This window comes from Oryzias latipes, chromosome 22 (genome assembly GCF_002234675.1).
Source record: "Oryzias latipes chromosome 22, ASM223467v1".
Lineage (NCBI taxonomy): Eukaryota > Metazoa > Chordata > Actinopteri > Beloniformes > Adrianichthyidae > Oryzias > Oryzias latipes.
Genome location: NC_019880.2, coordinates 7,999,076 through 8,138,003, shown reverse-complemented (window position 1 = coordinate 8,138,003; position 138,928 = coordinate 7,999,076). Strand labels below are relative to the sequence as shown.

Here is a 138,928-nt window from a genome sequence, read left to right as displayed (position 1 = left end):
AATTTCGATTAATCGGAAGACATTTTAACTGACCCTAAACCTACATTTCCCAAAGTCATGTTTTATTTTATTTTTTTGTCTTAAGTTTTGTGCTACACAAACAGAAATAAAAATATTGGATGATGGGCTTGTGCACAAATACTGATTACAGTTTTTCACACACAATCAAGAGCACAGTTATTAATGCCAAGAAATTGGCTTCCCCCTTTGCATTGTGAAGACTGAGCTGCTATGAGGTTTATGGCAGTCGGCTGAACTACATTATGTATGAAGAACGGGGTCCAGGTCTCGTCATGTTTAGTTTTTTTTTTCTCTACTGAATTGTACATTATTTGTGGTCTTTTACTACTGTATACAATAAATATAGTTTGGTACTCAGAATCTTGAGTTGTAAATATTCTTTGAAGATAATGAATTTGATATTGCTATGAGGAATTTTCTCTTACCTCCAGGGGGAGAAAGGAGAAATCTTGATTTAAAATCTTTTTGGTGGTTTTGGTTTGTTCACCTCCTGTCAAATATGGATGGAAACAAAAACCATTGGCAGTTTAACTAACTAAAAGCTAGGTGGCGCCATTGGTCTAAATGTGTTTAAGTTGTTTTGGTTAGAGAAACAAATTAAAAACTGCATACCGGTAGTTGATCAAACTTTTAACACCAAAGGATTATAAATAGTTGAACCTAAGTCTAAGAATTCAAAGAACCTGAGATTTAAATTAAAAAGGTGAATTCCTCTTATCAAGCTAAAGAGCTTCCACTTTTACAACTGGGGTAGTGATTGTTTGAATACTTTATTAAATATCCGTTCAGGAATAAGGTCAAGCTTACAAATGGAACTCTAGTCTTTCTTTAACTTTGCTGTATGTGAAAGGGGAACCCATTTCCTGTTTTTCTTGCATGAAAACCAATGGATGGAAGATCATCACAGAGATGACTACAGAGTCTCTATCTTGGATATTCATCTCTAGTGATGAGGAAAATCATTCATTTGCATTGTAAATATGCTGATTGGCGTTGGTTGAGACGCCTCAGTTTCTTGTGCCAACTTTGTGGCCATGGCAACCGGATCAACAAACTTAAACAACTGATGAATTTGTTTAGCGATTTGATGACCTTTACATGGCACCGGCTGGGGTAAAACAATTGAAATGCAGAAAGATAAATTCTCATTAGTTCATTTAAGTTTATACTTGAACACTAAATGAACAAATTATTGTCTTTTTCAAATGAATGAGGAGAGAATCCATATTTTAGACTCATTTTACTGCAGATTTCATGCACATACTTTGGCTTCTCAAGCAATAAACTCTGGGATAAAGATGAAAATGATAAACCCCAGCTCATATCCATCCATGCATTACCAGATCAAAGGTCACATGTGCTTTATTGTTTTTTGTTTTAATAAAGAAATGTAAAAAAGGCCCCACTGACAGACGTTTCCTACGCAGTCACTCTCAGATCCTGCGTCTGCCTGCCTATTAGTCAATTGGTGTGCTGTAAACATGAGCGTAGCACAGCCCTCAGGCAAATGTGCTGTCAGATTTATGGTGGAGGGAGGATGAATGACAGGCTGCTTAGTGATTTGCATGGCTCCGGTGTTTAAAAGGAGCTGCAGGTGCAGGAATCTCCTCATAGATGAGTGGATTTCTCTGAAGGACTCGCTCTACACATCTGCAGGGAAGAAGCAGAAGCCTGTCATCTGAGGTTTGGCCGGACATTTTTTATTTCTCCCCTGGATTTACATGCTGGACGATCTTTTATGTCATCACCTAAGAAAAAGGGATCAATGACAGCACCATGGAGACATTTTTATTAATTGTCAACTGAAACAACCAGTTTTGCCACAATGTCAACGCTGATATTTGGGTTGCTCCTTCTCCTGAGGGCCACTGATGCAGTCACCGGCACATGGAGACAGTGTAGAGGTATTGGACCCCTTTTTTTCCCCACCTTTACAGTGATGAACAGTTAATGATTATTCAGTGTATTGTTCATTCCATCCAAAACCTGGGAAACCCCTTCAGCTAAAATTCTTTTGGATAATTTCAACCGTCTGTGTCTGCATAGTGGGAGCGCTTGTCTAGGCCCTCCTGTTTGTCCCATTTTGACTTCAATTAACTTCCAAAAACAAGTGCAGACATTGGTTGCGGTTACACACATCTGAATGTTAGTGTACACAAGACGAATGTTTGTGTGATGCTGTCATCGATCTGTAAGTACTCAGAGTGCTCTCCCGTTGGTATTGTTTTCCAAAGGCTGTCTTATATTTTATGACAACCCCACCCAAATCACATTAAGCCACACTAGCTCCTGCAGTCATTCCTCCCAGGTTACAGGGAGGTAAAGGTTATTGGCATTTTGTGTCTACAGCCGAGGTTACAGTTTCCTTTTAAACAATAATGGAGTAACCTGATCTGATCTTCTCTCAAGTAAACACACCTAAAAATGTCATTGTTAAAAGTTGCTTGTAAATTCAAATTATAAGTGGTATTTTTGATAGGAATTTATTATTCATAAATCTGTTTCAGTTCAAATTCTCTGAGATTTTGCTCATTTCTCTGAGGTTCTAGTTTTTTGGAGGATCTGGTAGTTTCTTAGAGGTCCTCCTGGTTTTTCTAGGCTCACAGACATCTGTGTTGGATTTGAAAAATTCTTCAGAAGACATGAACTCTTCCTCAGGTCAGGGGGTGGTTTTTGTAGTCTTGCTTTTACAATTAACTAAAAAACTATGTGTCTATTTTCCACAGATGTCCTTCCTCTGGATCTTCTGTCTTTTGTTCTTGAGAGAGACACCTCCAGACTTGTCCCTGGGGTGCGCATTAAGGAGGCTGATGGGGCGAGGGGTGTGCATTTTGTGAGCCCCGACGTCTCCATGAGCTTTCCTCTCTCCCAGCTGCTGGTGAACTGTGACCTTTTCCCAAAGGAATTCTCTGTTGTTCTGACGCTGAAAGTCACTCGCACTGCAGCTAAGGTGAGTGCATCTCAGGAGTGCTGACTCCGTTCATTCCACGCTGTTCTATAAATCTCATGAAACTAATGATAGGTGTCAGTTTACCTTTACTACTTGTTTGGCTTGTCATTAAACCTATCATGCATGGATTTGGGGGCCGGAAAAATAGAAAATCCCTAAATGTATGTGGAGACTAAACATTCAACTCTGAAACTTTCATATTTTGTTTCAGTTATATTCTTGGTGGTTCAGTTCAGTTAATTTCAGTTTGTAGAAGATATGCACATAATAATAAAATAAAAACTTCAAATAAAATATTAATCACATCCATCCATGCATATAGTGGCACAGCAAAGGCCCTGGGTCCACACCTGGCTAGATCATTTCTGTGTGAAGTTTTTGCATATTCTCCCTGTGCATGCATGGATTTTTTTCTACTTCCTCCCACAGTCCAAAAACATGCTTAGGTTAATTGGTGATTCTACAATGCCCTAAGTGTGCATGTATGTGACTGTGTGGCTTTGCAATAGACGGGCAATCTGTCCCAGTAGCTGGGACAGGCTCCAGCAGACCCACGACCATCCATTTTTCTTTTGGGGTCTGTTGCTAGAGCCTTCTGCCCAACGTCTGAAGGGTGAAAGTTGGACACACACAGTTTGCCAATCCATTTCAGACCAACACAGAAACAGACAACCTCACACTCTTGCATTTACACTGAAGCAATAATTTAGAGCCACCAATTAACTTATGAAGCATGTTTTAGGACTGTGGGAGGAAGCTGGAGTGCCAGGAGTACACCCATGCATATAAAGGGAGAACATGCAAACTCCACACAGAGAGCACCCAGCTGGGATTCAAATCTTCCTTCTATGAGGCAAAAGTGCTAACCACTACACAACTGTACAGCTCGTAACCCTTGTGCTATCTTAGGCACTTTACCATTGGGAGTTGGGTCATCTAGACCCACTAGACAGTGCGCTGAATCTTTTTTCTTCAATGATTTGTGATCTTCACTGGTGTCCATGGGTTACATGAAATCGTTTCGTCAATGCAACGGTGGGGTCATCTAAGATAGCACAAGGGTTAATAATTCCATATGACCATAAACTACATTTATTAGTTTTATAAGAAAGGAATCCTTTCATTTTTCTTGAAATTTTGCCAGTCTTGCCCATTTTTCATGTGAAAAGGACAAGGACTTTTTTTAAAGAAGGGTTCCTACAAAATCTTTTTTGTGTGAAGTTTTTTTTTTTTTTTTAGTTAAATAAAAGTTTAAGTGGTAATTTCTTTACTTTTGGAATGACCAGATTTTGTTTTGTAAATTCTTTGCTTATTTTTTCTTCACATTTGGGAAAAAGTGGAAATCCAGATCCTGCACCAGCAACGTCTGATCAGCTAAGATTTCTGATGTTTACTTTGGTACAAGCTTAAAACAAGCCCTTTGAAAAAATAATTTTTTAAAAAATTTTCTCCTTTGTTATGGAGGTTGGACTTGAAGTGGTGCTGTCCCCTAAAAGTGACACACACCTCAACTCTGTCAATCTGTCTAATTGTCGCCGGCGGGGCCTATACATATACACATATTTTCCCACAAGGAGGAGTCATATGTTGCACAATTATACATTTTATTTTTTCATTGATGAGCCAAGTCAATCCTAACTTTTTAAAACTCTATCCAAGGAAAATTCTCATTGAATCATCTATGTTTTAACTAAATATTCTAATAGATAATGCATCCATTTGAATGGATCTTTGGGAAAATGACTGTAAACTTTGTTAAAGGTTTGATCATTTTGGTAAACTGAGTTTAAATCTTTGCCATGGTCCAAAGACACACACATTTATGCAGGGATAGCCTTGTTGGCTCTATAACTGCTCATCGATTCTCTTAACTTGAGTGCATTTGTCAGTCTAACCGTCAGCATCTGTGACACGCCTTTTCTCCATTGTCGCTACATGTTGCCGCACAGGTTTTCAATCAGGCCGAACAGAACTTTTCAAAAGTCTAATTGAATCGTTTCTTTTTCAACCCAATGTCTTCTCTCCCCCTTTACTTTGAACTAGAGAACAAAAGACAGTGGAGGAGGCTCAGTCAATAACCGAGCCAAGTTTCGACCATTTCAAGGGCTTCATCACCACAGGCCACATTTACTCATGGACATTGCACCTTTTTCATTTGTTTATTATTTTTCAATTTAGCTTAAATTTAGCTTTAAATGATATTCTGTACCTTTAAGACAGTGAATGTTGAATCTAAAGACTGACTCTCTGACAAGCATAGAAACGACCTAACAGTACCAATTTTATAGTTGTTCTACGTCACTACTTGACCTTACTGGTTGAGTTCATACAGTTTGAAATATCTTGACCAATGTTTTGTTTTTTTAAGGTTTTAACGCCAAAGTTTTTTCTTTCAATTGTTTCATAAAAATGTTCTAACTACCGGTACAGACATTTAAACTTGAGTTGTTCTGGCTTTAGATTTAATATAATGAGACGGCTGTGTTGCAGAGGTAGAGCAGTCAGTCTCTGATTGGAAGTTCACAGGTTTGGTTCCCACCTTGCTTGCCCATCTCTCGAAGTTTGAATGATGATCAAACTTTGAATGATCAAGAACATATACATGTCTGTAGAACGCTAGTAGAGCAATAATGGTTATTTTACAAACAATGACTGAGTAATGGCTGTTTATTTCTACAAAGAATTCTATAGGATTTTGGTTTCTTGGAGCCGGCAGATACTTCCTATTTGGAACGCAAGGGGGGAGGAGTCGCTCAGTCCGGTTCTCAGATACAGTCAATGGCAGACACTGAACCTGCAATCCTCAATTCAGAGATCACCCCCTCTATCTCTGCACCATGGCTAACTAAACCACTCAAATATCTGTGAACCTTAATGATCGTCTTCATTATCTTCTTTTCTCACAGAAAATTGAACATGTTTTTTCGTTGCTGGCACCGAAATACTTGAATAAAAGCAAACTTGAGGAGAAGGAAGAAGTTTCCGACACAAATGAAGGGTCAAGCTCAATTGAAAAGAAGCAGCTAATGGAGCTACAAGTCAAGAGGAATCCAGAACCCGGTGATGTCCTCCTGGGGCTGAAAATATCCCCAAAACGGCTGCACTTTCTCATGAAAGGTCCCTCTGATGCTGCAGAACAGTGGGTGTTTCGAGGTATTGGACTGGCTGACAACCAGTGGCACACTCTTGTGTTAGCTGTTGGGCAGCATCATGTGAGGCTCACGGTGGACTGCAGCTCTCCCATAGAAATGTAAGTTGTTTTTTTCACTCACATCTGTTTAAAACCACAATATCCTGCTGCTTCCCAACTGGATCCTTCAGTGTGATATAATGCTCTCAATCTGCTCTCTCCCTGAGGGTGTATGATAGTGATCTGACAGTAAGTGATCAACGGTTTTCAGTGGAAACTCCCTCTAGGACACTGAAGGGTGCAACATCTATAGCATTTATAGACATGAAATTGAAGTCTCATATTCTGGTACTTTATTAAAATTACACAACTCAAAATGCTTTGACTGCAGGGAATTTTGCGGCAGCTCATTTACGGAAGAAACATGCCGTACCTTAGCTATTTGAAATAATGCTCTTCTGTTTCAGTGTTCCCTCCAGGCCCTTTTCCTCAGACCTCAACATTCAGGGATCCAGATTCCACATTGGCAGCCGTGGAAGATGGAAGGGCTTGTTTTCTGTGAGATGCATTTTCAATTTAAAGCACAAATGTCGTTCCTGTTATCTGTGCTGTCCAGACTTTAATATTTTACCCGCCGACCCATTTGCAGGGTTTGCTGCGGCAGCTGGTTCTGGTGCCAGGTTCTGATGCCACCCATCAGATCTGCCCCTCTTCTGACCCTAGATTAGCTGCTCTGTCTGTGCCACCACTGCTCTTAGACCTGCCAGTCATGGGGAGGCAGAGGGATAGACATGCGGCTTCTGATGGTAATCTAATCAAGCTGATCAAAAGCGTATTTATTTTATGCGTATTTATGTGTTAATGATCCATCAACAGCTGACAAGCGAGTGTCGTTGGGTTCGGAGAGGACCTGCACGGAGATGCTGCAAGGCCAGCTGTGGTTCAATCAAGAAAAGAAAGGCCTGTACCTCTGCGATGGTTCAACATGGATTACTCTGTTGGAGGGTGAGAACCCTTCAACCTGAGCATATTTCTGTTCTGTTTACAGGATAATCTAACTGCTTTCTTGTGAATGTAGATCACAAACGGCTGGATTATTTGTTAGAAAATCAGGTCCTTGCCACAAGCTCAGAGACACATGATATAGAGGTATTTATCTGATTTTTTAATGCATTTTTTGAGTCTGGAATTGTTAACAGTTACATTTTTCTCTCATGTACACTTTCCTAGATATTTTTTTTATTAAAAAAAAAGAGAAAATTAAAAAAAGAACTATCTGATGGAATAAGTGATCTACCTTTCAAGAGAGTTCAGGGAAGTCTTTGATGACACATTAAAGAAAGCACAAGAACCCAAACAAAGTTTGTCAATCTCTCTTTAAGGGTGCAGAACTTGCCTATTCTTTTCCCTTTCTCTTAGCCCTGAAAACCAAAGATCAATCTTTTTACGGGCTTTTAAACTTAACTTGACAATTTTTGTTTGTATATTTTGGGTTGTGGCCAAAATTTAAAATAAAAATAAAAAGATCTCTATGATTAAATACCTTCCCTCTCTTTAGCATTTGTTTGCCAACAAACAGAAAATTAAAAATCGATATTTTTATTCCTATAAACAAGACAATGTGTGAGACAAAAAGGTAATCAAATCTAAAGCTCCTTTAGATGCATTTTGGTACATCAAAAAAGAGAAAGCCAGAAAGTTAGCATCCATCGCTACAGTTGTTTGGAAAGCTATGGAGGATTTTTTAGTTCTGACTATGTTTCAGGTTTTTACAATGGCAAACATCTCCAAACCAAGAAGCAGCCACCACCATGCTCAATAAAAGAAGTGTATAAATGATTCCTTAATGTCATGTAATTATGCCACATATAAGTCCTTTGACTCCTTCATGCTGCATGTTGCTAATTCACAATGTACCATTAAATCCAGCACTCCATTTAACTCAGCCTCACCTTGAACAGAAAAAAAACATTTAATATTACATTTTATATAACTGGAAATAAAGTCAGGCATGAAGAGGTTGATATTTGAATATTCCAGGACTTCCACTCCACTTTTGTAAACAATATTACTAATAGTACTATAAGTTGATTCACAGCAGAAGCACAAGAACCCGGTGGGCAATACAAAAAAAAGTTTTGGGTGTCAAAGTTTGGGGCACCCTGTTGATGCTACAGTTAAGCAATTAAACCCTGTTGAGAGAAACACAACAGCTGAAGTGCCAGTCAAAAACACACTTACAAAAAAAGGAAACTATTCAGCAGTTGGTTTGTATTTTAAACATTTCTTTTTAAAGGTCCCTAAAGTTTTGGTGCTGGCAGAAACACGAGTGTTACACAGCAAAACCATGAATCACAATGTCACTGACCATTCAAAAAAATATAAAAAATGAAAAAACTTTGAAAGAAAATGAGAAGCATCTGCTGAGTGTAATGAATCCTGCTTAAAATTTGTATTGCACCTATTAGAAATGAATAAATAAGAAATAGAAACAATAATAGAGGGAAAACTAATGAAGGTCCCTTTATTAATGCAAGTTAATGCATAATTAAGCATGAATTAACCTATACATATATATATATTTTTTTTTTACTATGCATTACTAAGTATATTATTTAATGCATTAGTTAGTAGTTAGCTAGTGTTTATTATTCAACTTTATTTATTGCATTACAAAGAATTGTTAAGTTTTCCTATGCAAATGCAAAGTGTTATGCATGCATCAACAACCTCTATTTTATTTTAGATGTTAACCCTTAACAATGTCTGAAGTAATCATTCACTATGCTCATTAAGTAAGGTTGAACAAACTGTAGATAAGAACTATTTAATGGGATAAATAATACTATTAGTAAGACAAAAATAATGAACAACAGTAACTGTTAACACCTTATTTAGTGGGTAGTTAAAGGTTAATTATGGTTTAACTAACATCAATATTTCGAATCAATAATTAAATGTTACCCTAATAGATAATAATAATTTTGAAATATTTGTAAACAAACAAACAAACAAACAAACAAACAAACAAACAAACAAACAAACGAGTACACTGCAGACATATTTGAGGACAATATGATTGTGCACTGCTCTAAATAAAAATTCACGCATTTTCCAGCCTCAAGCCCAAAACCTTCGATCTGACCCCATTTTTTTCTGATGAGAAAAGCATGTCAGGTTTAAAGCCACAGAAAGAAAAAAAACCGGAACGTCATATTATTTTAGGAAACTTTTAAAGGACCCTGACATCAGAAATATGGATTTTGGCCTTGGAAAGTGTTTTAGTTTGACATTTTACTGCATAGTTGAGAAAGCCTTTAGCTAGAATTGGAATTCAGTAAATCTGTGCTTTCTGGAAAATGCCTGTCAGTAATTTATAAATATATTTATTTTGTGCACTTTTATAACACATTTTTGTGGGTGTTAAGCTCAGTTTAGCCATTTTGAGTTGTACTATTGTTTGCAATGCTAGTCTGTGCTGTAGGGGATTTGTTTAGACTACAAAATTGACAGATTTTGGTTTTGAGTCATAATAAATTGAGTCTTTTTTACCACACGAAGCAGGGCCATTAAGTTCTTTTGCATCTCTGCACTGTTTTATTCCAATTTTTAGTTCACTGTCATACTTTCTCTGATATTCAGGTATTCCAGCTACCTGGGATGGGTCTGATGGCCGCCATGGCTCACCGGTCTCCATCCTACGGCTCAGCTGTATATCTGTGGACCTCCTCAGGCTTCCGGCTCTATCAGAATATCAGCACTCATGGAGCTCTGGCTTGGAGACATTTTAACCTGGGCAAGAAGGTCTAACCAATTATTGTAAGGGGGACTGCTTCTCAGTCAAAGCGTAACCTCAACCACTCTCTTGTTGTTTTGTTGTAGACATTCCTTGTGGTATCCAACTCTGAGACCGGATCAGAGAAACGATCAAGCAAAGATTCAGGGGCCGACTATTCCGTAGTTTACAAGTGGAGCAAAAAAAGAAAGCGGTTTGTGTCATTCCAGACTTTGCAGACCTACTGTGCAAGAGACTGGGAGGCATTTTACATCAATCATAACACATATCTTGCTGTGGCCAATCACAGATGGGGTAAAAATGGAATTTCTCACATGGTTTCTACTTTCATAGACCCAGACATCATAAATAACTGACTCAATCCTTCCATTTACGGATTTGTCTTTCAGGCGACAACAACCACACCATAGAAAGTGTGATTTACAAGTGGAACAAATCGACAAAGTCTTTTGAAATTTACCAGATGATCCCAACTTCAGGGGCCTACGACTGGGAGTTCTTCAGTGTTGGTCCGTACCACTTCCTTGTGGTGGCAAACGCTTTTGATGGAGTAACCACTTCTGTAGACTCTGTCATCTACATTTGGATTGATGGGAGGTTCCAGGTGTTCCAGAAAATTAAGGTTTGTGGTGAAAACACTGGCAAAGAAACGATTTAACTAGCTTAGGGAACTGCCTGGAAAGTCTAAGACAGTCCGTCATCCAAGACAACAGCGCAGTGGAAATCTGGAAGCTGTTTAAGGTTTTAGAATGCAGCCTTATGCTCCAGTGTTTTCATATCCATTCACATTCTCACCATCTAAGCTTTGATTTGCTGTGATGAGATCATAATCTCGCAAATGAGTAGGAAAAACAATCCTAAATGTGCTGATGTGATAAAAGGAAAGACATGTGAAGTGAGGAAGAAGTCTATAAATGAATTCAAGGCTGGTTTATAAATAGACCGTGTGGTTTGGCATGATTTTTTTGAGCGGTGACAGCGCTTTGTAATTGGTAGTGAATCATTTTACATTTGAATCTTGCTCCGTTGAGAAAGGACGATGACACATTGATTGCCGTGTTAGGAAACGGTCGGAGAACAGGGGAATTCCACTGATAGATATAAAGACTTAGAAAAGCACCTCAAGGCAACTGGAAATAAATTAGGCAAAATCATCAAAGGAGGGAAGAAAATCCAGATGTTTTACACCTTTTAGCCAAGTGAGCCATGACATGACACAAAACAATACCAGTCTGTCTAATGGATAACTATTATTACATTTCAGTTCAAACACTAATACATCTTAAACCTCATTCTATTATAAATACTTTACACGGTCTTGTTTTAATGTGTAAAATTTGTCTCCAGAAAAAAGTGTCAATGGCTCAAGAAAAGATTACCGGTAGTTCTAAAAAAATTCATCCTATCCTCAAAAAATGTGTTCTTTTTTTCTCCTAAATATTATACATTAGACAAAAACTGCTTTTGGAAGCAAACAGCATAATTTCATGTTCATGATTGCCATGAAAATATCTCTTAGTTTTAAAGATGCAGTTAGAGAATTAGTAGAAAATTCATTTAAAGACTTGCTCCAATCATCCTTTGATCTATTTCCAAAGCGTTCCCAGTGATGTTTATTTATGATTATGCCATTTGTAGTCAAAATAATAAAATAAAAAACCTGTCATTTTCTAGGACATAGTTTCTGCAGAACAGCAGGAGTTCATTTGAAATTAACCTCTGAGTTGTTGGTTGGACTTTGGCGTGGAGCAACCTCAACCCCCTTCCCATCACCTATAACTAAGAGTTATCTGTTTACACAGTGTCTCAATGGCTTACACCCCCAAACTTACTTTATTGGTGCAACAAAAATGGCAAGCAAAATTGGTGTCACAAGAACAGGCAGATAGCTGGATCCAAATGCAGCAGGTTTATTAGCTCAGCTAAAAGTCCACAAAGCTTAATCAGGGTCAGGCAGGCAGGAGCCGATAACAGCCATAAGTTCATGGAGAGACAGGGTGGTCAAAATCCAGGCGAGTGTCTGTGCAGGCGGCAGGCAAACAGGGACAGAAGACCAGTTCCAGGTATAACACTCAGCAAAGTGGCAAAAACAATACTTCACACTGAGCTGAGCTTAGTGCAGAGCTTAAGTATGCGGTGGTTAATTGAGTGAATGAGGGTCAGTTTTGCAGCATCCAGGAAGTGTGGTTAGAACTCTGGAGACAGTTCCTGCTGGCGACCAGAGGGGGAGACAGAGTTCTGACTTCTGACAAATGGAGTTCGAATGAGGAAGGCTTTTTTCATCTGCTCCTGATTCACAGCAATTTAAATAAATGAATACACAAAAATACAATTTTGAGCTTAGTTTTCTTTCATCTTAAGTTCATGTTCAAGATAACATTTGAAATGTCAAGTGTTCAGTGATGCAGTCTTAGTATGATGCACAGGAATGTTTGCTTTATCTGCAGGGTCTGTAACATTGTCTTTGCATGACAAGCTGAAGTGGACCACACAGAAAACTCCACCTGAAGTGCATTTTTCTGCTGGTTGATAGACTGACAATCTCTTGATTTAGTTTTTTTCTGTTATCTTAGACATTCTGTGCCACAGACTGGGAAATGTTTCAGATTGGTAGCAGAGTTTTCTTGGTTGTGGCCAACGGGTACAGACTCTCTGGTAGTGGACCAAGTCAGTACACCATTAACTCAACCATCTATGAGTTGGACATTGGTGGACAACTGTTTGTCCGCTTCCAGGACATTGTCACCTATAGGTAACCAGCTTAAGATGGAAAAGAAAAGAAGTATATGTACCTGTGGAAACAGATCATTTTTCTCTTTTTAAAAGATGTTCAGCACTTATCATCACATTTCTCTTTTCAGTGCTGTAGATTGGGAATTCTTCAGCCTCGGGGAGGAACATTTTTTGGTTGTTGCAAATTCTTTCAATGGAGAATCCTACTCTCTCAACAGCATTCTCTATAGGTATTTAACTTGTCAGCAACCCCTCTCCCTGTATGTATCCTCCCCAAAAACAGCCCTTGTTGCCAAGTGAAACCTGAAAAACAAAAACTCATATTTCTATACATTTTTATGATATGCAATCAAATAAGATCTACCTGATTAACAGCTATCAATACTATAGTGATGTGATTCCTCTTTGATTTTTTTGTCTGTTTTTAGGTGGCAGGGATATGAAGGATTTGTTCCAGTTCATTGGCTTCCCACGATTGGATGCAGTGACTGGGAATTCTTTACCTATCAAGGAGAGTCGTATCTAATCTACTCAAGTGCAAAAACCCCACTTTCTAAAGTTTTCAAGCTAAAAACCTACTGAAATAAAAATGCTTCTTTCTTCATGCTAAACATTTCACCATTTAACAAAACCATAGCATTAAGATATTTTGTTTCTAGTACATTAAAGTCTTTCCTCTTGTGTTTACCCTCTATTACAATCTATGTGTGAAATTTACTGTGCAATATTTCTTACGTTTGCTTTATCTAGTAGGTTTTTCTCTACTAATGTTTCTGTTTATCTTCCTGTAATTACATTAATGTAAATTAAAACTATCTTTAAATTATAAATATTCTATTAAACTTCAAGATTTATTTGAGTAGCTCCTCTGTTACCAACTTATTTTATTTGGTTACATTTCTTTCAGAATATTCTATAGAAAAGAAAATTATGCTTCCACTTCTTAACTAAAAGGATTTTTTGTCCTACAAGTAAAGCTTTATTTATTATAAAATGAAAAACATATTCCATAAAACAGATGGCTTCTTATTAAACTTTTTCAAATTATTTTTTTCTCTACTATAATAACTTATAACAACTGTTTTTACTCTTTCAAATTAGTTGGTCTGTGTACAGCCGCCTGCGCTGTTTAGCGAACTGCAAGCATTTTTTATGACTACATTTCCCATAATGCCACTACGCATGTAAAGAATCTCTGACTTGTAGTTTTCTTACCGTGTAAAAGAATGTAAAAGTAATAGTCTAAGCTTTTTTAGTTACATGTGTGTCGCGTAGGTACAACAAATTACTACATTATTAGCCTTCAAGTCCCTAAAATGGATCTTTGGGCTTCCTTAAAATGTTCCCATAATACTACAAGAACCACAATGCAACATTACATTTCCTCCCACGAAGAAACATGGCTACTTGCAGTTCAACGATGGCTATTTTATTTACGTTTCGTTTGGCTTTAGAACAAGACTTAGAAAAAACGGCATGTTACTGGGGTTATTCTATTTAAAACGTTTATTTTGAGGCTAATATTTCGTTAGGATAGCAATTCTTCGCCGTTGTTTTAGCGCCAATCGTTAATGGTTGTCTGGTTTCTTGTGTTTGCTATCTCTATCTACTCGCCAGTGAATCGCTGCGATTGCTTTTGCTGAGAGAGCAACACAGGACATAAACAGCAGGTTCCCGTCGCAATGTTTAGCCCTGTGAACTCCTCTTACTTCAGAGTCAGTCCGGCCATTGTCAACCGGGAACTCGGCAAGACCAAAATGAGATAGCAAGAGGGTAACGTCGGAGTGCTAGCTGGCGTTTACTGCATAACTCTACATAACTGAGCTGACATCCATCACGAAACATGTTTGGGAATCTTTTTGAAGAAGAGGAGAACGAAGGCTTGTCTTTAAATACCCCAAAGGGAAGAAATGCCAAGCTAGAAAAGGAGCCGCCACCCCCCCGTGGAAGGAGCAATCTGTGCGGGATTAAGAACCAGGGAGGAACCTGCTACCTCAACTCTCTGCTCCAGACTCTGCTGTTCACACCTGAGTTCAGAGGTACGGATCCTGCGAACAAGAGACAATTCGGCCTTCATTCGCTTCATAGCTTTTTCTTATTCATGTGCAGAAGAGCTGTTCCGTCTGGGACCGGAAGAATTAGGATGCCTTGAAGACAAAGACAAACCAGAGGCAAAAGTCAGTGCCTGGTGATGCTGCATGATCTGTGCATCATAAATGCAGGAAGTCTAATCAGGCGTGTCTTTTTCCCTCTCAGGTCAGGGTGATCCCCCTGGAGCTTCAGAGACTGTTTGCCCGTCTGCTGCTGGTGGACCAGCAGAGCGCCTCGACTGCTGATCTCACCGACAGCTTCGGCTGGAACAGCAGCGAGGTCTGTGGTCCACATCTGTGACCATGAGACGAAGAGCAAGAGGCTCACGTTACACTTCTCATTTCAGTGATGGATTTGCCCTCCAGCAGTGACAAGCTGAAGGGAATGGGTCTCATACTTAAGCACATGGTAGTCAGTTCTGTAATTCGAATGGAATTCAGTTTTGTCTCTGGAGGCTAAAATAATTCATCAAGTAGGGGGGTGGGGGGTGAAGACAGTTCCTGTTGAGCAAGCAAATCCGTTTTTATGTTTTTAAGCATCACAGTGATGAAGAAAAATGTTCACACTTCAAATGATATTCCTACACCATTAGGTTTATTTTAAAGACAAAAATTTAGGAAACCTATTTGATAAATAACGGTATTTCACAACATGACACGTTACATCCAAAATTACCACCCCCAGACACAGAAATAAAAGTATTAAAACTCCTAAAGACACTTCTTCAAGAGTTGTTGAGCAACTTACTTGTATCTTATTAAAGAAACATACGATTTACGTATTAAAACGATTTTTAATACACATATATTTTTATTTATAAATATACCTGGATCATAATTCTACGTATTAGGAATTAATATCCTTTAGGTTTTTTCCTTTTGAAGACCCAGAAGTCCATCAAATAGATCCTTTGTCTTTGTTTTTATTTGTTTAGGGGACGAATCAGCATGACGTGCAGGAGCTCAACAGAATCCTGTTCAGTGCTTTGGAGAACTCTCTTGTGGGCACAAGCGGCAGTTCATTCATCCACCGTCTCTACCATGGGACTATTGTCAACAGTATTGTCTGTAAAGAGTGTGGAAATGTCAGCCAAAGACAGGTGTGCCTTTAGAAAAAACACAGTAAAGCCTGTCTAATGTTGAGCCTGCAATTAACAATTTATGTTTGCAAACCAAAAGAATGGTAACATTTATTCAGAGTAAGCAAAAGATACAACCTGGATCTAAATGCACCTTCTTTTCTTCCCTAGGAAGACTTCCTGGACTTAACGGTGTGCGTCTGCGGTGTTTCTAGCTTGGAGGAGGCTTTATGGAACATGTTTGTGGAAGAAGAGTTGTTTGAGGGCAACAACCTGTACCGCTGTGCTCAGTGTGACAGACTAGTCACTGCTGCCAAGGTCAGTGGGAACTCTTTGACCTTTTCTCCAGTAATGGGTTGAAATAAATTGGGCTAGGTTTTTTTTTTTGTATAAAGGATTTTACTAATTCAACTCCTATGGAAGCATTTTTGTATGATTAAAAATAAAAGTCAATACTAGAAATGCCTTTTCATTTTCCAAATGAAGCTGCATTTTTTGACTCAAATGCTAACTGGAAACGAATTATGCAACACTTTTCTCACAGTGGATGTGAAAACGAAAATGCAATCCCCTCTTTGCTTTTTTGCTTTAATTATGGCAGAGAATGAGCCGTGTTTGAGTAGAGAATGAAAAATCATTTTGGAAGAATGATTTTTAATTTTATTTTTGAGTCATTTGATGCAGTTGCATTGTGAAAATGAAAAAAGCATTTCTGTTGATCCTTTTTTAACTGTCATGTTAGATATTTCTAATTGAATTTTGGTACACATTTACTAAAGAGCTTTTTGAAAATGAAATGTCAAATACCATTTTCTTTATCATTTTAATTACCGGTAAGTGACAGAATAAGCAGTGATGAGGAAGAGAAAAGAAAAAGCAGTTTGGTGGATTGCTTTTTCATTTTAATTTTGAGTCAACAAACGCAGCTTCATTTTGAAAATGAAAAAGCATTTTTGGTATTTACTTTTGTTTTTATTATGCTACAGAAATGCTTTCCATAAACTTCATCTCCAATTAGCAAAATACAATGTCAAAATACAATCTATTTACCAAATGATTGATTTCTTTTAAAATCAATTTATTTATTAAGACCATAAAAATTATTTTCTGTCTGGTTTTTGAACTGAGATTTCCCAATTTTCTGAATGACAGCTCCAGCTTTGTTCAATTTAGATCATTTGTTTTTCATAAACTAACAAAGTTGTGTTTTGATTTGAAATTTCTGTAAGGGATGATTCCTTTATGGTACGATTCTCAAAAATTAATGGACGACGTGGAGGGGCGAAGCATTTGGCGCGAAGTGGAAGACGGTTGCTTCTGCAGAGTTCATTCATTTCTGATGATGCACACTTTGAAGGCATTATCCCACTTATACCATGGTCACTTATGAAATAAATGCACATTAAATCAATCATTAGTACTTTAATCTTTTCATTTAATGTGTTTTTTAAAAGAAGTGGACTTTTTGATACATGGTGTGACGTTATCATGGTAACGGCTGCCAAGCCTGAACTGACCTTCCTCTGCTGCAGCTGGTGTACAAAAAGAATAACTAGCAGAGTAAAGTGGAATATTCGCTAAACCTCATGTTTAGCGATACAAAGCTGCAGTTCAGACAGAAAGTTGTTTTTGTTCAGATACGAAGCTAAAGTTTTGTTTCAAGGAAACAAAAGTCCACTAGTAGTTTCCAAGATCGCTTTTATAGCAATCCTCCATGAACTCTGATCATATCAATAAACAAACAATTTCTTTAATTAATTAATAATACAATTATTAATCAACACATATTTACTCTGTATCAAGAAATAAAACAGAAAGACAGACAATAAACCTTTTAAAATGAAATGTAACACCATCGCAGATGGAGGATTTTAATAGATACTGACATGCCAATCATTTAAAGGACAGAGATCTTTTCTGTTTTGCTATTGGCATAAACTGTGGAATAACATGTCAACCTATATTGTAAGTGTCTACTTCTTGTTACTAACTGGATTAAAGGCAATTTCAATAATATAGAACATTCTGGCTATGTGACTGGAACTTCATTCAAGGTGTCCATAACCAATCAGAATCGTGTATTCACCCAGACCATGGTATAATAATTAAATTAACATATAATAGAATAGCTTTGAATCAAAAACTGAATCGAATTGAGAATTTGTAGAATAACTTTGGTTCAATTTTACTAAGACGTTGTAATAATTAAAAGCTCCACAATAAGTTTCTTTAATTCTTGATGTTTAGTTGAAATTTATTTTTTGTCAGTGTTTTTATTTGTTCTAATTTAAATCATGTCTTCGAAACAATTTTTTTAGTCTGCCAAGCTCAAAAAGTTGCCTCCATTTATGACGATGTCTTTGCTGAGATTCAGCTTTGACTTCACCAAGTTTGAGCGCTATAAGGAGACAGGCCGCTACAGTTTCCCCTTCACCATCGACCTGCGACCCTTTTGTGAACAGGTACAACAGTACAGTCAGACTTGTATGTTTTTTTTCTCCTTCAAGAAATATTTATGCGATGCATATCTATTTACAGGCAGATGGAGAGGACTTGGATTTCATGTACGAGCTTTTTTCTGTGATCATCCATAAGGGAGGCTGCTATGGTGGTCACTACCATGTTTACATCAAGGACATCGATCAACTTGGCAAATGGGAACCACCTGTAAGACAAAAAAATGACCAGACTGGAGACATTTGAAGTGAAACAAATAGTTAATGTGGCTGCTTTGTTTTCTGCTTTTACTTCCAATACGTTGTACCTTTTATTGACAGGACGAAGATGTGAAACCCAAAGCACAGAAAAAAGAGAAAGTTAAGGAGAGATGTGAGGCAGAACTACAAGAAGACGACCCTTTGTCTGTCCTCACAGCTATAATAGCCCAGGTGTGCATCTGTTTGACTGGAACTAAAGTCAAGAATGATCTACCAGTGTGAACTGCTTTTCCTGTTCTGTCCACCAGGAGCCATCGCAGAGTGTCTTACTGGATCAGCTGGGCCAGCAGCTCATGAATAAAATTGGATCGTCCTGGAACAAAAAGTTTAGGAAACAATATGGTCCCATTGGCAAGGTTTCCTTATTTTCTGTTTTTGTGATCTTTTTTTTTTTATAATTCTGCTAACGTAAATTGTTTTTTATGTTTTTTTTTACCCCTTGTTTAGTTTTTGCAGTCCCATAAAGATATTTTCATGTTGGTGTCAAACGGCACTCGAGTCGCTCTGAAGAAAAACCCACCGAGTCCGAACACGGAGCCTCCAAGTCCGGCGGAACAGAATTACAAGCCCGATCCTTCAGCCGTGCCAAACTCAGCTGGTTCTGACCATCAGCCAGAAGCAAATCAGCAGTCCCAACCAAAAGCAGAGGTACAGTGATCCCTTGCTATAACACGGTTTACTTTTCACGGTTTCGCTACTTCACGGATTTGCATCGTGCATTGTGTTCTGCATTCTGATTGGCTAAAAAGTCACTCAGCTTCTTCTCTACCTGTGCGTCAATAACGTTGCAGTTTAATATGTACACGTACGTAAAACAGCTTGCCAAATTTACATTATGTACGTGCAAATTCTCTTGATGTTGGCATGTCGGTGTATAAGGATGTTTTTGATGTTTTTGGGAAGAAGAAAAAAGAGCGACACCAACTATGATCACTATGTTCTTCTTCCCCCGAACAAACACACCTGCAGCTGCACCGCGGGCTGCAAAAGAAAAAAACACTGCAGAGTAAAGTCAGGATGCAGCGGCTCAGTCTGGACTTAGAGCAGTTAAATACACCTATTTGTCCCACTGTACTTTTTTAAATCATTATTTTATAATGACAATTCTTCGGGTCGCGGTGGGTGGGGCTAATCTCCGCGATTTGAAGCCTTCTGTTCACATTGATGATTAAAATTATTATTTGACAGTACAGAACAGAAGTTATTTGTAGAAAAAAACGTTTCTAAGGTACTTTTATTGGTGAAACAAATGCTTGAGCCTGTAAAATGGTTTGTTCTGTCTTTTCAATGTATAATAGAGTATTTAAATGTATAATAATTGTTAAAAGATATAGAGGTTTCTACTTCACGGTTTTTGCCTATCACGGGTTCTTTCTGGAACGTAACCCCCGCGAAAAACAAGGGTTTACTGTATTGCAGAATATGCAAATGTAAGGTTTGAAGCTTTTGTGAAGATCGTTTTCCCACGGTGCGTCCTCCTGTCTGTCAGCAGGGTAGCCACTGGTTTGACCTGAATGACTCCGCTGTGACTTCTATCAGAGAGGCGGACATAGAGAAGCAGTTCCAGGGCAAAGAGAGCGCCTACATGCTGTTCTACAGGAAAACACAGCTGCTCAGGCCCAAAGAAGGTGATGAGGAGCACATCAGACCTCGTTTTTTTCAATGGAAAAACAGCTGCACAGTTTGGAGAGGTCAATGACGACAAGTTAGACATATTTTAGGTTTATTCAAAGCACTGGACTGGACTCATGTCAACATAAGCACTAGTTATTTTAACAAGTGTATTTTTTATTCACATGTTGGATAGTATTTAGGAGAGTATTTAAACTAAATGAAACTTAAATTTTTTTTTCCAGCTCTAAACAATCCCCACTATAACGTTCCTGCTTATCTCATTCAAATGGCTCAAGAAGAGAACCTCCAGCTGCAGGAACAACGGTACAGAAGCGCGCATTTACCACATTAGGCGGTTTTAGAATTTAACCCCTTGATGATTATTGATGCAAATATGCTTCAAACCACTTCAGCTCCAAAATGACCTTAATTTAGCATCTACTTGAAAGTAAAAACTAAGTAATTTTTTTTATAGCTTGGAAATAAATTCAGGCATCGATGGGTTAAAGCAATTTGAATGAACTTGTTTAGGAAATTAAAAAAGAAATGTAATAAGACAGTAATCTCAACGACCCACTCTGATGAAATTAGTATTTTTGGTCTTTTTAACATGTTTTGTTTTTTTTCTGATGACGGCGGACATATATAAAGAAAATTCAGCTGAAAATTGCATTTCTGTTTTTCTTTTCTTTTCTTTTCAAATCGTTGTGAATCAGTAGCAGACGAAAAACTGTAGTTTAAAAAGAGTGTAGGAGTGACATAGGTGGTCCCTGCTCCGCTCCATCCTGATGCATCTACTTGTAGACAACTAGATCCATGTACGTCTTAGATTTCCAATAAAGCTCGCCATTTTTGCTGCTGTGGTGATATTAGGTTTAGGGGAAGAGGGGCTGGAAGCTAGCAGGACAGTGTGTAAACAGATGGAGGATGAGAAGGGGGCAGACTTGCTTAGCGCTAACAGTCCCGCCCACAGCTTGGAGGCAAATGTCTGATGAGCTCCTGTCGCTCTACAGAAACTATGTCTTAGAAAACGACACAGGTTTTTTGTTTTGCTAAAATAATGGCATATTAATAATTAGAAGACCATTGGGAACGCTTTTAAATAGATCAAAAGATGACTAAAGTGGGACTTTAGGTAAATCCGATTGTCTTTTGTTAAAGTGAGGAGTTTGAAGCTACCAACAACACAGTGGAGCTGCATCTGCATCTTGCTCACTGTTATAAGATGAAAAATGGAGCCATGCAGCGAATCAACGAAGAGCTCGACAGGAACACAACCCTGAGTTTTGATCGTAGGAAGACTGTAGGGGACCTCCGCTCCACCATTTATCAGGTATTTCTAGTCTAAAAACTGCAATTGGAAATCCTGAAAACGTGAAATAAAGGTGACTGGATATCTTTGTGTTTCTCTAGATGCAAGAATTGTGGGAAGGAGATATGGCTCTGACTGTGGCCAAATGCCTTCCAGCAGGTTTACACCTGTACAATAATCTCACAGGTTTGAGAGAATGTTCACAAATTCTCTAAAGTATGTAGGCGTTTGTTGTTCTTTAGTATTCTGTGGTTTCCCCTTTCACAGATGACAGCGTGTCTCTGTACAGTGCAGGAATCCACTCCAACACTGACCTTTTTGTGTGGAACGGCAGAGAGGTCAGCAAAGATTTCAACCACTACATGTCATTTTTCTGTTTTTCTCGTGGAGTATAAGTGTGTTTGTTTTTGTTTCAGGTGTTTGGTGCAACCATCCACGCCGGAGCCGAGTGGGAGCCGGTTTTACTCACAGTGGTTCGGCCCTTTTTGGGCGACGATGTGGAGCACGAGGTGGAGCGTGGGGCTAAATGTGAAAAGAGCGATGGGTCTTTTGAAAATGGTGGCCCCGGACTTAAACGAGAAGCAATTGGGTTTGCGGGTGGAGCTACACTCGGGGAGGTAAGGGAGGCGCTGGGGGAGCCTAAGGAGAGTCTGCTGTGCCAGGAACACAAAGGAGGAAAGGGAACGGTGCAGGGGCCAGGAGAGGGAGGAGGAGGAAGTGGGTGGAGGGTGTTTCCTCCCGATGACATGCAGCGGACTCTGAAGGAGCTGTCGCTCAAAGATGGAGATTCACTGTTGGTGCTGGAGCCACAGTCCTTTGACAGCAGGCAGGTGTTCTGTGATGGTGGTTCTGTCGGGATCTGGGTTTCTTTGTGACAAACAGATTTCTTTTCTTTTTTTCCACTGGTAAAGTGTTTTTACTCGAAATGGAGACGTCGTCACTGTGACCACACCCTCCGACTGCCGCTGGCTTCTGGTGGAGTTTCAGCCCCCATCAAAAGGAGGGGATATGGACACACAAGAAGAGGGCAGAAAAGCTAAGGTTTCCGCCACAGGGAACATGGTCAGGATCCTTACCTTTACTCTATCTGGCTCCATATTTCTTTTTCTCCTCTCTGATTAACTGTCCTCTTCTTTGTAAAAATGTTGCAGCTGCTGTCAGAAGTCAAGCAAAGAGCCTTGGAGGGGCTGCAACTCCAGGAGCAACTTTCAGGCAAGTCGTTTTTTTGTTAAAGGTGATCAGCTCGTAGACCGGATCAGTCTTTTTGTGTGTAATTGGAAGAATTTCTGATCAATCAGCATCAATCTTTCTGTCAATCAATCAGTCAATCTGTCCATGTCTGTGATTGGCTGGCTTTTGTGGCACATTTGTAACCAGGTGCGCTGCTCTGTTTTCAGCACAGAAGAGCGAGAATGTCTCTCTGAAAATTGTCATGATTGCATGTATTTTGTAATTTCAAGAGTAAAATTGTTTTGCACATATTTTTGAGTTTCAAGTGCATTTTTCTGTTTCAAGCGCAAATTTCTTCAAGTTTAACACTCAAAACAGTAAGTGTTGTAATTGGAATAATGGCACAAAAGTCACTCCATATTCTCTGTTTTTTTTTCTCCAAATATTGGTTTAATATAGATAATGCATTCATGTTTGTATCCTGGGGGAAAATGTCCAACTTTGAAATCAGTCGGAAAACAAAAGAACTAACAGAAGCTTGCAAAAGATGTTATAATTACAGATCTCTGTAAATACAACACAGAGTGCACTTAAAGGCCCACTTCGATTAAAAAAATTGTGCTTTTGAAATGTTTACCGTGTTCATGTGTCATATGTTTAAAAAAAAAACTTTAAAAGTTGCTTTTCTGAGTATAACTGTATTCAAATCATTGAATCAGGAAAAGACAAAAACGTTTAGTTTAAAATCATTTTTTTGTGATGTAGAAAATACGCTAAGCTTCCTGATCTGAGCTTTTAGCAAAGTGGAGTGGAAGAAGGGGCGGGGTTAACTCATACAATCAGGCACGTTTCTTATGATCTACTGCCGCTCTGCAGAAACTAGATCCTAGAAAACAGTTTTTGGGTTTTGGATGAAGATGTCATAGTTTGGGAATGATTTTACAATAGATAAGAAATGCCGGTCTTTAAAACTAGCTTCATTTATAGCATCTATATGTCTTAGTTTGTACTCTCAAACGGCCTGTTTTCTCCTGACCAGGTGCACCGTGCTGTCTGAGGCAGGTGGACTGCACAGGGAAACTCCTTCCTCCAGGTACTCTCATTCATTCCCCGAGGGGGACTTTAGTGTTAAAGATCAGTTAAAAACTGGGAATTCCCCTAGATTTATCACAAACGTGAAACAGCCCCACCCCCAAAAGGCTGAAATGGGTACTCCCCCTGCTTGTAATTTTTCCTCTTAAGTTCCTTTGAAGCTTGTTTTACAAGGACCCCCGTGTTTCCTTTCTCCTGCTTTGCCTGTCAGTCTGTGAAGAGCTGAGTGTTCGGGATGCAGGAGTGCGACTCATGACCACGCTGGCTCTCTGTCCTGGAAATGGTCCCAAGGCATCACAGGTGTGTCTTTTACCTCTCTCTCTTTGCAGGTGACTTGATGAAAGCTAGAGCGTCTCTAATCATAGATTTCTCTGTAAACCAAATGATGGCAATGTGAGGTTTGAAAGTTTGATTGAAGCTCACAGATTTTTTTTTGTTTTTCTGCCCTTCAGCTGTTTTTGCACTTTACTGTGGGCGGACCTCCCTCTGCTGGCATGGAGATGGACATAATTGTGGAGAAGACGAGCACTGTCAAAGAAGTGAGGGATTTAAATGTTTTACTAATTGATACTTCAGAAATGGAGTTTTATTTTGAACTTTTTAAGGAATGTACATGAACATTTGCTTTAACAGTGTCTCAGGCTGATGCTGGATGCGGTTGGACTTGATGGTAAACTATTTATTATTTGTTCATTCAAACTGCTGGTGTATTAACATGTTTGGTAAATAATATTTTCCTTAGGAACCTGTTGGCACTTAAGAAGGTTAGACTGGTGCGAGGAGGTCGGTGAGCCGCTCGTGGACGAGGTAAACGGCTTTCTGTTTAGATTTTTATTCTAAATTTAAATTTTTTTATTACCATCCCTGTTTACTGAAGACGTTCTAATGTTTATGCCACAGTCATATAACCTGTAGGGCTCTGTAGTACCCACAGTAGTAACTGCAGTTTTATTTTCAGGATTTGTCCTTGTCTGATCTGAAGATCAGCAACGGGGAGACTTTAGTTATCACTGAGGGACTTTTACCTCCAAAGGTATGGAAAGGTTTAGGTTTGACTTCGGATGCATAAAATTTCTTTATAATTTATCAAACAGACTTTGTTTTTTCTGTCAGGGTTTCCTAAAGCTTTCTGTGTGGCTGTGTGCAAATCCAAAATGTATGGATGGAGATTTTAAAAGCACCACTGAGGAGGAAACGGAGGAAGTAGCGATGGTGGGAAAAGGGGATTGTCAGCCACCCGGCTGCAGCGGTGACGGGGCGGAGTTCAAGAATGTGGGACAGGTGGAGATTTCAGACGAGGCCACAGTGGACGATCTCAAGATTCAGGTAGAACGTTTGACTGTGTGATTGGACCTTATGATGCCACAGGAAGAAAAACGCTAATTATTAGAGGAGATTGTTAAACCATATATTTTTTTTGAAATCAGACAGATACAGATGACAGATCCAAGTGTTTATTGTTGTCACGCCCCCACGTGCCACTGTCTTTCTCTCCGTGTGCCACCGGTGCTCACCCCCGTTTTACTATATTTAAATCTGCTTAGAAGAAAATAATTTTATTTTTATACATGTTGTACTAAAAGTTGGTCAGATTGACTTTAGCTCGATTGGTATAAAACTATTCTTTTACAGCTAAATGTGTCTAAATTACAGGAAACAAGAGTTAAGAATACATTAACACGTATAAAAGGTATTTGGTATAAATGTACTATTGTACTTTATAATAAAATATATAGAACAGTTTCTCTTACAGATCATAGTTTTTTAAAATAATTTAGCTTTTTTCTTTTGCACTTTAACATTTCTTTGGTTGGACAGAAACAGTTTAAGTTTGTTCTTGTAAATAAGAACATGCTCTTAATAGCTTACCTGCTTAAATAAAGGTTAAATACATTTTTTTTAAATGGATGGTGAACTTACAAAAAGTTCTTTGCAGTGATGGTATAAAAGCACACAGGAATCCTCAGATATTTCTGATTTTTGCCTTGCAGTTGATGACCCTGCCAGCTCTTCAGGACGCCTGCATCCCAGCCCCCGGGTTCCTGCGCGTTTGGCAGCTGGAAGGATCGAGGTTGGCCCGTATCCTGAAGGGAAAGCAGGCCACACTCAGGTATTGCAATTCTTTCTGTCGTTTTTTTCTCTCTGACAAATCCTATGATGATTATGAAGACTTTTAAACAATTTCTCCTCCACTTTGCTTGTTTGTTTACTCAGGAAGTTGAAGGTGGGCAGTGGTGCAGACCTCTGTGTGCAAAACCTACTAAAAGAGGAAGATCTCGGGTAAGTTTCCGTTCACACTGTCTGGTCCCTTTTTTATTTATTTATTTATGATTTTTTTTTGTTTCCGTAGGCCTAAACAGCTGCTGCTGAATGTGAAGATGGGCGTACCTGGAGAGCGATGGTACTACCCTCCAGAGGAACTAGTTTGGGATGCGTCCCATGACTCGTCCCCGCGCTCTCTGCGCACATGCTTGGCTGCACACTTTGGCCTCTCCCCTGACTCTCTCCTGCTGGCCAAACACCAGCCAGAAAAACACACTTGGGAAGAAATCTCCAACTGGGTACGGTAATACTTGCAGGTAGATTTGATGTGAAATTTGCATTCCTAAATAGACCAACGCTGTTGTCATTCGTTCACTGACCAGACGCAACAAGTTTCCAAAAAGAAGAAGAAGAAAAAGGCGGAGTCGCTGCTTGGAGCACCGTTCTACCTCAAAGACGGCGACACCATCGGGATCAAGGTATTGGTGACGCTTTTATTTGACAGCTTTGTTGGTGTGAGGAAATATTCATTTTTTTTATTTTTATCTTCTACGTAGAACCTTTTGGTTGACAATAACAGGGACTTCACCACCTCGGCGGACGAGCAGGGCCAACAGAGGCTCCGGGAACTGGGGGAGATTCGTCAGAAAGGGTGAGAACCTGTTGAATATTATTATAGTAATGAATTCTTTAAATATTTCACCTGTTATTGAACCACTACATTATGAAATAAGTACTCAAATATTGACTTATTAGGCTTTTATTCTTTAAAAATCAGATCATCAAGAATGTATGCCTTTTCTAATAATGTTTTAATAAAAAATTCGATTTTAGTTATTATTTATTAAAAGATGTTTTTAAATTGAATGATTTTTTAATAGATATATAACACCTAATTCTTTAGGAGAATTTTCAAGCATTTATTAAATGTATTTGAAGTCCCCTTCATTTAGTTTTTTCATCCCACTATTTTTCATTTAAATTACCTCAAAGCCCCACAAATGTGAATTATATCATGTAAAGATATTCCTGTGTAAATATAAAGTATAACAGTTTACCTGAGTTGAAATATTTTTTAGTTAAAATCAATTTCAAAATTCTTATTCCCAGAAAAGACAAGAAAATTGAAAACTATGGCAATAAGTTTGATTAAAATTTAGGTACAATATTTTTTTTTCATTTGTTAAATAATTTTAAAGTATTTATTTTTTCTTTATAGATTATTAAATGACCACCATGTAATCCCTCATACAATTAAGAATTCCTTAAAACATTGGAAAAAATAAAGCTAAAAAAGGAAATAATGATTTTTTATGACCATATGACCAATTCCTTTATGACCAATTCTTGAAAAAAAAAAAAAAAAAATCCTTTGACTTTAAAGCTCCAAAAACACATATTCGCTTCACTTTAGTTACCTCCTAATTATTATCATTTTTTGCTTCTTTGTTCCAGGGGGCCGGCTGCAGCCTCTGATCGTGCCAAACCCAGGAAGCCAGAGCTGCCATTATCAATAAGTGTTGGAGTTTTCAGATAGCAGACTTCTGTTCCAGCAACTAACCGGACAGATAAAGAACTTTTTTTTTACAAGAGTCCATATGCAATCATACAGAGAAATGCCAGATCCAGATAAACCACTGCTGTGCCACTTGTTTCTCTACATAACGGTTTAGGTTGGACCCTTAAAAAAATACTCACTAACTTTATAAAAGTAATTTTAAAAATCTCCTCTAATGATTTATTTTGCCGACTGATAATTTAACTTTTAAAAATGCTCTTGATTCATATAGAAACAAACCACACTCCAATTTTTTTCTTATTTCAAACCGGCTGGTATGTCATGACCACAATCTTGGGCGTCTTTGCTAAATTATCAGACGTGCAGTCAACTATTTGTGTTTTCTAATGAAACTGCCACTGTGCAGTTTGAACAAAAGGCTTTTCTAGGTCAGTGGCTCAGTGGGTTATGGAAAAGGGAAGATTGGCCTTAACACGGAGTCTGTGCTGCTCTGTCCTCCCTACCTCGCTCAACAACCCCCACTCCTCATCCTCTACCTCTTTTGCCTAATCTCTTCTTCATATGTGATCACAATCTTAATCATTCTTGTCTTGAAATGAACTGACTTGCAAATTCAAATATTTTTTGCTCTTCACACTTAATGCAGGGTGTGTTTTATGTATTTGGGGAAAAAAAGGTAAGGTTTAAAATTATGTTTGTTATAAATTATTTAACAAAAGAAAGCTTCACAGGATGAGTTGATCATTTGGCAGGTTGAATTGGAATAATAATAAAAAGACAAATATTTATACCTAAAATTGAATCTGACATTTTGTTTAAAACAATTACATTTAGAAACATTATGTTGGATTCTGGGAGTTGGACTTTTAAGTTATTTGAAAATGACTTTATTTTTTTAAAGTCAAATTGGGTGAAAGATTGTTGATTCTTAATGCTTTTGATTTTCATTTGTACCCAAATATCTGCCGGATTTTACATAACTTGGAAAAAAATAAACCTTTAAATGTATTAACAGCTGTAGTCAAATTGGTTTGGAAAGCTGTTGATTTTTAATGCTCCTGCATTTTGAAAACTTAAATTTCCAATGGGTTAAGCTCTGTTAAAATGTATTTACTGAAAGTATTTTGTTATCAATAAAGTTGTACAAATGCAAGAGTAGCACATGGTGAAAGATAACTTGCTCTCTCTGGGAAATTAGAGCAGAATTTTGAAGGTTTTCTGGGAATCTGTTTGCTCTGTGGGTTGCTATGACATTTGGCATTGACAATAATGTTTGACTAAATATTCCAAACAATGTTAAAACACCTTAATTTTCGGGCAGCAAAATTGAGTAAACTAAGATCCTCACTCATGAATAGACCAGATAAAAACGATATGAATTTGCCAAAAGTGTATGCATGTGTAAAAATTCGAATATTACATTTGGATTTATAGCGTGTTTGGCTGTGACCAATCACAGCTCACGCTCGTTTCTGGAGCGTCTAATGAGCTCTCGCGTCCCCGCCCCCGCGCACCATATTTGGCAGGCGCGCGCGCCTCAGCAGCTGCAGTTTCCAGCTCGAGGAGATTCAGTGTGGCAGCTTGACCCAACCTGGACCGCTAAATTCTGCAAGGATGGTGGATTCTTTCTGCGCTACGTGGAAGCTGGTGGACAGCCAGAACTTTGATGAATATATGAAAGCACTTGGTAAGTAAATGTATCTTTTTTTTTAAATTTAAAAAATAATCATATTTTTAATTGGGAACAATAGCAATTGTTGCACATTATCATGTTTATTTTGACAGGTGTTGGTTTTGCCACAAGACAAGTGGGCAACGTCACCAAACCCACAATAGTGATCAGCCAGGATGGAGATAAGGTGGTGGTGAAGACCCAGAGCACCTTCAGAAACACCGAGCTGTCTGCCAAACTGGGAGAGGAGTTTGATGAGACAACACCTGATGACCGTCATGTTAAAGTAAGCTGCATGATGAAGCTGATGCTCCAATATGTGCCTGGTCCAGCTGTGACCTTGTTTTCTCCTGCAGTCCACTTTCACCATGGATGGAGACAAATTTGTGCACACACAGAAGTGGGATGGCAAGGAGACCACATTTGTGAGAGAAATAAAAGATGGGAAGATGGTGATGGTGAGACACAACAACACTTTTCTATTCAATTCAGAATTTGACATGACCCCAATAGATGAATTGGATGCTTTGAATCCTTGTTCTTTCTATACTTTCAGACATTAAACTTTGATGGAGTCACTGCGGTTCGCACATATGAGAAAGCCTAAACACAACCGTCCTCATTTGAAGAAATTGCTCCTGTACTGTTGCAGTTTTTGCAGAAGAATTCAAACTTTGTGTTGTGACATGAGCCAACCTTTTTTGTAAGAACTTCACTTGTGTGCTAAATGTGAAGGACAATAAATTGCTTAACTGCATTTCCCAAAGTTGTTTCATTTTTTTTCTTGAGCAACAGCAGCTTTTCTCGACTTGAGCTCCACATTTTTCCTTTGCAACAGTGTTTGCAGTGACGTGGCCTGTGCGGCCCCAGCCGTGGGAACAGTGCTGTCCCTGTGATGGGTCGGTTCCAGGTGGCAGCTGCAGGGTGCATGGCGGTGCAGCAACAGTGGCAGTCAGTGAACCTATCTGGGAGGAGTGTCCTGTAGTAACCTCCAGATGGTCTGAGACGATGAGGAGATTGAGGGGAGGCGAGGGTGCTGATGTCACCCCCTGCGGGATAATCCGCTTTAAGTTGTGGCGTCATTACGTAGAGGCATCAGTCGATGGTGAATGGACCAACCCTGACTGAATGCTTCCGCTGGCGCGATGAGCCGATGTTGATGAGACGGGACAGAATGAGAAATGTGGGCAGTTTACATCAATCCAATTTGCAGCTATAAGGTGACTCGTTTAAAGTCTCTAAATAGTCAAACATTTGTCCAGCTTTTTGTTGCTTTTATTCACACTAAACGTCTTTTTTTTTTTAAATGGATTTTCTGAAGTTACTTTGCCTCCATGAGTACAAGTGGCCATTCTTCTCAAAAAAGGGTGTACTTGTGCTGCCAAGTTGTGTGAATGGTCAGCAACACAAAGACACGGGAGAAACTGGAGAACTAATTTGCAAGTTGCTAAATTTGATTTAAATGTGCCTGTGTCCTCAAATACTGCCCTGTCTCTCAGGAGTTGATGAAGAACTCGGATAGGGAATTGTGATGTAGAAAAGTTTCACAATTTTGTCAGAAAATGCCAGAGTTGTAATGTATTCTGGTGGACAGCTGGAGCTTCGTCTGTGTCAGCTGACCCGCTTTAACCTCTGTCTGGACTGGCAAAGGAATACGTTGACCTGACCATCAATATTTGCGCAAAGCTTTTGAAACTCTGCCTCAAGAATCACAACTATTACCCCAAAAAAACAACAAAAAACTGTTGAATTTTGGAGCCAAATTATTCAGACAATTCAAAAATTCTCACAGCTGTCCACAAAAAGGAATTTGATTAAAAAAAAAAACTAAATTTTTTATCCTGAATGACAGTTTTTGTTATTCATTTAACCCTTGTGATATCATAGGTGACCCAATCCTTACATTGACGTGTTCTCCCTACCATGACAAAGGTGGATAAAGGTGGAAAGATTTCATGTAATCCATGGACACCAGTGAAGTTCACAAATCATTGAAGAAAAAAGGTTCAGCGCACTGTCTAGTGGGTCTAGATGACCCAACTCCCAATGTTAAAGTGCCTAGGATAGGACAAGGGTTACCTTCTCTGCACCTTTAGTTAGAAAATACTATTATTATTGCAATTTAACAATTTATTTTAAATCAAATAAACTGTCAATAAGAAGAGGAGCAACAAAGCTTAAAATATCTCAATATATACATCTGTTATGTTTATACTCCTTTACGACAAAAGTTAATTGTTTTTTTTAACAAGCTTTATTCACAAGCACAATGAGGGCATGGTTGGGCAGAGCCTGGTTTATAATGACATATTAGACTTACAAAGTTCTAAAGTTCAAGATAAAACACCACTTTCCCCATCAGTTAAACTATTTACACCCAGATCCTTGCAGATACTTAAAATGACACGTTGCCCAACATCATCGAGAGACTCAAACTTTGGATTTACAAACCGGATTTTCAAGAGTTAAAAGTTTGTCAAAAGCACAAATAACACAAAACATGCACGGCACAGTCAAATTCTACAGTGCAAACTGTTGAATTTTGGAGCCAAATTATTCAGACAATTCGCGCACTAGCGAAACTGAAAACTACATATAATGGTCTGAAAAAATAAGATAAAACTGATGCTCATTCACATCAGGAAACACTCGTAATGTTCAATAGAATATTTCAACTTTGTAAAGGCCTTACTACAAGGGTCTTTTATTGTTTTTCACATTCTAAATTAGTTTTTTTTCTGAACTTCACAAAAACAAGATCCTCCCTTAGAAATAACCCTGTTCATATAACTACAAACACTAATACATTGTTTAAAACCATGTATGCCCATGAAAAGACATTGTTATCTGGATTCTTTTACAAAAGAACCGCATTTAAAGGTATCCAGTATGTCAAGTTTCTGGTTTTTGTACACAACTAAAAAGTCAGTGACTGTGTGTGTTTGGTCAGTCAAGGAATTACAGAATCTGTCTCATGTCTGATGGGAAAAGATAGTTTCCTGAAACGAGACTGAACTCGAACCTCGTTCAGAGTTCAGGACATGAAACCCTTTCTACACCAAAATCAAAATGAAGAGCTGGTGCAGAAAACAAGAAGGTTTCATCCTATAAGACTTTCAAACATTTCACGTTTCGTTCCACAGATCATTTTGGGAGCTCTCATATACAATGCACAGTCATTCCTTTTGAAGTTCAGCCGACAAAATAAACGTAAAAAAAAGTGTAAGGAAAAAAAGATGCTATAGTGGTGATTTTCCAAAGTAAAAAAAAAAAAAAAACCTTGATTAATTCTTGATTAATCAAGAAGACTTCAGTTACAGCATCTGACAATAGAGATGAGGCTTATTCAGGCCTACACTACAGTACAGTACACCACAGTTCTGACAATGTAAGAGAAACTGGATCCAAACCTATGACAATAATAATAATAACAATGGATTGGATTTATCTGCGCTTTTCAGACGCTCACTTCCAATGTGTCCATTATTCATTCACTCCTCATTCATACTTGGTGATGGTAAGCTACTGATGTAACCACAGCTGCCCTGGGGCAGACTGACAGAGACATGGCTGCCAGTTCGCGCCTACTGCCCCTCTGACCATCACCGGCACATTCGTACACATACACACAACGGTGGAGACACACTGGACGCAGGGAGTGGTGTCTCGCCAAGGGGCCCAGCAACAGTTGACTGGGTGGAGCAGGGATCAAACCGCCAACCCTTCGATCTGCTCAGCCGCCTAAGCCACTGCCATCCCATCTGTCCTATTTAAACTGCTGTTTCCCTGTTAACTCAAAATATATTTTCACATGTGCGGCACTGTTTGATAGTTTTCCTCAATTTTTTTCAGAATGACTGCAAAAACAAAACAAGATTTTCATGAAAGGTCCGGAAACGGATTGTTCCTTTAAAAAAAATCTAAAACACCACATTTCAAAATGACGTAAAACCTCAAAATATAAAAGAATGTTAACAAAATAAAGGACTTCCACTGACTGCATGTATTTGGTTCGAGAGCTCAACCAATTGTGGAAAATCTAAATCAAAAACCTACATCCTTAAAATCCCTCACCATCCCTTGCTGCCCTGGATTTCCTGCAGGAGGCAGACAGGGAAGTGCTGCAGCCGTGTTTCTGCAGCCCAGGTAGTACATTTTTGTCACATTCATCAGATTATCAAAACAGTAATGCTCGACTCCGACTCGTGTGTCAAATCTGTAGAGGTGAGAAGGCATAGAACGGAAAAGGAGCCTCATCTTCATCCACAAAGAAGCACTGGAAGTATGGAAGCTCATCTGTGGAGGAAATAGAACAAAAAATACACATTTTTGCTTTTATTAACAAATATTTGGGTTCTCAAAAGGTTTTAGTGCTCACCCTCCATGAGAAAGCTGTCAGCGGGCTCTTCTGGTGGAAGGAGAACAAGACATTTATCACAAAACCTTCAAATCTATAATAGTTTCAATCTGTAAAAACAGCTGCATACCTTTAACTTTTTCCTTCTTGGCTGCAATTTTCTCCACAGGTTTTTCTGCGACAGCATCAAAAACGTAAGTAAAACGTTACAAAGACGAGAAGAATTGAACTTCCAAACATACCTTTCTTAACAGGCTCCTGGATCTCTTTAAGAATTCTGTCTTCTGTCGATGACAGATAAAGACGGTTCATGTAATATGCAGAAAGAGTTGCCTATTTTTTTACAGTTACTTTTCAACAGTTATCCAACACCCTACCTAGGACTTCTTCTTTGAGTGGCCTCTTCCCAATAGCTTTTTCTAAAACACAAAAAACAGTTGAACAGTTTAAAGATCTATGTAGCAGAATGTGCAGAATCTTTAGAGTAGATTTAAAAGATGGTTAAAAAGTAAAATGTTGCCTCAAAATTCAACTAAACAAGTTAAAGATTTAAGATTTTATTCAAATCCTAATATAGTCACTTTTTGTGAACAATTAGAGCGGTTTAATTAAATAGAAAGTAAAAAAAAAGTGAGAAAAGTTGTTGACAAATCTGTAGATTCTAATTATGTCAACGTTGAAAAATAGATTTGTTTTTGTGTTTATGCCAGAAGTCTCGCTAAATTGTTTTAAAAGGTCAGTATTAAAAAATATTTAGGATAAATTGACTGAAACTTCTATAGAATAACCATTTCTTGGAAAAAGAAAACCGTCCTTTTTTAAACAACCTATCTTTTTCATCATATCATAATATAGCGTGCACTTCCAGACCTTTCTTAACTCCTGCTGGTTTGTCCTTTTCTTTGGAGATCTCAGGCTCTGTAAAATAAAAGATTGAATCACAAACAAGCAGAAAGCTGCGATGCTTCATTAACTGAACAAAGAATTACCACAAAAAAAAGCCTTTCAGTAAACGGCATACAGCCTCTTAAAGCAGAAAGCTGTAAAAACTGCTTTTAAAATTATTGTGTCTTATTTTATAATAAATTGCTGGTGTTTTTATTTATTCTGCCATGACATGAACACACACTATCATTTTTATTGAAATTCAAATATTGTAATGCCTGGTTGTGTTGTGTAATGCATTACAAAGTAACGAATTACTGTAATAAAATTACTCTTTTTTGCAACAGAGAAACTTAATGGATTACAGTTCAAATTTTGATATTTTAAATTTTGACTAGATTTTAGAAACCCTCATCACTTCATTATTCATGTTTTGGTGCAGTGAAACTATTTTAGATGACTAAAAAAACAAATGAACTTGTGTAAGCAGTCGCTCTGACAGCTAATTTAAATGAAACGATTAACTTTACTCGAATATATACAAAAAAAAGTGAAAACGAATGAGTCGCGAATTCCTTTTTTTAAATGGATAACGAGTAAAGTAATTTAACTACAATTTCATCCAGTAGTTAAAGGGACAAATACTCTTTAAAAGGAATTTGTTGTGAACATGCAACACGATGATATGCTTTGTTCTAATCGACCTTTCTTTTCTGAAGGTGTTTTGCGTTTCTCCTTTACAGCAACAGGTTCCAAGTAAAAAATAAATACATTTAATCAACATGCTTAAAAAACTGATTGTAATGGATAAACCTAATAAAATCCGTTGTTACCTTTTTTGGGGCGAGCCGGCTTGAGCTCAGGCTCTAAGGTAAGAAAAGAAAACACCCTTTGTACTGAAAAAAACTTCTCAAAATGTCCTTTTCTGTTTTTCACAAATGAGTTTCTACCAGCAGCAAAGATGAAAATATTAGAGATTAGGATACGTAAACAATCTGTTACCCAAGATATTGATAAAAACAATATAGCAGTTCCATTAAACAACAACATGCATGAAATATTAAAGCATATTAAGGACAGACATGGATGTCTAAAGAACACTTACAGGTTGTGTTATAGTTTTCAATGTAAATCGTATTTTAAATAACCAGGACCAAAAAAGAAAAAAACAACAAAAAACAAACCCTCTGTTTTCTCTTTTTTCTTTTGAGGAGTCAATGCTTTAGCCTTGGTGAGAGGTGCTGAAATGATAAAAATTAGAAACACAAATCTATTCATTTCACCTGTTTTTATCATCTAAACACACAGAAACATAAAGATGTGAAGTCTAAAAATGTGTAACATTACGACTATAGTGACAAACAAACCAGAAAAATGAACCATACTGAGAAAAATGAATTTGAAGTAGGACAGATGTATTGAACAGCTATGAAATGATGTATAGAAAAAGACAAAGCAAACCTTTTCTGGGCACCTTTGGCTCAACCTTCTTCTCCTTGACGACTTCAGCTTTTAAAGGAAAAATAAAACAAAAAGGATGCAAATAGAAAAAAGTTAAATAAAATAATAGAATATTTTAAATGAGCAATCTGCAAAACGTTGGATGACTGACGTTTTTTGGTTGGTGGTGGTTGGACTTTTTCTTTTGGAGTCACAGGCACTACAGCAGAGAAAGAGTTTTTGCATTTTACTAAGCCAACATGTAACTAAGTGTTGTTGTTCTTAAAAAATACATTAGGAAATATATATTTTTTTAATATAGGCAGTTTAAATGGATTTGCATACCTTTCTTCAGTGGCACCACCTTGACCGTCTTTACTATAGTGACATTTTTCTCAGCTACTTTTGGTTCTGCAGGGAACAAGTTAGTGTTAAAGCGACACTTTTGTGAGAAATCTAATTAATTAGAAATTCTTACTTTCAACTGAAGGTGCTGGTTTTGTCTTGATTGGCGAAGCTTTAAAGCAAAAACACATAGTTTTTCTTAGTGAAACATACTTTGAAAGTTAAAAATAAAAGAAAAAGAAAAAAATGAAACTAAAGCAAATAACTTGGAATCATCAAAGTTTATTTCTGAATGTGTTTTGATTGTTTGTGTTTTCAGGCTGGTCACACAGTGTGAATAATGATCATCTTCATTTTAATTTAATATGGTTACTGACTAAGATAACCTCCAGATGTTTTTTAACTTTAAAGTTTAGAAAGCTCAAGTTTACATCCTTACTTCCTTTTAGTCAGATTTGTTTAGCTTTTAGTTTAGAAATTGCATCCAAAGTAAAACAAAATGTCTTAAACAAAAACAATTTTTTGCTGTTTGAAGATTCAAACTTAAGTCAATTTGCGTAAGAATGATTTTAGCTTAAAAATCCTTCAAGATTGAAAAGAGAGGTTGGTTAAAAAACAATAAATCCAACAAATTAGATTTGTTCAACCACACTGATACCTTTACTTGATGGAGCTGGTTTGACTTTTTCCTTAGAAACCACAGCATCTAAAAACAGAAAACAATGATTTGTTAAGTAAAAAATGACTGAAATGAATTTCAAATATGAACAGTAATTAAATGTAACGTCCTTAAAGAGCAATTTAAAACTTTTTGGAGAATTGACAGCACCCCCCTCCCCAAAAAAGGAGTCCAACATCTAATTGAGCTTTTAAGTAAATCACTGAAAAAAACGTATATATCAAACTCAAATACGGAGCCAAATATAAAATCTCAGCTAATTAAAATAGTTTTAAAACTTTATCTCATTAAATTAATATGTTTTATATTTGTTAGATTTAAATAATAAATACAAATTACCGGTAACACATTTTTTTGCAAATGTAAATATAAATGTTAAATCAAATTAATGATTAAAATGTAATCCTGAATGTGAATATTATAACATAAGTTCCTTCTGAAAAGCTAAGTTATATATTTAGATGTTCAAACAGAAATATAAAGGTAAAATAACGTCAATATAAATGTAAAAATATGACGTGTGTGACATGTACATCCAAATCTGAATGGTATTAATTAGGCCACGCCTATGAGGAAGTCTTATGGTTCTTAGCCACGCCCATACCTATGAACCCAGTCTGAAAGGTGAGTTCAACTTTTCTTTGATGAGGCACTTTTAAGCTTCTTTTTTGGTCACAAGTTTTGTTTCTGTTTTTCTTTGAAATGTTCATTAAATTGATTTATCCACTCCTCCTTCTGGATGCCCTGATTAATTTTTTTTAAAATTATTTTCAGCTCTGTGGGTGGATCCTGTTTGAAACAATGTTTTGTTCTTTTATGAGCTTTAATTTATTTCTATAAAAGTTGCATTAAAATATTCTTATTTAAATTGATCAAACGTCAAATGTAGGAATGATATAATCAACATGAAGGTTTTTGAATGTTTCACTACAGTCTGGTTTAACTGATTGCCTCTGAACTCCACATAAATGCTACTGATGCCGATAATCTCACCTGCTTTTGTGATATTAAGCTGCTCCTTCTTGAGAAGTAATGCAGCTTTCACTTTGACTTCTCTGAATCTCTTTTTAGGTTTGGTATCTGACAAAAAAATGGATTTATTAGCCTAAAAAAAAAGATCTGAAAGTTGAAAACTGTCACAAAGCTGGCCAATACCAACCTGTCTTAGTGGTTCTCTTCTCAGCAGATTCCTGGTCATCTTTAGAAGGAATACGTTCTTTTTGAGGCTTTCTTATTTTCTCCTTTTTAGACAGTTTCTTCAGTTCTGTCTTTTCTTTTCTTGCCATCACTTGTTTTTCCTCCTTTTTGGACTTCTTTGGCTGCTTGTCTTTGACAGGTTCCTCTGTTAGAGGCGTCTCCATCTTCTTCTTTTTTACAGCTTTCGTTCGTGGTTCTTTCTTCTCTTTGTGAATCTTTTCTTCCTTAACAGATTCTGCTATTAGTTTTTCCTCTTGTGGAAGAAGGGATTCTTCGGCTGTCTTTTCCTCAGGGACTTCCTCAACCATTTCCTCCTCTACAGGAACTGTTTTGTCTTTTTTCTCACGCTTCCTGCCTTTTGCTTCTTGCTTCAGGAGCTGAATTGTTTCCTCCTCTACCTCTTCTTGGAGACGTTTGTCTCCCACTGGTGTAGTTTTTGTTTCCTCTCCATCCTCTGATGGGTGGACTTCATCATCTGTGAGGGACGTCTTCATCATTAATGGCTCTTTAGTCTCGACTTTATCTTCTAACTTGAGAACTTTTTTCTTGCCTCTCTGAGTTTTCTTGTCTTCCTTTAGCTCCTTGGACAGTTTAGCTTTTTCTTGTAGAGGTTTCTCCTCTTCTTTTAGTTCTACCTTTTCTTTGATAAATTCTTTTCCCAGTCTTCTTTCTTTGGGTTGTATATCTTTTTTCTTCTCTTTTTCAAGTTTCTTTAGTTCTGCTTCTTCTTTAGGAACCTTCTTTCTTTCTTTGGGTGACTCTTCAGGTCTGTCTCCTGTGGGAGGTTTCCTTACATCTTTCTTTATTTCTACCTTTTCTTTGGATGTTTTCTTTTCTTCTTCAACTGCTGCAATGGGTTTCTTCTCATCTTTCCTTTCTTTTGGAGATTTTTTCAATTTCTGTTTTTCTCCAGAGGTCAATTTTGCCTTTTTGTCTTTCATCTCTTTGATTTCTTTGGGTGCTTCCTCCTCTTCTTCTCGTCTTTCCTTGACATATTTTTTTACTTCCTCCTTGCCTTCAGGAAGTGTCATGGTTTTCTGCTTTTCCTTAAATTCTTTGGAAGGTTTCTTTATTTCTTTTTTAGTTTGGGGTTCTTTTTGTTCTTTCTTTTCTTTGACAGGCTTTGTAATTTCATCCTTTTCTTTGGGAGGTTTCTTTCTCTCCGCTTCCACTTCAGGCTGCTCTTTCAGTTCTGTTTCCTCTGTTGGAAGTAGAGTTTCAGGCTTCTTTTCTTTCAGTGGTTTCTTGACCTTTTTAACTTCTTTGGAAAGTATTTTCAACTCCTCTTTAGTTGGAGGTTCTTTTTCTTCTTTCTTTTCTTTAAGGGGCTTTGTGATTTCATCCTTTTCTTTGGGGGGTTTCTTTCTCTCTTTTTTCTCTTTGGGCAGCTCTTTCAGTTCTTTTTCTTCTTTGGAAGGAATCACTTTTTCCTTCTTTGCTTTGAGAAGTTTCTTCACTTCTTTGGATGCTTTCTTGATCTGTTTTTCCTTTTCGGGCTGCTCTTTCAATTCTTTTTCCTCTGATGGAGGTGTGGTTTCCTCTTTTTCTTCTCTAAGGGATTCTTTCACTTCTTTAACTTCTTTAGATGGTCTCTTTTTCTCTATATCCTCCTTGGGCTGCTCCTTCAGTTCTATTTCCTGTTTTGAAATAGTTATTTTGTCCTTTTCTTTCAGATGTTTCTTTACTTCTTTAGATGGTATCTTCCTTTCTTTTTTCTCTTTGGGCAGGACTTCTGGTCCTTTTTCCTCTTCTTGAAGAGTTTTTTCTTCCGTCTTTTCTTTGTGAGGTTTCTTTACTTCTTTAGATGGTTTCATTTTCTCTCTTTCCTCTTGAGGTTGTATTTTTGGTTCTTTTTCTTCTTTTGAAAGAATTATTTCTTCCCTCTTTTCTTTGTGAGGTTTCTTTACTTCTTTAGATGGTTTACTTCTTTCTTTTTCCTCTCTGGGCTGCATCTGTAATTCTTTTTCCTCTTTTTGAGGTAGATGTTCGGTCTTTTCTTTCAGCCATTTCTTCACTTCTTTGGTTTCATTGGATGGCTTCCTTATTTCTTTTTCCTCCATAGGATGCTCCTTCTTTTCTTTAATAGTTCCTTCTTTCTTTTCTTTCAGAGGTTTCTTTACAACTGTAGATGGTTTCTTTTTCTCCTTTTCATCTCTAAGCTGCTCCTTTGGTCCCTGTTTTGAAAGAACGATTTCTTTCTTCTTTTCTTTGAGAGGTTTCTTTCCCTCTTTTATTTCTTTAGATGGTTTGCTGTTCTCTTTTTCCTTTTTAGAAAGCTTATTCTGTTCTTTTTCCACTTTTCGAAGAACAATTCCTTTTTTCTTTTCTTTTTGGGCTTCTTTAACTTTGGATGGTTTCCTTTTTTCTTTTTCCTCTTTAGGCTGCACTTTTGGTTCTATTTCTTGTTTTGGAAGAACTATTTTTTCTTTTTCTTTGAGAGGTTTCTTTACTTCTGTGCATGTTTTATTTATGATCTCTTTTTCCTCTTTAAGACGCACTTTTGGTTCTTTTTCCTCTTTTAGAAGAATGATTTCTTCCTTCTTTTCTTTGAGAGGTTCCTTTATGTCTTTGGATGGTTTCTTTTTCTCTTTTTCCTCTTTGGTTTTCTCCTTCAGTTCTTTTTCCTCTTTTGGAAGAATGACTTCTTCCTTCTTTTCTTTTAGATGTGTCTTCACTTTATCTTCTTTAAAGTGTTTCTTACCCTCTTTTTTCTGTTTTGGCAGCTCCTTTGGTTGTTTTTCCTCTTTTGGAAGTAAAATGTCTTTCTTCTTTTCTTTGTGAGGTTTCTTGACCTCTTTAACATCTTTGGATTGTTTCATATTCTCTTTTTCCTTTTTTGGAGAAATGACTTCTCTCCTCCTTTCTTTGAGAGGTTTTTTCCTGTCTTTAATGTCTTTGGATGGTTTATTTTCCTCCTTGTCCTTTTTAGGTTCATCCTTCAGTTCTTTTTCCTCTTTTAGGGGAATTATTTCTTCTTTCTTTTCTTTGTGATGTTTCTCACCCTCATCAACATCTTTGGATGGTTTCTTCTTGTGTTTTTCCTCTTTAAGCTCTGCCTTCAATTCTTTTTCCTCCTTTGAAGGGATGATTCTTTCCTTCTTTTCTTTTAGAGGTTCCTTTATATCTTTAGACTGTTTCTTTTTCTCCTTTTCCTCTTTGGTTTGTTCCTTCAGTTCTTTCTCCTCTTTTGGAAGAAAAACTTCTTTCTTCTTTTCTTTAAGAGGTTTCTTCACTTCTTTAACTTCCTTAGATGGTTTCTTCTTATCTTCTTCCTCTTTGGGCAGCTCAATTGGTTCTTTTTCCTCTTTTGGACGAATTATTTCTTCCTTCTTTTCTTTGCGAGATTTCTTAACTTCTTTGACATCTTTTGATGGTTTCTTTTCATCCTTTTCCCGTTTGGACTCCTCCTTTAATATTTTTCCCTCTTTTGGAAGTAATATTTCTTTCTTCTTTTCTTTTTGAGGCTTCTTCACTTCTTTAACATCTTTGGATGGTTTCTTTTCCCCCTTTTCCCTTTTGGGTTCATCCTTCAGTTTTTTTTCCTCTTTTGGGGGAATCACTTCTTCCTTTTCTTTGCGAGGTTTCTTTACGTCTCCAATGTCTTTGGATAGTTTCTTCTTATCTTTTTCCTCTTTAGACTCTGCCTCCAATTCTTTTTCCTCTTTTAGAAGAATGATTTCTTCCTTCTTTTCTTTTAGAGGTTCCTTTATATCTTTAGACTGTTTCTTTTTCTCCTTTTCCTCTTTGGTTTGTTCCTTCAGTTCTTTCTCCTCTTTTGGAAGAAAAACTTCTTTCTTCTTTTCTTTAAGAGGTTTCTTCACTTCTTTAACTTCTTTAGAAGGTTTCTTCGTATCTTTTTCCTCTTTGGGCAGCTCAATCGGTTCTTTTTCCTCTTTTGGACGAATTATTTCTTTCTTCTTTTCTTTGCGAGGTTTCTTATCGTCTTGAATGTCTTTGGATGGTTTCTCTTTATCTTCTTCCTTTTTAGGCTCCGCCTTGAATTCTTTTTCCTCCTTGGGCTCCGCCTTGAATTCTATTTCCTCTTTAGGCTCCGCCTTCAATTCTTTTTCCTCCTTTGAAGGAATTATTTTTTCCTTCTGTTCTTTGTGAGGTTTCTTTAACTCTTTAACATCTTTTGATTGTTTCCTTTCGTCCTTTTCCCTTCTGGACTCCTCTTTTAATATTTTTCCTTCTTTTGGAAGTAATATTTCTTTCTTCTTTTCTTTAGGAGTCTTCTTCACTTCTTTAACTTCTTTAGATGGTTTCTTCTTATCTTTTTCCTCTTTGGGCAGCTCAATCTTTTTAGCTTCCTCTTTTTGACGAATTATTTCTTTCTTCTTTTCTTTGCGAAGTTTCTTATCGTCTTGAATGTCTTTGGATGGTTTCTCTTTATCTTCTTCCTTTTTAGGCTCCGCCTTGAATTCTTTTTCCTCCTTTGAAGGAATTATTTCTTCTTTCTGTTCTTTGTGAGGTTTCTTTAACTCTTTAACATCTTTGGATGGTTTCCTTTCTTCCTTTTCCCTTTTGGACTCCACCTTTGATATTTTTTCCTCTTTTATTATTTCTTCCTTCTTTTCTTTTGAAGGTTTCTTAACCTCTTTTTTCTGTTTTGGAAATATTTTTTCATCTTTCTTTTCTTTCAGAGGTTTCTTTACTTCTTTAGATGTTTCATTTTTCTCTTCTTTCTCTTTGGGAATTTCAATTAGTTCTTCCTCTTTTGGCATTAATATTCTTTCCTTCTTTTCTTTTAGAGGTTTCTTCAGTTTTTCATCTTCTTTGGATGGTTTCCTTTTCTCTTTTTCCTTTTTGGGCTCCTCCTTCAATATGTTTTCCACTTTTGGAAGTATTATTTCTTCTTTCTTTTCTTTTAAAGGTTTCTTAACCTCTTTTTTCTCTTTTGGAAGTATTATTTCTTCTTTCTTGTCTTTTAAAGGTTTCTTAACCTCTTTTTTCTCTTTTGGAAGTATTTCTTCTTTCTTGTCTTTTAAAGGTTTCTTAACCTCTTTTTTCTCTTTTGGAAGTATTATTTCTTCTTTCTTGTCTTTTAAAGGTTTCTTAACCTCTTTTTTCTCTTTTGGAAGTATTTCTTCTTTCTTTTCTTTTAAAGGTTTCTTAACCTCTTTTTTCTCTTTTGGAAGTATTTCTTCTTTCTTTTCTTTTAAAGGTTTCTTAACCTCTTTTTTCTCTTTTGGAAGTATTTCTTCTTTCTTGTCTTTTAAAGGTTTCTTAGCCTCTTTTTTCTCTTTTGGAAGTATTATTTCTTCTTTCTTTTCTTTTAAAGGTTTCTTAACCTCTTTTTTCTCTTTTGGAAGTATTTCTTCTTTCTTTTCTTTTAAAGGTTTCTTAACCTCTTTTTTCTCTTTTGGAAGTATTTCTTCTTTCTTGTCTTTTAAAGGTTTTTTAACCTCTTTTTTCTCTTTTGGAAGTATTATTTCTTCTTTCTTGTCTTTTAAAGGTTTCTTAGCCTCTTTTTTCTCTTTTGGAAGTATTATTTCTTCTTTCTTGTCTTTTAAAGGTTTCTTAGCCTCTTTTTTCTCTTTTGGAAGTATTATTTCTTCTTTCTTTTCTTTTAAAGGTTTCTTAACCTCTTTTTTCTCTTTTGGAAGTATTTCTTCTTTCTTTTCTTTTAAAGGTTTCTTAATCTCTTTTTTCTCTTTTGGAAGTATTTCTTCTTTCTTTTCTTTTAAAGGTTTCTTAACCTCTTTTTTCTCTTTTGGAAGTATTATTTCTTCTTTCTTGTCTTTTAAAGGTTTCTTAACCTCTTTTTTCTCTTTTGGAAGTATTTCTTCTTTCTTTTCTTTAAGAAGTTTCTTCTCTTCTTTAGTTGGTTTCTGTTTTCCTTTTTCCTCTTTGAACAGCACCTCCACCATTTTTTCTTTGTGAGTTTTTGTCTGATCTTTTTCCTTTTTGGAAGGAGCTTTTCTTTCTCCCTCTTCTTTCAATTGTTTCTTTAATTCTATTTCTTCTTTTGTTACATTTTTCATTTCTTCTTTGACAGATTTCTTTATTTCCCTCTTCTCTTTGGGGTGTTTATCTTTCATTCCTTTGGACAGCTCTATGTCTTCCTTCTTTTCTTTGGGACCTTTCTTGACTTCTTTTTGCAGTTCTGCTCTTTTTTCCTGTTCCTTGATGGGTTGGGTTATTCCTACCTTCTCATCAGTAGGATGTTCTTTCAAATCTCTGGTAGTTTTCTTCAGTTTCTTGTCCTCTTTTGGGAGTTTGTGGACTTCATCTTTGGGAATTTTCTCCTCTTTTAACTTTTCTTCCAGATGCTTTTCTTCTTTCTGTGCTTTTAGGGGAATCTTTTCTTTTTTGTCACCTATAGATGCTTCAGTTTCATTTTTCTTTTGTTTGGTAAGTTTTGTAATTCCTTTCTCTTTTCTAAGAGGAATCTTCAAGTCTTCCTTTGACTGTCTCTTTTTTATGTCCTCTATGGAGAGTTTTTCCTTTTTTTCAGAAGTTTTCTTTATTCTCTTCTCTGATTCTGAGCCTTTCTTTTCTGTAATTTCTCTCAGTGGTTTTTGAGAATCCTCTTGTTCTTTGAGAGATTTATTTTTCTCATCTTTGGTTTTCTTATCTATTTTGGCAACAGTCTTTTTCATTTCTTTCACTTTTGGAGTTCTTATTTCCTCTCCTTTGTCTCTGGGAGTTGTTTTGTCTTCTTTAAGAGGATCCTTCACCTCCTCTTCTTTTAGGTCTTTCTGTCTTTCTAGTTTTTGTTTGGTCTGCCTCTTTTCTTCCTTGTCTTCTTTTGGAAGCTTCTCTCTTTCCTTTTCCTCTTTAGGTCGCTCTATTTCATCTTTAGGGTGCTCTTTTTTCTTTGTCTTTTCTTTGAAATGTTTCTTCTTATCTTCAGGAGACTTCCTTTCCTTGATCTCCTCTTCTGTAGGTTCTGGTATTACTTTGTCCTCCTTCACAGATTCTTTGTCATCTTTTTCCTCTAAGGGAGCTTCCTTCTCTTTTTTGTCCTCTGGGACTTCTTTTTCTTCTTCAGTAATTGTTTTTTCTTTTCCTTCTTCAGGAAGTTTCTCTACCTCTGTCTGTTCTTCAGGAGATTCCCTTTCATCTTTGGTCTTTTTTATAGGCTTCTTTTCTTCTTTAGGAGGTTTTCTTTCCTTCACTTCTGCAGCTTTTGTGGATTTCTGTGTTTCCTTTTCCTCTTTTGCAGGTTCTGTTTTATCTATTTGATGCTTCTGGGCTTCTTTTTTATCCTTCGGGAGTCTTGGTTCTTGGTCTACCTCCTTCTCTTTCTGATGAGTTTTTTCCAAATTCATCTTTTCTCCAATAACTTGTTTTTCTGGTTTCATTTCTTTGGGAGGCATAATTTGTTCTTCTTCCTTAATTCTCGTGTCTTTTAATACCTTTTTGTCCTTTTCTTTTTGACGTTTCTCTATTGGTTTATCCTCCTGTTTAGCTATCTTCAATTTCTTCTCTTGCTTTGTTAGTTTCTTGTCTTCTTTCTCTTCTTTTGATTGCTCTTTTACTTTATCTCCCTTGGGTTCTTCCTTTTCTTTACTTTTCTTTAGAAGTGGTTTGTCAGGCATTTTTCCAACCTCATCATCATCTTTTAGAGGTTTCTTCATGAGTTGTTCTTCTGAAAAAACAAATTTATTTGTTGTACAAAAAATGGACATCTTAAAAATGTTACATATGTGTATTTAAAATAGAGGATATTTGTTTGTTTACAGAGAAAAACCCCAAGAAAAATAAAGACTTTTTTAAGTGCCAAAAACAGCATTAATATAAGAGTGGAATCCCATTCTCACAAAGTAGCTCTATGTTAAAAGTAAATAATTATACAACAAAGTATTATGTGTCCAAAAAGGCCACATATTGGCAAAAGTATGGCAAAAGAACATTATAATAATATATATAATCCATTAAAAGTAAGAGTTAGAATTGTTTGTGTGCACAATACTATCTCCTTTTGATAACTCCAAAACTTTACTTACGAAACAATATGAAATAAAAATTTATTTTCTCTTTTTGTATTATATCGGGCGCCTGTGAAGACATATATAAAAGAAAAAAATATGACTGATTTCATGTGCTCAGGGGAAAATTTACTTATTTAGGGACTCTGTAAAGCACGTAGTAGATTTACCAGCTTCAGTTTTGGTTTTAGTTTTTTTCCAAATAAATGTTTTTATTTTTTTAAGTCAGAAGTATAATATCTCTGAGATAACACTATGAGACTCCAGATCTTTCATTTTCAGTTCAATTGCTTACTTATTGTTCTTGTTTCATTGTGTGTCATTTAAAGGCACAGTCATGACAGAATTTCTAAACATGATAACATTGTTAACAATAATTCTACTTTTTAAACATCATAAATTGCGTTAACAATAGTTTTTAAATAACAACTATAAAACTAACTATTTTCAAATGATTTGGGAAGAAATACATCTCTGGTGTTTTAGGCCTCCCTGTTCCATCTTGTGGTTATATTGGCTCAATGAAGAAATTGAACCATAATTATAATTATAATGGATTAGCTTTATCTGTGCTTTTCCAGAAACAAAAAATCCCTTAGCATGTGTCCATTATTCATTCACTCCTCATTCATACTTGGTGATGTTAAGCTACTGATGTAACCACAGCTGCCCTGGGGCAGACTGACAGAGGCATGGCTGCCTTTGTGAGCCTTCAAATCAACAAATGAACTTAAAGTTAAATCTTTGAGCTCTCAGTTGGTCTCCTTTTGGTTTCCAACCCAAATAATTGGTCAAAATCACAAGCAATGATAGGCTAAAGGTCAGCCACGGACCTCTTAAAAAATGTTATATTTACATTTATTTTTTGACATTCTATAATGCGAACTCTTTTTTTAAAGAAATGTTTAACATCAGATATACCAGTAAAAATAGACCGAAATACAGGGATTATATGTCTGAACTGTTAAAACTGAATCTTTTCCTTCACTTCTTTTACATAACATTGATTTATGTGCGCTACAATAAATCCAAGAGTAAAAAGAATTTTTGTTTTTTTTGTTAAACTGAAATGTCTAAGGAACTGAAGGGCTTATAGGCACATCTAAAGATATAAAACTTGAATCAGGAGGACCTAAATGTGTTGTAACTTGAGCTGCAGTTGTTGCTATTTATCTGGCATTTTACTAACAATTTTTTTATATTCTGTCTTTCCTATTCTCTGTTTAGTACAGAGAATTACTGAACCCACTCTTTGTCTGTAAGCACATTAGTGTCATGTTCACAGCAAGTATTACCGTGTGACATTTCCAGATTCATTCCTCAAATGTCAGTCTGAAAAATCGTTAATAATCAAATTCCAAACCAAGCTGTTATGCCACATCGTTCCAATCCACCATAACTTCATGGTGAAAACATGCACAAAAGTACAAGTAACAAAAACGAAACAGTTCCTGATGCATTCATGAAGGAAACTTTTGTTTTGTACCTTTCTCCATTTCATGGCTGTGTTTTTCTTTGAGTGGCTCGTCTCTGAGCTTCTGGAGGGAAACACGGGTCTTCCTCCTTTCTTTGGGTTTCACCTTTCTGCTCTCAGATGCTGAAAATGTTTCCTCCTCTGCCTCGTGGGATTCAAACACAGAGCTGTCCTCCATACGTTTTCCCATTTTTTCTTGGGCCTTATCTTTAGACTCCAGTTGTTCTGGTTTTTCTTCCTGCCTCACTTGGTCTTCATCTTTTTTAGCCAAAAATGTGACTTTTGTTTCCTCCTCTTCTTTTTTTCGTTTCTTCTCTTCAAATTGTGGCAAATCCTCTATTGTTTTGGGTTCTTCCTCTTCTTCATCTTCTGCCAGATCTTCTTCAGTTCCAGCATCTTCTCCTGTCTCTTTGTCTTCATCTTTGTCTATTATTGTTTCCTCAGTTTTGGCTTCCTTTGCCTCCTTCTCTTTATCTTCAGCCAAAAGGTGTTCAGGGTCAGACTCCTCCTCATCCTCCTCCGCAGTCTTGCCTTGCTGTTTTTCAGCTGTACCTTCATTTACATCTGTCAAAATGTCCACTTTGGCCTCCTCTTCCTCGTCTTTAATAATGTGTTTTTCAGATTCAGTTTTGGTTTTGGATTCTTCCTCTTCTGTCAAATCCTCTTCAGTTGCTTCTATGTCTTTTCCAGCTTCAGTTTCAACCTTCTGCTGTTCTTGTGTTAAATCTCGAATTGTGGTCTCTGCCTGGTCCTCCTCCTCCTCCTCCTCCTCCTCTTCTTTTTCAGCTGGACCAGTAGATTCCTGTTTCTTCTCCTCTTCCTTAAAATCTATCATATTGTCTATTTCCCCATCTTCCTCTTCTTTTGTGTATCTTTCCAAGTTTTCTTTAGTTTGAATTTCTTCCTCTTCATCTTTTAGTCTGTCCTCCTCTGCTTCTTTATCTTCTACAGCCTCTTTTTCCACAGTTGAAGCTTCTTTCTGAGGTTGATCTTCTGTTAGTTTCTCCGGTTTGGTGTCTTCTACTTTATCTTCAGTAAAAATATCCTTAGGTTTTGGCTCCTTCTCAGCTTCTGCCAAATCCTCATTAGTTTTTGTGTCTCCTCTTGCCTTTTCATCTTCTACAACCTCAGTGCTACTGGTCTCCTCTTCATTTAGATCCTCTTTTATATCTTCAGTTTTGACCTCCTCTTTCACCTCTTCATCTTCAGCCAAAATTTCTACAGTTCCGGATTTCTCCTCCATCTCGTCGGGAGTGACAAACAAGAAATCTGTTTTCCTAAAATCTTCTATATCAGTCTTGTCTGTATCTGGATCTTCTTCTTTCTTTGTGTATTCCCCCTGACTCTCAGTCTCTTCTTCCTTGGTTTTGCTACCCCGATCAAGGATTTCTTCCTCCCAAAGCGTTGCTTCTGGCTGGATTTCCTCATCATGTTTTGCTAGCAATGTGACAGCAGTCAATTTAAACCCTATTTATGATTATGAATCTAATAAATCAGACATTACAGAAAAGAAAAATATCTGAATACCCTCAGAATCGCCCTCCTCCATGATCTCAGCAGCTTCAGCAGGTTCTTCCTCCTTCACCTCCTCTTCCACTTCCTCCTCGTGCGTCCTCTCTGTACCTGTACCGTAAATGTTGTCATTCCAAAGTAACATGTTTGGCTTTTCACATTAAAAAAAGCAAATTCGAACAAGGGGGGTTATGACAAATGAAACTTTATGATATCTCCATTCTCTGTTTACAACAGTTTGCATTTCGGTACATTTTCAGAGGATTTCCAGAGAACTTTCTAAATAGAAGTCATCAAAACGAATCAGTTCAATAATGAACAGAATAAGATTCTCAATTATGAGCATTTTTATGACTTAAAATTAAACAGACCAGTAAAAATAAAAGCTGAAAGCATCAATAATAATTTTTGGGAATTTTTCTTTTTTTTAACTTATTAATTCAACACAACAGCTTGGTAAAATTATCATCACGTGGGTCAAACCAATGCACTCCATGCACATGTTAACATGAATATTTTCAAAATAAAACACAATGCAAATATCTGCAGTCAGGTTTGGAAAACATGGAAAATGACAATTTATGCATTAAAGAAAAAACCCAAACATGCACAGTAAAACGCTGGGAGCTGCATAACATTAGAAAAAGGGTCCAATTGTTTCCCAGCTGTAACTCAAACATTTAATGTTATTTAAAACGTGTTATTTTTCAATTCATTTTTTAAAAACTGTACAAGTGACATGTTTTTAAAAGTCTGACAGTCAAACAGAAAAGAAGAAAAAACAGGAATGCACTTTAATCAATGCCTCTATATATGCAACCTTTATTTTGGAAAAACAACACAACTTGCTTAACATTTCTTTAGAGCATTTTGATGTGCAGTTTTGTACCAGAGTTTTTCGGACAATTGGGTTCATTTAGACGTTTATTATAGTAAAAAATGTACATGTCACAAGGTTCATGCAACAACATGAAAACAGACAAACAATAGTTTACTCCCCCATGTTACAATAAAAACATAAGGCACTCCATCAGAAACACAAATGAAACCTGAGTATGTCCAAAAAAGTGCAGACATTAAAATCTCAGAGCACAAAAGCCAACCTTTAAACATAAAATGTAAAAATTATATATATTTCTTACCTTTTTCCGATGGAGGCAGGAATTCACCTGCAAGGAAATGGTTTTAGGTGGGAATTTATCTTTACTTAAAAGGGAAACCTTTATTCACTTTAAAGGAGATAATAATATCATGAATTACCTTTCTTTCTAACCAACTTCATATCAGCTGAAGAATGGGCCGTTTCTTCAAAAAAATAATGAAAAAAAAAAAAAAAGAAAGTTTGTTGAGTGTTGCTAAAAAAAAAGTGTTGTGACTAAATAAAGACCAAAACACAACACAATAAAGCATAATGATCAAAATAATGCAACATTGTTTTTAGAAACAGTAGCAGAAACAGGTTTATCTAAATTGGGGGTCTGCAACCTTTAACAGGCACAGGGTCAGCCTCAAATCCTGCTCTCTGGGATCAGAAGAATCCTCATTTTCAGAATCAAATTGATCCAGGATTCAAACCAAAGGTTTGAAATACCCAACAGAGGCCTTTTATGTGGAAAATAGGGAAGTTTAGATCAGCAAATTCAAATCTTCAGGATCAAACTTGGTCCATAATTTCCGATCTGGATCCCATCCTGGAGGTTTAATCTTATGGGATTTTGTTCAAAATACTGGGCCTAAAAGAGACATTCATAGAAATCCAGTTTCTTTCTGACCAAAACTCAGCAGGAGCCACAAAGCCCCACTTTTAGAAAATAAACTTTAAAGGGTTTTAGGCCATTCATTTATAAAATCTAATTATTAGTGTTATATTTTTTCTATATTTAAGAATTTTAACTTACTTTTGACAGCATTAAATACAAGGTCCTTCCAAAATAAAACACACTGTGTAAAATAAGATTCTCCAGCTGCAACAGATTTATTTAAATTAAAAATAAAAGACAGTCAAGTAAAAATACTTTTTCTTATATCTTTGGTGCGCCTTCATCCTTTCTCTCCGTTTATTATCAAATATAAGCAGGACAACATTGGTGTGGAATCCAACTTTTTGTGTGTGGAAAATCTAAAGTTTAAATGTGGTCATATAAATATTTCCCTCTAAACAGAAACTAGACACGCTTGTGCAGCAGAAGAGAAGAATCTGTGCTCCAAACTAATTCTTTTAATAAACCATTCTGACAGTAAACTAAACTTTTTACTGTATTTTCACTCAGGTATTTGGCATGTTAAAAATCTCTACATTAATGACATAACAAAAAAAGAAACAAAACTCCAAAACCATTATTTGTTTAAACTGGTAACAAAGAGCCACAATACATGTGGCTCCAGACACCCCTGATCTAAAACGAGGGTGATCTTTATCAGAATACCGAAAAATCGAATTTTCTCTTTCATTTTTATGAGCGAAGATGCTCACCTTGATCACCAACCAACATGCTTGACATGTAACCTAAGAACAGCTCCTTCTTGTCAGAGAATTCAAGCAGCGCCTCCTCCACGACTTGCATTGGGTCCACAGACACTTCAGGCACAATTCCTGAATAAAAACCATGGATTTGCAAACAAACAGGAGATCTTATATGATAATAAGAGGATGAATTTCCTCCAAACAAACCTTGATCACCGATCAGCGTTGTGGGAAGGAAGCTGTCGATCAGTTCTCTTATAGTCTCTGTCGTTGTTCTCAGAACCGAGACGGGACTAAACCCAACAGCCTGCTGGACATCTGATGAACAGAGGAAAAGAAAAACTAGAGTTAGGATTTTTTAATGGGAAACGCAGGTGAGTTAAAGGCCACGCATCACCTTTTAAAATATCCAGTATTCCATCCAGAAATACACAGAGACTGTCCTGGACGAATCTTGCAATTCCGCTCACAAAATCATTTACAAGATTAAAGACATAACGGCCCACAGTCACCGGGTCAATAAAGCTGATGTCTATTGTTCCTGAGAGGAAAAACACAATTTGATTAAAAGCACTAATACACTCTATGTTTTTCACATATTAGTTTAGAATAAAGTCAGAAGAAAGACCGGGTTCAAGCTGACTTGATCTCTCTTAAAAAACCATAAAAGCTTCTTATCAAACAGTAGAGCGTTGTTGATTCCATTTGCTGTTGAGTGTGTTTTTTTGATGCTTCATCCATGTATGCAGAACACAGATGAAGAAAAAAAAGTGGAAGTACCTTTGAAAATATCCAAGATGAAATCCAGTATGGTGCAGAAAATGTCCTGAATGTAAGCCCCTATTTCATTAGCAAAATCATTCACGACACCGAAGACGTTTCTGCCCACCGTCACAGGGTCAATGACGCTAACGTCAGTCGTTCCTGAGGAAAAAGTAAACACACCGCCAGACTAAAGTTACATTCATAATGCCCTGTTTTAGAAAAACAAATAAAACTGAGAAAACTGTTAAAAAACAAACAAAGGTAATGGTAAAATACGTTTGTCTTTTTAAACTAAGTCCAAGTCACATCCATTCACATTTCTGTGTGTTGTTATACATAATACTAATTTAGACCAGACAATTTAGACCATAAATTAATCTAAGTCATAAAGTAAGGGGTTGCTTTCAAGAGTAAAACACTAATTATTTGTAAAAATCCCCACAAATGTTATGCTGTAGCTTGGTCACTTTTATGTTTGTAGTTTGCAGTGAACAATTCACAAAAGTTCAGACTGATGTACCTCTGAAAACATCCAGAACAAAGTCTAGAACGGTGCAGATTATGTCCTGGATGGGTGCCACTATCCCACTCACGCCGTCATCGACAACATGGAAGACTTTTCTGCCGATCACAACGGGGTCCACAATGTTTACGTCCGTACTTCCTGTGGAGCAGAAAAAAGCGTTTTAAACCACAACATCAGTTCTGAACCTTCATGACTAATTTAGTCACATCCACTCGTATGGGGGTTGTCCGTAAGGGTGCTGCGGGTTTTTGGGTTGTGGGGGCTCGTAGAGGGGAGCTGCTGCATCTCAGGAGGAGCGCAGGTGTGTTTTGCAGCTCCTTTGAGGCTTGTGTGACCACCTCAAGTACGTCACAAACGTTGGTAAGGATTTGTAAGGCTGTAGTAAGTCACATGCACTTAATATTCATGGGTGATGCTGTCGGCCACATTCTAGCTGCACGCAAATGCTGCACACATGGGGTGTGCAGGTGATATGTAAGTGCCCATAGTGTTTGGTAACATCCCTGTCAAAATGAAGCGTATGCTCATAGACAAAGTTGAGCAAACTTGGAAAAATATTTAAAGTATGAGTACAACATTTGGTTTAACATTTGATATGTGTGTTCTGGGTCCAACTTTTTCTTTCCCTTGAATAAATGTACCCTGTTAAGTTACTGTCAAGAATACGTCATTTGGTCACAAGCAAAGTGTGCTTGTGTACTGACTGCCACTAGCCCTTGTGCTATCCTAGGCACTTTACCATTGGGAGTTGGGTCATCTAGACCCACTATGGTAGGGAGAACACGTGAAGGCAAGGGTGGGCTCATCTAAGATAGCACAAGGGTTAAAAAGTACGCCTCAAAAAGGCACTGATGAACAGCTGACATGTTTTATAAATTACTTTTTTTTTAAGCATTACTTTCTTAATTTCTTATGCATACGTTTCATTTTGACTACATTCTTACCCCATACTGTAAGATGACCACACAAACTACGCTCTAATTGCCTAATTTCCTAAATTCAAACAGCAAGGAGCGCGCACATATCACTTTTACAGCACTAATGGACTTTCTGCACTGTGGATTTGGGGTAGGGGTAGAAAAGAAAAAAGGAAAAATCTGTGCGACGTGTCTGCGTCTCACCCAGACACATCATACAACACTTATAAACACATTCTATAAGTGTTTGCTACGACCTGTCGTCTGCAGCATTCCTGTAGAAAAAGTTTTTTGCTCTACGGGCTCACCGAGCTTTCTACGATCTTAGTGTTTTGTGCGGTCGTGTACAAGCTTTTGTAGACAGCCTGTTTCCACCCGTGAGGTTCAGTTATGACTAAGGCTTAATCAAAAGAGCAAGAACCTTGAATTTGATCCAGCACAGTGTCCCGAATGCAGCACAGCACCTTCTGGATGTTTTCCACAACTCCATTCATGAGGTCATTAGTCAGACTGAAGACACCTCTGCCTATAACCACAGGGTCAATGTAACTCAGATCTATGTTTCCTGAAAATGTAAAAAACAAAACATGGGAGCCAGTAAAACTGATTAACTATTGCTTTGACAGGAGTTTAGTCAGAGGTTTGTGAGCCATGCTGACAGCTTTGATCCATAGAAAAGGCATTAGACCTGTATTTATATCCAGGGCCGTATCCAATATCATATCTGCTGCAGCACAAAGTGTGTCTCTGAGTGAAGCCACAGCTCCGTTCACGAAGTCGTTGGTTGAATGGAAAGCTTGTCTGCCGATGGTGACTGGGTCGATGTAGCTGAGGTAGAATTTTCCTGTAAAACGGACAAATCAGCATCCGCCAGTGTTGTAGATGAAAGTTTTCATCACAGTTCTGCAGTCCTACCGTCATCATCTGAAAAGTGGCGCACAAACCCATCCTTTGCTGTTGTTATTTCCTCGGCTGCATACGTGGCAGCAGACATGGGGTCACTCAGATCAGGAGCACATTCTGGGGATATGAAGCAGAGGATGCAGTAAGGAGGGGTGTACGAGGCCAGACGTGAAAACCTTTTCCAGATCCTTCGCTACCTTGAAACTTATTGAGCAGGATGGATACTTCATCAACAGCGTCATGTACTGCTTGAACGGGGTCAGTAATGATTTGCTGAACATCTAAACAAAAGAGGGGAAACGTCGGGTTATTCTGATTACTTCAATTCCTGTGAATGTTCCTTTCTTTTTGGGACTTGCCAGGGACTGCTTTGTACTCTACAAAGTCAAACATCACCACTCCCACAACCACCCAAGACAGGAGAGCAGCCAGGGCAACCAGCAGCTCCACGGACATCTTCAGTTTCCAGAGGAGCGCCACAGCTTTGGATCTGAGAGAACTTGTCCATGGTTCTGCCGCCTCACTGGACCGGCCGGAGGCGGTGGCAGGCTTGGCTCCTGAGCATCAAAAAAACATACTGAAGTCTGGGAAAGACTCTTTTGTCCACTAGAGGGCAGCGTTTTGGTAATTAATTAGCTTTCTGCTTTTGTTATTTGGCTCAAAAATATTAGAAAATTGTACTGTTTGTAGCCTATAAATTATTCATTTGTTTATTCTTATTTATTTGATTTTTTCTAAAGGAAGGTTAATATTTTTTAAACTAAACTTAAAATTCTGAAAGCATTCGGTTTTTTGAATGGCTTTTAAGTGTTAATATTTTTGTTTAGATGCATTTTAATAATTATCTTGTTTTAAATTTAGTGTATGAACCTTCAGTGGACATGGTTTTATTTCCTACCACTGTGTGTGGAATTTTCTGTGTGTAAGGTATTTCATAATAAATAAAACATGATTTACTTGAAATGTTGTTCTCTCTCTCTCTCTCTATATATATATATACATATATAAATATACTTTTTTTAAACTAAATCAAATCAAACATGTTTTCTGTAATTCAACATGTAAATATCATGATCAACCTTGGAAAAAATGGAATCAGCTGGACCTGGAGGTGTATTTGCACTGTAAAAGAGGTTTTTTGTTTTTTTTTGCTTAAACAGTTCCTTAAACACTTTATTTTACACAGTTAAAAGATGCAAAGTGTTCATCATCTTCTGCTTTATTTGGATCAAGTTTGATCCCATTTGATTGACTTTACAGCAGCCGCCACATTTTTGTTCTATTTCTTACCTACGACATAATTTAGGATCAATTAAAAAAAAACTGTAAAAGCAAAAATGATTAGGACCAAAAAAAACAAGTATTTTGAAAAGTTAAATTAGAAATATTTTTGACAAGAAGTTCAAAAATTCTGCAGTGATAGTCCAACATTTTAAATACCGTAATTAAAAGATATGACACACAATGTTTATAGTTGCAACGATGCACTTTGGTTCAAATCTATTTTTTTATGCTTTTTTATATGATCTGCGTATTACAAAACAGCATAAAAAAACTAAAAACTGAGAAAAAAAAAGTTTCATATGCTAATGAGCAATTACCAAAGAAGAAAAACATTTAAATTGCCTTATACTGCAATGAAATAAAGATTAAACACCCCTCCCAAATGTGGTGGAATTGTTTGACACTTTCAACATAAACATATTGGTATGCAGTAGTGACGCAACAATTCACTTTCCCCATGATTCAGTTCAATCGTATAACGAACAGTTACGTTTTGGATCAAGAATTGTAGTATCCCTACTATGTACCTTGGCTCATTTAACTACAAGATTTGATTATCTATCTTTTGTTTGAATATAAATCTTATTTCATTGTAGGGCTCACAAAATGTGCATCTAAAAAAAATCAAGGCTCACAACCCAACAGTAATTATTGTTCTAATGATGATATTTCATGATATCTGCTCTTTAACTACTAATAAAAAGTGACAAAGATCCAAATGAGTTCAAACAGCAAAGAGACAGAGGACACTTTGACGTGACTTTATAAACAAACTCATCATTTATCCAGTTCTGCAAATGTTTCTCAAGTAAAGTTTAAATGTAACCTCAATTCTGCATTACATGAGCCACAATTATAAGATTTTTAACATTTTATTTACAGCAATGACTCACAGGGACAGCTGTCACAGCACAGTAATGCTAATACTCCATATGATACCAAGTATTTATAGCAACCAATTTTCAAGAGTCTACAAGGCTCACGAAGAACAGAACTGTTTATCCATCACACTTTTGGTGTCAAGGTTTTGAATCTGAAGCACAAAATAAGGGGACATATTTTCTTTAAGTAGCCCTACCTTCAGCCATGCTTGTGGGGGCTTCAGCAAAAAAAAAAAAACCCAAAGTAAACCACTGGCTGCAGCCCAAGTCTGTCCAATCAGCAATAAACGTGTCCCATTTTGTGGATTTTTTTTTAATTCCTACTTCCTGTTTTCTGAGTCATGTTGTACGACGGGGGGGAGAAAAAAAGGAAATAAAACGGCCAATAAAAAAATCCTAGAGGCGTTTGGAAATTTGGAGCTGCCTCTGTGAGGGTGGTCGGGGATGTTGGGGTAAAAGAGCCAAGCTCAGCACAGAGCGGGGTAAGGTGAGGGGGGGCAGGCAGGGGGTCTAAAGCAGAGCTGATGGGAACTTTCAGGGTAACTTTATCCCCCATAACGTCCAGGTTATTCTTAGCTGCAGCTCTGCACACCAGCTGCTGTGACAGGCCTTTTTAGGGGTTTGGAGGGTAGAAGATCACACTAGATAGTTTAGTCTGGCGCCCTCTACTGGTAGCTACTAGAATCAACCGAAACATATTTTTAATTTGTGATCAATTGTAAATAACTTTATAGTGTTACATTTTATGTTTTTAGTGAAACTTCCTGTCAAGTTCCTCCACAGAAAGTTGAACATTTTTATAGCTCCTGGAAATGTTTCCTATATGAATATTGATTTCTTTGTTTATATTTATTAAAAATCACAAACCAGACAGATCAGAAGCTCGTGCTCATTGAACGACTTTCAAAGTTAAGAACTTAAAGTTTTTTTATTCAAAAGAAGACACAACATGTTGAAAAATGCACAGACACGGCTACCATCTCAACATAGTTGTGGCGCTCATTGGCATAGGCCTGATGATGACTGCGAGCTCCACCGGCACAGGAGGAGGGATGTACCTCTCCACCCTGAACAGGCGCAGCAACAGATCCTCAGTGTCCTGTGGCCACCGGTAAACATGCGTGTTCTGAAGCCAGCCTGGAACATAATTCTGTGGAAAACATGTAGTTTTATTTCATTTTAAGCATGTTTTTGTTGCACATATGTGGAATTATCAAATGTAAATCTAGAAAACACTAAAAAAAAAAAGTAATACATTGTTTTCTGACCTGAGAAGCTCCAAGAAAAAGAACAGGAATGAATCTGAAATTCAAGCATCCCTCCTGGATAAATTCATTCTGCATCTGGAATATTCAGGAATACAGAGAGTTGTACTAAATGGGAAACTGATCAATAGTTTTTTGGCAAACTGAAACAGTCAATCAATTTACATTAAAAAAAAATTCTATGGTAAAATAGTTTAATAGAAAAAATATTTTTTAGAAGCCAGCACCGCCATATTGTATATGTAATTTTTGAAAAATATCTAATTTAATGTATACTTTGCAGACATTCATATCAACAAAGAACACAAATTCAATGTGCAAATTAAAATCATGACGTATGAAGGCCAGAAGGACAAAAAAAAAGTTATCTTAGGCAAGAACAACAATAATCTATGAACAAGTGGAAGGAAAGAATAGATTTTTTTGATAAAACTACTGTCATCAAACCAAACCGTCATGTCTTTTGACCACATTTGTCATTGAAGGAAAACATGGCGAGGGATTTTGAGATGCTTGCCGTCTTTAACGTAGTTCTCTTTCTTACCAGCTTGTGAATGTACTTGGCGTGACGGGCGTGGCTGTCTGAGGGAGACCCGTCAGTGTCTGCTTTATATTTGGGGCTGATAGCGATGATAATCAGGGTTGATGGCTGTTGGGGAAAAAAAAAACATAAAATAAAGTGTTGTTCCACTGGCAAAAAAAACCGTGGAGCAAAACAACCAGTCGGTTGGATTTCAGGGTTAAAAACTTTTCTTGATTGTGTATTTTTTAACAATACTACAGCGCACACTTTAATTTAAATTTAGATATCAACTATGTAATATGATCCGATTTAGAAGAGACTTAAAAAGTAAAATGAAATGACAACAAAAAGCTGCTGTTTCTCTTTAAAAATAACATAAAGGAAACTAAGGAGCTTAAATGTTCTTAAGTTATATCTTAACCCTTGTGTGGTGTTCATATTGTTGTTACTCAGCCAGTGTTCGTGGGTCTGGTGGACCCGTTGCATGTTGTGGTTTTTAATGCCTCACAATCAAACACTTTGATGTTAAAATACTCGACAGATGTTTACCTCATCCAATTACAATCAGTATATTTGGTTAATGCCCTGTACCTTTGTTAGATCACATTCATAACTCATTATCTAAAACGTGATAAAGAAAATCAATTAAAATCAAGATATGAGTGGAAACAAATTTTCAAGTGAAGCAAGGGTTTTCAAAACTACTAACTTTTATTTATTTGAACACAGAAACTGAACCCATTCAGGTGCACAACACAAGCTGAACACATAGAGTAAACCTATTAGTCAAGACAACACATCAGCCCCATTGAACACATGGCCTTCTAGCCACTAGCCTGTACAACACATGGTCCTGGCTGCTGATGGCCTGGTCCTGTGGCTGGGTGCTGATGGCTTCGTTTTGGAACTGGCTGATGCTCAATCTAAATGGTAAATGGTAAATTGCGTATACTAATATAGCGCCTTTCTTCCAACAAGGACAAAGTGCTTTACAGTCACAGACCCATTCACCCAGTCACACACACATTCACTCACACATTCAGACACTAGTGGTGGCTCTGCTGCCAAACACAGGTGCCTGCCTACCACCAGAGGCAAGGTGGGGTTCAGTGTCTTGCCCAAGGACACTTCGACTCATGGGCGTGCAAGGCGGGAATTGAACCTGCAATCTTACGATCATGGGCCGACCGCCCTACATCTGCTCCACGGCCGCCCCAATCTAATCATTTTCTTCAGAGTCACTGACAGACTCTGAATTTTCAGAAATGTGATCCTCTAATTATGAAACCTCCTCTTCTGAATCGTCTCCCTCTAGATCAGTGTTTTTCAACCTTTTCTGAGCTACGGCACACTTTAACCTTAAAAAAAATCCCGCGGCACACCAGCATCCAAAAAAAAAAAAAAAGGAGAAACTCATGGTCTGTATTGATCTACAGTCCCTCCACAATCTCACATGCATTTTTGAGATAATTGTGTCAGAAAAAGCTGGAAACTGCAGCTGTTTTTTTTTCTAAAAAAATGCAATAAAAGTTAAGTTAGAAGATTTAAAAACAGATTGATGTGTGTTCGTTGTTTCAAGACGTTTAACAACAGATCTCCTTGTGCGCTGTCAATCTCAGGACCCAATGCATCATGGGAGATGTAGTGCATAAAACGGCTGGAGATCGGTTTTCGGAGCTTCAGTGTTTTGTTCACTTGTTCCACGGTCTGATACCGGATTCTGTGCAAAGCCACACCGCTAAAGACGAGCTTTAGCTGGTATTTTTGTTAGAACTGAGCGACTTTACGAGCTAAATCGGGACAAGGAAGTGAAGACTTTAACCACTTCTGATTGGTCAGACTGATGACATGTGATTAAGCTCCCCGAGAATGATTGGTGGAGACAGTTAAAGGGACGGGACTTTTCCAAAATACAGCCGAAGGTGCAGCTGAATCGCGGTACTGTACAGTCATTCTTATCAAAATGTCTTTAATAAAATAAAATAAACGCAAAGAAAATGTATTTTACATCTTTTATATTCCTAACTCCTCAGTGTTTTACCAGGGCCTGTTTGGATGAACAGAGAGCTGAAATCCTGGAGATGGGAAATGTTTTTAGATCAGTTAATGAGGACAATTTCCCACGGCACACTTGACCATCTCCCACTGCTCTAGATCATCATCAAAAACGTCTCTCTCTTCTAAAATCAATTCCAGGGCCCTCTGCGCAGAAAGTCTTTTGGCCATTTTGATCAGTTGTGGTAAGAAACCACACTGGCAAAGCTATATTTAACGTGTCCCGCCTCCAATTTGTAGCAGATAAAGAGCGAGATAGATTCCCGCAAGAAAGTCAAATGGTCAAATGTGCGGGAGAACGAGAGCAAACAGAGTTGATGCTTGAATTATTCTAACAATGTTGCAACCTTGTGCGGGAACCGCAGGTGCAGAAACAAAACTCACATTTACAGTGAGTCTTTCTCTCTCTACCACTCTCTCTCTCTCTCTCTCTCTCTCTTTCTCACTGGTCACACACACACACACACACACACACACACACACACACACACACACACACACACACACACACACACACACACACACACACACACACACACACACACACACACACACACACACACACACGGCAGGCCCAGACAGGTGGAGGACAGAGTGTAGGTACATAAAACATCAATTTCCACACTTCTATTAGCCCCGGGTCCAGTGGACCCGAACATCTTATATGTAATAGAAATGTGTTGGGGGGGTATACGGTGTGTGGTCATTAAAAATGTATTCTGATATATGTTCTTCACAGAAAATGAGCCAAGGCCAGTGAGTCTGAGTTTGAAAAATTAATTGTATCATTTTTCTTTTGATAAAAAATGAAAACGGGTCCCACAGACCCGAACACCACATAAGGGTTAATACAACAAAAAAGAAGATTTAAGAGTTAAAAATGAAAAACATCAAAAGAGAATAGTCACTGGAAAATACTAGTGTCTGTTTTGGTGTTGTCTTATTTCAGGAGCTTTTTAGGTTGCACAAAAAAAACCAACCTCGACGCTGTTCACTTACATCTTTTAGGAAAGCATGTCTCCATTTGTGGATGTCCATTTCTCCAGTGGAGTCATCAGTGAGGTCAGTCTGTCAAGGTAAGGTTTAGGTTGTGATATTATCAAGAGTTTTGTTTTTAAAAATTAGATAAAAAATAAACAAGGATTAGGATTTTGCTCACACTTGTTCGAAAGCCTTGTTTTGTGAGGAAGTCTCTGAAAGCAGCTATCTCTGAGGACACGTCCAAAGAGTGAGTGATGAGAACATTTCCTAAGATAAAAAACAAAAGCATTTTGAAAACTGTCCCTAATTAACCGTCTTTTATTAAATGTGCCTCTAAACTAAGTACAACAAAGGTGATCTAACAGAAGGTGATCTAAAATCAGCAGCCTGACAAAATCCAGATGTCTAAATACATCATGGGAAGCACGAAAACGTCAAGTACAGCATGAATCATTTTGATTTGGTGAAGATAAAAGGCCTCACTGCACTCGTTGGGCAGGCTGATGGTTCCTGTTCTGCCCTGCAGATGTGAGGAAGACTCTCCTGCTGCTGAGCTCAGCTTCACCATGTCCACCTGGGAGACGGCGTTCACGGGTGGCGTGGAGAACTGAGGCACGTTGACCGAGACGCTCCCCGGAGGCCCACCGCCATCCCCGAAGCTACGTTCATAACAGCTGAAGGGAAAACAAAGGCTTTCATCTCTGATGTTTCACAATGATTGTAGATGCACTTACCAGTTTCCAGGCTCCACCCAGTCTCGACAGCTGGGAGGAGAGAAGAGAGGAGGCCATCTGACCGCCCCGTCCTGTGCTGTGTCGGGACATTGGGGCATCCTGTGCATGTCCCCATGAAGCTCTGTGGATTCAGTCCCAACATGTCAGTCTCTGCAGATCAGTGTTGAGCCACATGCAGGTTTCAGCACGACACTCATCACAAAAAATATATACATTTCAGACAAACAGCAGCGGCATTTACACTTAACTTAAACGATTACAGAAAAAGAACGCTAGTTACCATGCAAACTAAAATTTTAGTAGAAATCTATGGAGTTAATTCAGTCTCAATAATCAGAAATGCACACAACCTGTTTTACAAATACACACGCTCCGATTCACAAATGTCATTTTATGTAAACCTCATAGAAATCCACCGATAAATTCATCTACGGCATCTTTCCTTTTTTCCCCTTGCACTAAACTGGAACATGGTGGACAGCCTATATATGCACTCTGGAGCATAATCTAAGTTTTTTTCCCCACATTTCAAATTATGTGATGCTTGTATTGTTAATCCAACCTTATAACACTTTTTTTTTCTCCATAGTTTTTGTATTTATTTGGTTCTTTTTTTGCACAAAAGAGAAGCTAAAAAGTGAAACGCCTCACAGTAACCTAAGACATGTCTTATAAATTTTGTATTTTTCCCCTTTAAAGTCTAAAACTTGTGCTTCTTAATTTTAAGAAGGGCGGCCGTGGTGCAGCAGTAGGGCGGTCGACCCCTGATCATAAGATTGCAGGTTCGATTCCCACCTTGCATGCCCATGTGTCGAAGTGTCCTTGGGCAAGACACTGAACCCCATGCACCTTGCCTCTGGTGGGAGGTTGGCACCAGTGTTCGGCAGCGGAGGCGCCGCCAGTGTGTGAATGGGTGTGTGCATGGGTGAATGGGACTGTGACTGTAAAGCGCTTTGGGCCTTCGTAAGAAGGTAGAAAGTCCTATATAAGTATACGCCATTTTTACCATTTAAGTCAAAGGTTATTGCTGGTTCTAATTTAGATTTTGTTTTTCACATTTTTTCTGAAACCTGTTTGTTTTATCCAGTTAAAAAAGAAAACAAATTCTTCCAGGTTTTACCTAATTTTCTTTAGTGATGCTTAAAGTCGTATTTTTCCCTTGGAGGACTTTAATTTCCATTTGAAAGTAATAATGCTATTTCTGTCTCATTAAAGTTTCCTTTTTTAAAAACACAAAAAAACAAATAAAACATCAGTTTTATGAAGAAAAAGACAGATGTGACTCTTACCACAGCTGTGCCGGTAATGTGGAGGAAATAGAAAAGAGTTCTGCTGTTGCCAGTCATAATCATCTTTTAACGGCAAGGGGGCTTCTAGCTCCTCTTCATCTTCACTCTGATAGGATCTATAGTCATCCTCCTCTCTAAATAATAAGAAATTCATGATTACATTTTTAAATAACCTTTACTTTTGTATATTTATTGTGTACCTTGCTGTGTCTTTGTTAGAAGGAGAAACTGTTCCACACAGATCTGATTTAAAGCTCCAACTCGTGTCTCCTCGTCTTGAAGCTCCCTGCATGACTTCAGCAGAATGAGGTGAAGAAGAGTCATGATGATGAAGATCAATACGAGTGGGGGATCTTCTTCCTCTTTCTTTGGGCTGCCTCAGATCTGCTTGGCATGCTGGATGCCTCTCGGAGAGCTTTCTTGTTGCTGTCCAGCAAGCCTGTGCTGCTTCTTGTGGATGAGCAGGAGGTTCTTCAGGAAGCTGAAGGAAGTCTTCTTTGTTTATCAGCCCTGCTGCTTCTTTAGCTTTCTCCATTTCCTGGCTAACATTTAAAGAATCCTGCAAGCAAGAGTAATTGTTGAACATGCAGCTTTACAAAAGAAAGTCAGAAAAAATAAATTCAGAGACGTACTTAAACCATAAAATCCAAAAATGTCTATTAGACACAGAAGGCGGCAGAGCAATGATCGGCATGACTGCTGCTGCAAGTCTGTGTTGCAGCCTGTTATATGCAAATTCTGCAGACTTCAGGTGCATCCAATCAGAGCAAAGAGAGTGGAGCGACCTGCAGAGCCACTTTGAGCAGGAGAGGCAGCAGAAGGAAACGGCCAGCACATTTTGACATTTTTGGAATAGTGAAAACGTAAGCAGTCGTTTAACCTTGTTGGTTTGAGTTTCCACTCATGTCTGCAGTTCTCTGCTTTCTGGGTGGATGCCTTTCAAAAATGCTTTGGGTGCTCAATCACAAACCTGTGTCAAGTCCCCCCCAAGAGGGAAAAAAAAAAAAAGAAGAGATTTGTGAACTTTCCTTACAGCAGGACCTTTTGAAAGTCAGTCCTTTGCGATATACCCAACAACTGAGTTAATTGCAAGATTGTTTATTTCAAAACCAGCTGTGTACAAGTAACAGACAATAAATAATGCAGACCAAAAACCTTTTATGTGTCTAATAAATAAGGAAAAAGAAGCAAAACTAATCAGAAATACAAATAGAAAGGGTGCTTTGTCCCATTTCCAGAGACAAATTTCAAAGTTAAAGAGGGGAAATTCCTTTTTTTTCTTCTTAATAAAGTTGCAGATTGCCCTGACAATTTAAAAAAAAGGGAATAAAGAAAGAAGAAGTAACACTGGTGGAATACTTTAAAACAATGCAACATGGCATTTTAAAAATGACACACAATGGAGGGACGAACACAATCCTTCATTCTCTTCAGTGGCAGTTTGTTGGGCCGCTTAAGCAGAAAGACAAGAGTTCTTACACAGCCGGGTGCCATACATTAAATGCAACATACACTTTAAAATATCAGTATTCTAAGCAGTCCGCTAAACAACAGCTGCAGCGGAGAGGGAAGCCCTCGTTTCAACTACGTAAAGCTGAACTAAGGAGTTACTTTAAGCCGATCTAGAAATCATAGGCTGAAGCCGAGAAGCGATGAAAGCACTTGACGTCAGTGCAACACGGTTTGGCTCCATGAGTCCATGATGCAATAAGTTAGTGTTTAAAGCAAGAAGGCATTCCTTTGCATTTTAAGGATATTACTTAACATGAAAAGGCAAGAACAGGTGTTATAGTACATGTAAGTTCCTTGAGAAGAGGAGAAATTTGTATAAAAAAGTAAATGACGCCCCCAAAAAACAAATATTTCATATCATTCGGTCCACGCAAACAGTTTTTCTTTTTTTAAACCGGCTCTGTTCATATTAACTTGGGTTAGAAAAAAAAAGATTCTAAATTATAAAAGTAAGATAAAAGGAAACGAAACAGGGATAAGTAAACAAGCATTTGTATTTACATTTCATACAAGTTACACATTATCTCTCGTCTACTACAGTCATTTTCATCTCTGCTCCACCTCTTTTGATCTGATCGTCTGCTGTCCATCTTCCCACTTTTTGAAGTTTTAATGTTGAAAAAATGTTTTATTCATGACAGAAAAAAGGTATCTGGCGCCCTCTGGTGGGAAGTCAGTGAAATGGCATGGGACAGGAACAGCTGTGCTCAGAGATTATCCCCTGGCTGGTATTGAGGCTCAGTGGCAGTGAAGTAGTCCTCCAAAAATGCTTGCAGGTACTCGAAGGTGGGCCTCTCCTCCGGGTCCTTCTTCCAGCACTGCACCATCAGCTCGTGCAGGGACGTGGGGCAGTCCTGTGGGCAGGGCATCCGGTAACCACGCTCCACCTGCTCCAGCACCTCTCGGTTATTCATGCCTGGGGAAATCAGAGCAAACGGATTCCTGTCGCAATCAAACTGACCTCATTCTGAGCTCACAAAAAGCTCATTATGAGCTTAATTTACACCAGTGACACTATGACAATGTCGTTTATCATTTTTTCCAACTCCAACCTTTATGATTTTATTGCTTCTTCCCATAATAGGATTTCATTTTTGTCTCCACCCACTGAAAGATTAGATTTACTCCCAAATCTAGGTTTTTCACATTTTCCTGTTCTCCTGTTGACAAAAACTCTGCATTGTTTACTCCGCCGAAAACAATGTCCAACAGCAGATAAATATTTCACATGGTTGCACAGACAGATGGGAAGATTTCTCTGCATAATGCACCATGTAATGTCCATTATGCAACACGCCGCTCCATTTTTCTTTTTTCATAAGAAGACGGAGCATCTCAGACATGAAGCACAGGCAGAACGAAACACCGGAGATCGACTGGAACTATTTTAAGATCTTACATAACTTGCATATCAGCACCCTCACCTGGATAGGGCACTCTGCCCTTGGTAACCAGCTCTGTCAGCAGGATGCCAAACGACCACACGTCCGATTTGATGGTGAATTTTCCATAGAGAGCCGCTTCAGGCGCAGTCCACTTTATGGGAAACTTTGCACCTGTAACACATCACACAGGAGATGTTTCGGTAAGCAGACTTCCTCCACCTGTTTTGTGATGAAAACTTCAGCTTTTCAGAATAATAATAAAAAAATCACAGCACCACTTTGACCTTTTTAAATTGATTTAAGATTTTTATACCTGTTCTTACCCACCACTGACAGTTTTACATTTTAATGCAAAAAAAACATGAATCGTTAGAAATGCAAATATGGTGCACGGGCGCCACACAGCATCAGGATGTGTAGAACTGTGTTCATCTGCTAATATCTCCACCACTACGGACATGTTTTCTTGCCACACTGGACTCCGCAAATCCTGCATAAATCCTTAATGAGTAAGTAGGTCAGACTTCTCCGCACTGAATTTTTTCCTTCATCTGTTGTTTCATCGGCGCAGACACGGGCAAACATTGGCGTCTCCTGGGAAATTACCGAACAATTCTAGTTTAACTCTGTCAGAACTCGGCTCAGGTGAAACAAGTCAATATTTAAATGACTTCCCAGAGAGTGAGAGCGTGTTGACACAATGACCAGCAGAGCCTGGGAGTCCTGCGGATCCAGCTCAAGTCCTGCTGGAACACCAGTCATGCAAAACACTTACAAAAGTAGCGATACAACTTCCACAGAGAAAAGTCATCATTTATTACTTATAAAACTAAAAGGCTAAAAAAAACAACAGAATTCCTTTAAAGGAAAACCAATTGATGGATTAGAGGAATATTTCTTTATATCATTGTGAATCAGGAACAGACAAAATAATGATATTTGATAAAAGTCGTATTTGCGACGGGGCGAGCCAGAAGCTCCCTGTTCCGCTCCATTTTGATGGAGTCGATCCATGTTTGTCTTTGTTTTCCTCGTCCGAGCCGACATCTGGCTCAAAGCTGTACAGCTCTGATATTGCTTGCAGATTTTGCTGTATCGCTAATGTTAGGTTGGAGGCGTGAGAGGCTGTAAGCTAGCAGGAGGGCATGTAAATGGAGAGCTCTCAGTAAAGAGGAGGGGAAAGGGGATAGGACTTGGCTCCACGCCAACTCAAAGGTCAATTTCGAATGAACTCCTGCTGCTCTGGAAAAAAACTATGTCCTAGAAAACATTGGGATTACTTTAAAAATAGAACAAAAGATGATTGTAGAGGGCCTTTAAAGTTTGACTCCGTAAGAATTAGCAATTAGAATATATCTTTTTTTCAGAGCAACACACCTATTAATGTACAGATCCTTTGAAAAAGGGATCAATAGGCTTTGAAACATCCATCTACTAAAACCCTGTAATGCTGGTGCAGCTCTCTGAGGCAGACATACCTTGTCTTGCTGTGTATTCGTTGTCCTCAATGAGCCTAGCCAGACCAAAGTCGGCGATCTTGCACACGAGGCCATCTCCTACGAGGATGTTTGCAGAACGGAGGTCCCTGTGGATGTAGTTCATCCGCTCTATGTACGCCATTCCTGCTGCCACCTGGGAAATTGAGGCGCTACAGTTTTTTTTTCTGGTTTCAAGGTCATCACATCTGTGCTAAGAAGCCCTTATGAGTAGCTTTAAATAAAACAGTAACACACAGGTAGAACAATCCCAACATCAGAAGCTCTCAAGATTTAAATGAACTTCATGCGCTGATTTGACCAACAGACTAAATCGGTGCTCGTTCCTTTGGGCTGCTTTGTACCTGAGCTGCCATGTCCACCAGGTTTGGCAGTTTGAGTCCCCGCCCCTCTCCGTCTTTCAGGAAATCCAGCAGACTCCCTAACAGAAAAAGATGAAAACTTTTGTCAGCCCCGCCTGTCGTGAACTCATGAACACTTTCATTCAAATGTAAACACGCCCCACCTTTGCTCATGTACTCCGTGACTATGTAGATGGGCTCTTCGGACACCACGGCGTAAAGCTGCACCAGTTTGTCGTGCCGAAGCTTCTTCATGATCTGCGCCTCCTCCAGAAAGGATTCAGGCGACATGGTGCCGGGCTTCAGAGTCTTCACCGCCACCTTGGTGGTGCCGTTCCATGTGCCTGACGGAAAAACAAGACCATCATTACAAATAAATCCCAGCTGAAATAAATATCTACAGTTAAAGTTTAACCTTTTAAACACCGGAGATGTGGATGTCGACCCCTAAATAAAACACTCTTTGACACACCGTAAGTCTTCCACCATTTATGCAACGTAAATCAGCAGATTCGGTCGCGGGGAAAAGCGGCTTTTCATTTCGGCTTTGCACCAATATGCACACAACCCGGCTTTTCTCAAGGACTTCAGGTGGATCATGTAAATGTCGAGTCTGCGTTTCTCTGCTTCAGAACCCGCTGGAATTAATTAATTCAATGCAAAAGCAGTAGAGTTACTGTAGTCGAATAATGTCAACGGTGAAGCTAAAGCCCTGGTGTGAAAGGGTTTAAATATTAAACAAATTATTTTAAAAAAGATATAGATATCAATATTTTGGTTTCCAATAGTGTGGTTTTGCTCATCCTACACTAAAGTAGAATGCACTGAAAAAATTTTTTTCTTTCTCTAGTCTAAGGCGTTTAAATCTTAGTCAAGTCAAAGCGGATGCAGACAAATGAAAGTCCTCTGGCAGGAGTTTATCACATGCAGCTGTTGTGCATCACTGCCAACAGCTGTCCAAATCTCTATCAGAGCCAGAAGACACACACCCATCCAGACTTCTCCAAACTGCCCGTTGCCTAGGCGCTTAATGAGCTGCAGCGACTCCCGCGGTATCTCCCACACGTCTTTGGTTTTGACGGACAGGTCGGTCAGGCGAGGCATGCCTTTGTGGCAGGGCGCGATCAGGCGGCAGCACAGCCCTGCTGCCCTGGCTGAGGAAGTCCAAGAAAAATGACAATGAGGGGAAAAAAAAACAAAAACAGAAGCTGCACTAAAATGCTGCAAACTCACCCGAGTAGTGCTGAACAAGCTGTTGGAGCGTCTCGAACTGGGCCCTTGTGGTGATGTAGTACCCTCCATTGTCCAGTTTGCGGATCTTGTAGTGTTTGACGTGATCTCCTTTGATGTCGTCCCAGTCTTGGATGGACAGAGAATAAGCCCCTGCAGGCCAGAGAGCAAGTACGGTAAACTACTTGCATTTTTAGGCTGCATCATTTCCAAATGGGCTTAATGGGCTTTGTGCACAAGCTGAACTATAAGTGATTATCTTTTAATTGCACACTGAAGGGCTCCTACTCATTTACAAACACCGCTGTGCCGGGCTGAAGCCTGAAAGCATGCGTGCGGTGCGTCTGTCGAGTTACCTTTGGTCGTTTCGCTCTCACGGATGAGGAAAGTGCCTCTGGCGTTGCCGCTGGAAAGCAGCTGCCTCTCTGCATCCTTTCGACCCAATTTACCAAAATACCAGCTGCAGGGGAAATTTACAAAAGAGGAGTCAGACTACAAAGGTAAATATTTCTTTAAGAATGATTACACGACGGTTATCGTCTGTAGCGGTTAACGTGGTGGCATCCAGAGGAGTCCTCAAATATTTATGACGTGCTCTCTGGGGGTTAAGCTGCCGTGACTTGCTGGATGAGGTTGAATGCGCTTGAGACTGAGCTTCACTCACTCCTCGGCTTGGATGGAGTCCACAGGAGCGACGTAATTGCTGGGGATGTATCCAGTTCCACCTGTAGTAAGGGAGCGCGCCTCCCACCAGTCTCCTTCACTGAAGGGAAACAGGCAGAATGTGGGTGGAAGATGCTTTTAGGACGAGAGGGGAGTTCAGAGCTGCTGCATGCATCGGTTCAGAGGGATTACAGCCACTGTTTATCTGCACATAAATATCACTTAAATGCTGAGCGAACTGCTGAATTCTGAAAATCGACACGACTAAATCTCAATAAGACAGTCCAAACTTTTACTGATAATCTCATCCTCAATAAAAAAAAAAACAATATTTGGACCACAGCAACGGCGGATGAAATACGGCTTTTAATAGCTTTCCCTTCCTGTTTTCTGGGTTTTTTGGTTCTGGTTAGCTGCAGCTGAGGCCGAGCGTTCGGTTCAGAACCGGAGCCAAGAATGTGGTGTTTGCAGAACATCTCCCCTCACACGTCAATCAGCCGTTACCATGGGAAACGCCTACACTGGGCTCCGTGTTCACAGCCATTTAAAAAAATAAATGACCTGATCGTTGTGGTGCGTTCTTCATCGCAGAAGTAAGAATCTGATCAAACATCCTGAGTCATCATGTCACGGTTTCTGCATCGAACGTGTTTCTTCATATATCTTGATTCTGCAGAACCCTCAGATAAACAATCGGTTCTATTTATAAATGCTTCATTTTTAACCTTCACTCTCTGCTTACCAAACAACCCTTATATTGTCTGTAATTGTGCTTTTCCAGGAATTGCAAGGGAGGCAAATGAATGTCATAAAGGACCACGTGATGAAGAGGATCGCCTGAAGGAAGGGTGACACATCACAAGGCAAACTTTGTTTCTTTTATTTTTTTTTTTTTTTGAAGTGTCAAAAAAAAACAGAGAAACTCAAAACAGCAGGGAAAATAAGTTAAGCCATGATTTTGTCCGAAGAAAATGATTTTTTTTTAAGGCGTTTGAGGCGGATTTTCAAAATAAAAAAACACACTGCTTTTTCAGCATTTCAATCCAAAGTTTAACTTTCAGACATCCAGAGAAGAGAAACAAAAACCCCACATAAGCGACACCCTCTTGATGGCGTCATGCAAATGTTTGCAGACTTACGTGCTGTTGAGGATCTGGAACCTCTCCCCCTTCCTGAAGCTGAGGTCATCCTCGGTCCGGGCTTCGTAGTCATACAGAGCCACAAACAGAGTCACCCCTGTAGGCAAAAGGAAAACATGGTGTGTGGCTCATGGTCACAACGTTTAGCTGGAATAAACCATTTTCAGTTTGTTTATTTGTTTAAATTATGACTTTTTTGTTGTGTTTTTTGTTGTTTTTTACATTTTCCCAACTTTAGAGAAGATTTAGACAGGACAATTCCTATAAATTTCAAAACAAAAGCATCAAAATTAAGTGCAAACAAGATTAAAGTTTTTGTCAAACGAACACAAATAAAGTAAAAAAAAATATACAAAACAAACAGAACCTGCAGCACTTTTTAGGTTTTGTCAGCTATTTAGATAATTTAGGCTTTTTTGTTGTAGAATTCAGATATCTTCAAGGAACTTGTTATAAAATAATTCTTTCAGTTTACAAAAAAACATCACTTTTTTAAAAGCACTGAATCTTTCTAAGAGCATTTCTTATTCAAAAATGTTGATGGTGTTGACATGAGGGATGAGAGAAGTGCTCTCAAGAAGGAAAAGCCCTGCAAAAGTTGACAAAAATCTTCAGAAATCTTCATTCAAAGCCTAAAGGACAGCTTGTTTTACACTTTGCTTTCTGGGTGACACCTCTTCTCTCAAGAGACTCTAGAGTTTTACTATTAAAGGGCTAAAGCAAAAGAGAAAACTGCCTCACCCACTTTGGTTTCCTCTGAGCAAAAGTGTAAAGGGTAAAGTTCAACAGATTTCCAGTTTTCAAAAGACTTCTGCAGAGTTCCTTTAAAAGCCTCACCCGTTCCTCCCCGAGACCGAAGCGTGCCAGACTGCGAGGACGTGTGGACGCCTCCGAACACCGTCACTCCCTGTGTGGCCGCGGTGGGGAAGTTGTTGTAGTTGGGGATGGTGGTGACCCCGAAGCTGGGGTAGTGCTGCGGCGTGGGGTCGGAGCCATAGCGGTAGCCCGAGTTGTGTGAAAGGCTGGTCTCTCGGTCATCAGTGAGTTTCGCTGCTTCTTTATCCTTACATTGGACACAGCCCATTCTCTACTGTCTGCAGGAAGTGGGGGGGGGGGGGGGGGGGGGGGGGGGGGCAGAGACACATTTAGCATGTAGGTGAATTTAGCTCATCTCTGTTGGGGGGGGGGGGGGGGGGTGAATCAGTGTCTCATTATTGCAGGATCCTCTGAGAACCACACAGTCGTCTGAAAAAGAACCTTTCAATTAGGTCGAAATTAAAGACGACGCTTCCAACCTCGTTACAGACCCACTACCGTGAAAACTGTGTTGTTTTTAACATATTCTTGTGGCATTTTTCTCTTGATGGAGGACATGTGTAAGGAAAATTAAAATTGTGTTTCTGAGTTTTTCTGCATTCAAATTGTCGTGAACCAGGAACAGATGAAAAAACACGCCGTTTGAAAAAGCTTGTGCTACTTTTGCTGCGCAAAATCTACAATCAGCAGGCCACAAGCCCCCCCCCCCTCCCCTATTCTTTACTTTGGCTGTGAGGAACTGTAACAGTGTATACAAAGGGATGATGGGAAATGGGGGCAGGCTTACTCCGCATCAACAGTTCTGTCTATAACTCGGAGGAGAATGTCTGATTAACTCCTACAGAAAACATGTCATAGAAAATGACAGGTTCTTTTGATTTTGGCTAAAAACATCATAATCCTAATTAAAAGACCACCGGGAAGGGCTTATAATTAGATCAAAAGATGATCACAGCTTCAAACAGATAAGCCTACACTGCACAATTTGAATCTTAGGAAAGTAAAAAGACCCTTGGGTCAAGATAAATCATCTTATTTTCTGTCTTGCAAGAAAAATAATCCTGTCAAGAAATTGTCTTTAATAGTAAAACAATCCTAGGTTGAGAAAACAAACCTTTTTCCTAAAATCAGAATTTTTGGTAAAACCATGTTTCTTACCCCTGTGGCTGATTTTTTTTTTTTTGCTCAATTAAAAGAAAATCGGCGAGAATTTCTGACTTATTCGTAAGAGGTCTGTTTTTGCAGTGTGAAGTACAGAGAATATTATTACTACATGCAAACAATTAAAACAAAAAAAAAAAAAAATCAAAATTGCCCAAAAAGACTTGAATGCGTTGCATGACCACACTTGTGAAAAGATCCTGCACCCATTCATTGCCTTTACGAGGCGCCGTGCACTATTTTTGTTTACTTTATAAGGAGCCGAGCACACCAACATTTTATGGGCAGAAATGCACAGAGGGACCTTCAGAGGCAAACCGCTGCACTGCAGCCCACGAGGCCAACGGCTGGAGCAAACCAGTTCCCATAATGACTGAGGTAATCTGCTTCATCAATTAAAAAGAGCCTGAACAGTTTTATGGACCCAGTTAAAGTAATGAACATCTAGGCTGAAGGTGTCCCCCTCCTGGGCCCTGGAAGCTGGGTTGGAAGTGAGGAGGACGGGAAGGGGCTGCTGTCTTTCATCAGCAATAGCATCCAGCTGACTTTAGAGACAGCTAATTGGTAACACATTTGTTTACAGTGTGCGTGGACAGAGGGAGGACTTGCCAGTGGCACACGCCAGCAGATGGAAGACAAAAAAGAAACGCTTGCACCTCTGTGAGCCAATTGTTATCCAAAATAGCAGCACAAACATGACGGGTGTGTCTGCAAAATGATAGGTTTTGCCCCTGAGATGGGGTTTTCTATGCTTCAGACGTCGAAAAACGATGGCATGTTGATTTTAAGTCCCAAAATGAGCTGCAGTCAGAGGCGAGCTTTCTGAAGGGCTTGAGCTTTGGAGCTCCAACCAAGCAGCATATGAGTGAAGGGCCCTTCAGGCCTGTTCTGCCTTTACTAGCAAACGCCTTCGCTGCACAAAAGTGTGAGCAGATGTGTCGCCTGCTGCATGGCGAGCAACAGGGTGCCGGCAGAGTTAGGCGCTACACGCTGTAGACGGAACATATGGATGCAAGCTTCTGTGAAACTTCATCTTGGGTTGGAGGCAAATGATAGAAAACAAAGTTTTAGTGGTTTGAAGTTGAAAACACTGTAAAATAGCAAATTAGATAAGAAGAGTGAGGGGAAAATTGACTCAAAAAGCTTCGCTTCCACTCCGTTTTCAGATTTAATCCTTTAAATTTGCCTCTTTTTTTGGTAAATATATTGTTTCTGCCCTGAAGGTAGTAGGTTAGAATTTACTCAAACATAACTGACCCAATAAATAAAATTAAAATGGAGTTAGACACCCACTCTCATCATCTTTTGATCCTTTTTCAAAGCGTTCCCAGCTGTCTTTTAATTATGACTAAGCCGTTTTTAGGCAAAATCAAAAAAACCTGTGTCGTTTTCTAGGACGTCGTTGCTGCAGAACGGTAGGAGTTCAACAGAGAATGGCCTCTCAGTTGTGGACAGGACTGTTGGCATGCAGCAACCCCATCCCCCCTTCCCCTCCCCAGAGCTCTCCGTTTACATGCTCTCCCGCTAGCTTACAGTCCCTAACATCCACAACATAAAGTTTCTTTTCCACCGAGTGGTACGGTCCAGTTCTCTGTTCATTATTATAAATGGACCCATTAAGCTAGACCCAAGTGTACCATTTTTGGGCCCCTGTTGGTTGTAGGTCCATAGAAAACTGGAATGGACCAGCTAGGACCGAGCGACACGATGCAACCCGTTGATTGGCGGAAGGTCAATACTAGGGTTGGGCGATGTCCCTTAAATTGGCCGTTGACGATGTTTGCTGTCAACCATCGGGATGGACGATGACATCGTCGGGGGGGGGGGGGGGGGGGGGGTATTTTTACATTTTTCGTTCTTATATAAGTGCTATTCGTTTTTTTGCTTTTTTCATTTTATTTCCCAACTAATGACTAATCCGCGATGATCCAGTATAAACTGAGGGAAGTGACTTTAACAAAAAAAGTAACAAAATTAAAAAAAAGTGGTCCGCTCCCGCACTTCACTAGTGAAGTGGACCGGCGGAGCGCGGACTTACAGCTTTGTGTTTTAGGGGAAGGGGGGGGGGGGGGGTACATGAGCGGTATGTGTGGGAGATTTAAGACTGCGATCCGTCCCGCAGCTCTAGGGGTACAAGCTACCGAACTCAGAACCGGGTCTAAAAGTGTGTGTCTCGGAGCAGAGCTCGGATCGTCAGCACACACACAGCGGTTTGAGCTTCAAAGCAGAAATGTCGCTCAGTCCTTAGAAAACATTCAAACAATCACGCGGATTTGTGTTTCTAGTCGTGTCCCGACTAAATAAAGGCTGATGTTATTCTTACATGTTTACGTGCAGCCAGCAAGCAGCACCACCCAAAGCTAATGTTGTTAGCCCGTGTTAGCATACTGCTAATCCTGGCTTCGTTCAGAAAAAGCACTGACCACACGGATTAAAATTCAAATGATGAGCGAACAGGTGTTTCATAATAACCGTAACATTATTAAAAGCACGTTTAGAAGATCGTCTCGTATATTACCGAGCTGACATGTCAATGTATATAGCCGCTCGGCGCTGTTTAACGTTGTTTTGTATTGAATTGTTACATTCAATAAAGTTTGGGGAAAAAAAGCTGCTCGGCGGATTTTATATCCTTCCGGTTTTCAAACCCTACTGCACATGTGCGAATGATTTATTCCGACGGAAAGTGTGACCTTAGTGAACGTTTTTATATTCTGAAAACATTTTTCTGGGCCCATGTACACGGTTGGATTCTAATCCGACCATTGATCCCATCAAGATATTTTGCACATGTAACCGCGGCTTATGGTGTCGACGCGCAACGTGGCGGGGACGTGGCATCACGATGGTGGTCTCTCCATCAGGATGTCAGTCACCCATCACGATGGATGTCAGTCACCCATCACGATGGTCCATCGGCACAACCCTAGCCAACACAACAAAAGAAAGCAGCAAACCCGAGCTAGCATGTTCCTCTTCGCCACCCACAATCTTCTCTCAAACAACATGAAATGACATGTATCAAAGGTATCAAAAGCCAAGTGGAAAGAAAGTGAGCTGCTGGATGGCCTCCATTGTTGTGTTTGGTGATAGTCGCACTACAGCTAAGCAATCGGTCCACACCCCCCATTCACTTTGACGGTGCAACATTGAGTGGAAACACTCGTATGAATTGCGTTTCTAAACCGGATCGTACCACTCAAATGAGCACTGCAATAATCCAGCCGTGCAGTTTTGAGGCAGCTCGAATGAGCATATTTTCTTAAACTCTTCAAATAAAACTCTTTTTAAAAACAGATTTTTTTTTTGTCTGCTCCTGATTTACAACTATTTGAATAAAAAAAACTTTGAAATGCAAAATTTAAGCTCAATTTTCTTTATCCAGGCCCTCCATCATGAGAAAAAATGCCATTGTTAAACATTCTGCCATTGGACAACAATACCATTGGAGTGGGTCTTTAAATGCCTTTAAAAGAGAGAGGAAAACCGGTTTAATGACTTTTATACGTTTTTAAAGCCCAGATTGAAGACAGAGGTCTAACCTCCTCTTGACGTGATAGTTGGGACTTTTTTTCTCAAACATCTCTGATGTTTTGCATTCAGGCAGGGTTGAATTGTCCTCAAACTGCAGACTAAATTCTCTGCTCAGACGGTTGTTTTCTTTCACATCAGTGGCTGCCCGTCTGTCAACAGGCTGCAATAAAGCAGCTCTGACGAAGCAGACGACAAGTTTAAAAGTCAGTGTTACCTGTGCCCAGAGGAATTCTGGGAGCCTGGAACAGGAAAAGCATTCTTACACAAAAATCAAGGCTCTTTTGCTTCATACCGGTACCTTTCTAAAAGGCGAACAACAGCAGAGTGAACTAGGCCATTTTGATTCACGGTGATCAATAAAACCCCATAAATTATCCAGATGAAGAAAAAAGGCCTCTGGGGGCAGCGTTACAACATGATCTCTGACCCACGCTGAGGAGGACTACAAATAGGAGGAGAGGAGCTTCGTCAGTAATCCTTAAGATATCATATAATCTCCTCTGATATTTATATTCACGTCTCCAATCTTTTGGTTTTTCCAGAATATCTCGCCATCAGAAAAACCCTTCTGGGTACAGTTTAAAAAATTCCCAAATCACCAATAAACAGTCCAAATTGACTTAACTTTTCATTCAAAAAGACTTGATTTTATTTCACAAGTACTTTAAAATACATGCTTATAAAGAAACCTTAGGGGAGTTTTAGAAGCAATTTATAAGTTTTTTCTGTTAATTTAAAGAGAAAAATTATAGTTTTCTGCATAAACTGCCCATATATTACACAGATGATTGTATTAACTATGGAGAGCAGTCCACTAAATGGATTCAGAGCTTGTAATGTATGATTATGTTTAAGTACTTTGGCAGAGCACTGCGTCAGTATGAAAATACTGAGGGAACTGCTGTGTTTTCTGCTGTAACTGCACCACTTCCACTCCTGCAGGGATCAGGGAAAATGACGGGAGAGCTCATGTTGCTATACTGCCTGCAGGATTAGGAAAATCTCCTTGCTCTTCAATTTAAAAGACCAGACAGTTCTGAATGTTTCAATCCACCATTTTCCCTGGTCGGTAAATGCCGTTCAGGTGAAGATGAACTATCCCGTTTAAGAAGAACACTTGAATCAACAGGCAAACTTTTCACTAATTTAACAGAAAGACCCAGCATTATCATAAGATTCTGAATGGTTTTAGAGTAATTTTGTTTAAATAAAACTCATTTTGTTGTGTCAACATGACACAGATTTTCAGCTGGGGGGTGGGGGGGTTTCCATTTCCATGAGGCACCCGACTGATGCTTGCATGCTGAACACATGACTTTAGAGCTCAACTTCAGCCTCAAGTCAGGCAGATGATGGCACTGCCGCCGTGGGACTTGCTCTTTGGGCATCACATCACCACCTCAGCCTCACTGAGGACAATCACGGCTATTTTGAGCTCCAAGCCCAACAGCTCGCCACAAAGAAGGCCACAGCATTGTTTTATGTGGACCGAGGTCCTGAGGGGACGAAGCTGTGACTGCAAAATGCCTTGAAAGACTGCATGGTAAAAGGCAGCAACAGTGAATGACTTTGGACAAAACAGAAAAAAAAAATAAAAACATATTCATGGCTGTTAAATTAGAAACGGATCCTTTCATTCCGCTTAGCTGGATTGGAATAAACGGCAACATCTGTGCGACTATCGCAGCCTCTGGTCCCGATTGGAAGCTGATTTGACAAAATGACAGCCTTTATTTTGATGCTGTGGAGGCGCAAAGTACAATCATGCGTAATAACACTCACAGGCGCCGTAATGAGGATGGGCCATCCATACAGCAGCTGCAATCAATACTGAAAATTGACGAGGACAGGAATGTCAGCGTCACGCAGGGTAACTGATGGATTAAACAGGAGAGCCGGGCCTGAGAAACGAACATGCGTCAGTCTGACAATAAAACACAGAATCAAAGACAATGGAGAGTGGGCTTATACCCCTCTGTGAAGAGAAAAGCTTATTTATTCCTAGAAAATAACAGTTAAAGATTCACTGCTATAATTAAAAAAATATTCATTTTAGTAGGCCTGCACAATAAATTGCAAATTTATCGTTATCTTTAAGGTGTGCAATAAGCATATCGTAAAAGTCTGCGATTTCTGCAATAAATGGTTACCTTAAATTTGCCAAAACAATCTCATCTCAGCTAGAAGTATTTAACAAAATCAAATAAATCCCTTTAGGCGTTTGACCATTTATGCCTTTTATGTTAGATGCTCGCCTCCTATGTAGACGAAGGCCATATGGAGTAAAGTTATGTTGACTCTTAAACCGTTGCAGTGAAAATATGTTTTTGGTTGCTTTGCTATTTGTTCATGTATTGCAATTTATATCGTTACATTCGCAATATGGATAGTTAATATCAGTTTTCCTCTTATCAGCCCTAATTTTTAGAATTTTTTTATTTAATGCCCAAAGCTTAAAATTACATTTCTGAGTATTTTTTTTATTCAAATTCAGCTTGAAGATTTTATTTGTTAAGTATAAAATATGCTGAGTGGGCCACAAGTTCCACTCTGCTCCATTCTGGATATATAGACAACCAGATCCATGCATGTTTCCGTTGGAATCTGGATTAAAACTTTGTGGCTGGATAGCTCCATTTTTTTTTTTTTGGCGGTGTGAGGGGCTGTAAACTAGCAGGAGAGCATGTAAACAGATGGGTGACGGGAAGGGGGGCTGACTTTCTCCACACCAACAGTTCTGCCCACAACTCAGAAGCTAATTTCTGCAGAAACTGTCCTAAAACATCATAATCATTCTTAAAAGGCCACTGGGAACGCTTTTAGAATACATCAATAGGTGATCGGAGTGGGACTTTAAAACATGTTACTCGTTTCTTTCGTGCCTTTTTAGATAAAGTCTTTCCTATGACAATTTCTAAACTCCGTCTCCTAAAACTTTGCTGAAAAGTGGGGCAGCATCTAACAAATCTGCTCATTATCAATTGATGCGTCAATTGAGGCGTTTTCCAAAAATAGCTCAATTTGTGATTGCAAACCATGGAGCTTTTTGGAAAATCGGAAATCACAAGCTCTTACCTTTAAGTTTAAACTGGAAACTAGTGACAAAACAGATGACAGAGCTGGCATTGAGTGTTCAGAACTTCATTAATAAACTGCAGACCTTCATTTGGGGCTTTGTGGAGAGTTGGAATTTCTTCATTATTAAACATTCCTTTAGAACAAAGCCCTCAACATTATAATGATTAGGCATTCGGTTGTGTTTTTTAAACAGCCGGACTGTTTCGCCTTCATGCACAAGGTCCTATTTATTCTCTGACTGTTTAAATGGCACAAGTCAAAGCTGAACGTCCCACACACCTCCTACTGACATACATCGACCTCATTCAAGTCCCAAACCTCAACTTTTTTTTGTTCTTTCCACAAAGAAATGAGCTAGAGGAGTATAATTTTCAGCTGTGTGGCATTTGTGTGCGAGCGGACCACACTGGGTTTCCTAGTTCTGCCAGAACCCTGACAATCTCCTCCTTATGGCTGCCATTCTCTGGATAGTTACAACATTTGCTTGTGTCAGACAACCGAGTTCATTCAGTGTATCAACAACAAGACAATGGTCACATTTCACTCGGCTTCAAGATTACGAGCACAATGAGACGCAGTGTTGGAGCTTTCAAAGCATTCTTCGTGCACTGAATGAACAGGGCCCGTTTTAAAACCTGCAGCTGAGCTTCATACAGTGTGTGGCTTTAAGCCCGCTTTGGTGTCACAGCGTTCACAGTGGAGCGTGTCGGGTCACAGAGTCGCTTCCAAATATCTACCAAGTCAGCAAGATTTACTAGATGAATAAACGGCTAAAAAACATTTAAAAAAAAATTCTGGTGAATATTCTCATTTTGGATTAAACAATCCTTTTTGAATTTTTCTTTTTTTCCAAATCCTGTGCCGCTGGAGGGCAATGTTCTGAGTAAAAGTTCAATGGAAAGAATGATGTGGTGGTTCTGCAGCAGTGCATGCTGGACCAGTTTCAGTTAAACAAATCACAAACGAGGGGATGAAAAGCAAAAGCAGCAACAAAGAAGAAAAGAAAACCCATCAACAAGGAAACTCAAAGCCGCCAAAATAAAAGCGTTCTTTCAATTTCACAGAATGGCACTTTTATTCAAAAAGTCTAATAGAGAAATGACTGAAATTTTTTGTTTAAAAAAACAACAACAAAACAACCTTTAGATATTAAAGGAATTGTGCAGCATTACTTTTCTTTACCAGGTTGAGACAGTACACTTTAGTTGGGTGAAATATAGGCAACAATATAATATATATATATATATATATATATATATATATATATATATATATATATATATATATATATATATATATATGAATTTACCAGAAGCACCCTGTGAGCATTAGAATCATGTTTCGTTTAATGTACGAATAGGAGAGGCCCTAAAGGGAAATTAAAGGATGAAACACAATATGCAACTTAAATGTGACATATCTACACTAGAATGAAACAGTCATAGGCATCCTGAACAGCTTTAGTGTGCTGGCTGAACATTTGGCAGTCAACACCACTAACTATTGCCTAACTTATGGGTAAAACCTAGTAGGTAGCTCCACGCACAAGATGGATGGCTGAAGCTCCAGACACAACAGATAACCCGATTAAAAGCAGCTTTAATTGGATATTTAACAAGCTGGCAACGCAATTAGTCTGAAGAATATGATAATTGATTAGGAGGGTGGATCAATGGCGGGCTGTCTGCAGGCCGTTTTGGCCAGAGAGTGCACGGCCTCAGTGGTCAGCTCTGTTCTGCAACACATCCATTCGCTGCTGCTGCTGCTGCTGCTGCAACACAAGAGCCCCCACTCCAGAATCGCAGCACTGCAAAACATCACCCACAACCTCCCCGCTCCTTCCCCGCCAAGGTTAACCGTTGTTCGGACGAATCCACACCTGTAGACAGCTTTTTAGAGGTGAACACTTGACTGCGGCGACCAAATGGGATATTTAATCCCTCTTTTTTTTCTTCTTCTTCTCCCGAGATGTATTCAACCCACAGTGCAAAACAGGGGACAAGGCGGGTGCACCGACTGGAATTCAACACGACAGAAAAAGATCCCGCTTACCGCAGAAAATCAGATTAATCCATCGGAGTTATCACTGGGAGTTTTGTGAAGGAATTTCCTTTTGTTTCCCCCCCTCTGTCTGTGGTTTCTTCGCACAGAGGGAGAATAGCGGTGGGAGACCCGTCCCTGCCGATTCCGGAGCGCCTGTCGCCGCCGTGTGTACAGATGATGACGAGGGCGAACAGCAGCAAGTCTCCGGCAATCTACACTTCCGGATAGGATTTTCAGAATAAAGCTAATGCCTTTTCCCTGCATCTCATCGTGGATACATCCGGTTGTGACAAAGTCAAACATTTGTTTCACTAAGCCAAAATTTTGCTAATAAATAGTATATATAATGAATGTAGCACGGCCACCACAGTAAATAAATATTTAATTTCATTGGAGTCGGTTAGTAGCTTTATTTTTGACGGGCAATCAAAGCATCGTTTCCGGTGTGTGTCTCAGAGCTTTGACGCAGCTGTTATTGCGTATGGCTGATGCAGATCCACAACGACGCGTCTTTACCACAAAAATACTTCTTAACAAATAAAGTCAAAGAAATCTCTTTTAAACTCCTACACAGATTTTATCCAGCAAAGCATTACTTAACTAAATTTAAGGCTGACATAAACACCAGTTGTACTTTCTGCCAGAAACAACCTGAAACCTGCTCTCATTTATTCTGGTCTTGTGAATTTACATACAGATTTTGGAAAAACATTCACAAATTTATCACCGATTCTATTTTTGCTGACATACAACTTTATTATAAAAACATACTTTTTGGTTTTCATAGCTTTGATGTCAAAGACCGTGATGCTTTCTTTTGTGTAAACATGGTATTATTTATCGCTAAATTTCATATACACAAAAGAAAATTTTCCAATAAAAAACCGGATTTCTTTGTGTTCAAACTGGAACTGCAGCGTTATTTAAACTTAATTTCTGCTTCAAAAAATACAAAAGCTCAAAAAACAATTAGCATCTGTAATTCTTTTGGACTGCTGACATAGATTTACTCTCGCATTTTCTCTTTTCTCTTTTCTCTTTTTTTTTTTTTTTTTTGTTTCTTTTTATTTCTTATTCCCTTTTGTGTTTATTATTAATAATTAGTATTTTTTAAAGAATGCAACATGTTTGTTCTGTATTCAGAATTCTATTGTACATTATATGTGCATAATTGTTGTATTTTCTTGTTTTGTATGTTGCAATTGTTCAATAAAAAAAAAAAAAAAAAAAAAAAAAAAAAAAAAAAAAAAAAAAAAAAAAAAAAAAGATCCACAACGACGTTGAGCTTTGATTGACACCGCTGTCGTCCAATGAGCGATTACAATTAGAAAAAAGACCGCCCTTCGGTCTTTGATGGCACAGAAAAACAGGGCAACCCATGATAGCTGTTGTTTTTTTCTTCTTCAAGGAAATATTTTCTTATTTTCCTCCAGCAGTCACTTTCCGTGTATAATTTCTTTAAACATTAAAATAGAAAGCTAACCAGATGGTGTGTTGGCACAAGTTTTCTATGAAATTGTGGGTTGATGGATGTTAAATCACTGCTGCCATGGAAAAAAAAGAAAACTACAAAATAAAAAACAACGAAAAAACACAAAATATTTCATTAGATTTTTAATTATTTTTCTTAATCTATGTTTTTGTGTTAATGAAATGTAAAAATAAAATAAAAGATTTGCTTCACGCACAAACAAAAACAGGACTTTTTAGAGCGAAAAGGTTACTTGAACATTAGAAAAAGCACTAAAAAAGTTACCAGATAAACACAATAAGTTAATATACGGAAAAAAATGATTACCCAAATATAATGTCCAAAACAACATACATTTTTATGGACAAAAGAGGTCAAAAAGTAATAGCAAGTTTATAATTAACCCTTTTTTGTCTATTCCTTATTGCCTTGTGTGAGTATCGTGCACAATGTTTTATTTTTATTTTTTTTAATGTCTTTTCAAAATTTGTTCTACCACTAGGTTGAACAGGCAGGTAAATAGATAACTTTATTTTAAAAAAATTTCTTTCCAAACAGAATATGTCTTCCAGGCTTTGTCACCAGGTTTACATATTCATTGTAACCCACCATGATCATTACAGCTTTGCATGTAATCAGAATTTGACAACAATGCACTTGGCCTAGTTAGCATTCTAAGAAGGGGGGTGAAAGGAGTCACCCTAATCTTCAATCTGCTGCCTGCATTGTTGCTGTGTTTCAAGATGACCCTGCTCCTCTACAACCAAGGGTCAGGATCGAGTAAGCCTCCATCAAAGAGCGTGAACCTTCCTTCCTTCCTTGCAGCCATTTTGAACCGGTTTCCATGGGAACGGGGGTCATGCAGTGATGGCAGAAAGAGATGTGACTTGTGGCTGGCGGTGGACTGAGAGCACTGCAGGCTGGTGGAATAGACAACAGAAGCGGAGCCATACACTCACATTATATCTGGGTCACTGGGATGCTCCAGCAGCAACAAGCAGACTTAGGACACTTTATGCAAGAAGAAAAATGGTGGAAGTTGTGATGGCGGGGGCTTATAGTTACAGAAAAAGTCTGTAATCATGGAGGGGCATATGTCAGGAGGGCACCCAAATAAGGTCACATGATCCATTGAGCTATGCTTTGTCAAATCAACCATTCAAAAACAAACTGTCAGCTGCCATAAATGAATGCACATATTGCGATTAGTGTTTTCTGTGTTAGCAATTACTCTAAACTACAATAAACAATGGATTGAATGACTGTAGATAAATATGAAGGCATACTGCTTTGAATCCTTGTGCAAGTTTGTAAACATTAATACAAAAAAATGCAACATAGAGCAGAAGATACACAATTAACAATCCAAAATCTAAAAATATGTATAATCATGATTAAAGGTTTGCGCTTATATATTAACCATTCCAGAATTGGAGGATCATTTGGGCTTTAAAATGAATGAAAAGTATTTTTTCTGATTTTCTGTTCATCAAGAACAGGTAACAAAATATCAAAAGACTTGATTTGCTCAGCTTAAAGATTAATTGTGCATATTTGATTAATCATGCATATTTTAATAATGCATATTTTACAGTATGTATTTATTGTTTACAAAACTTCGCCAAACCCCGTAGTCAATTTCTGGAGGTAATAGGGTTGCAAATCTGTACTAACATTAGCTTTGTCTGGGCTGAAGAAGTTAAATGACCAATAGAACAAACTTACTTATATAAACAATTAAAAATAGAATAATTATTGTCTTATTTTGATTATATGTGTAACGGGGTTGCATGAGGTAGAGTGAGACACTCAATCTAGGCTACTTATATTTTTTACCCATTCCCGAGCAGGGTATCATGTTATTCTATGCTATATTCTTCTTTTTACATGCAAAAAAAGGTAAAAAGATTGCATGCCTGTTGAGGGATACACATTAAATGAATAATAATTATTTTTGATAGCAAATATTCCCACAAAAGACACCAAATGAAATAATCAATAGCCAAAACACAAATTTTAAAATGATTTTTTACTGTTTTATTTAATATTTAATTAGGAGGTGGAACAAGGGAAAATTGTATTTTACTTATACTTTAACTATTTTCAAGCATTTATTTCTCTTAGTTTTTGTACATTTGGTTGCAAGACAGGCACATTTAGTAAGAACTACTTTTTCTTTTAGCTTTTTGCACGTGGATTTTTTGAAAAATGTCATAAAATGTCCTACATTTCTGGATATAATCTAGCAAACTTGAAGAATTTGATGCATGTTTACAAAATTTGAAGTAGATGTTTGCAAAATGATGTAAGGGGAAAAAAAACAATATAACATTTACACCAAAAATTAATTTTGAAAATTTGGGATTCAAGCGTGATGTTTTTACAGTAATTTGTTTTTTTAATGCTCCAGAATGTCTAAATTAGTACAAATCTGCTGACTTTTGTTTGAGTTTCTTTAACCCGATGTAGCTGTGCTGAATAAAGCTGAAACCTCTGAGGATTATGGAGCATTTAAATGAAGTAGCACTGGCCTCATAGAAAGTTGTAGCCATGTTGTTGTGTCTCTCCCATTGTCACCCCCCCCCCCCTCCGCTCCGTGACCTCCCCACTCTCTGAATTCCAGACTTATGATTGGCGGAGACGATGCGGCTGTGACGTCACAGCCTCGCCGTCCATTCATCAGCGGACTGGGGCGTTGTACTCCGCATCTCATTTGCGGCGGGGCCAATTTCTCCATCTCCAAACTCCGCTCGAGAAAAAAAAATTGAAACAATTCACGTGTTTTCTCATCTTAAGCTCGTTTTTTAAAGCGCGTATTAGTTTCCCTGCGAGACTTTTGGACTCCGAGCCCGTTTTGCTGCTTTAGACGCACCGGGAGGCGGCAGCGTTCCTCGATTTTTTGGGGGGAGGAAGCCTGCGGTCTTTGTTCATTCATTTGATCGGTTGGGCTCCTTTGTTGGAACAAAAAAAATTAGAAAAAATTTAAGAAGCATGGGAGCGCAAATCTCCAAAACCGCTGGAAAAGGGGACGCCGCGGTGGAAAAGCAGGCGGAGGGCGTAGAGGTTGCTGCCAAGACAAACGGACAGGTAAAAGAGTGGACTTAAATAATTCAACTCTTAATTGCTCTCGCGAAATTTCGCCTCGGTTTAGCAATGTGTTGCGTCAATGGCGTGCTCCATGTTCCCCGTAGCGCATCCCCACGCTCGCCGGCGTTCAGGGAAAGTGGCCACATGGATTTTTTTTGTTGTTCTCCAATTCGAAACTTCTTAAAAATCCACATGAATATATAAATTTTTGATGTATGCAATTACTTCTTCAACCCCATTTTTAGATGGGGGCACATATAAATTCGGGAAAATATCAAATTTTTGTGCATTTTTTGTTTTCCTGATTCAATTACCGTATTTTAACGATGCAGCTGGGGCTAATTAGTTAATGATTTCGTGCAAATTGGCCTAATTTGGTCAAATATTTGCAGCAGTAGCCCACTCATACTGTGGCATGGCCATTTTTTTTAAGCGGTACCACGCCTTTGTTGCCAAGGTTTGTCTAAAAAGCCACGTTTTGGCACAGATTTTAGCCCAGAATGCAGAAATCGTTCTGAAATTTTATGATTACCTAAGAGGTAACCAATTCATACTTGTAAAAAAAAAAAGTAGTTTAATTTATGGGTCATTTAGGAAAGAGGGAGAACACATTCCAGTGTTGTCACAGACTTAACCACACGCCCCCTAGAGAGCGTCCGGATGTACTGCAGTCTGAAAATCGAGCCTACCGCTGAAAGATGGAGATCTGTCGTCATTCTCCTAGTAACAGATGCTGCTGCAGTTTTTTGGGCTTATTTTTCTTTTTCTCATTGATTTGTAAATTATTTAAATAATAAATAATAAAAAAATAATATTAATTATTTAATTAAACATAATTCAATTAGCATACATCTTTGATCATTGCAGGAGAGGAATGCAACCTTTTATTTCTTAAACTGTGCTTTAAAAACAAATCACATTTTTATGATTTCATTTTTAGGAAAATGGTCACGCCAAGAGCAACGGAGATGCCTCTCCTGCTACAGAGGAAGCCAACAAAGCTGATGTGCAGGCTAATGGTAGCACTCCTACAGAGGAGGTGCCAAAAGAAGATGGAGAGAAAGTAGAGGGCGCTGAAGCCGGCGGAGAGAAGGAGGCAGGTGCCACAAATGGAGAAGCTTCCGCCAAGCCGGAGGAAGGCACTCCATCCACTAGCGAGGATGGCAAGCAGAAGAAGAAGCGGTTCTCCTTCAAAAAACCCTCCTTCAAGCTCAGCGGCTTCTCTTTCAAGAAGACCAAGAAGGAGTCTGAGGAAGCGACGGAGGAGGCAGCAGCGGCAAAGCCAGCCGAAGGAGAGAAGTCCGAAGAGGCTGCCACCGAGGAGGCCAAGCCAAGTGAGGGCGGTGAAGAGGGAGCCAAGGAGGCAGCAGCAGCTCCTGAAGAGCCAAAGGAGGTGAAGGGAGAAGAAGCTGCAGGAGGAGAAGAGAAACCAGCTGAAGCTTCAGCTACTGAGCCAGAAACGGCAGCCAGTCCAGAGGCCACGGCAGCTGCTGAGTAATCCTGCTGAACAAGATCCCGGAATGAAGGAAAAGTTGTAGCTCATTTTTGAAGAAATGCGAGAACTTGTCTAAAACCAGGGATTTTTTTTCTTCTTTGTTTACTACTTCTGCAACCACCTCATCCCTAATGATTGCAATGTCCCTGGCAGTGATGGACAGGAGGTGCAGTAGAGTGTGTGCAGCTTCATCACTGCTTATCGGTGCTTGCATGTGAAACATGGATGAGTGTGAAAGTGCGACTGTGAGCAAGATTTTTTTCTTCATTTTTTTTTTTTTTTTGGTTTATTTCCGACATGACGCGTTGCTAAATTTGATGTATTTAATCACAGTATTTGGTGCTGGCAGTTGGATGTAGCAGCTAAAGCTGTGTCTGCAAGATCTGACACATTGTGATGTTTAAAGGGAAAAAAAGTCCTTATCCAAGTCTTAAATGTTGTCTTTGCAGTGCACAGTTGTTTACAACTCTTGAAATTTAACGCTCCTGTGGACACTAACCATTCCTGAACTAGATTTAGTTAACTGTCAACAATAGGTGCTTATCACTTTCCATTAGATTCCATTTCCGAAATTTCTGTAGTAATGCACGCTGTATAGACTTTGATATTACTGGTTTTATGACTGAGATGTACCTAATGATTGAAGGTTTTTAACTGATTACCCATTGTAAATGAAGTTTTCTTGTTTTTTCACCATTTGTAAGATTGAATAAAAATTGGGAGATGTTTTAAGCAGTTCTTGTGTAGAGCTGTGGTGACTTCAAGAATAAAATCTGCACATACAGATGTCAAAACGCAGCACTGAAAATTGCCTTATATAAGTAAACATGTATATTTAAAACATTTTATCTTTTTTGTTTGTAACAGCGCCCTCTTGTGGAAAACGGATCAAATGAATGGATTTCATCTGTCCTTTCTTAAATCTTAATTGAATCGGTTCATATTTTTATATTAATAGTATGAAGATATATACTATACTATAGACAACACAATTGTCCTCAATTCCTGTTTTACTATTGATAATTTTCAATTGTGCATTAAAATTGTGACCATAAAGGGGGTCAAACTCCAGGTCTTGAGCCTCCTGCTGGAATCCTGCCTTATCTGCAGCTTATTACCTGAATCAGGTGTGTTTAGCCAAGAAGGACCTTTAAAGACAGGCTGGTTCGAAAACATGCTGGACTCTGGTCCTTAAGGCCTTGATTCTGACACCCCTAATCTGATTGTGATATACCTGTTTTATTCATACCCCAACTAGATTTTTTTCTAATGCTTCCACAATAATTTATTTGATAAATTACGTTTGAAATACAATTAATTTTAGGCCAAGCAATTTTCTCATATGTTTACAACAACTCTTACTGCCTGGGCTCCCATCAATACAAAAGGATTTCATCAGTGAAACCACAGAACTCCAAGAAAAACCCAGACATTATTTAAAAAAAAGACAAATGGGTGAGACTCCAGGGTGTTTTTTTAGCGGTCTATATGTGTGTCCACGCTCATTGCAAACCATCTATTTCCTTCACAGCAAGCATAACCCGATGTCCTGCAGCTCTGGAAACCACAAGGAGGGGTGTGCTTCACACATTTCTTATTTCGGCTCCCTGGTTTACTTGTCCTGCCTGGTATTTAAGGCATTTCGTGCTAAGATTGGCTAAATCTGGACATTTGGAATTATCTCACAATGTTTCAGATTGCTGCTCATCAACTTCTAAATTTTCTTTTTGGGGGGGGGGTTGCAAAAATATCAAGGAGTTTCCAGGTGAGCCTGAGTGTCAGTACATAATAATAGTGTCCACTTTATGGAGTTGACCAAATGCAGTGAGCCATCTGTGCTTATGTTTGTCCCACCTCATGCACCGCAGCGTGTCTTGGAGTTTCCGTGCCCTCAGATGGCAATCCTCAGTGGTTTCTTTCAGCCGGTTTCCTCCCTGCAGCTCCCTCGCCTCTGTCCCTTGGGCCTCTCACCTAACCACTGTCTCGCCCTCTCTCCAAAAGAGGATCAGAAAACTGCTGCCCTTCTAAGGATCCCTCAACCCACACTAGATATTTTCAGAGCACTTCCACTGCGACGTGCATGGCAGAGCGGTCTTTGTTTGCTCTGTTAGCAGAACACAAACCTCTGCCATGATATAGCTACTGATTGCATTTAAAAAATGCCATCTTTTCTGTTTTTATTCATGATCTTTTTAAATTTGTAAACTTAGATTCCAAACTTCCTGCGAAACCTTAAGTGTGTGAGTTTGAAGAGTTATTTTTTTGTTGATTTTTGTCAAACATGTAAGGATTTTACTGATAATAATATAACGTTAAACCGCTTTGTTGGAAAAACAAACACAAACCTGTCTAGCTACATTTAAAGTCTTGTTAAATTCTATTTTTTTTTTTAATTTGACAGGAAAAAGGAAATGTTTTTTGTGAAATGATAAAACGAAGAATCACAGAAAATCTTAGCTTCACCATGGCCATATTTATGTTCCCGAGAGAACAGAATCCACTTCAGTCAAGTTCGCATGAACACCTAAAAGCCTTTTCCTGTCACATTCCTGCCGTGAGAGGTGTAAATGTGATTTACAAAAATGTCTTGTTTTGTACATTCTTCTCACCAGCTGGCATGACATTAATGCAGAAAATGATGAATTGGTCAATGCAGCTTTCTGATCTGCCATTTAATATCCATCTATTTTCCAAACCTTTTCAATCGCTTTTGGGGTCCCAGGGTTGCTGGAGCCTATTCCACTCTAGGCATGTCCCATGCAAAGGCATACCATACAAGCTCCACTCAGGGGTCCTGGCTAGGAATAGAACCAGGGCCCTGTAATAGTATTATGTTTCCTTTAATTATTTATAGAACTTTCTGCGTGTTCGCTACCTAAAGTTTGAAGAGGCTTGGTCCAAAATGTTGAAACTGTGCAAACTTCACAAATCTTCCTGGCTTTTTTTCACAACTCCATTCTGATGTATAAAAGACTTGGTTTCATATATTTCCGGCCGGCACAAACTGCAATTATTAATATCTCCTCCATGTTCAATTTTCAAATGGTTGGCACTTAGGCGACGTAATGGGGACGTCATCCATACGTCACTACCCAAAGCTGATTGATTATAGTTTGACCTGTTTTAACTTTCAACGCATGCTCAATGCCATTACGTTTGGTACGTAGAGTCCGAAACATGATCTGAAACTAGCCATCCGTGAAAGCTACAGTGTTGAACATGGAAGCCTGAAATACCCCTGTTCAAATCTCATGCAGGGGTTTTCTGTGCGGTCTTTGCTTGGGTTTTCTCTGGGTATTCCGGTTTCCTTCCACAGTCCAGAAACATGCTTCATAGGTTATTTGGTGGCTCTGGGAGAGTTTGGTCATGTGACCCTGCAAAACACTGCTAACCTGTTCATGGTGTACTCCGCCTTTGCCCAACAGTGGTTGGATTGGCTCCAGCAACCCCGTGACCCTGAAAGGGATTTAGCGGGATTTGAAAATGTATTTATTTTGTCTGTGAGTTGAAATTGGGATTGACGTTTGTGCCTTTGATTGATTCATTTACTTTCCAAACACCCTCAATCCCCTTTGGAGTCATAGGGTTGTTGGAGCCTATCCCAGCTACTGTTGGGCAAGGGTGGGTACACCCTGATCAGGTTATCAGTCTTTTGCAGGACCACACACACCAAGGGACAATTTTTAATTCACCAACTAAATAATGTTTTGGGCTGCGGGAGGATGCTCGAGTGCCTGGAGAAAATCCACACAAGGAGAACATGCAAACATCACCCAAAGGTCCCAGCAGGGATTTGAACCAGGACCTTTCTATAGTAGGGTGAGAGTGCTAACCACTGTATCACCTGTGCTTTTGATATGATTAATAAATGCATTTTCAAGCTCCATGAAGCTTGGTGAGAAAAATGTATGGTTTCAGTTTTAGTAAAAAAGGACTGAGAGACACATTTTCCAGTATTCTGAATTAAAATGGTAGTACCTTCAGCTAGATTTCATTGTTGGTGTCATAACCTGTTTGTCGAACATCATTTTGTCCTCATTGTGTCTTGGGTTTCCATGCAGGCATGCTGCACTTTGGTGAGTAGCCACACCATTTTTAAGGACCCCCCTCTTTGTCTTCAGTGTTGGCTCATCTTGTGTGATTAAGTTTTCTGTGCTGTTATCCTGGCATTAGTTTGAGTTTCATGCATTTTCCCCATCATATGTGGTGCGTTTTGTTAATAAATTCTTGGGACTCACCTGAGCTTGTGGTTCGTCCCCACATCTGGTTCCAAGGTCACTATAAAAACACAAAGTATTCTTTCTTGGCGTAGTGGTTATTTATCTGTTTTATTTTGCATTTGAGATCAATTTGTGGTTTGGTGTCCCACCCTAGAATACAATAATTGTCAAGCTTGGGATTGAAACTACCAACCAAATGATTGTCTGACAGCATTCAAGCAACTGAAATTTTTAATTTAAAACTTATTTTATCATTTCCATCTATCACTTAATTTTATTTTTGTGTTTTTGTATTTTATTACCAATATTTTAAGTATTGGTAAGTAAGTAGGTGTCTTCTCTATTGGAGACATTTTCTTTTGGTGTTTGTTTTCTTAATGTCACAGACTTTCTGTTCTGACACAAAAATGTTAGGATTCTCTTTATTGGATTGCTCAGTGTGTTCTTTCTTTCCACCTTTATCTTTCCACCTTTATCCACCTTTGCCATGGTAGGGAGAACACGTCAATGTAAGGGTGGGATCATCTAAGATAGCACTAGGGTTAACATGGCTTCTCTTGTGTATGTTCGCCAGCGTCGGTGCTTAGTTTCAGGTACACATTGTAATTTTTAATTTTTATTTTTCCTTTTTGATATTTTGATTTGTTTGAATTCGTTGTCCTTTGTTTTTTACATATCAACAAGTGACCATTTTTAAAGAGCTTGGAAAGATTTTTTTTTTTTTTTTTTTTTTTTTTACAAATGTTTGATTTTAGTCATTTTCTATGAAACCCATTTGAGTGTAACCTAAGAGCAACATTTTTTCTTCTTACAAAAGACATGTGAAACAAATTGGGTCTTAAGACAACTTTTATTTGGTCATTATGTTTGACATGACAGAATGCATGTTCAGGGATATAACAACATTGCTGTCAATCAGTTTGTTTGCATAGCAGTATCCAGGTGACTTTTTCATTATAACAGTTTGACCTTTTTTTTTCACAACATTTTCAAGTCACATTTGGTTTCATTGTGTTTAAAAAGAAAAACAAAACCAAAACAACAAAAAAGGAGAAAACCAAGTTGTTGGTTGAAACAAAACAGACAATAAAACACCAGTTTAAGTCAGTATAAAAGGAGCAATGTTTAAAAGAATAAAAGGACACAACACAAGTATAACACCTCAATTTCACATGCTGTCTCCGTTACAAAAGGTCACCGGAAGATTGCTTGTTTGCTTCCCCCCATCCCTGATCATTTGCTTTCATAAATTAGTTTTCCTTCTGTTGAGCACCTTTTTCTTGTAGTTTTCAAGTTGAGATGCTACTATTCCTTAAAGAACTGCCTGTCTATTGGAGAATAGGGAGGGTCAGAGAGTTTACTTTGAGGAATAGATTGCAAAATTAGTTGGTTTGGCTTTTGGAACCTGATGCGTGATCAACCTATCACGTTGAAGCAATCAGGAACCCAGAGAAAGTGCAGTGGACATTCTCAGCAGCAAAGACACCATTGGCCTCATCATCAGGGATCTGGATGTAGACTGTGTCCTGCACATCAAGCAAGAGGACAGCACTGCCAGACATCTGGTCCAGGAAGCCTTTGTTGTACTCACTATAGGTGAACACAATGGGCTGACCATTCTTGTACAAAGCCACCAGGGCATGATTTCCATTTACATGGATACCGTAAGAGAAATAATAAACACCTGGAACTTGGCAAGTGAAGATGCCGGTCTCAGGGTCATAGTGATTCTCAGCATTGTACACAATCTGGTCGAACTTAATGGGGCTGCCAGCAGGGGGGTAGGGATTGGCTAGAGCTGCTGTGAAAGCAGACATGGGGGACTTGACCATAACTTCGCTCATTCCAAAGCCTTTCTCAAATGCAACCTCACCAGGAGGTCCAGGGGGTCCAGGGGGACCAGCAGGGCCAGGTTCTCCGTCTGTCCCAGGCTCACCGGGCACACCAGGGGGACCCTGAGGTCCAGGAAGACCCTTAGCAGCCAAACCAGCAGGACCAGGAGCACCAGGGAGACCTGGGTGTCCCTTGAGGCCAGCAGGACCTGAAGGACCCTGTGGGCCAGAAGGCCCTCTGGGACCAGGAGCACCATCAGATCCAGGGGAACCAGGCTCACCTTGACGGCCAGGGTGACCTTTTGGTCCAGCGGGACCTGGAATACCTGGAGCACCTGGGGTACCTGGGGCACCTGTGTGACCTTTGTCACCTTGTGGTCCAGTAGCCCCTCTGGATCCAGGAGGACCAGCTGCACCTGGATAGCCTTGCTTGCCAGGAAAACCCTGAGCTCCTTGATCACCCTTATGCCCCTTAAGCCCCTGAGGTCCAGTAGCACCTGTGTCACCTTTAGGCCCAACAGCACCAGGCTGGCCTGGGAAACCTCTTTCACCTTGAGGCCCTGTAGGACCAGTAGGACCAGTTGCACCAGTAGCACCAGTATATCCTGTTGGACCCTGCTCACCCTTAGCACCTGTAGCACCTGGACTACCGGAAGCTCCCCTCTCTCCCTTCTCTCCATTTACTCCTGGTTTTCCATATCCTGGCACACCTGGGGAACCAGGGGCTCCAGCAGGTCCCTGATGACCTTTTGGTCCAGCAGAACCAGGCAGACCTGGAGCACCATTCTCACCTGGTTTACCTGGAAGACCTACCCCAGGGGCACCAGTGTGTCCCTTAGGTCCCTGAGGTCCCATGGGGCCAGGGGCACCATCAAGACCTGGACTTCCTGGCTTTCCTGATTCACCTGGTGCTCCTGGTTTTCCTGGCCTTCCAATTCCAGCTGCACCTGGTGCTCCTGGTGGGCCCATAGGTCCCTGAGCTCCAGTCTCACCCTGAGGTCCTGGAGCTCCTACCCCTCTATCACCCTTAGGACCTGGCAATCCAGGCACACCTGGATGTCCTTTGAGACCAGGTTCTCCTCTTGGTCCAACTGATCCAGGAAGACCAGCAGGTCCAGGCTTTCCGGTGGCAGACAACCCTGCAGGTCCTGGGATTCCTGGAGATCCTGGTTGTCCTCTTGGCCCCTGTGGACCAGTGGCTCCAGTCTCCCCTCTTTCACCATTTGCTCCAGGAAAGCCAGGCTTTCCAGGTCCACCTGGAGATCCTGGCTTACCAGCAATTGATCGGCCAGGAGGTCCAGGAGGCCCAGGAGGTCCTTGGGGCCCAGGCTCACCAAAGCCATTCTCTCCTGGGGGACCTGGTGGGCCAGGAGGCCCCTCAGCTCCAGGCTCTCCTGGAATACCTGGTTCACCTGCCACCACTATAAAGAGTAGAAAGAAAACATCATTACAAAACAAAAAACTAAAGAGAGTTCAATTAAAAATTAGTTGCATTGTGAATTTGCTAGTTTTATTTTATTTTAAATTAAATTAAATTGGAATGGCTGTTCAGGGGATCCCTAATGTTAGTGAATATTACATGTAGAAGCAAACATTCAAAATGAAAAATCAAAAACAAACTCGTTTTTTTGTAAGTCATAAGAGTTCCTTAAGTCTGTGTCAAAGTCCTATCAAACTTTGTTGCTAGGCAACAGGGCTGCTTAGTCCTGAAATGCTAAAGGAAATGAATGGTTCAAGTTACTTGCACCTGCTTCTGTACGTCACTGTTTTAGAAAAAAAAAATGGAGACCATTTAGTGGTCCATACCACTTTATCCTTTCCAGCGGGGGGATTTTTGGAGCATCACTGATTCAGCTTTAAACTCACAGATTGAACTCATTTTTAAGGAAAACCCTTCAAAATAAAATGCAATCAGTGGATGCAACTCTAATCTAATTTGATCCATCTTTTTAAAAAGGCATCTAATTGTAGAAAAGTATATTCAGAGATAAAACAATTAAGTAAAGACAGTTTTCATCTTGTTTTTTTATTTTTCCTATTTAAAGTGCAGATTAAAAAGCCAATTTTAACTCACTTTGAACTAGTACATCTACAATAGAGAGAGAGCTTTTATTATCTGCTGCCTTAATGTGGTCACATGTGCGAGTGTAAAAGACTGTGTTTGGTTAAGTCTGGTTCAGTTTGGGTACAGTCAAACAGATGTTTCTACTTCTGCGTTAAGCGGGCACACCCTGGCAACCCACACTCCTGGGTGACTGGACTCTAATTGTCAGTGTCAAACTAAAAATAATGCTCTAACAACCACATTCCTGAGTAAATGTGAAAAAAAGGCTGATTCGCACAAACTAAACACTTTATAATTCAATTGCATAGTAGCAAAGACACAAAACCACACCATAACCCATGAGATTAGAGAGTACACTGAATACTTGTTTGCAGATTCTTAATAAAAGATGTCTATTTTTTATGGTTTTTAAAAAGCAAAGCTCAAAATGCAGTTTTTTGAGTTACCATGAATTCTTTGATTCTGAAACAAAGACAGGGACAAGGAGCTAACATTAAACTAACATTTAACATTTAACTACACTAAAAATGCAAAAGCAACTGAAATGTTTGACAAAACTATCTGTAGTTTTTAACTTTAAACATTTTTAAAATGAAAATCAAGAGCACAGAATGCAGAATATATAGATTATAGTGTGAATAGTGGGATAAGTGTCAGTCCACTTGGAAACAGAATAGACTGACAACACAAGATCTGAATGGATTCTGTGATTGGAGAAGCTGGAGAGCTTTGAAAGCCAGTTAAAATGCGAGGTTGCACTGGAGCAAAGCAGCGTTGAGTTTTAAAGTTTAGTGCTGCATGCTGTAGCCAGCATCCACCCTGCTGCTTCTAATCATGCTATACTGGCCACAGGAAAGCTTCTCACTCAAGAACTAAAGATGCAACAAGATTTGTAAAAAGAAAAATATCATTTTATGGAGAGACCTGACAAACATTTGATGTTTTAGGAACTACTGTCAGCTTTGTTTGTGTTTGAAAGTGCGTGTGCAAGGAGTCTGCATTTTTCTTACTCTGGCTCTTCACAGGGAACACCTTCTTCACCACATATCCCTTTCCATGGGCTGCTGCAGAGGCCACAATGAGGAGGAGGATGCTTGCAACTCGTACGTCCATCTTGCAAGGTCAGATCTGTTTGGAGAAGACAACTGCAGTCAGTTTGAAAGTCTTAAAAATGAAGCTCGTGGAGTTTAGATTCTTGTCTTGTTTCATTCTCAGCTTACTGTTCGCCAAAATTTAAACAAATCAGCAGAGAATGAGTAAAGAGAGCATATATGATGTGAGTTTTCTACGTCAGACTAAATCCTAAAGTTTTCTCTGAATATTATGAAAATTTCAACAATTTTTTTCCCCAGAAATGCGCTAAAGAGCAAATCCTCAATCTCAAATACAGCGTGCAAACAAAACTGTTTAGAGCAAATCAGAAAAGAGACATACCAGCATCCAAAGAGAAGAAACACCAAATCTTCCCAGCACCAGTCAGCTTCTGGTGCTTCTCTATATCCTTAGGGTAGGAGCACAACTGAGAATATGCTGATCTTCAGTGCTGTGACCTGGGCTTTTATACCATATCTAACCCTCACATCATTAAAAAAAGCACCCACCACACTAGTACCTCCCTCCTCAGAGTTAGGGTGTAATTAGCAGGCAGATCTGCCCAAAGCAGGCATGTCACATCAGGGTGCCCTCATGCTTTGAAATATCAGACACATGATTATCACTTACTTTTCCCTGTTTTAGAATGAGGAGTCATTCAAAGCAATATAACACTGTTTCACCCTTATCTTTCCAGTTCCAGTTCCCTTTGGTATTTTTTTTACATGATGTATAGTTAAAAATGTAGTTAAATTGCACCTTTTACACATCAAATATTTAAATATGAATCTGTTTTAAACTTGCCAATAAAAATGCAACAAAGGAAGTTGTGGAAACAATTTTCCGTTGATGAGATATGTTGAGGCTTTTATTTGCCTGAACAGAATTATCATTCCTAAATTTTGTGGAAAACGCTTAACATTTGTTTTTCTAATATGTTTTATTGCCATTATTTGGTGTGGAGAACAAAGAAGATTTAAATACATCTTTTTTTGTGTGCATATTAATAATTTTAACTGAAATGATGTTACATTTTGTTTTAGATGTGGATAAAATATCCAAATAAGGAGAAGCTGGAAAAGACTTATTGACTTGTTTAAATCAGGGATTTCTCATGATGCTGTTTTCATGTCCAAACACTAGAGGGTAGGTTTCTACCAACGCATGGCTGCCCCTCATGTAGTGATGTTTCTCTGCTGCTCATGAGAAACGGCCCTGTGGTCATGTTTTATTTTAGGCTCCATCAATGCATAAACATCGTCAGAGGTTTCATGTCTATTCCTGCAATTAAAGCAGCGTGCTGTCGTGACATTTTATTCCATCAATCAGCTCTGTCCTCCAGAGCTGCCCCGCCTCTCCCTCTACCTTTCCTTGCTTACATTAAACTCTTCCAACTGTAATTTCTCAGTTTCACCCCAGCCGCATAGGAAATGCATACACCCAAATAATCACATGTTCTCAAACACACAAGGAGCCATAAACTGATGTGTAGCGTAGTCTCTGACCCATCTCACAAACCCCTGTATCCATTTTGTACACATAATGTAAATCCACCATACTGGTGACATTTTCCAAATAACTGTGGGATTCACTTATTCAGCACGTGACTGTCACAGGCGTCTTTAACCGCAAGTTTAATTAAAGATTGTACAACATTGCCCCCCCCTTTTTATGAAATTAGACCAAATTATCTGCAATTTTCTAAAGTGCTACCTTGCCTGACAGTACTTAATCATGTTTGGCAGGCGCTGCTTAAGTTCTCTCTTCATGTGAAAATGAGTAAAAAAATGTCACATGACCTTTAGTTTGACATTTCAGAGTTAGGTCCTGTCACCTGAAGCTAGGAGATCTTGGGAGTTCAGAGCATCTCATCAGATATGTCACTCCTTGTGAAGGAGATACAGAATGAAATCAGTGTAGTTGAATAATGAATAGAACATGATTGGTCTAGCTTTGACTGTTTTAATCAAGAGTGAGTTGCTTTTCTATTTTAGTTAAATTGCTGGTGAGTGCTACATCGGTATGCCAGCAGTTTTTGTATTTTTGCACCCTTTTGATATGTTTTTTAAAGACCTATTTAGGTTCGTGTCCTGAGGAGAGGCCAACTTTGGGAGCTTTGGAAGAAATAACAGAGAAAGAGAGGGTGGAGATTGTAATATGTTTATAGACTCGGATGATTTCAGTTATTTATTTATTTTTAAATATGGTTAAACCACAGCAAAAGAGGTTCTCCGTTTTTAGTTCCATGATCTGAGAACAACAATTCATGTCTTTGTGCTGTAAAATACAAAAAAACAACGGCAACCTGCAACTACATGCACAGAAAAGCTCATGATGATCCTTGGAAGCAGAATGTACTTTGGCCCTAGGAAGACTTAAATTACCAGTGTAATTTGGATGTTGTTTATAACTTCTCAACAAATGTTGTATTTTCTCAACACCCCGCTGCAATTATTTAAGAGGGACTGTGTCCCTCTGCTGACAGAACCGAATTGAAGACTGTGAAAGTAAACGGCAGGACTCTTTCTGCTCGTTTCAGCGCCGCCACAGCTTGATGTGGCCAGCAAGCCTCATCGTAATAACCTTCAGAAATGAGAGTGACAGTCTTAAAAGCCAGTGATGTCGCTCAGCTCCTCCATTTCTCTTTAAAATGTGTTGTTTTATGTCACTATATACCCCTGACATACAACATTTAATGCTTTTAATGACTTTACTTAAGCAAGTTTATGGGTAATTACAAACGCACACCCAAAGTCACTGAGTGCAGACAAACGCTGAGAAGCCTCCTGTTTCAGGCTCACACTTACTCATTTTATATGTGGGTTATGTGACAGCCCCAGTTTGTGGTGACTCAAGTTCACTCACTTAATTAATACGCTTCTTGGAACATGAATAAATAAATCACTTTTTCGGGGATGATGTGAGAAACTTTAAGCTTTTTCTCAGCATTTTTTGCGGATCAACAATATTTATGCAGGTGTGCTTGTGTTTACATCAATTTAAGCTACTTATGTATTTATGCGATAGGGTTGAAGTTGTTTTTGGTGTAATTAAGCTAAATGCACATATGTGTTTAGCTCCTCTTGGTCCGTTTCTCCTTCTGTGACATTCTTGTGAAACAGTTTGGTTCTATTTTGCCACAGATTATCTATAAATTGTCTCAAGAGGATATGAATTAGTCAGGTGACTCCTTAAGGCCACTCTCTGAGTTTTTGTGTTAAATCCAGAAATTACCCAGAACTCCAACCAATGGAGCTGATTTGTGGGGTTGATGGTCTTCAAAGACTCTTTTCTGGTGTTGGGCCATCTGAGTCTGCAAGGTCTCTGCTGGTCAAAAATTATTTTTAAAAAGTAGGCTACACGTAATTGCCCATTTAAAAAAAAAGAAGTATTATTTTACATTAAAAACGTAATATTCTTCAGGGTCTAATCTTTTTTCATTTATTATATCCACATGATTCAGCTGCTGACAGTTTTGTACATGTTTGGCATTCAATCATGTTTAAGATAACTCGTGTTGACAGGCTCCATAAAATCTCCGTTGAATCCACAAAGCAGACTGCTTTGTTCTGTAAGCAGCAGAGGCAAACAGTTGACTATCAGATCTATAAATCAAGATCTGATCAGCAAAAGACACTGAATGTGACATGTAGGCTTCCCACCCTGTGACTGGATAAGAACTCCTGATCCACGAGGAGTTCCCCTAATTGAGCTATTTTCATCTGGGCATCAACCTGACTCTGGCACTGCTTTGTGCTTTATTTTGTATGTCCATAACTACACCCAAGTCTAGTGTTGCTATTCAGGGCTATTTCTTGACATTTAAACTCATAAACAAAAAATAAACAATAAATGAAATGAGTGGACAGACAACGTTGTTACCATTAGCCTCTAATGTTACAGAAAATGAGCAGCTGATGGAAACGAAACACACAGGTGAGCCACACAGCGGAGACATTTGTTTTTCAAAATAAAGCAGGGCCAAAGAAGAAGGTGGTGTAGAGGATCTGTGTTGGTGAGCAGACATTTGACTTTTGTTTTTTACATTGAAATGTACTGAGCAGTGAGCAGGTGCATTATGGGAATTTACATCTTGGTTTTAGTGTTAATCAGAAAATAAAAGCTTTGTCGATGGCAGGAACCCAATAAGCTGAAAGGCTTGGTGGCAGAAACATAAACATTTACTAAATATTCTAAAACACGACAAATTTCATGGAGAAAGAGTTGATATAGCAGATGACCGTAAGGAATAACTGAAAATTTGACAACTACAAAGGCTGAGGACAATCAATAGAAATAAAGAGAGCTGTGGATGACTGTTGAAATTGAGTATTCACAGCAGACAATTTAAAACAAAACACACAAAAAAAAAAAAAAAAAAAAAACGAACTGCAGTGCAACTCACGGTCAAAGAGTGATTTTAGTTTGCTGCAGCGGCACCGTTTGATTTGTGCATTTTTGAAAAAGCTCAAAACAACACAAGTTACTTTGGAATTATAATTAATACGTTCAAAATTGTAGTCTTTTTGTCAATAGTACCCTGGGGGTATAAAGCTTCTTCCAGTCCTGTTTGATCAGTTTCTATTATGATATTGTCAGCAACATTTGACAGGTCCATAAGTTCACCTGAACTCCTGAAAAATCAAATCTTGTAACTGATCCCATTCATTAATTCATTCATTCATTCATTCATTCATTCATTCATTCATTAATTCATTCATTCATTCATTCATTCATTCATTCATTCATTCATTCATTCATTCATTCATTCATCTTCTTCCGTTTTGTCGCTTTCGGGGTCACGGGGCTGCCGGAGCCTATCCTGGCCACTTGTGGGCGAAGGCAGGGGGCAGCCTGGACAGGTTGCCAGTCTGTCGCAGGGCCACAAATCACACACCCATTCATTCTCACACTAACACCTATGGACAATTTAGAGTGGCCAATTAACCTATGAAGCATGTTTTTGGGCGGTGGGAGGAAGCTGGAGACCCCGGAGAAAATCCACGCATTAACTGTAACTGATCCCAGATCTGACAAATAACAAGTGTTTTGCTAACCTTGCAAGTGAACCCTGGCACAGTTCGGTGGAAGAGTGAATGGACTTTGAGCATCCAGCAGACCAGCGAGTGGAACTGACCCAAAGGTTATTGATGTAAGTATTATGGATTTTGAGTAAGGAACAAAATGAAACCAAACACACTAAAAACTCCTTAGTTAAAAAATAACCCAAGTTGGGTTGTTTCAAACCCAACTCTCAACTCCATTGATTATTAAGAAGAGACTAACGTTTTATTTGAGGTCAGGAAAAAAATCATAAATTAGGTTCAAATGAAACCAACGTAACCCCCCAAAAATACTATTGCTCCAAAAAGTGATGCAAAAACATGAACAACCCAAGAATCTGCCGTGTTTAAGGAGTGTATGAATCTAAAAAAAGGGCAAATCCAGAAAAGATTTGAAAGAATTGAGAGAATTTAAAGCTCACAAATGTTTGCTAAGTCTTGGAATTTACAACTTAATTGTTAAAGTTCCTTCATATGTTTTAATTGTCTAATATTCGTAAAGACTTTCTTTCACTTTACAAAAAAATAATAAAGTCCTGTTTATTGTTGATCTATTAAAAAGTTAGTCAATTCTAAATGTTTTTTAAATGATTACAGGTTGGCATTTACATCCCATATCTGAAATGTCAAATTGAATCTCTTTGATAATTCTTTGGAGTTCTTTTTTGTGCTCATACTCATAAGTCTTTGTTTGAAGCCTGAATTCCAGGAATGACACATTAACAAATGGATTGAGACAAACTATGAGTATTTTTTGTCCATAGTTCCAATACATAAAAGTTCAAGTAAAGTATGTCTTTTTTTTTTTGCTCAAATTTTTTTTGTTTATGACTAAAACAGTAAAAAGGAGGAACAGGAAAACAAGCATGGGAAGCCATGACTGGGCAAACTTTTTCCAGCTGTCCCTTCTGCGATTGGCTCTATAAGATTAAACCCTCTGCTTTGTACATAACAACTGGCCATAGATTTGACAAAGCTCCCTCGGGAGCACTTCTGGACGGCGTTGCTGGCAGTGTCAGAGATGTTTGTGCCTGTGCTCTACAATGATAACAGTGTTGCAGGGAAGGTTTTTGCATTTTGTCTGTTTTTGCTCACTCCACTGCCCAGGAACTGGTGTTTCTGGTTTCTTTGCCATGCTGACCGAGGCTCAACCCACACCCAAGAGAAGAACATAATTGGTGGTTGATGTAAAAAGACCCAACCGAGCACGTGAGTTAAGCAAAAGCTAAAGATACACCATCACTGCTTGGATACAAATTTAATGTTTCAATAAACTCGGCGGACCACTAAGAACTACTTTAAACTTTATGAATGGCAGACTTGATGGGGGCCCTTGAGAGTGATTGGTGGGTAAATTACAGAGTCTTGAAAACAAACATGGACCCAAATGGAGTCGGAAGTGTAAAAGTAACTGAAAAATCAGGCCTGGTGTCTGGGAGGTCACAAGTTTGCCTGGAAAGGGAAGAAAATAGGGGGATGACTGAGAAAGCAACAGCTCCCAGGCATTACAAGTTCACAAGAAAACCATGACGAGCTGATAAGCTACCATTAATAACCTTCTTTGTGCCTTAGAGTTTCTTTAATTGTACAAACTCATGAAATTTGCTGTGCAATTAGACCGATAAGCTGAAAAATAGCTGGAAATTTGCACTCGTCGGCTGCGTCAGCCGAAACAAGTGCCGCTATATCTGATTTGATGGTTTGTGTTTCTGTGGTCAGCTGGAAGTTTATTTCAGGGAAGATCTGACGCAGCTGTTGGTTGGACGTATCTTTCTTTGTCTTGCTTCAGGGGAGATCAGACCTTAAGAGCTTCAGTGGCCAGTTTTACTTTGAAGCAATCACCAGTGAATTTAGTGCAAAGCTGCACACATGGACATAAGTACATAAGTGAAATGAGATGCAGGAATATTTTTCCACTAGTTATAATCTAGTTTGTTCAGAGCTTGCCTTTCTTTAGTTTTGGCTTTTTAGATCCAGCTAAAATGAAACGAGCTTTTCAAGTCTTTTACAAAATTAAATCCTCTTTAAAACCCAAAGTGACACAAAAAGCTTATTTGTGAAAAAAAATACGCTGTGTGGGCCATGAGTTCCTTGCCCCAACAGGGAGTGGAAAGGGGGTTGGGATTGCTCCATGTTAGCAGTGCGGCCCACAACTCAGAGGTTAAGATGTCCTAGAAACAACACATGATTTTTGATTTAGGCTAAAAACAGCATATTAAAAAAAGACCCACAGGGAACACTTTTACAGTAGATCAAATGTAGGTCAATGTAGGTGGTAGAGGACTGTACTGAGCAACTATAACACACCTGCTACATAGAGCTGAGACAATTTTCAGGTAGTACTACCTTTGTTACTTTACATCCACCAATTTGCAGTCAAGAAAAGCTGTCAGTGAGAGAAGAGAAGCGTAAAAGACAAAAAATTTTCAGTCAGGCAAATTTATGCCTGGCGTCTCCCTTTATAATTATCTTTTGACTGAATTTTCACACAGTTGGATTGCTGTCTAGTAATGACAGATTTTCTGCCTGTAAACACAAAGCGATAACCCAGAAACAATGTTAACTCAACACAATGTCACCCCCCTTTTGCTGAGAGACTGTTTGATTTGCATCAGATTGATTTGCGGAGAGACGGGACAAGTGTAATTTCTGCGTGCTATACTTGGCGTAGACCATGTCTGCCTCAAAACAGCCATTGGAGCTGAATGGTCAATTAAAACCCACAACAGTGACATTTGTTTGTATGTGAATCTACAGTACAGTCATGTCCACATGAGAATGGACTTTATCGCACAGTCTCCAAAACAATGCTGAAGCAGAGGCTTCACCCAATGTGGCTTGGAGGCTTGTTGTACTGGCTGATGGCCAGTGTGTGGGTTGATGTAGCTTGGACCAGAAGGCCCGGAAAAATAGGACTCATTCCACACATATTATATAATATATTTAAACACTATCATTTCTCTAGACTTGCTTCTGATGCTTCCCTGAAATGCCAAAAATGCTTGGAAAATTAGTTTTAACTATAGAATTACAAAAAGAGAGCTCTGGTCAAAAGATTCTGTGTAGGGTTACTATAAAAATGGGAATCTGCTGCCTTCATGGCATTAGACTTTATTGTATTACTATAAAAACTTAGGGCCTGAAACTCCTTAATTTAGCTTCTACAGTACTTGAAATTATAAACATAAGACAGGAAAAATGTTTCTCTATTACTGCTGCAAATAGATTGTCACATTTGATGTGTCCAATTACTGTACATGAGATCTAGACCCTTGTGCTATCCCAGGCACTTTAACGTTGGGAGTTGGGTCATCTAGACCCACTAGACAGTGCGCTGAACTTTTTGTCTTCAATGATTTGTGATCTTCACTGGTGTTCATGGATTACATGAAATCTTTCCACCTTTATCATGGTAGGGAGAACACGTAAAAGTAAGGGTGGGGTCATCTAAGATAGCACAAGGGTTAAAGCAATTCAGTTGACACTTTTTCTCAAGACAGATGGCAGCGTGTTGGGGCCAGACATCATAGTAGGGACGTAGGAAAAAATATTGCAATATTTCATTTGGCGAGACTTGTATTGATTTAAAATGCAGTCAAGACGATATTTATTTCATCATTTATGAGCGTCCTTCAGGGTCAGACTCTTGTTTTCCACTTAAAGTCACAACTGTTAGAGTGATTGGTGGGTAAATTACAGTTTTGAAAGATGTGTCATGATACGTATTGCATCGCCAGACTCTTGCCAATACACACCCCTTGTCAATACACACCCCTTGTCGTCAGTGATTGGTCCTAGTAGTTATGAGTCAACATTTCTATGGCAACCACTGCCCTAATCAGGAGTGAGCTTGTTGAAAGCCCACATCCCTACCACTTGAAAGCAGACTTAGGAGAATCTGTCAACCAAATGTTTTAAACATTCAGCGCCGGACCACCTACTTTTATTGAGGTATCTGATTGGTCCGTTCATAGCTTAAATAACTTGAACTACAGAAAAATAAGAAAAGAGATTAGGACTAGCAAACTCATGTTAAAAAACAGGTTGCAGAGAAAGAATGGTTATTCAGATTAATAAAAAGACTGAGTAATAGCTGGATTTTTCTCTATAGATGTCTATGGGAGTTTGGCTTTTTGGGACCAGTGTGCACTTCCTGTTGGGAAGTGCTGCTGATAAAATGACAAAACACTGCATTGTTGCCTATTTTACTTTTACACTTGCATTGTTTATTATATTTCAAAGAAGGCAGTGGTTCAAATCCTGGCTGGGACCATTCTGTGTGAAGTTTCATGTTCTCCCTGTGCATGGGTTTTCTCTAGTCACTTCGGTTTCCTCCCACAGTCCAAAAACAAGCTTCATGGGTTGATTGATTACTCTAAGTTGTCCCTAGGTGTGTCTATGGGTGTGTGGCCCTGTGACAGGCTGGTGACTTATCTAGGGTGTAGCCCACCTTCGCCCAACAGTAGCCAGGTTAGGCTCTGGCAACCCTGCGACCCTAAAAGGTATAAGAAGATGGATGGATGAATGGATGGATGAATGGATGGATGAATGGATGGAATATTGCAGTCCCCTACACACAGATGACAATCATCTGTCAACTACACTATTGCTTCTTAGCTTACTTGATGATTTTCAAAAGTCTGTTTTCTCATTACTCAGATGTGTTTGTTGGCAATTGCTCCTATTTAGCAGCCATTTTGGATCCTCCATGTCATCACAGACTCAGATCAGAAAAAGAACAGATTGCCCTTCCTCTTTTTTTTAACTCCATGGTTTAAACCCAAGTCTGTGATAGACTTGTTGTGAACAAAGGTTCCACTCTGTCTTTGTTTAGAGAAGAATAAACACATTGTTTCTGTTGCTTTGGTCTGCATTTTCATTTAAAATTTTCTTCAGTGTTTTTCACCACTTGTGATGTATCCATGGCAACTGCTGGAATTGATGAGTAAGGGCACAGAATGTACTTCAATAGTAAATACACGCGAAAGTGTCAAATTGTGCACTTGTCCTCACGGTCCTCACGTGTCGTCTTTTGGTAGTTATTTTTCAGCTCATTTTATTTTTACTCAGTTTATTAAATAGAACTCTCCATCAACCTGCATTTGGCTCCATGAGAAACCACTCATTTGTGACATGACCGTTTAGTTTCTTTTGCCGTTTTAAAAATGACCATGCAGAGACCAGGCTCGCTTTAGATGTTATTTTCTGTTGATTCATGGTAATCCACAAGCACAACAGCCTCCAGGAATAAATCTAAAGGGCGACACATGGAGTAGAGTTTACCCCATATGGTTTGCTTGTTCATCACTTGCTTCCCACTAAGTTTGTTCAAGGTGTTGACAAATGCAAACTTCAGATTTGAACAATATTTGGAAGAGGCTTGCTAAAGATGGAGGGAAAAAAAGCATCTTTGGGACGTGGGTTTGTCTGGAGCCTCACATGGAATTTAAAGGTGAACATGGGGAGTAGTGTAACACAGCATGGTTCTGGAGGTTTTCTTGCCTACTACGTATCTTTTGATCGCTTGAAAAACTACTGAGTGTTATACCTGTCTGACCACAGCTATAAAAAATGTCCATGACATTCAGAAATATCAAAGGTCAGGACAAGCTAAATCTCATTCTTAGCATTCACCGTGAAAGGCTTTTGACACAGTGACTGGCCTTTTGAGTTCTTAGTGATGCTGTGAAGGCATAAGCTATTTTAATTTCTTGTTTCTACAAAGAAATGTCATGGTTTAGCAGACCTCAAAAGAAGCCATTAGACCTGTATTTGTATGAAATGAGCTGGTAAAATCTGTTTTTTTTGAGCATGAAACTTCGTAGTTCAGCTTGTGTGAACATTTGGAATTCACCAGCTGGGAGCTTTTTCCTAAACTTGTTACAAACTCACAATAAAGCTCAAAAGAACGAACAACTAAAATGCATGAAACCATGATTGCAAAGATTACCAAAGATTCATTATTCTTTATTGAATATAAACAATATTAAAATATGACCATGGTACACTTCATTGCAAACTTCTCGACACGTGAGGGAATAATGACTGCTTCCAGGTGGTCTGCACGGAAAACGCTGCAACGCCGAACAAAGAGTTTATTATTTTGATGAGCCAACAGTTTTACTGTGGAGACTTCACTTTTTACTGGGAGGGCTCGTCCCACCTCGAATACAGCCAAGGAGTCTTAAACAGGGCGCGGGGTGAGTCATTGTGCTCTGTAATTTCAGCACACTGCAGCTATCTTAAGTGACCACGGCTGTAGACCTGTTAACCAGCCTGATCCACATGTAAAACTTTCCTTTCCTCTTAACATGATAATTATAATGTTGCTTCCCAGAGCTCCCTCCCTCAATTGCAGCATGTATAGTTTTGACAGCAATGGTAGCCTACTGAAAGAACTTTCTAGGGACCTGGTGTCTATTCTGGGTCTCTGACCTTATTTCCCGGCAAGGAACCTTTGCTAATCTCTTTTATTGTTCCGGTAGAAAAGCTCCCATTTTCCCTTCTCCTACTTAATGCAAAGACTGTGAATACTATTTTCCATTGCCAAGGACTTTACTTTAACTGCACATTTATGAACTTTTCTTCTTCTAAAACTGACTTTGAGCTGTTCTCTTGAGACTATGCAGGGTGGACTGCTCTTTAAAATTGCTTTTTTTTTCCATTTTCTATTTGCACTTCCATATTTGAAACAAAACCCCCAAATCTGGAAGTTTGAGGTCTGGTGGTGAAGGAAGAGAGAATTACAGCTCTAATAGCAGTTCACTTCCTTTGCCTCCTCTGTTGACATTGGACTAGCCTTTTTTTGGTCAGGTTGCAACAGCTTGTATTTGGATGAAACTGTGGTTGTAGCTGCTGCTTGGATCCCATTGTGTTCCAGACAGACAGGTGGTCTGGAAAGTCTTGCAGAAGTGTTTAAACGGTAGCAGCTTTCTCAAGTGGCTGTCCAATAAAAGTACAGAATATATTCATCAAACACATTTGCACAGTGGTGGAAACCCTCCACACTACTGACTGAGGTGCCTTTCAGCAAGCCGGGCATCTTTTTAATCCCAAAGAAGTTCTTTTTTGTGCGGAAACAGACACAGAATTTAAGTGAAAGTTTCTCAAAGTGAGGCATCCTGTGGGATCTGGCTGCATTGGTGCTTCCCTTTCTCCACAGAATAACAATACCTGCTTCTCTTGCTTTGTAAAATTTCACTAGAAAATCCCAAACCTTACACATTTAGATATATGTAAGCCCATTTGTATTTTAAGTCAATCAATCTGGAATGTTCAGACATTGTTTTAAGACATGGTCAAATGTTAAATAGAGGGTTGACCTTTGGGTTGTGGAAGATCGTAGAAAGGAGTGGCCCAATCTTAAAGGACCTATATCATGCAAAATCCACTTTTTTGAGCTTTGAAGTGTATTATAATGTTTATTCATGACAAAAAACAACCCCATTTGTATTTTGCTCCATTCATCCATCTCTGAACATTCCTCTAAAACCCTGCTCTCTAAGCACCAGCTTCAAGGATTCCTGCACCTTCCTCCTCTACAGATACAGCGAACTCAAAACTTCAAGAGTCAGTTGCCACTCGTTACCGCGACAGTTACCCAGTAAAACGAGCGGGTTCTCACATTGTGACGTGGATTAGAGAGGATCAGCCCCTTCCAGGAAGAGTCTGCGCTGTCTGCACCGCCCCCAGACCAACACACACACACAAACCCACTTTCACTGTGGAGCTAGCTGTGATCTGCAAAACGCTTTCACTTTATATGCACATCCATCTTTTCAAAAGTTCTGATGTTTTTTGTTTTCATGGGTGAAATGCAGACACGATGCCGATGCCGACTAGGTTGACATCATGAAATGGGCAGTACCCACAATGAGCAAAAGGCAGAGATTGAGCCATCTTTATTCTGGGTGGGAAAATGTGCTGCGAAACTGACTGTTTCATTAAAAACATCCTTCTTTAGTGTGCCAAAGGTAATTAGTTGTCACATATATGGATATAGTATACTATAGTATACTAGTATAGTATACTCTGAAAGGCTTAAGAATGGCATAACATAGGCCCTTTAAGTGGAGCAAAGGTGTGCACGCACAAGTGATGCTGTCGTACACTGACCCCATTGTATTACTCTAGTTGTTAATATGTGCGATTACTGGCTCCTTACTGACTTTGTGAATGTCTGTGCATGGGGTGGAGGTAAGTAAGTGTCCATAGACAACTGTTGGATGCCCACACAAACTGCAGTCTGATTGTCTAATCTTCTCATTTCTAGAAGTCTGGCTGGGATGCAAGGAACGCGCTCTTATCAGGTGAGCAGCACAAAACGGGCTCCTTGTGCAGTACGTAGGTCTTAGTGGGGTTAAAATAAAATAAAATCATAAGTATAAGTGTTCGCCATGAACTGTCACTCGCAACATTCCCGTAAATGAAAACATTCATGAACATTTTCTATCAATAGGTTCAATGAGCACTTTTGTCGTCATTAACAGCTGAAAGAGATGACCAGTTTGGGGAGAGTAGCTATATGTCGCCCCAACCCCAGCTGAGAACAAAGGATGCCTAATGACCCGAACCATGCAGTTTAAGTAGACAACACTATCCGGTTTCAGGTCTGACTCCTCCCCCATGAGCACATATAAACCAGCTCTTTTACAAGCTCCTGTATTTCAGAATTGGCAAAGCCTTTTGAATAAGAAACGTCTTCAACTTTAAAACCAAGTCCAGGTGAAAACCTTTAAACCTACTACTATTCTACTGGTAATGTTAGGTTGTGGTTTTGAGAGGCTGTAAGGTAGCAGGAGAGCGTGTAAACAGATGGTTGATGGGAAGGAGGTGGGTTCACTCCGTGTGAACAGTCCCGTTCATACCTCAGAGGTGAATTTCTAAAGAACTACTGTCGCTCTACAGAAATTATGTCATAGAAAATGACACAGGTTTTTTGGTTTTGGCTAAAATTGGCATAATTTTAATAAAAAGACGAGTGGGAAGACTTTATCAATAAATCAAAAGATGATTGGGACTTACAAGAGTGTGGCCTTTAAATGTACTTTGTATTTTCCCTAAGCATGCAAAATTAACATTTATATTGGGAGTTGTCAAAGTTCTCTGACTACAAAAAAGATGGGAGCACAGAAAGACTAGCAAAGGTGCTACCTTCTGTTTTAGAGAATTCCCTTTATATTTCTCTGTGGACACTGCATAAACAACAACATTAGCAAACCTTAGGTTTCTGATCACACTTGCTGGATGCATTTTTCTCCTCTTTTTGTTGGTTAGATGCAAATTCACTTTCATTTTATAGGTGCAGTGTGAAACCCCTCTGCTGAGCCTAAAACCACTCATACCTCAGTGACAAGTGGTTGGAAATCAAGTTAATTATATTCCACAGCACTACACATGCAGTCTGTAAGCTGTATTCACCTACTATTATCTGTCTTAACCTTCATGACTTTGAAACACCCTCTCCAAATTAAAGGTCGGAAATGTGTCAAAACCTGACATTATGAGTCCTGGTGTTTTTATTTTTATTTAGTGCGAGTGTGTCTCGCCTCTGTCAGCCTGGACTTGTTTGACTCCCCCGTCTCCATCTCGGAGATTAGTTTAAGCAGTTTTGGAAGCTCATGATTGAGTGCCGGGACGTTTTCAGTCTTTTGTCAGATCAAAAACAAAAAATGTCAAGATGGCCTGAGGATAAAGAAACAAAACGGGTGTTCAAACAGAAGTTCAAAAACCTTATTTTTCAAAGCAGACTTTGGAAGGTAGTTTTAAAATTGTATTTCACACCACAACCACTGCAAATGATAATGTTTTAGTATTTTGTGAAGGTTAGGTTTTCCATTTTTAGTTTTTTTATTAGGTAATTTTTATTTTATGAACCAGAGATCTTCTATCATCAAAACCAGCTTATATTCAAATAGCAAGCAAGACAAGCACGAAACCAAATACTCTGTGTTGAAAAACATCTTTTTTATGGCAAAATGTGCATTTTCTTTTTATACAAAAAAAACAAAAAACTCCACAAAGAGACTTTTTTTCAGTTCTTTATGTCTTAAAATGGACCTAAAGGGTTTTATGGGCTTTAAAGTCTTCTGGCTTCCTGCTGTTGCCATGGTTTGGTTGCTTTGTTGAGCAAGTTGTTTAGCATACACACGGTTATGTTACAGAGCTCACTGTGGTTTTTCCTATTTAAACAATGGAGAGCTAAAGAGCTTTATTTAGGATTCTGTGATCTACTCTGCTGCCACCACAATGATGAGAGCTCTCTGATTTACTGCTACATGTGGACTCATGGGGTTAGAACACATGCTGAAAGTTCACTCAAGACCTCAGTCAGTAATTCGTTGTAGATAAATTCAGAAACTCGTGACAGGGGACATGAAGAACCCGTGTAGGAAGTGTGAAGGTTTTATATTTAACTAAAATACGTTCAACCTTTAAAAAAAACGCCAAAGTGAAATGTTTTAGAAGTCTTTTTACTGAACATTTGACTAAAGTAAAGCTTCCTGCAAATACTAAAAATTCTAATAAAATATTTGATGAATAAAACTTGAAAAGTTTCTTTGTTTGTTGCTTTGCAAAGTTTTTTCATATTAGTTTGTAGAACTTATTAACCCACAAGAACCCTGATCTATTTTTCCTTGAAAATAAAAATGACTGAGAGATGCAAAAAAACAACTGGACCACAGATCACGTTTATGCTGTTTTTCTGTTGCGACAGTGACACACTGCCATTATGTACATTTTGCGCATTTTCCACATTCCGGTCTTTTGTGATACATGTATGATATATGTAATTCATAGGTGTTTCTTGCTTTCGTCATTTGACAATGTGCGCAGATGTCTTTCAAGGGTTTCAGTTGGCGCTCTCGTTTTTGAGCTGTTCAAAAATTTTGGTCGATTGAGAATCTTTCAGTTTACGCTTATTTTACGTAGTTTATGCACAATTGTTACATTAATCTTACGCAATTGTGCTTAATTTTTGCGAGACGCATCAGCAAATTTATAGTTTTCCATCTGTCTAATGAACTCTTTGCGCATGTACCACCGATGTGTAACTTTTATTTCGCGTATACGGCGCACATATTAGTTTCAAATTACGCACGCACGGATCACTAATGAATTGCATATAAACAGTCTAATAATCACACACGGTTCATGTTCCACGTAGATTTACGTGTTCTTTGCGTGGTTTATTAGTACTTGTTCCGTGAGTTTAACGTGGTTCATTCATGATAGATTTGTGAAAATTTCACGTAACTCTAATGTACTAAGTGACTGTGTGACACAGCTTTTACATTGATGTCTTATGGGTTAAAACAACCAATTTTAGGATTTACAATAGAAATTTCAATGCTGAAGCTGCCTCCAGTCCTCACGGATGTTTTGCACGATTATACAGAATTGCACTGGGCCAATCAGTATTTTCTTTTAAATCAATAATTGAGTGGAATAAACTGCCAACGCACTCAAAATTAAGCAAAACAAAATCTTTTTACCAAAACAGAAAGTCAACACTGTTAACTATGTAGTATGTTTTAGAGGTTTTTACTTTGTTTTTCTCAATCTCTCTCATCTTTTATTATGAAAAAATTGTAACTGTTATGTAATTGTACTGTTTTATGTTATTGTTAATTCTTGCATTTGTATGTCCTGAGTACTGCAGATGGAAATGAGCTCTCAGAGCTGTAGTATGGTAAAATGTATCCTTTCTTTGATTAATGCCCCTGTACATTCATTATTTAGTTTGTCAAATAAACTAAAGAAAGAAAGAAAAACAGAATTTTTGGATCTTAAACAATTTGTCTTTGCCCTACGTGGCACTGGTGCAGACATAGAGCAGTTGACCTCTGATCGGAAATCGCAAGTTCAGTACCTGCCGTGCTTGCTCATGTGTCAAAGTGTACTGGGACAAGAACCTCGCACTGCTTCTTGTGGTTATAGGCTGGTGCCATGTGGCAGCAGAGCTACCATCCATGGGTGGTTGGAGTTTGTGACTGCAGAGTAAACTTTGGGCCTTAATCAAGGTAGAATAACACCATATAAGTATATGCCGTTGATGATGGGACATCTTTTGGGCCTATGAGTAACAGAATAAAAAAAGGCCTTTTAGGTTTACTAGAGGATTTGATCTTCCTCCAGGGCATTTAGTGGGTTACAGAAAGTTCAGGGTTTGATATCAGGGGAAGGGTGTTTAAAGCTCCGGCCCTTGGTGGGCTGGGGACATTTTTAACTGCATGGCCTATCTGTTGTGGTGAAGGGTGTGCTCATCTCTAAGAAAGATTGGTGCTAAATGTCTAATTATGCATCATCCTACTTTTCGACTTTCCCAGGATACAGTAGCAGTAACTTGGAGCGGCACATGCTCTGTAATCAGTGATGTCAAACACCACATGAGGCACAGTCTCACAGATAAAGCTCCCCAGTGGCGCGAAGCACCCATGGCCTTTGCTCACAGAGCTCTAATTATTCCCCTTTCACATAAGAAAGGCCATGAGGACAAGTTCCTGCAAATACTGTGTATCCCCAACTTTCACATTGATTCTCCCTCTTCTTAAATACAAACTCTTACCGCGTGTGTTTCATTAACATAAATGTTTATTAGGGGGTTTTCATTGCTGCATAGAGAATTAGACAGCCCACAGATTTATTAATAAAGCATGCTCCTAAAAAAATGTCAAAACACTCATTATTATAGACTTTCAAATTGTCACTATTTCCAAAAAACACATTGTTTGTATTTCACCAATAAGTTTACATTTGATATTAAAGTGGAGCAAGCTGGTGTGGCTAGGAGTAAAACCAAAGATAAAAGTTAGAATAAACCATACCAGCTGATTTTATTAATTTATGTATTTTTGTTTAGAGTGCAGGCTACGGTGGCCCTGAAGTGCAAAGCATTCAACAAATCACTCGATACAAGAACATTTTTAAGATCACAACAACAATTAAAAAAAAATAAAAAATTTAAAAAGCAGCATTACATTTTAGAAAACAAAACAAAATTTCAGAAACCAAAACTTGAAAAACAAAAATGACAAAAAAAAAAACATTTCAGAAAACAAAATTAATTTCCAGGAAAAAAAATAAATATTAAAAAATGAAAACATTTCAGAAAAAAAAAAATTCCAGAAAAAAAATGAAATATTAAAAAATGAAAAACATTTCAGAAAAAAAAAATCCAGAAAAAAAAATGAAATATTAAAAAATGAAAAACATTTCAGAAAAAAAAATGAAATATTAAAAAATGAAAAACATTTCAGAACACAGAATGAATTTCCAGAAAACAAAACGAAATCTTCAAAAATGAAAAACATTTCCAAACCGGAAGAGGCAGGTACTATAGGACAACGCTGATTGGATGATGATTTTTGTCAATCATTTGAACTGAAAAGTATTTTAAATGAAGCGATGACGGATTTTATCGTCCAAACAACAATGTACTATAATAATCCACGTATTTCCCATTTATATATCAAATAAAAAATTCAGCAAACTGTTAATGAACTTTAAAATTATTTTTTTAACATTTCGCCTGACACACGGTCACCCGGAAGTAGTTTGTGAGCACTTTTACTTTGAACGCTGTGCGCTAATGTCTACGGCTGCGAGGTTCACGCTGTCAATCATCTTTAGGTAAGAATCAATTCTGTGATCTTTTCTTTTGTCAGTCACATGTCTCTAAGGATGTTAATTTTAGGATGTTAAAGTGCTGCTTTGAAAAGATAATTTCTTTTTATCTTGCGCATGCGCAAAAAGAACCCGATGGAGACGAACCGTCTTCACATGATAGCCGTTCCCGTTTTCGGTGACAACATGAGAGAAAAAGCTCCGAGCCAGCCTGATTCTGTGATTTATACAGTAATTACAGTAATTATATGGCATCAGTGTTGCTAAAAATCGACTTTAAGACTGAAATCAGTAAACAAGTTCTTATGGGAAATAATATTTAAGTGCATTGTATATTTTTGAACCATGCATATATACACATATACTGAAACTTAAAAATGAACTTTAAAGTTTATAAAATACTTAATTGAATTAACATGTGATATTTCTGCAGGTGAAGTTTCTCAAAGCGAAGTTCCAGAAAGGTTTGTGCTGCAGAAGAACAGATGAGCTCTACATGGGAATACAAGAAGACTAAAGTCATTCATATCATTGTGCAGTGTACAGGCAAGTCACCATGATTGATGTGAAATGTAATCAATAAATATTATTTAACCTTAATATCTATTTTTTTTTTTAAATTGCAGGTCCTTTAAAAAAACGTCTTTAACCTGCTGCATAAGCCTGATTAGTTGTAAATGATGCAGTGGGGAGTGAAAAACGAAGCACAATTCCTGGCTTTAGCGTCGGGCTGATGATCTGGAAATCACATCTATGAGGAATCGCATCAAACACTTGTACAACTCCAAACAACTTAATGTTCCTTTAAGCAAAACTCCAGTTTAAAATGTTCATATTAGGCTTGCTTCATTTAGGAGTTTTTCCATGTTTACCATTTTAGGTTTTAAAGCTTTATTAACAAAGATGATGTTTGATTTTCAAAGCTGTTGTTTAGAAATGTTTTTTTGTCAATGAAAAAACTGAATGTTGACATGAGGATTGTAATAATGGATATGAAAATAAACAAATTTGTTTCATAGCAATGCAGTATATTTATTGAAAACTTAACATGAATACGTTATTCAGTAACAGAAACAAAGAAACGGTTGTGGATTTTCCTTTATGGGCTTCTTCATGCAGTCAATCAAATGTTACGTTTACATTCAGCATTTACTCAGCGTACCTGTCAGTCACATTTATTAGAGAAAAAAATGCATCTGGGAAAAGTCTGTTTGTGCTTAACAACTATATCAAAAAGAGTCATGTCAGGGAAGTTTTGTCCACATTGCTGCCCAGCATCACATCCAGAGGAAGATGCACAGGTAAGAGATGCCAGTTCCTGCTCGTACATGCTTGCAGCTTCCTCTGCACTGGACTCCAGCTCCATTGAAATCCCTGACAGAAATAAATTAATAAATAAAAATCCCTAACAGGAAAACATCAGCTGCCGTTCATCTTTTATTCAGGCAAAAGTTGAGTTCATCAAAATGAGGAGAAAATGGGTTAAACCAGAAATTCATTAGGGAGGGGTCAAAACACCAAACTCAGAATAAAATACATTATTTCAGTCTTATAAAAATACATTCTAAAACAATTTGGTATTCCTCCTCTGCCTGAAAGACTAAAACGTTTTTTTTAAAGATTTATTTTACACTACAGACTTTGCCACCTTTAGTTACACACCTGGACGTGTCTGATGATGTGCACATCCAGTCATTTACTGTCATGTTTCTGTGCACTGACACACTCTAAAGTCACAGATCTTAATAGTGTGAATAAGAAGCATTCATAAATGTTATTCTGAGACACAAACTGCTGCAGTTTACCTGACAGCTTTGCTGGTTCACCTGTCTGAGAATCCTGCCCACGTGACCCCCCCTCTCCAGGTGATGAGGTAACCTGTCATTAACGTATGACTGAAGGATCTTGGATCTGTCTGTAAACACCCACCTAGAAATCACGTTTAACGCTACATTTATTAGATCAAACAAATGTGCCTCCATACCTTATCAGTGGATGCCGGGACTGCATTTCCTGATGTGCGCCGTCTTTAACACCTGTTTCTTCGCAGCTGCTGCTTCAGACAGGATCCTCTCACGACATTTTGAAACATTTGTAAACCTGGTTAGTGTTGATATTTCTGCGTGCGTTCTGTCATCACATCCGCTAAATATTCAAAGATTAAAGTTTATGTTAACGTTTTACCGTCCCTTTCTTTGTTTACCTGCAGAACGGACGTCATACACACAAACTACTTCCGGGTGACCGTTCTGCTTCAGACGAAATATTCAAAAAATAATTTAAACCTTCATTATCTGTTTGCTGCATTTTTGATTTAATATGTAAATGGGAAATACGGGAATTATCATGGTACATTGTTGTTTGGACGATAAAATCCGTCGTCGCTTCATTTAAAATACTTTTCAGTTCAAATGATTGACAAACATCATCATCCAATCAGCGTTGTCCCATAGTACCTGCTTCTTCCGGTTTGGAAATGTTTTTCATTTTTGAAGATTTCGTTTTGTTTTCTGGAAATTCATTCTGTGTTCTGAAATGTTTTTCATTTTTTAATATTTCATTTTTTTCTGAAATGTTTTTCATTTTTTAATATTTCATTTTGTTTTTCTGAAATGTTTTCATTTTTTTATTTCATTTTGTTTTCTGGAAATTCATTTTTTTTTCTGAAATGTTTTCATTTTGTAATATTTCTTTTTTTTTCTGGAAAGTAATTTTTTTTTCTGAAATCTTTTTTTCTTTTTTTCCTTTTTTTCTTTTTTTTCTTTTTTCTTTTTTATGTTTTGGTTTCTGAAATTTTGTTTTGTTTTCTAAAATGTAATACGCTTTTTAAATTGTTGCTGTGATCTTAAAAATGTTTTTGTATCGAGTGATTTGTTGAATGGTTTGCACTTCAGGGCCACCGTAGCAGGCTTTTAAGACAAATACTCAGAAATGTGTGAATGGGTCAAAATACTACTTTGAAGTTGTTTTTGTGAGGAATTAACATTAACATACACTTAAAAGCGCAAAAAGTTGATTTTGCATGATACAGTCTCTTTAAAATACCAGGTGGATGAAAAAAAGTTCAACGTCAATTTCAAAGTAAAAGAGTAAAAAAGGAAAACACTCAAAAGAAAAAGGAAAAGTGTTCAATAGCCACAATATTGCACTCTACCTTTTTTTTCTCCATTTAGCCCACAAACGCCCTCACCTGTAATGATATAATTTCAAGTAATTACCTGGGGATAAGTAGGGGATACTTTTTAAGTAAATAAATATTTTTCAACTAGTCATTAGGAACTCTTGACATTTCTTCTATACATATGAAACCGTCCCAAAAGGAAAACATTTTAGCCCTGAAGAAGCAAAGATTGCCAGTTTTAACCCTCTCAGCATAGCCTGGCTCTCTGTGCTTTTGCTGCAGGACGTGGGGTGCCACAGTGCAGCGGGGAAGGGTGGGTGTCTGTGGTTGCTGCTGCTCTCTATGTCTCCAGCGGGGCACCCTAGACACTTCTCCCAGTGGCATTCTGCCAAACCCAGAGGTAGCAATCCACGAAAATGAGAGTGTTGCCTTAGGAGTTAAAAAAAGATCTGTTTTGATCATCCTCTTTGGCTATTTCTTCCCATAGTTTAGCTAAACCTACAGAATTAGTTTTGCTGAGGCAGAATGAGAATTTAAGTTCAATCCTTTAGGTTTTCTGCTACCTTACCATTATTGCTGCCAGAAAAGGCTGCAAATTAGGATTCTTCTAGTGTCTCTTCAACCACTAAGAATGAAAAATGCATCATATGGGACATGATATGGTCATTTGTGGCTTCCACTATAAATATGATGCAAAAATTAGCATTGAGCACATATTTTTCTGACTTTACTCCATTCAAACAGCCTCCAGCTGCTGATTTCTTTTATCAAGCTTAAGTTAAATAATATTATTTTTAGGGGTAGTGCTTAAAATTTTTTTTTAAACTGCTTTTTAACTGCTTTTGGTAAAATAAAATGACTAAAACGTCCAAATTTATAAATTCTAAATGTTCAGCTTGTAAACAGACATGCACTGTCAGTCCAAAACAAAACAATCTGTTTGCTTAGTTTTATCCTGCTGTCCAGACAGCTGACTTCTTTTCCCTTAAATTTAGAATAGAACAGGAAGAAAATGTTCTTGTTTTTCTTGCTGCTGCTGCTGACTCTGTGGCAGCCTGTGTATTTATAATAGGAGACCAATGTCTGGATACCTACCATAGTTTCCTCTATTACAACTGAAGTTTGAAGTACCAAACCACCAGCCTATAAGGTAGTGCGACTATGTAATCAACATTAACAGGCAAGTAAGCCAAACCATCAAATCCATAACATGAAAAACGTCCAAAGGAACATTTGTGTTAGCTTTGCACATCTGAACTGAAGGGTTTGTGTTGTAATTGCACAAATTTAAGGCACTGAGTTATTATAGCTCATTCTGGTTGTGTTACACAAAAACACACATCTTTTTGTTCCTTGTAAAATTAGTTTACTCAATAACGTCTAAAAAAAATCTGCTTCCTCCCCATGTTTCTGTTTATTTTTCGGAGTTTATAATAGATTTTTCTTTCAGTAAGTCATAAAGATTTATTAACACAGAAAGCAGGATACTAAAAGCTGCTGAGTTTCTATTTTCTACTCTGCACAGATAAATATACCGTGTTTAAACTGATGGCAGAAATGTGCACTACATATATATATATATATACATATATGTATATTTGTATACATATACAGTAGAGGTGGATGGTCAGGTTCTCTCCGGATGACCACAGGTGGTTTCCATGTGAAACCGCAGTCTGATCAGTAAAAATACTCCCAGGAGTGCCTTCCACCGTTCATTTTATGGCTGTACCCAGACTGGCATCGTCTCTAGGAAATGGCTCAGACAAGTCATCCTTAAAAAAATGCACTGCTTGCTTTCCTGCATTTATAGACCTGATATTTATGGATTCTCTTTTATCTAGTATAAAGATTTATATCGTAATGGAGAAAAACTTTAGCTTAAAAGTATTAAAAAAAAGGAAACTAGAATTTTTTCTAAAGAAAAGGTTCTTTTTTTCTCTGCAAATGCTGGTGAAACAGGGAGGAAACCGTACTTAAATCATCATTAGACTAAATAAAGTCTGCTCATTGGCTTTTATTGAGAGGTTTCTCTTGAAACTTACATTTTCCTCTACATTCATGCTCTGTTTTTCTGTCTTGCTTCCATGAGGCTGCATGCAGAGCATAAAAAGATCACTTCTTCATTGGTTAGACCTTCTAGTCTTGGCTGAGTTTAGATTTTATAAATTCTGGATTTGTCATGTAAATTTAGGCCAAATTTGCAACAGATTTAGCTTGAACTCTGACTACAGCGGACCTCTTCAGATTGCAGATGGAGAGTGTGACGGGGTTCTTCTTGACGTTGAGAAATAAACACACCCAGGAATAAGATGGCCCAGCCAGATATTTAGAAGAATAAAACAATATGGTTTTATCGGTCGAAAACAAAACAAAGAAAACATACACAGTGGACCGGTGCAAAATGTGGAAACAATTCTGGCTGGTGTTTTAGGGCGCTGGTGATGCTGCTTTATTACAGAGAGGTTCAATTCAATTTTCAATTCAATTTTATTTGTATAGCCCAAATTCACAACAACATTCATCTCAATGGGCTTTTGTATAGGTAATTGAAAAAGTTAAACATAAAATCAAAAGGATCATGAATACATAGAATTCAATAGGAAAATATTAAATTGATCTAACAAACTGACTAAGCCAAACTGGATATCCCTGCCCTTAGACCCCCCTTCGCGGTAAGGAAAAACTCCTAAAAAAACGGGTTCTGGAAAAAACGAAGAAACCTCAGGGGTGCCCACATGAACAAGTACTTTAAACTCAAGAATCATTGGCTTTTCTATTTGACTTCTATAAGAATGAACTTAGCCACTGGTTATATTTTTTGTTCAGAAATCCTACTTAAAACCACCATCAAACCTGGATTCCTGTAGCAGCTGCTGCTTCCATGTACCACCAAATACCACTCTGTTCCAGTATAGAGTCCAATATATAGTACGCTTCTTCTTCTTCTAATACGTTGAACGTCTTTAAAGAAGTCGTTAACAGACTCAAGACCAATACTGGACATACAGAAAATCATTGCTCTTTTGTGGACAAATGAAGAAAATCTGCATTTCTTTTTCCGGAGTATCCTTTATGGGTCTCAACTGGGAATTACCTGCTTCCATCTAACCCTCTCCACTGCATCCTTCTCGCTCACATCAACCACACTCTTGTCCTCCTTCACTGCATCCATGAACCTCCTCTTTTTGTCTTCCTCTAGGCCTCTTCTGTCTGCTCCAACCTCAGCATCCTTTCACCAACATAACCTCTGTCCTTCATGCAATATTTTGTGACAATTTAAGACTCAAATTCCAAACAGGATAAAGGAGAGCGTTCATCAACAAATTTAGGATTTAAAACTAAAACTATTAGACACAAACATTGTCATAGTTGAACTTACTGTATGCCTTGAGAGACATTTGAGAGCTATGTTTGCTCCGAACAACTCTGCCCTCTGCAGTCTGAGTGCTAAAGAAAACGTTTTGAATGAACAGCTTCACACTGAAAGATGCTTTATGCCAAGTTCAAGAACAATAATCCATTCTTCTTTAGCTCAATCTATTGAAACTAACCCTGTCTCTTCAGATGGGAATGTGCTATGCCTTTACAGTTTGTCGCAACAATTTCTGTCATACCTAAATCATTCAAAAAAATCCAATTTGCTCCGAATGTATAAAGGCTATGAGTTGAATAGTAGAGGTGAGGTCTTTTAACGCATATTACTAAGCAGAAACAAATGGAAGCTGACTTGTAGTCAATTTCAAGGTCAAACCAAACTATCAGGGACTGCGGTACAACAATGTGGGTTTTTCAGCGACTGGAGGTGATCCAGGGTTGCAGGCAAGAGACAATCAGGAGCAAAAGGCCTTTACCTGGAAGAGCTTTTAAACACTTCCAGCACACCTGGAAGCCCTCACGACAAAAATCTGACTGAAACTGTTTGTGCTGAAAAGAATGGAAGGCATCGTTTCTGCTGCGTGCACAAAGATGCACAGATCCAAGGCACTGGTGCTGAGTGAGCCTGCGCACTGACTGTGCCGGACACACAGGAATACATCCAGAGGTAATTGAAATAAGCCAAAAGTGTAAGAATAAAATAACAACTGGAACTGGAACTCGGGGTCTGCTTCACAAATATGTCAGCTCTTCATTTTGAATGAAATTCTTGCGCTGATGCGTCAACATTTTTACTGTCAAACACATTAAACCCACCAGTTAAGTTATTTAAGCTAAAACACACAACTCATGTATAAAGTAATCTTTTAAAAAAGATCTGCAATAACAATTTCCAGCAAGTTAGTTTTCCATTTTACAGCTATGTTCTTTTACATTGGGCAGGCAGGCGTTTAGCAGTTGCTTGTCAAAGCCACAGGCTGCAGGAAAAGTGTTTGAGTTCCAGAGCAAGGCCTCAAGAGGGCGCCAACTACCTTCGAAATGCTCACCTAAAGTCTCCAGGGACCTTACTGAATGATATCCGAAATTTTCCCAGAGGGCTGGAGGTTACTAGGAGAATTGTTTGTCTTGCCAGAACACTGCAGAGCATGCTGACGTTGTTTGCTCTGTGAAGAAGGGATTCAGAGTCCCCGCTGAGACCTCACTGCATGTTTGGGTGAGTTCTCTGAGGTCCTGCTCACCTTTGTTAACAAAACAGTAACAAGCATTGATGTAAAATAGACTTCAATGAACAATTTTTTCCAGAAAGAAAACACTTTACTCAGATTTACTTCCAAATTTTAAGGTGAAAGTGTTGTGTTGACAGGTTTTGCTCACACGTGAACAGATCTCTGGCCTCAGTAAAGTCCTCTGGGTAAATGTAAGCATGTTCATCCAGGCAGGTAAAAGCCTTCTGTAGGCCCTTTCAGAAAAACACAAAAAGCGTACACATTTTCTGCACTAACTAAAACAAACAACTGTATACAAACCAAAGCACAAAGCTAAAAAAGAGAATAAAGCAGCATCACAACAAAACCACATTTTAACCGACATTTCCATCTGTAACCTGAGATGTGGCACACAATACATCATTACACCATATGTCAGGCACCATCTGCTGTCAGAAGTTGCATTCATCCAACTGGAAAACACAAAGAACGCTGATGTCATTGGTCCACACCGTGATGAACGTCTTGGTGGCTCTGAAATCTATTTAAAAAGTCAAAAGTTTTGCCTTTAAATGCAAGGAATTTAATTTGAAAATCACATGAATCTGTGAAGATTGACCCCCCCCCCCAAGATTATTTGAAATTGTTCAACAAAACAAACAAAAGGGACACTTTTTTAACCTTGCAGATTGCCTGAAGGTTAGAGATAAAAGTAGATGATGGCTTTGAACTCCGTTATAGTGTTTCCTCCGTGTTATAGTTTCCTCAGTCGTCTCATGTAGTTCCTGGATCTGCGCCTTAAGCGGCTCAGACTACAAAAAAAAACTCTCCCTCTAGGAGAGCTAACAAACCATCTGGGGTGGAGATTTGCCTTTTTTTTTAGAGAAACTAATTGATTCAGAGCACAAAATGCAAAAAATGATTCATCAAATCAGTTGCTTGAGCGAACATTCTTGCAAAGGCTGTCTTTTCACAGCCGTCTGAGCACCAATATTGCTGGAATAAGAGTTGATTTACATAGGTTTTAACTAATGTTAAGGGCTTCAGTCTGTATGTTTTACTGATCTAACTTGCTGTATAGACAGGAAGCAATTGGACATGAGGCTTTAAAGATTAGGGAAGTTCTTTTTTCAAAGCAAACATAGGTTTGTTCTCATTAAAATACCCTTGAAGAGGAGTTTAAACAAACTGTTACTCAGCAAAGCAAATATCTGAGTTGGATTTTAGTGTCAACGTGAACGCACAGACCAAAACACAGAGCATTTTGGGTTCAGAGGAACTTTTTTTCCAACACAATCCTCTCAAATGGCATTTCAGGTAACAGTTTCAGATTTCACAATAGCTTTGCTAAGTTTCCATGTCTAAAACTATTTTGAAACCAGTTGGTAGAACGCTTAAAGATGATCTCACTGTCATACTTGTCCTACAGGACGAGCAGGTTAAAAGCCGAGATCTTTAAGATAAACAAGAGACTATTATTCCCTCTTGGTCCTGAACAGCTTTGCTTGTGTGTTTTAGGACAAATGTAGATTTATCCGTCTTTAAACAGCATGAAAATTACAGAATTTAATACTTTTCACAAATAGTTAGACGTTGAAGACCCCCCCCCCCCCATGAAAATAATATTTTTGGGTGTTTTCTAACATGTTTGTGTAGCGTTTTTCAATCATTGTGAGTCGGGAGCAGATGAAAAAAGGCTTTTGGAAAAAGATTGTAGTGGTGACATAGGTGCTACACTCAGTGGGCCACAGGTTCCCTGATCCACACCCTTCTGATGCATCCACTTGCAGAGAAGTCATCATTTTCCTCATCTGAGCTGCGATTTGGCTCTAAACTGTATGTCTGGATAGCTACAATTTTGCTCGCCATTTTTGCACCCTATTGTGAGGTTGGGGGTGTGAGGAGCTGTAAGTTAGCATGAGAAAATGTAAATTTAAGGATGGTAGGAAGCATCCATTTTAGAAGAACATCAACACTCACTCGAGGACAGGTGTAAGCTCACCTTTGCACAGATACTTTGCATGATTGAACGAAATATTTCACACTAGTTGGTTTGAATGCATAGGTATGCGTGTGTGAACATTATTTGTATTGTGTACATGTTGATATGTGAACATTTTTGGAGCCAACAGGTATGTTTGAAACATTTGAGTGTGTGGACAGGCCCCGCCCTTATAGACTTGTATTACATCTGAACCTCACTGTAATGATTATAACCATCCAGAAACTTGTTGCTTCATGCTGCTTGATGGTTTTCTATAATTACCCTCCTATCCCCCCTCTCTACCATCCCTCTCTCTTTTTCCCTCCTTTCCTTTTCCGTCCGGTCCAACACAAAACATCATGATTAAAATGAATAAAGTTTGGCCTCGATTATAAAAGGGGTTTATACAGACATACCTCTGGTTTGTCAGAAGATTCATAACCCCTATTATTAAAGTAAAATATGTTCAACACAAGAGGCCTTCAGCTCTCATCTGTCTGACCAGCTGTTGGACAGGACAAGTTAATTAAAAAGCAGAAAAATAAAGGAAGCAGGGGTGGGGTTTCACCATGCCAACAATCCCGCCCACAACTCAGAGGTGAATTTTTAATGAACTACTGCCGTTCTGCAGAAACTATAAGAAAAATATTTCCTAGAAATATGTCCTAAACAATATGATCATAATTGAAAGACCACTGGGAACACTAAAAGTAGATCAAATGATGATCAAAGTGGAACTTTAGAGCCAGCAGCAAAGTAACGCAAATTGGCCGGGGGGAACAAAATTAACTGGCAAGGAGGAAAAAACATCAGAACTTAATAAAGTGGGTTTGTCTTTGACCTCTTGACAGGAAATCTTTGCTTCACATCCTTCTATAGGAGGGTTAGGAGGGGGCACCCACACAGCTTTTTTGGGCCACAGCTGTTGAAACAGTGTGTGGATTAGGATCATTTGTGTGGCCAGCGACACAGTTTCTTGCACCGTTGGTTTTTGTGAGGAGCAAATAAAGCTGTGGCCAGAATGTGATGGACTACTGACCGAGCAAATCATGGGTAGACTCCAGTCCAGATGGTCATCGGAAGTTTGCTTTGGTTTTACAATGATATACAATAGATATACATCCTGGGCACAATTTTATCTTTAGTCAATAAAAAAAGCAAGACTGTAATTTCCATTCGTGTTTGTAGAGATACTGGGGTTATAAATGAAATCTTTTCACTTCAAAAATGATATCAACTGATAATAACTGCCACAATATCATATAAAAATGATACAAGGAAATGAGTGGTACTTTTTGTTTTATTATTTCTGGAAAACTTGGCTGACAAGGCCAAAACGCAAAAAAAGAACTTCTTTCCAATATCTTTAAATCCTTATAAATAATAAAAGTTTCACTTTCAATGACTTTAGTGAGCTTTTTCCCCTTAAGGTTGCTGCTATATTTAGAAATGTGTGTTTTATTTTACTCAGCTAACTAAAAAAAGAAATGCAGTCATTTAACTCTATTAAAAAACAGTTACAAAGGTCAAAATATCGATTGTTTGTTTCACATAATAAATTATATTTACAGGTTTTCAAAACTTTATGAATTAAAGTCAATACTGATAAAAAGTTTTTTTCATATCTTCTGATTTCTGCAAAAATCAAGATACATGCAAAATGCAGTTTTCAAATAAGGATTTTATTATTAAATGGAAAACTGCTTTTATGAGCACTCTTTTCAATATTTGTCAACCATTTTAACGTTAGTGCCACATGAGGTTTTACTGTAAAATCCCATTGGAACACTCAAAAACCAAATTCCTCTTTAATAAGCCAGTCAGAGGTGAATTTACTGATTACTTTATGACATAAAAATCTGAGATTAATAGGCACATACTTTTTGGCAATTTCACTTGATTTTTTTTATACACCCACTCGAATAAAAGTGTTGTTTTTCTTTTTTTTATGATGGAGGACATGTATTTCTGAAAATTAAACTTAAAATCACATTTCTTAGTATTTCTTTGTTCAAATCGTGTGAATGAGGAGCATACGAAAAAATGCAGTGTGCATATTTGTAATGTTAAGTTGGGGTGTGAAACGATATAAGCTAGCAAGGCACTGTGTAAACAGAGGACTTAGTGATGGGTGACGGGATGGGGGGCGGGGTATAAAAGCCATTGCCACTCTGCAATGACCATGTATGCCTAAACGACAGTTGATTTTGCCTAAAAAAGGCATAATTATTGAAGCGTGGAAATTCTGTAGGAATGACAGACAGGGGTCTCCAATTCAAGCCAAAGATTCATTCCCCAAATATATTTCTAATACAGATATCCGGGCTCAATCAATTTCCCTGAATGCCTTTTATTAAAACAGGGCTCACAGCAGGAACACAAGAAAGAGCACTGTTTCTCTCCCTGCCCGGGGATTTATACATGGATGAATGTGTAAAGGCAGAGAGGAGGGTGCAGAATCCGCCTGGTCAATGGTCTCCACGGCTCCCAGGGCCATTAGCTGTCCCGTAACCATCTGCACAGAGAGAATCCAGAACACAACCTACAAAGAGCCTTCCCCCATACCATGAGTACCTAACACCCACCTCTACAACCTCTCCTTCCATGTGTCTGCTCCTCTAAACTGCAGTGTGGCCTCTCACATGCATGCATGCATGATCTGCTGAAAATGATTCTGAACCAATTCTATAAGTTATATATTCTTCATCATAATTACAAGACCACTGGGAACACTTTAAAAATAGATCAAAAGATGATCAGAGTGGGTCTTCAAAGGAACAACATTCATTAACCCTTGTGCTATCCTATGACCCCACCCTTACTTTGACGTGTTCTCCCTACCATGACAAAGGTGGATGAAGGTGAAGAGGATTTTATGTAATCCATGGACACCAGTGAAGATCACAAATCATTGAAGAAAAAAGGTTCAGCGCACTGTCTTGTGGGGTCTAGATGATCTCACTCGCAATGTCAAAGCGCCTAGGATAGCACAAGGGTTACAGCAAAGCTGAAGTTCTTTTGTTGTGCACAGTGGTGAAAAGGAACCAGAAACCACTGAGATTTTACTTCTCCCTCCCACACTCTGTGCACAGAATGTCATCGCGCTGGGTGAGAAAGCCACGTCCCACCAGTGACACGGAGCACTGCATGCAGTTGAAGCACTCGCTGTGCCACTGGCGCTCCTCAAAGGAGATATATTTAGCCCCTGCCAAACCTGCAAACACACAAAACAAAGAATTTGACAAATTTTTGTTTCAATACTTTTTTTTAGCTGTTGACAGCTCTTACACAAATAAGGAGAGCCAAATGATCCAAGAGACTGTGTAACCTTAAGCTGTGACTCACTAGTAATGGGCTTGGTGCAGCCGACACACTTCTTTGCATAGAGGTTGCTAAAGCACTCAAGGCAATATGGGTAATTTTCTCTGGAAGTAAAGCGCTGTCCTGATAGCTGCCTTTTGCAGCCAATGCAGAGGAAACACTCTCTGTGCCAAGGCTTGTCTTGATAAGTCACTCCACCTGTTGTTATGGCCTGGAACATGACAGAAACTCATGCGAGATTATTGTCAAAAGTCTGTAATTTCTGTAGCCGTGCTTGCGTTTGCTAATTGTACCTTCTTGCAGGCGCAGCACTGGTATGCAAACTGCTTCTCAAAACAGGGAACACAGAAGTACCCATTTTCTTTGGGAATGAAGGACTTGGTTCCCAATGGCTGCTGGCACCGGTGGCACAAGAAGCAAGTTTCATGCCAGCTGTTCCCCTTGTACTCCATTTTTCGAGAACCTGTCACACAGGGTGCAAAGTCAGCATATCCTACTATAAAGATGAAAACAAACCATGCATGAAATAAGCCTGCGAGTAGGAAAGGATCGTCAAAATTGCAGCATCAAATAATTGCCCCTTAATACTTCAGGTCCATGTTTGTCAGAATTCTGTTTTGGTTAATTGAAGAGAGATACAGAAATCCTAAATCTCCTGACGGGAAATACAGTTTATCGTAGAGAAGCTGCTTGAGCTTTTTTAAAGAGCCATTAGATTAAAATTGTGTTTTTGGTGTTTTTAACATGTTCTTGTGGCCTTGTTCTAATGATGTATGAAAAAAATTAAACTCAAAATTGCATTTCTCAGTATTTCTTTATTCAAACCATTGTGAATCAGGAGCAGATGCAAAATAAAATTTGAAATGGATTTTATTTGTTAATTTGTAAATACGTTGGGTGGCCACAAGCTCCCTTTTGTTGCACAGCCTATGTTAAGTTGGGGTTGTGAGGCGCTGTAAGCAAGTGGGAAGGCTGGTTAACAGAGTGTGCTGTTAAAAGTGACGGGAAGTCGGGCAGAGTAGCTATGTGTCAACATTCCCATCCACAACCATTCTTTCAACTATCATATGTGCTTTTTCTCAATTTAGCAAGCTATTAGAAATACTATTAGGTCAGCAAAGCAGCAATCAAGCATCATGCTGATGAGGTTTATTTTTTACCAAGTGCAGTTTAGGACAAAATGGACTTGCAGACTCAGTAACCACAAGTTATTCATTACATGTAATAATTGGCATGTCCATCATGTGGAATTTAAACCTGGAGACTTCTACAGTGCTTGTCTGCAAATTTGGTTAGATAGTGTCAGTTATTACTGAATGCATCTACACTGAAAACTACTTGATCCTTGCAAAGATTTAAAACCTTGATTAAGACATTCAAGACATTTTATACGGTTTGAAGTTGTTTTCACTTATCTTTGCTCTACACCTTTCCAAGCTTTTCTCAAAATCAGCACAGTCAAGAGTTTTTTTGTCTCACTAAAAGCTAGAATCTAAAAAAAAAGAAATTATTTTCCAAAATCCTTTTGCTCCACAATCTTGACAATAGACAAACTTTATTTGAAACTAAAAATACTCAAATTGCACTGTAATTTCTGGTTTAATTTTCAGGGTAGTGTTTTAGAATTTAATAAATCTTGAAATGTTAGTCCAGCATTCATTGTTATCATTTTAGAAACAAAAATTTAGATTTAAGTTTTAAGACTAAGTGTTAGTTTTAGATTTTATGAGGATGCATTAAGATGGGCCAAGTGTCGTATAGTTTTTTTGTTCACATTTTGTCCTAAAATGTGTCATTACAGTAGTTTCTGTCAGAGTAATCATAACAAACTACAGCTTTCATCAAAATAAAAAAATACAAACCTAGAACTAGCAAAAAATACACATTATAAAATTCAATTATATCTAACAGTTAGCTTTTATAGCCTTTTTTTTCTATTTTTAAACTCTTTATTTCTAAATTTTGATATCCTATTTTAAGATTACTAGTTAAATAAAAAGGATTTTCTCCATGGACAGATCATTTTACTACTTTCTAGTGATTTTCTCCTTAACATGAGAGCTCTTCTGGTCTTAGGCTATCTGCTGTTGCAGGGCATTTGTACCTGGCAAAATGGTTTTCTTGCAGGTGATGCATTTGGAGGAATAATCGAGTGCGTAACACTCAGTGCAGAGCAACAAGTCCTCCCTGGCAGCGAAGGCTTTGTCTGCTAGTGAGCGGCTGCACTTTGCACATTTGAAGCACTGCTCATGCCAGTGACGATCCTTATAGGACAGATCCTGTGAAACATTGATGCATCACATGAAAGTTTATGAGATTTTATGCTTTGATTAAATGCTTTGATTAAGATATTCATTTACTATCCTTGCTGGTAAAACAAGAGTTGTTTCCTGAAGTGTGTTCTTACCTTGCTGTTACAGCCAATGGGTGTGGAGCACTCCTCACAACAGTTGGCAAATAGGTTCTCATAGCACTTTGTGCAGTACTGGGTGTCTTCTTTCATTATGTACTTCTTTCCCAGCAGTGAGTCTTTGCAGTAATGGCAGTCGAAACGCTCACTAGTGGACATCGCTGTTTGATTTTCTTATCTGTGGATGAAAGAAACCAACTTAATAATCAATAAGGACAATAGAAAAAGCAATAAAATGGTCCAGGGCTTTTTATTTTACCCTTTTATCATGCAAGTAAAACCAATTTTCTGATTTTTTTTCCATTAAAGAAAATAAAATATTTGGTGAAATAAATCTTTACCTGACTTGATGTGAAACAAAAACAAGGCAGAAGCAGCAGAGGCTGAGCGGTGTGGACACGGGGAGGAAACTGGGGCAGGCAGGACTGTGACGGGGTACGCAGAGAGGAGCCCTTCTATAAATACAAGCTCCCTTATTAGAGGTAATCTCTGGAGAGAATGAGGATACTCCACTACATCATCCTGCACCTTTTAAGGGGGCAAACTGAAACACACCCATGTGTTTATACTGGTGCTTCAAAATATCCCAACAAACACACACAAAAAGTGAAAGGAAAAAAGAAAACGACTGCAGGTGGAGATTCGTGATTGTTGATTTAGATATACAAATTCTTGGGTTTGGACTCGTGCGTCACAACAGAGATAAATGGACATTTGGATGCTGTGACAAAGGCGGTCAAATTTAAGGCCTGCAGCAAACGCAAATGGGTCCAGATGGCTTAAAAAGAGGTGGGTGCCACCAGCTTAGGTTGCCAGGTACTTGAGGGACTTTTAAAGACTATTGCAGGTGCTTTGAAAAATACTCCAAAAAGGTAACTTGTGAGTAGCTTTAGAAAAGATAAAGGCAAAAATCTGCTCTAGTCCCCTTTCTATTTCTGGCTGTGGTTTATTGTTTTCATTGAAATCTGTGTTTGGAGAGGTTTGTTGATGTTCATGTAAATGACATTAAGCTCAGTTGTTGACGCTGAACGTCTGGCATTAAAAGCAAGGGGGAAATCTGTGGAAATGTTAGCATCCTTGACTGACAGTTTACTAATTACATTTAAGTCTTGGTGCATGTGTCTGTGTCGGTTATCCAAAGGATAAAGAGAGCAGACAACTTCATAAAAATAGAATGGGAAGACCACCAGCCCACTGGCCTAATCCCCCACAAGTGCTCTCAGGAAGGTCAAAGAGAGGGATGAGGCTGACTGGAATCCAACTCTTCTGCAGGAACTATCTTATGTCCTCCTTCAACTCCAGCTCTAACCCTGAAAAGTAATTTTTCCATTAATAGAAGGGATTTTTTTAAACAAAATGTTAACAAATAAACAACTACATTTGAGTAACATTCGCAGTGAAAGGCTAAAGAGAATGTCATATCTATGACAAAGTGCGGCAGCGCTGGATTTTCTGAGCGTGTCTGCCTCTTTAAGTTTATAAAAGTATCAGATGAAAATTAGCCTGGGATTGGTAAGTAATTCTCACAACACCAAAGCGCTGCAAAAAATTAATAACTAAGCATCCAGTTATTGATGGACAATAGAAAGGCCACATGTCCTGATAAAATATATTTTAAATTCAAAATTCCACATAATAGGAATAATCATCTATCCATTTACCAAATTCAGCAAGTTTGAAAAATGGTCTGAGTTTACCTACCGGCAAAGATTACATCTCTGTTTCACAAATAAGTCATGCTTACATTTCTAAATTAAGGCAAAATGAATCTTTATCAAATGAGAAGGTGGGTGTGATCATCTTTAGATCTATTTTCCAAGTGTTTTAATCTGAATTTTCTTTAATACCGACCCTCCGTCGTGAGAGAAAGACTTCAACCAAAAACACAATTTTCTTTGTAGTGGGTCTATGAAACACAAGTCACATGATGTACCATGATGTACAATTTAAAAGACATCTGATGCTGGTTTTGACTTGCTCGTGATGAAGTCTTTGCTTAAAAAAATATTTGTACAGCAGTCTTTGTACCTTTAACATAACATCTGGGTTGTTTTCATGCTTGTCATAAATTGCAACAAGCTTATGAAAACAACGCAATGTGATCTTCTTAACTGGTAGGCCTTCATATACTTCTAAAAGAACCTTTTCTACTTAAAAACTAGTTTTTAGAGTTATTTAAATTTTAAAAGAAAAGTAATAAATCTTAAAGTTTGCAATATTAGACTAAGCAATTCCAGATTAAGCGGGACCCACAACTATTTGTTTAACTTAAACTAACATGTTACATATAGATTAGGATCTGGTGTGTTTCTGAGACTAAAGACACAACAGAGACAGAAAAAGGATTTGTTTGCAAATTAATTGGGTTGTGTATCTTTCAACGAATTCTGATACTTAGAAACAATACAAAAAGGGTTCAACTAACTTTGTAATAGATATGTATTATCTATTTAACATTTGAAACTATAAATAAAAATGATTTTTAACAGAGAAACATTCCAGGCACGTTTTTAGCGTAAGCCACAAAAACAAAATTGTCTATAGGACTTAACAGCTTCAAACATTAAAACCTGACATTTCAGATCTTTTAGACAGTTTTGCTCTTTGTGGTTAGAGGAAAAAAGCAAAGAGTAGAGAGCACAACAGGAAGCGAAACTGATAGTTTTAGTTCTTTTACTTATTTACTTCCTGATCGATTTTGTACCATTTTTAAGACAAACTTACATCTGTTGTTTTGAACTGATACTGCTGTTCCTGTCAGTATGAGATCAAATTTTTGATATTTATCCATTAAGGTAGGGATGCACTGGGTACATGACTCGCATTCAAGTATTTTTAAACGAGAGTAAATAAAGATTTTTAGAATGAATATAAGAACCTAAGGCAATCTATTTTAACGTCTTTCTGAGTCGAACCTAAAGTTAAAATTCAAACGGACTCTGTCATCTTTGTAGTCAGATTATTAAATGCCATGTGACATGCAGGCAGGAGGGGAGGTGTGTCATTTTCTACCTCAAACACATTCTTTTTCTGGAACTCTGCTGGTATACGACGATTTAAAAAAATTGCATGCAAGTAAAGCAGATTATCGCATAACGAGTATTTTGCCCGTTAATCTGTGTTGGTGCTGTCATCCTTTCAATTCTACAGCAGAGTTGGGATTTATGTGTGATGATAACAGGTGCTGATCTTTGTCTTTTGGATTATTAAGTTCCATAAGCGGTGCCAGCCCTGCAGAGCAAAAACCCCGCTGATCTCGCATATTCTTTTCTGCTTGCTTAATCCCCTGAAGTCCGTCACCGAACAGCTGCCAACAGATATTGTATCAAGTCAGTCTAGCCCCAATAAGTAGACCTTTATTTGACCTGCACTAAGGTATCTTCTTACCCTGAAGTATTCAGGCCATACATAAAGGTGTCAGTGGTTGTTTTTTCTACACAATCAAATGCTCTTGTTGAAGAAGAGAAGCAGTCACTGTAAAGCCATCAAATGATGGCTTGTTGTACACTGAGACACATCAACACCACACAGTTTCATTTCTGTGAAGCACAAAGGCCTTGTTGAGACAATGCTGGCAGCTGGTTGGCATGGCGATGAAAGCATAAATGAGATCCATTAAGTTAGGACGAGGGGGCAGCTCTTGGAGTTAATGAGAAGACTCACACAAACCTGTCCTTTTGCAGGCCTCTGTGCTCTTCTGCAATGAGGCGAGAGTTCTTTCAGCGCAGTACTCTCAACTGAATTTGATAGTCGCGCAGGAGATTGCAGGGGGGCAAACCCTGACAATCATCTCAGTCTGCAATCTTGCAGAACTTTAAACCCCTTCAGGGAGGCCTTGTGGGTGCCCAAGTAATGCCCACAATGACTATGGCTCCTGCTTTTAGTCAGTTCTGACCAAAGTTCATCATGGCACAAGTAAGTGACTAGTCAACTATCTCCACTGGAAATGAGCTTGGATACTTTTTTTCTAAATCAACTTTTATTTATAGCTTGCAAAATGGAAAGAATTGGCTTTTAAATTGTTGAAAATTTGGGTAAATGTTACCATTATGTTACAGAAACACGCAGAAATCAAAAGCAGACTGGAAAATAATCGTCATAGAAAGATTAAAATTGATGTTCCAAACACAGGAAGGTGTGGAGATGTTCTGCCTCTCACCCATTTTTAGTCTAAACTTTTGCAGTAATCCCCGACTGACATCCAGGGATTATTTATGCCACTGATCCCAGCAGCTCAAACACACACTCACATCCATCCGACCCTTTGACCTGCAGCATGAAACCAGACGCATATGTTGTTCCTGTGCTGGTCAAAACAACTTTAAGCACCAAAGTGCAATTGAGGATATGGGATAACGAACAACCTCCCCACCCCCTCATCAATCACTTATCAAAGCTTTTAGAAAGCTATTTAAACACCGGCCTGCATTTTTTAGTGATGCAGGGGTGCAATAACATTTGAGGGGTGTTATATCAGGTTGCATTTAGTAATAACATACTATTAACAGTAATCATACTGTTTTTTTGTCTCCAAAAATATTAACACTTAATATAATAATTGTAAATTTTGTGAAATTTTGGAGAGAAAAAACGATTTTGGAGAAACAATCTGTGATTTGATTGAACTAAAATAAGGAAAAGCTTGTCTGGATTCTGCATATACGGTATATTCAAATGATTCATGTGACAAAGATTGATGCAATGACGTTGCACATAAAAAAATACCTTTGGGCCTTTTTGTTCATTTGCAGTGTGACATCTGATATTTTACATACTCTATAGTTTCAAGCGTAAATTAACTTTTTAACTGGTTACTCTGACGTTTAGAGTAGCACCATTCAAAATGAATTTAAATGAACTGAAAATACATATTATTTAAATTTGGACTATTACCTCATGTTGGTACTCTTCAAAAGTATTTTTACTCTGGAAAGTTTTATGGCTTGAATGATCTTTTAAAATTGACTACTTTTACATTAGAAACCAAGGTGATGAAGAAAATTGCCATTTTTGGTGAACTGTTTGAACAATAACGCAATAAAACGCACATATTTTGGTGTATTAAGAAAAGTAACATGTTTATTCAGAAAGTGTTTCGTAAAACATAGTTTTCTTGCAAAAAAGAAAAGTTTTTGAAAATTATTAATATTTTGATTTGAAAAAAAAAAGTAAAGCATAGTGATCTCTCAAACAGGTTTCCAACTGTTTCGAACATCAGCAGCATCAGCTTTAAAAAATCAAAAATTAAGTGTTCCATTGAGGTTTGCTCATTGCTGTCACCTTTTATTAACCTTCAGACATTCAGGCAACACTCAGAAAAATCTAGGCATTTAGAAAAAAATCCCTTCTCCTCTGTTAAAGTCTTGTGGGACATTACCACTTGCTTTATACAGCTTTAAAGCATATATTAATATAACATTCACAAAAACACAGAACAAAAAACTTAAATTTCATCCATGAGTAACAAAGGTGACAACAAACCCTGAGAATTTCTAGAAGCATAATTGTGCAGTCTAAAATGGAGAGGAGCAAAGCAGCACACCTTCATGCAAATCAAAGTGCCTCATTGTCTGTGCTTTGGCACAAAACATTCAGTTGTGTACAATAAGAACCCCCCCACAAACATACAAAATCCCCTAGGTGTAAAACTGCCCCGACACCACCCTCCACCATCCCAGAAACCCATGTAGAAAAAAGGTTTATGTAATAAAGATTTTAACAAATGCATGGCATAGAATAAAAAAGGTACATTTTGGTATTTCTTTCACAGTTGGATGGAGCTCCAACACACACAGCTTTGAGCTTCATTAGTCTATAGGTATAAAGATAAACGTCTTTGACCCCTTGGCACTGAAAAATAGATTACAGTGAGGAAACTGTAAGTTCATATCTTTGGTTTCAGTAAGTAGTGCTACCCTTGCATTACATTCATCACCCTCTGAGGTATAATTGTCATATCTTTTTGAGTAGTCCTGGATCCTCATCCAAGTTACTTTTCTTCTCTCAGCAAATGTTTATGAAAAATTATATTTCAGATCACATTTGATCTTAATGTGGATAATCTTATTTCAGATTGAACTATTTAGAATTCTTGTAGGTAAAAAAATTCAGTGGCTTTTGTGTATTTTTATTAATTTGCATAGAAATATTTTGGTGCGCAATTGGTCACTATCCTTTTACTTTACTTAAAGATGTGTATCTAGTGGAGCCCCTAAAGAGACATTGAAGAAGTAAGATAAATAAAAGCAACAACAAAAAAAAAAAAATCCAAACTAACAGGCACCAAAAAACAAGTTTTTTTACTGTGACCTTTTGACTTTATAGCTTTGCCTGTGGTACTTTAATGTAAATGATGCATGTCTGTTAGTACCCTTAGCCCCAGTACCATGATCTAAGGCTTCTGAATGCTTTGTACTCATTGTCTGTTCTCAAGTACTCACAAGCCCGGCATGCGTGTTCTATCCAGAACGCAGTTCCCTTTACTTCATAAAGCTTCTTCCAGTCTAAGTATCTCATGTACAGAGTGTCATTTTTGTCCAGAACATGCAGGTAGTCGGCCAGCTCTTTGGGTGACTTGAAGTCATTTGTGTGAATGAAAGAATCTCCTGGTACAAAGTCCTCGTAGTTCTGTCTTGATGTGCCGAGGACCACCGGCACTGTGCCCAAAGAGAGGGGTCTGTACATTTTCTCAGTTATATAGTCTTTGTGGATTGAGTTCTCAAAACTTAAGTAGAATTTACAGCCGGACACAATATTGGCGTAATCACCGTCAGACACGTACCTTCCAAAGCCTCTTCCAAACGTACTGACTTCGATATGTTGACGCAACTCATTGTAATATTTTGTCCGTGCGTGGTTGGGGTTATAGTTACTTACAATCCAGCAGACTAGCTTGCTTTTGCTGGGAAGTTCAAATTTCTTTTCGTTCTGTGTTTTTACAAGGTAGCCGTAGCGTGCTGGGATATCAGCATCCCGATGGTAATTCAGAGTCAAATTGAAAAAGTTATCTAGTCCTGCGAAATTCCCTGAATGGGTAGGTGACTCCATGTTAAACCATATCCATTTCTGGTACGGTGGTCGTTGCGTCTGTGGCAGGTTAGATAAGTCACCCCTGATGTCTCTGTGATGGAACAGAAGCCCGTCTGCTTTACTGTACATGTTCTTATCGGTGGTGATGATGCAGTAATCCATGTTGAAACGCGACTTGCAGAAATTCAAGTCGTTTTGTTGTCCGAAAGGTACCAACCAGACCAACAGGATGGTCTTCTTTTCATCGCTCTTGGCAGGAGTGACCTGCCCGTTGGTGGTGTTGGACTGTATACTTTTGGAGGTGACCTGCTCCGTAGTGGAGGTAAACTGGTCAGAGCAAACTACAGACTTTACTGGCTCATACAACCATTGTGGGGATGGCTTGATGTACATAAACAGAAAAGTCATGAAACCTCCCAGAAGGAGAACAGTGACCAGGATGGGTCGGAATTTGCTCTGACTGCTTGGCGTGGTCATAATTTACCCTACAGAAACCAAAAAGAGAGAGAGGCCAGTGTTATCTCCTAATTCTCTCAATAATACAGGCATAATTTACATGTTTCC

At 38.5% G+C, this 138,928-nt stretch overlaps 10 protein-coding genes and 1 long non-coding RNA gene across 19 annotated transcripts in view; 5 read left to right on the top strand and 6 right to left on the bottom strand.

Moving 5' to 3' along the window:
- Positions 1-1,501: 1,501 nt before the first annotated feature.
- LOC105356913 (thrombospondin-type laminin G domain and EAR repeat-containing protein-like) lies at positions 1,502-13,492 on the top strand. Of its 3 annotated transcripts, XM_011490256.3 has the most exons (13): positions 1,506-1,925; positions 2,748-2,971; positions 5,878-6,221; positions 6,569-6,659; positions 6,751-6,907; positions 6,978-7,106; positions 7,180-7,250; positions 9,744-9,905; positions 9,984-10,191; positions 10,287-10,519; positions 12,471-12,649; positions 12,759-12,860; positions 13,059-13,492. In XM_011490256.3, the coding sequence occupies exons 1-13, from the start codon at positions 1,847-1,849 to the stop codon at positions 13,210-13,212; spliced, it is 2,133 nt and encodes a 710-aa protein (XP_011488558.1). In that variant the 5' UTR covers positions 1,506-1,846; the 3' UTR covers positions 13,213-13,492. The 3 variants fall into 3 exon arrangements, with proteins under 3 accessions (XP_011488559.1, XP_020569067.1, XP_011488558.1); XM_020713408.2 differs by lacking the exon at positions 12,471-12,649 and having other exon boundaries at positions 1,503-1,925; positions 13,059-13,222; XM_011490257.2 differs by lacking the exons at positions 12,471-12,649; positions 12,759-12,860 and having other exon boundaries at positions 1,502-1,925.
- A 508-nt stretch (positions 13,493-14,000) lies between these two features.
- On the top strand, positions 14,001-28,643 carry usp40 (ubiquitin specific peptidase 40). 2 transcript variants are annotated; one of them, XM_023951544.1, is made up of 31 exons: positions 14,001-14,669; positions 14,740-14,807; positions 14,887-15,000; positions 15,656-15,820; positions 15,971-16,117; positions 18,118-18,261; positions 18,338-18,466; positions 18,577-18,687; positions 18,765-18,872; positions 18,964-19,164; positions 20,006-20,144; positions 20,373-20,454; positions 21,292-21,463; positions 21,544-21,628; positions 21,710-21,780; positions 21,859-22,268; positions 22,354-22,504; positions 22,594-22,654; positions 23,652-23,705; positions 23,916-24,004; positions 24,157-24,243; positions 24,338-24,374; positions 24,447-24,511; positions 24,663-24,737; positions 24,818-25,030; positions 25,696-25,814; positions 25,919-25,984; positions 26,055-26,265; positions 26,350-26,445; positions 26,524-26,618; positions 27,422-28,643. In XM_023951544.1, exons 1-31 carry the CDS (start codon positions 14,474-14,476, stop codon positions 27,501-27,503), a joined length of 3,843 nt encoding a protein of 1,280 aa, XP_023807312.1. In that variant the 5' UTR covers positions 14,001-14,473; the 3' UTR covers positions 27,504-28,643. The 2 variants fall into 2 exon arrangements, with proteins under 2 accessions (XP_023807312.1, XP_023807313.1); XM_023951545.1 differs by having other exon boundaries at positions 14,002-14,669; positions 20,009-20,144.
- Positions 28,644-29,002: 359 nt separating this feature from the next.
- LOC101157499 (fatty acid-binding protein, brain) lies at positions 29,003-29,918 on the top strand. Its single transcript, XM_004082208.4, has 4 exons — positions 29,003-29,172; positions 29,271-29,443; positions 29,514-29,615; positions 29,714-29,918. Exons 1-4 carry the CDS (start codon positions 29,100-29,102, stop codon positions 29,762-29,764), a joined length of 399 nt encoding a protein of 132 aa, XP_004082256.1. The 5' UTR covers positions 29,003-29,099; the 3' UTR covers positions 29,765-29,918.
- Positions 29,919-31,392: 1,474 nt separating this feature from the next.
- Positions 31,393-57,191, bottom strand: LOC101164936 (trichohyalin). The gene is made up of 31 exons (XM_020713830.2): positions 56,918-57,191; positions 54,915-55,112; positions 54,753-54,836; positions 54,568-54,672; positions 54,341-54,496; positions 54,074-54,217; positions 52,730-52,873; positions 52,225-52,368; positions 51,842-51,985; positions 51,652-51,762; positions 51,454-51,573; positions 50,241-50,285; positions 50,123-50,149; positions 48,996-49,091; positions 47,481-48,905; positions 43,880-45,654; positions 38,023-42,991; positions 37,857-37,943; positions 36,843-36,890; positions 36,318-36,356; positions 36,185-36,250; positions 36,012-36,059; positions 35,861-35,908; positions 35,584-35,640; positions 35,233-35,265; positions 34,385-34,432; positions 33,892-33,933; positions 33,757-33,798; positions 33,645-33,689; positions 33,536-33,565; positions 31,393-33,453 (listed from the first exon to the last, which is right to left on the bottom strand). Exons 1-31 carry the CDS (start codon positions 56,925-56,927, stop codon positions 33,368-33,370), a joined length of 10,416 nt encoding a protein of 3,471 aa, XP_020569489.1. The 5' UTR covers positions 56,928-57,191; the 3' UTR covers positions 31,393-33,367.
- Positions 57,192-57,629: 438 nt separating this feature from the next.
- On the bottom strand, positions 57,630-64,309 carry LOC101157261. Its single transcript, XM_004082207.3, has 10 exons — positions 64,200-64,309; positions 63,768-64,126; positions 63,568-63,701; positions 62,279-62,399; positions 62,028-62,218; positions 61,723-61,811; positions 61,563-61,631; positions 58,530-58,634; positions 57,989-58,063; positions 57,630-57,870 (listed from the first exon to the last, which is right to left on the bottom strand). The coding sequence occupies exons 2-10, from the start codon at positions 64,100-64,102 to the stop codon at positions 57,694-57,696; spliced, it is 1,296 nt and encodes a 431-aa protein (XP_004082255.1). The 5' UTR covers positions 64,103-64,126; positions 64,200-64,309; the 3' UTR covers positions 57,630-57,693.
- A 340-nt stretch (positions 64,310-64,649) lies between these two features.
- On the bottom strand, positions 64,650-82,160 carry LOC101157019 (tyrosine-protein kinase fyna). Of its 2 annotated transcripts, none has more exons than XM_011490253.2 (12): positions 81,975-82,160; positions 72,171-72,427; positions 71,334-71,430; positions 70,196-70,294; positions 69,888-69,991; positions 69,535-69,684; positions 69,291-69,455; positions 68,466-68,645; positions 68,305-68,381; positions 67,943-68,096; positions 66,504-66,635; positions 64,650-65,995 (listed from the first exon to the last, which is right to left on the bottom strand). In XM_011490253.2, exons 2-12 carry the CDS (start codon positions 72,415-72,417, stop codon positions 65,787-65,789), a joined length of 1,614 nt encoding a protein of 537 aa, XP_011488555.1. In that variant the 5' UTR covers positions 72,418-72,427; positions 81,975-82,160; the 3' UTR covers positions 64,650-65,786. The 2 variants fall into 2 exon arrangements, with proteins under 2 accessions (XP_011488555.1, XP_020569131.1); XM_020713472.2 differs by having other exon boundaries at positions 72,171-72,423; positions 81,975-82,152.
- A 3,959-nt stretch (positions 82,161-86,119) lies between these two features.
- On the top strand, positions 86,120-88,753 carry LOC101156783 (myristoylated alanine-rich C-kinase substrate). The gene is made up of 2 exons (XM_004082205.4): positions 86,120-86,523; positions 87,464-88,753. Exons 1-2 carry the CDS (start codon positions 86,428-86,430, stop codon positions 88,019-88,021), a joined length of 654 nt encoding a protein of 217 aa, XP_004082253.1. The 5' UTR covers positions 86,120-86,427; the 3' UTR covers positions 88,022-88,753.
- A 4,708-nt stretch (positions 88,754-93,461) lies between these two features.
- Positions 93,462-97,608, bottom strand: LOC100529176 (Col10a1). The gene is given in 3 exon segments (NM_001201509.1): positions 93,462-95,491; positions 97,146-97,263; positions 97,570-97,608. Coding segments are annotated over 2 exon segments (1,932 nt in total). The 5' UTR covers positions 97,249-97,263; positions 97,570-97,608; the 3' UTR covers positions 93,462-93,662.
- A 5,689-nt stretch (positions 97,609-103,297) lies between these two features.
- Positions 103,298-112,060, top strand: LOC110017536. Its single transcript, XR_002292963.2, has 3 exons — positions 103,298-103,499; positions 110,563-110,599; positions 111,592-112,060. It is a non-coding gene; the product is annotated as an uncharacterized LOC110017536 (long non-coding RNA).
- Positions 112,061-128,546: 16,486 nt separating this feature from the next.
- On the bottom strand, positions 128,547-131,807 carry LOC101156370 (four and a half LIM domains protein 2-like). Its single transcript, XM_004082204.3, has 6 exons — positions 131,677-131,807; positions 131,333-131,513; positions 131,030-131,204; positions 129,219-129,388; positions 128,950-129,136; positions 128,547-128,818 (listed from the first exon to the last, which is right to left on the bottom strand). The coding sequence occupies exons 2-6, from the start codon at positions 131,492-131,494 to the stop codon at positions 128,667-128,669; spliced, it is 846 nt and encodes a 281-aa protein (XP_004082252.1). The 5' UTR covers positions 131,495-131,513; positions 131,677-131,807; the 3' UTR covers positions 128,547-128,666.
- Positions 131,808-136,386: 4,579 nt separating this feature from the next.
- Positions 136,387-138,928, bottom strand: part of fut9c (alpha3-fucosyltransferase-like) — an 18,611-nt gene continuing 16,069 nt past the window's right edge. For 4 of the 5 annotated variants that reach the window (XM_020713369.2, XM_023951239.1, XM_023951238.1 and 1 more), the window contains one exon: positions 136,387-138,849. In XM_020713369.2, the coding sequence (XP_020569028.1) occupies positions 137,708-138,841 (1,134 nt within the window). In that variant the 5' untranslated portion in view covers positions 138,842-138,849 and the 3' untranslated portion in view covers positions 136,387-137,707. Of the gene's footprint in view, positions 138,850-138,928 lie in introns of those variants that run through there. The other variant, NM_001163089.1, reaches the window with a different exon arrangement.

Bases quoted from the DNA above. Each gene is read 5' to 3' on its own strand.
- LOC101156783 (XM_004082205.4), top strand. From the start codon at position 86,428: ATGGGAGCGCAAATCTCCAAAACCGCTGGAAAAGGGGACGCCGCGGTG. The intron at 86,524-87,463 runs GTAAAAGAGTGG...TTTCATTTTTAG, and splicing joins CTGCCAAGACAAACGGACAG to GAAAATGGTCACGCCAAGAG.
- usp40 (XM_023951544.1), top strand. From the start codon at position 14,474: ATGTTTGGGAATCTTTTTGAAGAAGAGGAGAACGAAGGCTTGTCTTTA. The intron at 24,005-24,156 runs GTGTGTCTTTTA...TCTGCCCTTCAG, and splicing joins ATGGTCCCAAGGCATCACAG to CTGTTTTTGCACTTTACTGT. The intron at 26,446-26,523 runs GTATTGGTGACG...TCTTCTACGTAG, and splicing joins GCGACACCATCGGGATCAAG to AACCTTTTGGTTGACAATAA.
- LOC101156370 (XM_004082204.3), bottom strand. From the start codon at position 131,494: ATGTCCACTAGTGAGCGTTTCGACTGCCATTACTGCAAAGACTCACTG. The intron at 129,389-131,029 runs GTACAAATGCCC...CCTGTGTGACAG, and splicing joins CAAGAAAACCATTTTGCCAG to GTTCTCGAAAAATGGAGTAC. The intron at 129,137-129,218 runs GTACAATTAGCA...GTCATGTTCCAG, and splicing joins AGTGCTGCGCCTGCAAGAAG to GCCATAACAACAGGTGGAGT.
- LOC101157499 (XM_004082208.4), top strand. From the start codon at position 29,100: ATGGTGGATTCTTTCTGCGCTACGTGGAAGCTGGTGGACAGCCAGAAC. The intron at 29,173-29,270 runs GTAAGTAAATGT...TTATTTTGACAG, and splicing joins TGAATATATGAAAGCACTTG to GTGTTGGTTTTGCCACAAGA. The intron at 29,616-29,713 runs GTGAGACACAAC...CTATACTTTCAG, and splicing joins AAGATGGGAAGATGGTGATG to ACATTAAACTTTGATGGAGT.
- LOC105356913 (XM_011490256.3), top strand. From the start codon at position 1,847: ATGTCAACGCTGATATTTGGGTTGCTCCTTCTCCTGAGGGCCACTGAT. The intron at 1,926-2,747 runs GTATTGGACCCC...TATTTTCCACAG, and splicing joins CACATGGAGACAGTGTAGAG to ATGTCCTTCCTCTGGATCTT. The intron at 10,192-10,286 runs GTAAAAATGGAA...TTTGTCTTTCAG, and splicing joins TGTGGCCAATCACAGATGGG to GCGACAACAACCACACCATA.
- LOC101157019 (XM_011490253.2), bottom strand. From the start codon at position 72,417: ATGGGCTGTGTCCAATGTAAGGATAAAGAAGCAGCGAAACTCACTGAT. The intron at 69,992-70,195 runs GTGAGTGAAGCT...TTTCCCCTGCAG, and splicing joins GACTCCATCCAAGCCGAGGA to CTGGTATTTTGGTAAATTGG. The intron at 65,996-66,503 runs GTGAGGGTGCTG...TGATTTCCCCAG, and splicing joins GGGCAGAGTGCCCTATCCAG to GCATGAATAACCGAGAGGTG.
- LOC101164936 (XM_020713830.2), bottom strand. The intron at 37,944-38,022 runs GTTGGTATTGGC...TTTTTTTGTCAG, and splicing joins GAAGAGAACCACTAAGACAG to ATACCAAACCTAAAAAGAGA. The intron at 33,566-33,644 runs GTATGCAGCTGT...TCCTTCCACCAG, and splicing joins CAAGAAGGAAAAAGTTAAAG to AAGAGCCCGCTGACAGCTTT.
- LOC101157261 (XM_004082207.3), bottom strand. From the start codon at position 64,102: ATGGAGAAAGCTAAAGAAGCAGCAGGGCTGATAAACAAAGAAGACTTC. The intron at 63,702-63,767 runs GTACACAATAAA...CTTATTATTTAG, and splicing joins TCTAACAAAGACACAGCAAG to AGAGGAGGATGACTATAGAT. The intron at 61,812-62,027 runs GTGAGGCCTTTT...TTTTTATCTTAG, and splicing joins CAGCCTGCCCAACGAGTGCA to GAAATGTTCTCATCACTCAC.